The sequence below is a fragment of the Amblyomma americanum genome, chromosome 5, assembly GCF_052857255.1.
Source record: "Amblyomma americanum isolate KBUSLIRL-KWMA chromosome 5, ASM5285725v1, whole genome shotgun sequence".
In the NCBI taxonomy this organism is placed as follows: Eukaryota; Metazoa; Arthropoda; class Arachnida; order Ixodida; family Ixodidae; genus Amblyomma; species Amblyomma americanum.
The window spans coordinates 56,574,906-56,719,084 of NC_135501.1; the positions used below are offsets into that span (position 1 = coordinate 56,574,906).

A 144,179-nucleotide genomic window follows, 5' to 3' on the forward strand; every position below is an offset into this window, starting at 1 on the left:
TAACGCCAGCTAGCAACAAGGTACGCTAATGAATCGAGGTCGTCCGACTCACCAGCATGGTTCCGAGCGAATGTTCGCCCGCGCTAGTGCAAGGGATATATACTCCGAAGGCCGGACGGGACGAGTACGGGAGCCTGTCTCCCCGTCGCTTCCTCGCCCGGCCGGCCAAGAGCCGGAGCCGCGAGCGACACGTCCGCTCAGGCCAACGATCCCAGCCCAAGCCCCCTCTCCCGCGCGCGGGCTTTGGCAGTCTCCCGCGCAGCGATGCTGGCGCCCTCTCTTGCCAGTTAATGTACCTGACAAGGGAATGCGCTCAACCTCGAGGTGAGACTGCCGCTGCACGGTTCCTCGCGGGAAAGCAAACTCAGGGGGCTGCAGGGCAGGTCCCCTCAAATGATACTCGGTAATATTCCTTTACCAGCCACATTCAGCGAATTATGTAAGCGTGAAGTATATAGTTTTTGCCACTCTGGCATACGAGTGGCAAAATTGAAGTATTACGAGAACTACTTCGCAGATACAGCTAATCGCCCTGACAAACTCTGGCGTAAAATCCGCTCACTTGACTCTGACATTTCACAGGCTGGTAATCCCGTTAAAATTACTAACAACGGCATAGAATACACAGGTAACCGTCTCGCAGAAGAGTTTAATCAGCATTTTACTCCTGCGTTGAACCCCTCTGCTGATATATCTCACATATCCATTGACAGGCGCCCACCTTCTTTGTTCCTTGAACCTGTCTCTACCAAAGAAATTTTGTCAACTTTTAGTGACCTAAAGAACAGTACCTCGTGTGGTGCGGATAATATTCAGATTCGTCCAGTTAAATATGTCATCGACATCATCGCTGCGCCATTGGAGTACATATACAACCTATGCACAGAAACTTCCACCTTCCCTGCAAGAATGCAGATTGCTAGAGTAGCAGTCATATACAAAAAAGGAAACAAAAACAGCTTTGGAAACTATCGACCAATTAGTATTTTGCCCGTCTTCTCTAAAGTGTTCGAGAAACTGATTCTTAAACGAGTTGAAAGCTTTTTAAATAAACACGCCATAATTACCGACTGCCAGTATGGCTTCAGAAAAAACCGGTCAACCGAACTTGGTCTTCTGCACCAGAAGGAATATATATTAAGGAATAATTTTGAAAATAGGAACCTGGTCTTGGGAATTTTCTTAGAATACAGCAAAGCATTTGACTGCATAAACCATAGTATTTTGTTGAAAAAACTTGAATGTTATGGAATTAGAGGTACCGCGTTACTCTTACTTAAATCTTAATTGTCCAATAGAAAACAGTATGTCCAAATAAATGAATACAAGTCAGCTCTTCGAACAGTCACCTGCGGAGCGCCCCAAGGAAGTATTCTTGGACCATTGCTTTTCAACCTGTATATTAACGACATCATTAGTGCGGATGACAACGCTCGCTTTATAATTTATGCTGATGACACCAGCTTATTTTTATCCGATGGTTCTGGTTGTAAGTTACTTGAAAATGCAAACATACTCCTGGAAAAAATAAAGACATGGTCCGATAACAATCTTCTTTCAGTTAATGCAACAAAATCTAAGGCAATACTTTTTCATCCAAAAAACAAAAAGTGCAGCGAATTCGGTGAACTACGTTACAACCGAGACCAGATTGAGTTAGTAAAGTCATTTAAATCGCTTGGCGTAATACTCAGTGAAGATATGCTATGGGACGATCACATAAATCATATAGCATTAAAGACATCTCGACCCATAAGATTTATGACGCGTTTTAAATGTCTCCCACAAAAGGTAAAACTTCTATTGTATCGTGCATTATTTCGTTCACATCTAAACTACTGTTCATTAGTATGGGGTACTGCTACACGAACGAGTCTGAAAAAACTTGCTGTTCTTGAAAACAGGGCCCTCAGAATTGTTCATAACCTGCCGCGTAGATGCTCAACTAAAAACTTATTTTCCAGGCACAAGATCAATAATGTTTTCAACTTGTATGCTTATAAACTATTGCGCACCTATAAAATAGAACAAAGAAGATGCATAACAAATATATCTTACAGCCCCGATTCAGTTATTTCAGTGCACATACCCACGCCGTCGCAAACCACACTGTGTAGTACCTGTAGTGAGAACAAACTATGGACGCCAAATGGTAACATTTCAACTTCCCTCACTTCTGAGTAGATTAATCCCTGCAAATATTGATATAGAAAACATTAGCAGCTCTGACCTCCTCGACTACTTTATTTTTGAAGCCACATTTTCCTAATATTCATACTTTGAACATTGCTCTTCTTACAATCTCTATAACAGCGCTCTTTGTTTCTTTTTTGTTGCTTTTATTGTTATTGCTTTAACCCTTATTGATTTTCTACACACATTGGTGATTGTGTATTTTTTTGTGAAGTGCCGTCTGATTGGTGATTGTGTGAAGTGCCGTCGCATGCCACTGCCCACTTGCTGTATGGGGGTGGGGACCTTGTCAAGTGTTAACCGCTTTTATCCCCATCCCCTCCAACACTGCATGGTGATGGAAATAAACTATTATTATTATTATTATCTTGAACGCTATTTATACATTTTTTTCTGGCCTGCAGACAAAGTATCGGGGACAAAAGCTTGCGGGACGCGAGCACATGGAAAAATATTGCCAGTGGATTAGCTCAGCTGTGCCAGGACATCCGTAGCGAAAGCTAAGGCCTTGGTTAATCTTGACTGCAAGTCCAGGTTAGTCTGGTTGTCTAGCTATGTTGCTGTCGCATTAAAGACGACACAACTGTGGTTGCGGCGCACGCGAGCTCACCTTTTCAATCCTCCGACATGCTATCAGGCATGCGACGCAGCTGGCAGAGTGAGCGGAGGCGAGCGCAACGACGAATAACGCGGTGTGACGTCATTCCAAACGGCGGCGAGCCGCGCGGTGTTACAGCATGCCAGGTGGCGCGGCGAGCGCGCAAAGCACAGTAACCGTCTCACATATCTCGGTGGACACCCAAGCCGCGCCGTAAATGAAAGGATAAAGAAACGAGGGAAAGGAGAAAGCGCGGTTCGGGTGTCCACCGGGATATGTGAGGTGCGCGTTGTGACATGTGCCACCTCGGAGTGCGGCCACGGCGAAATCACAAGTTCACTTTAAAAATTTCGAGGTCGCTTAAGCTTCGCCTTTAAGCGCAGGACGCGACAGCGTGTTGTGGCATTGCCAAGGAATCCACGGAACGTCATCGTCCTTCGGTGCGACCCCTTGGCCAACAATTTAAAGAAAATAAACATATCTTGATGGCCACCCGAAGCGCGCCGTAAGGCAACGAAAATGAAAAAAAGACATTTTTAAGGAAAGGAAAGGACGCTTGTCTCACATATCTCGGTGGACACCCGAACCGGGCCGCAGGGGACGGAAATTGAAATTGGTTTTAAGGAAAGGAATTGACGCCCGTCTCAATTCTTGCTGGGCACCTGTACCGCGACAAAAGGTAAGCAAAATCCCTTCCCTTACGGCGCAGTTCAGGTGTTCACCGAGATGTGCCATTTTTTGCTCACGGCCAAAGGCACCGACGACATCGGCTTTTGTGCGACGCGAGCTCAACGCTGTCGCATTAATATCCGTGGCGAGGCGCGCGTTGTGACGTCATGTGCCTCCTCCGAGTGCGGCCACGGCGAAATCGCAAGTTGGCGGCCAGTAAAGCTTTCGCTTTAAAACATTTATTGTAGCTTCACCTCACTAGGCAGTCGCATTATATTGTTGCGACGAAGTGGCAGTGGAAGACGAAGTGGCCTCTCGCGTGAAAGGACGAACGAAGAGGAGGAGGTTACTGCACCTCCCTGTTCGTGTTGGTGCTCCCTGCTGGTAACTCTTTATTCTAACCCCCCACACCTGTAAATAAATGTAAATAGTATTTCCCCGTAACAATATCATATGAAGCTATTAGACCTAAACGCTCCTTCCTCTGGTAACTATCAGGCGACAGGATAGCGAGGTGGAGCTACAATATATTTTTCCAAGAACTCGTGTCCTGAAAACTTATGTCCTCGATAGTATATTTTAAATTACATAAATTATCACTCAGCATATTGCCAATTTAATTTTGCCGCCTCATGTAAATCTAGAAATCGTCCTCGTCTAATGACCGCTTCCCAGATGCAGGGGTCATACTGCTAGCTATATCTAACGACGAATCGAACGACTGCCTTTCTATTGACATTGCCTCCAGAATTTCAAACTGCAAGCCTTCCAAAACGCATTGTGCATTGCTTTGCTATCAGGGTTCGACTCACTCATGGTAACAGCTGGTTGGTTTTTTTGCGCTTCCGTGAACAGAAATTTCTGAAGACCAACGCTCGACGCCGACGTCAAACGCAGATATGTCAGCCCGGATGTGGAGTTCGACGCTTGTCACACTGGCGATGACGTCGCTTGATGTGTCTCTCGGCGTCTGTGAGAACAGTGAGAAAGAGCAAGTATTTGCTGCAGCCACAAATTAAAATATAAATTGTCCACTCGGAAATCAGACACGGCCCCCACGCGGAACACTATGCGGCATTCTCTGCTTCGATGTACAAGGCGCCAAGGCTAAAATGGAGTAATTAAGGAGCATTTTTTAGCCTCGCTATCTTGAATTAACACGCGTGGCGAACAGCAGGAGCGTTCTTTAAAAGACGGGCAAATACAGGAAAGCAAGAACATAATACTGCCAGCAGTCAGTCTTGGTGTAGGCTATTTAAAATCGGGGTACCTGCAAGCCTCGGCATATTTTGTTCATTTATAAATTAAACCGCAATCATATTCACATATATAGGGGAATCTCCAAAGAGGGAGTAAATTTGTAACAATATAGCTATTACTCATTGAATTTCGCAGAGGTGCAGCCTTGCGGCTACAAATGAAAACTATAAAACTTCCACAGTAACTTAATAGTTAAAGAAAAATTCGTCGCGGTCCGTGGTTCGATCAATGTACTAATGCAAATAATTAATAATTTTGTGAAGGAAGCCCGAGCCACACCGACCACCAACAATTAGTCGACGACCGCTTGTGCCCTCTTGTCTTTCTTTTGCGTTTTTTTTTCGGTTCTCCGCGGCGGCTGCGTTTTTATGGAGGCAAACCGCTACGGCGCCCGTGTGCTGTGCGATGTCAGTGCACGTTAAAGATCCCCAGGTGGTCGACATTATTCCGGAACCCTCCACTACGGCACCTCTTCCTCTTTTCTTTCACACCCTCCTTTATCCCTTTACTTACGGCGTGGTTCAGGTGTCCAACGATATATGAGACAGATACTGCGCCATTTTCTTTCCCCAAAAAACCAATTATTATTATTATTATGTTCTGCGCAGAATACACTCTCGTGGAACATGCAGCGCTCGCAAAGCGACGGCACAGTTTTAAAGGCGGTGGTTTTTCTTCGACACAGTTTAATTCATAAATTCATTCTGATCCGGAATACCCGGGTTCGAACTCGAACATGGTGGCCCCGTTTCGATAGCGGCGAAGCGCTAAGGCCCCGTGTGCTGCGCGATGTCAGGGCACGTTAAAGATCCCCAGGTGGTCGAAATTACACCGGAGCCCTCCACTACGGCACCTCTTTCTTCTGTTGTTCTCTTTGCCCCTCCTTTATCCCTTCCCTCACGGCGCCGTTCAGGTGTCCGCCGATATGTCAGACAGATTCTCATCATTTCCGTTTCCCAAAAACCAATTTTCCCGCCCGTTGTGCACCCACCGCGGTAAATGAGTGGTTCGGGCGCTCGTCTACTGATCCGGTGTTCCCTGTTTCGGACCCGACCGCGTTTTATGCAGGCAAAACGCTAAGGCGCCCGTTTGCTGTGCGGTGTCAGTGCACGTCCAAGATCCCCGCGTGGTAGAAATTGTTCCGGAGCCCTCCACTACGGCACATTTTTCTCCCTTTCTTCATTAAGTCCCTCCTTTATCTCCTCTCTTATGGCGTGGTTGGTGTGGCCACCGAGGTGTCAGACAGATACTGCGCAATTTCATTTTCCCAAAAACCTATTTTTCCTGCCCGGTCAATGGCTGCGGGGGGCGGCACGCAGCCATTGACCTAGCGTGCCCGCACTGGCAGCGAGAGCGTCACATAGCCACTTTAATGGCCACATCCATGGCACCGATGTCCAGGCGGGTTGTCCGAGCCGTCGTCCACGCTGAAACAGCGGTCCCAGCCCAGCAACATTACCAGACGCCGCGCGCGCTTTCTTATGCGCAGGCCGTCAGGGGAACACCCCAGCAGCAGCAGTCACCGAAGCAACGACAGCGCCGGCAGCGGCAGCGGCAGCGGCGATCCGGTTGCCCGGCGTCGCGTACAGCGCGACCCGAGCCTGCGGCCGCTTCTCATGGTCAGCCCCCTGACGCACGAGACGCGGTGATCGCGCGCCCAAAGGTGGCGTTGCGCGCCCTCAGCGCACTTTTCCCGGAGGGCACCGACGAACAGCGGCCTTGCTTAGAAGCAGCGGGTGCTCCCGCACTGATAAGCCAGCATGATGGCTAGCCGCCGAACTCCCTCCCGCATACCATCCATTCTGCAGTTAAACGTACGCTCAAATGCGGCGCGGTACGCCGACATGCGAGTTCGCATCGCACAGGATTCGCCGGAAGTTATCGCGCTGCGGGGGACGTACGTACGTTCACATGACGGGGAGCCCCAGATGCGGCTACCTGGCTACATTGGCTACCACTCAGCTACCAAGTGCGAGGAACCCACCTGTGCCGCAGTGCCTTGTTGTGACACATCTCGTCGCCCCGGGAAATCAAGGTGCGCGATATATGTGCGGCAGGATGTCCAGCACACCCTCGTCGGCTCTGCGGCGGCGACATCTGACGCCCAGGAGTGCGTGGTGGTAACAGAGCGCGTCGGTGGCGTTGACACGTTGGTGGCCAGTGTTTATGTGCGTCCAGCTGTCGCGTGGAACGCGCTGTGTTTTCGTGCTGTGTCTTAGTGCTGTGCCCCGCGCCAATTCATCTGTGGTGATTTTAATGCCCACCATAGTTCGTGGGGCAGTGCGCGCCACTCCGCGCGTGGGGACGGCCTGCACGACGCAGCAACGCAGCTGGGACTCACCCCCTTGAACACCGGCGAGCCCACATTTCGACGACGCGGAACAACCGGCTCCTGCATCGACGTTTCCTTCGCATCCAGAGGCATCGAGGCGACATAGCGCCGATCACCATCTCTCTGGGACTCGGATCATTACTCCATCATAATCGAACCCACTGCGTTGGAGGCGCGCCCAAAACGTGCCTACTCCTTTACCAACTGGAGTGCGTTCCGGCGGGCGGTCGACGAGGCGGCGGCCACTGGCGCAGATTTCTTTTAAAGTCTAGTCCGAAGCACTCTCGCAGCCACCCAAAGATCAGAGGTAAGGGCAGGGCAGCCCACACCTGATATGAAGCTGCTCAATCTGCGCGAGAAGAGAGATCGCGCAGAGCGACGGGCGCGACGGACTGACAGAGCCGTCGACTGGACTGTCTACAACCGCTTGGACGCGGCAGCACGCCGCCACGCCAACATGCTATACCGCCGGCAGTGGCCTTCAATATGCCAAAGGATGGAGGAAGATGTCAGCTCGCGTAGGCTGTTTGACGCCCTGCGGCGCATCACCGAACCACAGGCAAACCGTCAACCGCTGGCCGCCCTCGCAATCTCCAGCGGGCTCAGCTTTGAAGAGCTGGCAGAGTGGTTTGCCGATCGATTCACGCCGCCCATCCCCGCAAACACAGCTAACATAGCTGCTCCTGAGAGCCCCAGAAGCGACGCCAGTCCCTCACTCGTCGCCTCGGAAGGTCCATGTGATGCGCCGTTCACCGCGGCGGAACTGAACAATGCGCTGCAGCGCTGCCGCCGCCGCTCGGTGCCCGGACCGGACGGGGTGACATATCAGATGCTGCGAAACTTGAATGCGCAGCAACGACAGATCCTCCTGCAGCAGATCAACCTGGTGTGGGAACGCGGGGAGCTACCAGAGGATTGGCGAACCGCGGTCGTATGTCCCATCCGAAAGGCAGGGCGCCTACCTACGGAGCTGGGCGGATACCGGCCAGTGGCATTAACATCGGCCGCAGGTAAGCTCATGGAGCATATGGCGTTGCAGCGTCTGAACGAGCGGGCTGCGGAAGCTGATTTGTTTGACGAGCGGCAGACGGGTTTCCGTGGGATGCGGTGCACGGCTGATTCTATATCGGACGTTGTTGCAGCGCTGGAGCATGGCAGGGCGGCAGGCCAGGTTGCTCTGCTTCTACTACTAGACGTCTCGGGCACTTTTGACAACGTTCACCCGCAACAAATCTCGCGGTGCTTGAGGGGGCCGGTGTGAGCGGGCGCCTTTTGCGATACGTTCATGGCTTCCTGAGCGGGTGCACCATGCGCGTACGAGTAGGGGCTAAGCTCTCCAAGCCTCGCCCGGTGGACGTGGGCCGTGCCGCAGGGTTCTGTCTTATCGCCATTTCTGTTTAATGTGGCCATGTCGGTGGTGCAGGCCTCCCTCCCCGCGAGCGGCCGACACCATGTGTACATGTCCATATATGCAGACGACATAACTCTGTGGTGCCGGGGACCACCTGGTGAGGCGTTCCGAGTGCTGTGGTGCCTTCAGGGAGCCCTGACCGCAATCGATACCAGCTTGCGCGGCCTTGGTCTGTCGCTGAGCGCGGACAAATCGGTGGCCATGGCCTGCGTTTCGCGCTCGCACGCGCACCTTGCGCCACTATCACTGGACGGGACTCCGATTGCTTGGCGTAAATTGGTGCGATACCTTGGCCTGTACATAGACTGACGCCTTTCCTTCCGCCCCGCGGCGACCAGGGCCTGTCTGCAGATGAAGAGGATCATCGCCGCCGTGCACAAGCTCACCGCTCGAGGCCAGGGCATCTCCCAGCAAGCTGCGTTGCGGCTATACAATGCCGAAGCTTTGGGAACGGTGCTCTATGCGCTGCCGTTCGTCGCGGTGCACAAGCCGTGCTGGAAGAAACTCGAGCTCCAGCACCGCAAGTCCATGCGCGTGTGCATAGGCCTGCCCAAAAACTCGCAGTGCGCCGCAACGTTGGCCGAGGCAGGAGCATGGCCACTTGAGCTCCAAGCAGCGCGCAGGGCACTGAATCACATCGACCGGCTGCACCGCGCACCGGACGGCGGCTCGCTGCTGCAGCGTATGCGCTCGCACCCGCGCTCACGAATGGGCGCGGCGCTGCTCGAGTATGAGCAGTTGACACAAAACCCAACCCCCTACGGCTCCTGCGCGCCCTGGCCTGCTGCCTCGGAGGTACAGCGAGGGATCGTCGGCATTGCGGGAAAGCGGAGCACACCCCTCTGTGCTGTGCAGCAGCTGGCCAGAGCCGTCATACATGAGGAGCTCCAGGACCATCTCCTCGTGTACGGCGACGGCTCAGTGGCCTGCGACAGCTGCTCCCTTGTTGCGGCGACTACCATCCCCGCCCTCCGACTGCACAGCCAGCAACACGCAACCTTCCTGGGCCCCTCCACCACGCGGAGTTGATGGGGATCCGGCTCGGGCTGGACCTGCTGCTCACCCTCGGCCCTCCGCCGCCCAGAGTGCTTTGCTGCGCGACTTCCGGGAGCTCCGGGAGGCGCACCTTACAAACCAGTACACGCGCCTGTCGCTAACGGAGTCGGGTCGCCGCCTTCTTGCTCGACTCCATATCCAACACACCCCTCCAATGGACGACAGGTTTCGCATCCCGGAACTGTGGAGACGTGCCCTCCACGTGCGGCCTCTTCCAGCAAACATGTCACACGAAGACCATAATGGTCGGCGCCTGGCACGAGCGGAAGCGCTAGCCCAATATTATAGCAACAAAACAGGTGTCTACTACGTGGACGCTTCCGGCCCTCACCACGGGGGATGGTACACGGCCGCGGTAGTTCACAACAGCAACACAGTTAACGGCCTAACTTTCAGAGCCCGCAGTGTAACACAAGCAGAAGAGGTCGCGATTGCTCTCGCGGCCTCACATTCCAATTCAAAATACATAATCACCGACTCGCGAGGGGCCTGTCGGAACGTCGAACAAGGCTGCACTCCCTTCCTAGCCTATCGAATATACCAAAATTGCATACGGGATACGGACCCCGCACACCGTTACCTCATATGGGCCCCTGCTCATCAGGGGTTGTCAGGAAACGAGGCAGCAGACGCAGCCGCCCGCGCGCTCTCTCACCGGGCTGTTTTCTCCTCCCCATCCGATCAGGAACCCGATTTTAATCCGGTCTATACATTCAAAGATATTACAACATATTATCAAAATTGTCATCGCCTTTACCCTAGTCCATGTAAAGGCCTGAAGAAGGCGGGTGAGCGGCTCCTTCTCCGCCTTCTCACCAATACATTGCTGTGCCCGGCAGCGCTAAAACATTTTGACCCCTCCTTTAGTGGCAGCTGCCCACACTGTAGTGCAGTGTCCTCTGACACCTATCACATGGTTTGGGCCTCCAACCCCGCTATTCCCCCCATCCCCAACCCAACCCGGGAGGACTGGGATTAGACCCTGCTCGGCTGCCACGACCTACAGGCCCAACAAGCCTTAGTCGGGCGCGCCCGGGCGGCGGCAACCGCCACTGGGGTCCCATACTAGGGACCTCCACCTAGTGCTTGTACGGATCGGTCCCTTACGGGCTGATCCAAACATACCTCCTATTCATCCGTAATAAATGTTTTCACCACCACCACCACCCGCGCCGCCCACAGCCGCCTGCACTCTAACGGCCGCGGTACCCCACTAGTGCGGGACATTCGCTCGCGCATCGAGCGCCTCGCGCAGAGAGGATGTGCCGTGCGTGCACAGTGGGTGCCCAGTCACTGCGGCATCGCCGGCAACGAAGAAGCTGACGACCTCGCGACCGCTGCACACCAACTACCTGCCAGCGATCTGCCCCCTGCGCTGGAGGACGTGCGTGCGGCCATCCACGACCATCTCCGAAAGCAGCACCCCGACCCACGCATCGCAGGAGGTGAGCGCATCGACAGTATCACCGGCTGTCGCGGACTTACATGGTCACAGCGTGCAATAATCCTCCGCGCGCGCATTGGCTGCGTGTGGCCCGGGGAACGACGGGTGCGTCACGGAATCGCGACGAGTGATGTGTGTGACGGATGCGGTGCAGTGGAAACACTAGAACACCTGCTCCTTCACTGTGCCGCGTTCGCCGATGCTCGTCGCTGTATGATCGCGGCCTATAGGGCGCAGGGCATACTACCAGACTCCATCAAGACGCTATTGTGGCCGCAGGGCAGTGCGCGCACTCGTGAGCGAACTTTGGTGAGCCTCTGTGCATTTCTCGAAGACAGGGGCTTGACGTCCCGTCTGTTCTCCGTCAGGTAGTTGCACGCAGTGACCGAACGCTGCGAGAGTTCTACCTTGAACGATTAATAACTGGACGCCCCACTCCAGTTGTAGCCAACACAGTGCTGTGCGCGTGTGTGATTTAATTCCTCTAAAAAGAACTAATCACGCGCACAACCTGGTCACATTTCTTATTGTGCAAATAGTTTGTACATATTACTTCTCCCCCTATCCTTCTCTATTCTGCCTGCTATCCTTTATTTCCACTGCTCCAGCTCAGGTGCTTCAGTATCGACGGCAGATGCCCGGGCTAGCAAAAATCTTTTCGTTCTTTTTTACTATTATTTTAATAAAAAACCACTACCACCACCACCACCCGTGTGCTGTGCGATGTCAGGGCAGGTTCATTATCCCCAGGTGGTCGAAATTACTTCAGAGTCATCCACTACGGCCCCTCTTTCTTCCTTTCTTCGTTCAGTCCCTCCTTCATCCCTTCTCTTACGGCGCGGTTCAGTAGTCGGCCGAGGTGTGAGAGGGACACTGCGCCATTTCCTTTAGCCCTTCCCTCACGGCGTGGTTCAGGTGTCCGTCGATATGTGATACAGGTATTGCGCCATTTCCATTTCCCGGAAAACAATAATCATTTTCATTTCCTTTCCCCCAAAACCAATTTTAAATTTCACTTTTTATGTGCCACCGTATTCGATTTCGTTGCAGCCATCGTTGCACACATGCAAATGTTCTAATGAAAAAACTGCAGCTGTGTTCATGTGTCTATTTTCAAAAGAACCGAAATACATGTCTTGTAAGACTTGTAAGACATAGGAGCGGCTGAAGCAATGAATGATCTCAATGAGGATTAAAACTAACTCCTCGACCTTTCTGATCTCGGGATGTTTAGGCGCCAGACAAAGCATGGTGCCCAATGTGCTAAGAAATAACTGCGGAACGCAGAAACCACATGTTTGCTTCAAAGCGAATAAAGCCGCTTGAGGCTTCGAAACGGTTCTGTTGAACATGCACTTAAAGGATCTCTAGGGTTTCAGTTCGTACTTTCGAAAGAGTGTTCGGTGGGCGAAAAAAAGAATTCGTTGGACATATTTGCCACCTTAAATGTACAAGATACCTGGCCTTGAATTTTATGTGCTCTTCTGTAGAGCAGAGCCCCACATATTCAACTTTTCCTATTAGCAGGAACAAAAAATGTATAAAAAACAGACAAGAATGCACGTTCGCGGTCATGCCACGTTAATGGTACCAGCTGAAAATTTATCACGAACCTATTAGGTTTTAAAATTATAGAATCAATTTACGTGATTTGTGTCTTAGATATACGCAAAAGATCAAGCAATCTGTACTCCACTGCAGCGAAGGTCAGCTCTTAGCTTCTAACTAATCTCCTTAAAAGGTTTTGGCGGTGATGTATTACATAAGATAATGTATGCTTATCGCCATTATGGGTACCCTGTGCAAATTTCATGCTTAACTCAGTAATTTTTGACCACAAAATCAGTTTCTGCATTCTGACGAGAGGCTGGTTTGAGAAAAGAACAAATTCAAACCGCAAAAAAGCACCAAGATAGGAATTAGCCGGGCTAATTAGTTCATGACTGAAAATTAGAACAAGGGAGGCACCAACACGAGCGCAGCAGCGCTCACAGCTGTGCCTGTCTTGTCTAATTTGCTGCGCTGCTAATTTTTCTATCAATATAAGCAGCGTGTGAGCATGACGTCAACACTGATGCAAAATGCAAAAAAATGCGCTCCAGAGCCGGCAAGAAGAGATTGTACACGAAGGATGTTGTCCAACAACGTTCATTACACAACTACGGTTCATATATGAATTTTTAAGCGGCTGCGAAGCTCTTGTTTTCTAGAGTAGCTTAGGGGGCAAGGAAGAGTAGATCATCTAGGCTGATTCTGGGCATGAAAATAGCGCGCATCCTAATAGAAGAGATGAGTGACCAACGCAAATTAAGAATATCAGAGGCAAAAATTATGACAACTGACGGGTAATCATGCTGCCTTGCAGGTAGAGAAAAATAGGTTATCTTAGCGTAGAATAGCTGGAGAAAAATATCTAGGTTTAGTTGTTGAGCATTGTAATAGCACAGTACTGCGCAGATACAGCCGCTGTCAAATTCCAGGACGCGCAACGCTTAAATCCAGCTTTGTTGCAGAATCGGCAGAGAATCTGTGGAAAAATTATGAAGTTTTGTTCATGAACTGTTTTGCCGAATTTAACACTTCTTGAAACTGTGTCTGCACATGAACACCTAGCCATTAAGGCAGTAAATAAGCTGTAAATCAGAAAATCTGTCATTCAGTCAATCGATATATCAAACACGACGGGCTACCATCTGAAGGCACTAACGAAAACTATTGCCAGAGAGTACTCGTGGCTGTGATCAGTAAGCTGCGGGTAAGGTTCAATAAACCTGGACACGGACAAAACTAAGAGCGTACAAATCTGGATTCGGTGTTAACTCGTGTAAGAAAGCCGCTAAATTTTAAACTCGTTACAGAAAAAGCCCCCCACCCCTTTTCTTAGAGGCATGGTCATAAGGACGAACCCCAACGCAGCATTTCTTCGGCGTCGCGACGAAGTTTCGTCTACGGGCACTGTCACTGGCGCTCGCGGAGAGCGCAGCCAAAATATGAAGGCATATGAACTGGAGGCTCACGAGGGAATATGGACAGATCCCGGATGAAGCCCCTTAATTATCCCCTGTCCGCTGCTAATCGCCTATTCAACGGCGACGGAGACGGGGACCTACTGAGGTGTCAAGGGACAATAGCCCGGGGACAGAAAGGGCGCGGCTGCCATCGCAGCGGCGGGGATAAATTCTTAAGTGGTTGCCACTGCGCCGCTAGTCACTGTTGCCGCTAGTCACTGTTTCCAAATCTCCACCTAAAAGGTATTTACGGCACCGACGCTGAGATGTGGCCTCGTGAGATATCTGCGTCTGCCTGCATCGCCGCACTCCTAAGGCCGGAGACGCTAACGCGACGCCGAAGAAACGCTTCCTTGTGATTCGGCCTTTACACTTGCTCACGCGCAGCTAGCACGAAAACGATTTGGGCGTCCTTACCGTCAGCTGGAGGACGCAGTTGCCACAAGAACACAGGTGCAGATCCTGTGAAGTGAGAAAGAAGCGTGTGAAGGATTTCTATAGACACGTCCAACGCGCCGGTCGTGGCAGGATACGCTACAGCTATTCCGCGAACGTCAAGCGAAGAAGGAGCGTGGCGGGCCCATACCTGGAGAAGCGAGAGCAGTGCGAAACAGCGACCGTTGCGAAGCGCACGCGATGCACGAACTGTGGTACCGCTCGTGGTACGCGCACTTCCTCATCCTCGTCTAGGAGATCCTAATTTTCGTCGTGTTCATTCGCAGTGCAGTAGCAGTGCAGACAGAGATCGTGAGTAATCTCTCCCTGCAACTTTGTCAATAAAAGCCGCGCGAACACTTTCTGTCGTGCCATGCTTTGCGACAGTCAAAATGTTTTTCAACTTATAAGGTTTGCTTCATTGGCGTGTTCTTGCCTGCATGAAATACGTTCATTTTAATCTAATATACCTCTTGCATCTGCATGAGGCCCTCCAAGTGATCTTTTAATTTAAGCCAGAAAATTAATACCAGATGCTGCTTGCCCTAGACACAAACTAGAAAATCAGAAATTGGAGGCGATAACCCTTGTCAGCTATTCCGTATATGGACAGTGCAGCTGCATTTAGAGATTTCCCATTTTACCTGTCAGCTTTGGCGTAGTAGACGGCTTGTCTGTCATTAGATTCGCGACCTGTATACTCATTAGCTGCCTCAGGGCACTGTTCCTCACATAACAAAAGCCGTAACGTAAGCCAGAGCGAGTGCTCTACCAGGCCGGCCCGCGCGCTTTCTCACTGGGCATTCCCCTCCGACTCAGCTCATAAGCGCCCTTTTTCGTGTTGAGCGGCATCGGCATCGGCACGTGTACAGACCGTAAATGACGTAAAGACCGCACATAAGCATGGTCGAAAGATGAGGAGTCACGTAGTGCATGTAAAGGACGACACAAATGGAGAAAAATTTCCAGGCGTAGTGTGCGTTCACATGCGCCGACTGCCCGTCTGTGTGTATCAGTGGGTCAAACGGGCTATGAGCGAGGACTACGTGATCATCTTAGTGGCGTCAAGAGCCGGCGCACAGATCAAACTGCACTTGCCGAGCACCCCATATGTGCCAAACAATATAAACTAGGCGGAGGCAAGTGTGACTGCAAAAGAAAGGAACAAGAAATCATGACTCTATCTTAAATCATTGTATATTCAGGCCAAAGCGCATGTACTCGTAGTGAGAGAAGTTTGCCTCCAATCTACGCCAGATGCGTGGGTTTGTTCGTGCGCTGTATATCAAAGGCGACGCTGCTACGTTTTGTGTTATATTAAACAACGCTCCCGTGCAGACATGGGCACCCTTACGAGAGTGATCCCGCATGAGGGCGTCCTAACGCCCACCTCATGATGGCTTGACGCAGTGAGATTATGGGGAGGGAGTATAATAATAATTGTTTTTTTGTGGGAAAGGAAATGGCGCAGTATCTGTCTCATATATCGTTGGACACCTGAACCGCACCGTAAGGGATGGGTAAAGGAGGGAGTGAAAGAAGAAAGGAAGAGAGAGGTGCCGTAGTGGAGGGCTCCGGAATAATTTCGACCACCTGGGGATCTTTAACGTGCACTGACATCGCACAGCACACGGGCGCCTAAGCGTTTTTCCTCCATAAAAACGCAGCCGCCGCGGTCGGGTTCGAACCCGGGAACTCCGGATCAGTAGTCGAGCGCCCTAACCACTGAGCCACAGCGGCGGGGGGGGGGGGGAGTATTGGCGCAGAAAAATATGAGGCGAGTGCGTGGTAGGGCAGAGGTGGGGAGGAGAGGGTGTCGGAAGGAAAGATGCACGGGCTGAGGATAAGGGAGCGCCTCAAAGTTCGTGCCAGCCCCAGGGTTGCCAGATATCACCAACCACACGTAGCCTATTGGCCTCCGTAGTAGCCCAAATGTAGCCAGAAGTGTAAATTTTAACTAGCCTTAAAGTAATAATAATAATATTAATAATAAAAATAATTTGTTTTTGGGGAAAGGAAATGGCGCAGTATTTGTCTCATATATCGTTGGACACCTGAACCGCGCCGTAAGGAAGGGATAAAGGAGAGAGTGAAAGAAGAAAGAGGTGCCGTTGTGGAGGGCTCCGGAATAATTTCGGTCACCTGGGGATCTTTAACGGAGCGCCACGAATTTCCTCAAAATCAAACTTTCAATTTTCAGTTTTCTCTTTCCTCTTTCCCTCCCTCCTTTATCTCTTCCCTTCCGGCGTGGTTCAGGTGTCCGCCCATATATGAGACAGGTACTGCGCCATTTCCTTTCCCAAAAAACCAATCAATATTATTATCATCTTTAACGTGCACTGACATCGCACAGCACACGGGCGCATTAAAGGAGCCAAAAAGCAGTTCTTTGAAGTAACTCTATAGCCATAATAATTTAATTTTTCCCAAGTACATCTGCATATTGATATCAGAAGTGGAGTGAACTTAAGCTGGCATGCAAGCGAATTCATGATTTGGAAAATACTGTCTTCGTCACGATGTCGTCTTTTATTTATGTTTTTTCGAAGCATATGAACTTTTAAAAAACGCACAAATATCACCGCACAATGAACTCGCTGAGCAATGGTATTCACTAAGCTATTCAGTATACTTAAGCTCACGAGCATTTCATTGAAAACAACACAATAAACTAAACACTGCAATAAATCGCGACAAAATCTAGCACAGATGGCGAGTAGTACAAAATCTAGCACTGTAGACAGAAAAAGTATGGTACAGAGGGATCTCAGGCATCATGAGCTAATTGCGATGTGGAGCAGTTGGGCCGATGAAAAATTTCGGAGAAGAGACAGAAGAAAAATTTTTTGGCCAAATTTACTGTGTAGGGGCGCTTGCAATATGTAGTTAAACATTAAATTTTCCAGGTTGGCTTTAATCAGCAAGACCTGACTGAACACTCGTTCGACGGCGGCGTCTCACATGAGTAGTGACGACAAAGGGAGCGCCAGCTCAGACATCAGTAGGAACATCGGCTTGCTGGCAACAGTTCCTGCTTTTCTCACGCTACCCAGAATTCATCATGAACCGGACATCTTCATCAATATAGTCGACTTTCATTTGGAGCGATACTGGGATTCTAGTGCACAAATTGAATTTGTCGCTATAGAAGCACCGAATGAGCGATGGGAAAAATGGAAGGCGTCCTTAGCCTTTTTGGGTTAACTAATGCGGAGGTCGCTCAGAAGCTTCAGGTTCACAGGAAGCCTGTCCAGCAGAGATTTGATGCACGCGAAAATAAAGCTGGGGCATCTGTACAACAAAAAAACATTTGCCAGGGTTTCTGGCGGAAGACGTTTAGAGGCTTTCAAGAAAAACTACTCCCATGCATTCCCTGAATTGTAATATATGAAAGCGAATCTGTGTACTGTTTGTTCGTTCTTCACAGCTGTTGGCGCGCGGCTCTATCGCTTTGTTTGCAAGACGCGTTCAGATTTGTCAAGATTGATCGCATCCAGGCGGGGCTGATTTTATACACCCTATTACAAAACATTATGGTAACTTTGCGCACTGGTACCTCAAACGTTCGCTATCAGTTTTAAATTGAGCACTGCCGGGAGCGGCGGGCAACACTTTTGACGACCGCCGAGCACGCCGTTGCTACGCCGCCACAGAGTGATTCAGTCCATTGTGGGCGCAAGTCAGCCAAATAAAAAGTTTTCTTTTAGAAGACCTTCTCTCCGTCTTCATCGCTGCTTCGACTGCCGTCACCATTACGTGACATCTGGTGGAGGTGCGGGGTAGCCGTCCATGTACCAGACGCCCCCTCCAAGTCGTGACGCCAGCCCTCTGCATTTCGCACGGAGGGTGAGCCAACAGTTAACTGAGCCAGCCGACGTCTCCAGGGAGAGCAGCCTTTTGGGATTCAGGTAGCGTGACTGTGCCGGAGAAGAGACGAGGACGATTGGAGGAAGAAAACTTGGAAAACTTTGTACAAGGACTATTTACATTATGTACAAGTACGGGCAACTGAGAGTGCTTCTCAGTAAAGAGAGCTTCTTAGGAGTCGGGAGTCTTTGATACCCATCAAAAAGGGGGCTTTCCTCTGGCATCAAACCAGCAGCTCCTTAAATACTCTTCGTATTTCCCAGATTCCTAGCTGGGGAATACAGTTCGAAGAATGATGTCCAATCACACGATGGCACTGAAGGTACCACCCACGGCAGGGCGGTCCTGATGTTTCTTCGCAGCTCGGTAGAGGGAAAGGGAACAGGACCCGGTCACGTTGTCGTCCCCGCGGCTTCCAGGTGGCCGCGCACGTGCGTCCGGACCGCGCCCATGTTGACCCGGAGGGCACCTGCATGACACAGGAATGCAGGCTGTCTCCCAGCAGGTGTCGAAAGATCTTGCACTGGTGACCGGAACGCGGAAGCTCTGTCGATGGTGTGGCAGTCGGGCAATTGTTCAAATCCAGCGTGACTGAAGGGGACCACACTGATACCGCACTTCGTCGTGGCGAGGACCAGAACGAATACGCTAATGGTCGTCGTTGGCATTCCTGTTGAACACGTGGGGACGCTATTGTCGTCGCTGCTTCCGCAATTCCTATTCGAACACGTGGGGACACTATTGTCGTCGTTGCCTCCAGCATTCCTGTTCGAACACGTGGGGACGCTATTGTCGTCGTTGCCTCCGGCAGTCATGCAGTCACGTCTCCCCCCAGAGGGCTCACCCAACCTCCCGGTAGTCTTCAGGCAATCCTCCCCATGCCCAACTTCGCCGAATTCCATAGCAGGAAGGAAGCGCGAGCACAACGGGACCCCCGCCGCCAGATATTGCGCCCGGAAGATGAACTGCTCGCACGTAGCTCGGCTGACTGGGCGTGCCAGGAACCAGATGATCTTTGGGAGTCTTCTGTTGACCTTCAGTGCCGAAGCTAGACATCGCTTCCCCTCGTCAGATGGCCGTTTTGGCAAATTCTCTGCAATGCTTGCCAAAAGGGATCACAGACACCAAACCACGCCTGACAAAAGCACGTGCCCTCAGAACCCACTCATCCCGCCAGATAAAAACTCAGGGCATTGAATCACATCGACCGGCTTCACCGCGCACCGGACGGCGGCTCGCTGCTGCAGCGTATGCGCTCGCACCCGCGCTCACGAATGGGCGCGGCGCTGCTCGAGTATGAGCAATTGACACAAGGTCCACCCCCCTACGGCTTCTACGCGCCCTGGCCTGCTGCCTCGGAGGTACAGCGAGAGATCGTCGGCATTGCGGGAAAGCGGAGCACACCCCTTTGTGCTGTGCAGCAGCTGGCCAGAGCCGTCATACACGAGGAGCTCCAGGACCATCTCCTCGTGTACACCGACGGCTCAGTGGCCCGCGACAGCTGCTCCCTTGCTGCGGCGGCCACCATCCCCGCCCTGCGACTGCACAGCCAGCAACACGTAGCCTTCCTGGGCTCCTCCACCACGGCGGAGTTGATGGGGATCCGGCTCGGGCTTGACCTGCTGCTCACCCTCGGCCCTCCGCCGCCCAGGAGTGCTCTGCTGTGCGACTCCCGCGCCGCCCTCAGCCGCCTGCAATCTAACGGCCGCGGTACCCCACTAGTGAGGGAAATTCGCTCGCGCATCGAGCGCCTCGCGCAGAGAGGTTGTGTCGTGCGTGCACAGTGGGTGCCCGGTCACTGCGGCATCGCCGGCAACGAAGAAGCTGACGACCTCGCGACCGCTGCACACCAACTACCTGCCAGCGATCTGCCCCTTGCGCGGGAGGACGTACGTGCGGCCATCCACGACCATCTCCGAAAGCAGCACCCGGACCCACGCATCGCGGGAGGTGAGCGCATCGACAGTGTCACCGGCTGTCGCGCACTTACACGGTCACAACGTGCAATGATCCTCCGCGCGCGCATTGGATGCGTGTGGCCCGGGGAACGACGGGTGCGTCACGGAATCGCGACGAGTGATGTGTGTGACGGATGCGGTGCAGTGGAAACACTAGAACACCTGCTCCTTAACTGTGCCGCGTTCGCCGATGCTCGTCGCGATATGCTCGCGGCCTATAGGGCGCAGGGCATACTACCGGACTCTATCAAGACGCTATTGTGGCTGCAAGGCAGTGCGCGCACTCGTGAGCGAACTTTGGTGAGCCTCTGCGCATTCCTCGAACGCACGGGCTTGACGTCCCGTCTGTTCTCCGTCAGGTAGCTACACACAGTGACCGAACGCTCCGCGAGTTCTACCTTGAACGATTAATAACTGGACGCCCCACTCCAATTGTAACCAACACAGTGCTGCGCGTGTGTGATTTAATTCCTCTAAAATGAACTAATCACGCGCACAACCTGGACGCATTTCTTATTGTGTAAATAGTTTGTACATATTATTTCTCCCCATATCCTCTCTCCCTGTCCCCTCACCTCTTCCATTTCATTTCTCCCTTCTGCCTGCTATCCTTTATTTCCGCTGCCCCTGCTCAGGTGCTTCAGTATCGATGGCAGATGCCGGGGCTAGCAAAAATCTTTTTCTTCCTTTTTATTGTTATTTTTAGTAAAACCACTACCACCACCAGGGCCAAAACTGCACTTAGCGAAACAAACTTCAACTAAAACTTGAAGAGATCAAATGTTGTGCCTGAATGAACACATGGTGTCTCCCGACGAGTAGTATTGACAGGGCACCTGTCCAAGGCATGTGCTCCCGCTCGAGGCGCACTTGTATAGGGAAAAAATTCGCTAAATGAAATCAGGTTGGTGCTTCGAGGGCAGGCGGTACGGGAATAGGTGACTTGATTTGACCGACGTGGCGTCCAATTTTGCCCCCCCCCCCCCAATACCTAGAGTCAAGGCACGTTACACCACTCGCTCTTACTTATCCTTGGCCGAAATAAGGAAACGTACTCCTTGGTATGTTACCTGATTATGAACAACATTACTGCAAAGAAAGTGGGAGATATACGCTCTACATTAGAAAGACAATATGAAATAAACCTCCAAAACTACAAATTTGGGGGACATCCTCTTTTGTAAAATCTTTACTAGCTAAAAGTCTCGGCTTAGCGCGTCGGCATTTGTGTGGAGCTTGCCTTTCTTGTAATAATAATAATAATAATTGGTTTTTGGCGAAAGGAAATGGCGCAGTATCTGTCTCGTATATCTTTGGACACCTGAACCGCGCCGTAAGGGAAGGGATAAGGAGGGAGTGAAAGACGAAAGGAAGAATAGGTGCCGTAGTGGAGGGCTCCGGAATAATTTCGACCACCTGGGGATCTTTAACGTGCGCTGACATCGCACAGCACACGGGCGCCTTAGCGTTTTTCCTCCATAAAAACGCAGCCGCCGTGGTCGGGTTCGAACCCAGGAACTCCGGATCAGTAGTCGAGCGCCCTAACCACTGAGCCACCGCGGCGGGGCGCCTTTCTTGCAGCGAACCTCGAATCTGAGGTGCTGGAGTGCCAGGCTCCACCTCAGTAGACGACCATTTTTGGGCGACATATTGTGCAGCGAAGTCAAAGGGCAATGGTCCGTTTCTACTGTGAAACAGGACCCGGAGACGTAGCATGCCAGTTTGTCTATCGCCCAAACGAGGCATGCGCATTCTTTTTCAGACGTGCTATACGCCTCTTCCCGCGTGCTGAGATTGCGGCTCAAGTAAAGGACAGGCAGTGTGTGCCTGCCATCGCTTTCCTGGCAAAAAATAGCGCCTAGGCCGCGGTCGCTGGCATTACATTGTATGATAAAGGGTTTTGAGAAATCTGGCGCAGACAGTATTGGGCGCTCGCTTAGGGCCGTTTTCAGACTCTGAAATGCCTTCTATTTCTTTTGGTCCCAAAAAAGATTGGCAGGCTCACTTTTTCTCAGCGCGTCGGTCAGGGGGCTGGCTAAATCAGAGTAGCCCTTTATGTAATGTTGATAATAGCCTACTAGGCCAAGAAAAGCCCTGAGTTCCGATTTTTAATTGGGCGACGGTACTGCACCACGGCAGCCACTTTAAGTTCTGCAGGTCTGCGTTGGCCTCGTCCAACCACGTGCCCAAGATAGTTCACTTCGGCGCACCCCAGGTGGCATTTTCCCGCCCTTATCGTTAAACCAGCCTCAAGCAGTCGGCTCAACACAATACGCGGGTGTTCAATGTGCTCCTCCCAGTTTTGTGAGACAACGGCCACGTCGTCAAGGTAGGGGAGAGCGAAATCTGCAAGTCCCCGCAGCACTTGGTCCATTAACTTTGAAAAACAGTACGGAGCCTTCTTCAAGCCGAAGCTCAACATTACAGGGCGAAACGTGCCCGCGGGGGACACGAATGCTGAGTACCTGCTGGCGCGCTCAGTGAGTGGCACCTGCCAGTAACCACGAACTAAATCCAGTGTGGATATATATTCCGATTTAGCGACTGTTTCAACCCTCTCCTCAATGTTCGGAATGGTTTAGCTCTGGTCCACTGTGTTTGAATTCAGTCTCCGGTAGTCCATGCAAGGTATCGGATCCTTGCCTGGAACCTCTACAATAATGATTGGTGACGTATAGTTACTTTCACAGGGCACTATGACACCAAGTACGCACATACGGCGTATCTCCGTCTCAATGATTTCTTTTTGTCTTGGAAAGACACGGTACGGTTTGCTCCTGATTGGCTGTTCAATGGACAGCTGAATGTCGTGTTCGACGAGGGTTGGTTTTCCTGGCTTGTTTGAAAACACCGCCTCAAAGTTGCGGACGACGTTTTCCATGTCTCCTCGTTGATTTTCCGACAAACGTGGCTCTCTGTCGATTGAATTTAGCAGCTCATTCGCTGCCTGCTCGTCCTCATCTATGACATAAGGTATGTGAGACCTCTTCCTCTGGCATGTTCAGCACCATGTTAACCATGGCCTGACGCTGCACATAAGGCTTCATCAAATTACTGTGGATTATCCAATTGTGTTTGTTCTTAAATTTGACCTCACAGTTGGTGTCCGAAAGCTTGGACACCACCTTAGCTGGCCCTTCCCATTGCTCCTCAAGCTTGTTCCTTTTTGACTGACGCAGCAACATCACCTGGTCACCAGGTTGAAAGGTGCGCTTGCGTGCCGATTTGTCGTAGTACACTTTAGACAGTGACTGCGCTGCTCTGACATTTGCTTCCATGAGGTCTCTGGTTTTCGCAAGTCTTTCCAGTAGCTTCAGGACGTATTCCACAAGACAGGGATCCTCTCCGTGACCCTCCCATGACTCCTTGAGCATGCGCAATGGGGTCCTCATGTCACGCCCGTAGACAAGTTCAGCGGGGCCAAATCCTGTGCTTTCGTGGGGGACGGATCTCATTGCAAAGAGTGCTGCTGAAATGCAGCCTTCCAAATCTCCCTTATGCTCAAAACACAGAGACCTAAGTATCCGTTTTAGCACTGAGTGCATACGCTCGACTGCATTTGACTGAGAGTGGTGAATGGAACGGGGGATTATTTTAATCCCACACCGTTCAAAGAACTTTGTTGTCAAGCAGCTTGTGAACACGCTCCCGTTATCGCTTTGTATCTCTGCAGGGAACCCCACGCGAGAGAAAATTGACAAAAGGGCGTCTACAACACATGCGGAACTTAGCTCCTTCAAGGGAATGGCCTCGGGAAATTTGGTTGCCACGCACAGTGACGTCAGAATTTAGCGACAGCCAGAGTTGGACGCTGACAGTTGGCCGACAGTATCTATTACAAGACGCCGAAAGGGCTCTAATTATGGGAACTAGTGTCCTGGGGGTGCTTTTCATTGATCCGTCGACTTGCCGACCCGCTGGCAGGTGTCGCAAGATCTAACAAGCTGTTCCACATTTTTCCAGCAGCGAGGCCAGTAATATTCGAGGGCTAATCTAGCTTTTCTTTTTTTTTTATTCCCAGGTGGCCCGTTCATGCATTTTCGTGTGCGAGCTCTAGAAGCTGCCACCGGTACTTCTCAGGCACTAGGAGTTGCTCATATGGGCGTCCCTTTGAGTCGCAGTATTTCCGGTACTGAAGGCCTGATTTCTCATGAAAGCTGATGTTCTTTCTGGAGACTCCCTCGCTCACCTTATTGCTTAGAGCTCTTAACGATGGGTCGTTTTTCTGCTCTGCAATAAGTGCTTTCCTATCAACCTTAGTCAACTCCTCCCAACAAGTCGAAGCAGGTGTTAATGTCGAACCCTTCGCGTTGGTTCCTGTTGCCCCATTCTCTATGGAATCGGCAGTTCCTTGGATTTCATGAGCTACCACTGGTTCGAGAACACCTTCATGGTCATGGTCATGCGGTTTAGACGGATCAGTGTTTCTGCAAGGATCCCCCGGCCGGTCGGGAGAGTGGTTCGGTGACTGCTCATTTATCGAAGCGCAGTCGAGTTTCTTTGCGAGCTTTCGCGCTCGAGAACGTGTTAGCGCCATGCAAGCCAAGCCCGAGGTGAAAGAGAGACCTTTCTCTTTCAGCAGCTGCTCGGATTTGTTCGAAAACAGGTAGGGCAAGTGTGTCGGCAAGTTTGCGCTAACTGCCGCTTCTGTGTCTAGCCTGCCAAAAGTCCCCTCTAAGGTCACCTTCGCTATAGGCAAGCACGCACTCTGTTCTTCGGCGACCTGCTTAATCCAGGCGCATTCGCCGGTGTAGTCCGTGGAGGAAACACATGACGGGTGAGCAACATCCATGGTAGCCGCTGAATCCCGCAGTGCCCTAAATTTCTTGCCATTTATCACCACGTCCCGCATGTATGGCTCCAGCAATTTAAGGTTTTCCTCCGAGTCTCACATGCACGCGAACGCCATCTTTTGCTGTTTACAGATCACTGAGATGTGTCCCTCCTTGTTGCATGTTCACTGAGATGTGACCCTCCTGACTAAAAGTGGGCTCTGCTTTTGTATTTAGAATAACTTTTTGTTGGGCTAGATGGTGCATACTGTAACAAAAGAACTGTAGCGCGACCAAGACGAACACAAAACAGAGGCACACAGGACTAGCGCTAACAAGCGCTACAAAGGACTAGCGCTAACCTGTCCTAGCAAAATGAGGTTAACTTTGGCACACATTGGCTCTATTAGCCAGAATCGCAAATCTCACGCCTTGAACGTTTTGGTCCCTGTAGTGCATTGCTACAAATGGCTCCTGCCTTTCCGGTGTTTATGATCTGATTACCCACCGGTAATTAACATAAGAGCCTCAAGAAAATTCCGTCTATAGTGCATCTGAAAGGCAAAATCAATGAAATAAGGCAAGGAACTGCTATAACCTATGGCGATCATTTCCCTAGCCATGCCCTTTACACATAGCACCAAGGATGGTAATTGGAAATGGGTGAGTACTGGTTTTACCCACCATCAATTGGTCTTACCTTCGCAGCTATGTCTGATGAGCAAGTTAAATGCTCAGTCACTTCAAAATCACCCTAGGTCAGGTTTCTGAGGCTCAGTGGCCCCAGTAGATGAAAGCTGTGTGTTTCAAGTGTCACAGATATGACAATTACTTGTCAAGGCAATTACATCTGGTAATCACAGCGGCGATCACGCCAGAATTTATTGTAACCGTTACTGCTTTTGGCAACAATTTCAGCTCGAGCATTTCTTTATTTTTAATAATCTTGGTGTAAAACGAAAACAAAATACAGGCAATAAGGGTGTAGATGACACATATACTCTAGAAAAGTGCCTTTTTTCCGGTAAAAATATGTTATGTAGAGTACCATGTTCAGAAAATACATAAATGGAAATTTAATATGATCAGATGTATTGTGATTCAAAGGAGATGAAGAATACGGGGTATTGCTCACCGATATGTCAGTGCCGTAAATGATGCACCAGAGTTTAGCTAACTCCAGTGAACTGTGTACAATATTCATAGAAGCGGTATTAAGTTTGGCGTTAATGAAGAGAGAAGAAAAATTTAAGGAAGAAGCTGAAGAAAGATGCAGCACTAAAAAACACTAAAAAAGACGCTGGGATCGGGATGAAATTTAAACGCACATATTGCGCTTTACTATGCAACATATGCTTACAACTTCGCGACACGAAAGCACTCCGTGCTGCTTCTATTTTTATCGCTTCCTTCCTCATCACTGTTAAGCGAGCATGCTGCAAGTTAAACTACCGTTTATATTTCTTTTGCCTAGGGGTATTTATGAATGTTGTGTCATCTGTACTTGTAAATTCCAGGCAGGATAGTTGGTCAACGCGTTATCAGGCTGTGTCGCGAGAAAAAGATCTTATTGAAAGCTCTCCACTATGAAACTTTCGAAACTGAAAATTTTATCACAACACGTCCTTACGAAACGGCGAAGAGGTAGGAAAGAACGGAGGTGTTCCATTGAGACTGAGGATACATACATGGTGGAAATGGCAGGAGGTTTGGAACAAGCAAAGAGGTAGTCACTGTATTTTATTAGAAAAAAGAAGTAATTACAAAAGTACAGGTGGCATCATCTTCAGCCGTTCTATTTATAAGGAAATTTTAAGCAGACTCTGAACTGTAGTGCAGTAAGGCACACTGGGGGAGGATCCGTTGGGCAATGAGAAAGGAGATAATTATAATAATAAGTGGTTTTTGGGAAAAATAAATGGCGCAGTATCTGTCTCATATATCGTTGGACACCTAAACCGCGCCGTAAGGGAAGGGATAGAGGAGGGAGTGAAAGAATAAAGGAAGGAAGAGGTGCCGTAGTGGAGGGCTGCGGAATAATTTCGACCACCTGGGTATCCTTAACGTGCACTGACATCGCACAGCACACGGGCACCTTAGCATTTTGCCTCCATAAAAACGCAGCCGCCGCGGTCGGGTTCGAGCCCGGGAACTCCAGATCAGTAGCCGAGCGCCTTAACCACTGAGCCACCGCGGCGGGTAGACAGGAGATAATAATAATTAATAATTGGTTTTGGGGGAAAGGAAATGGCGCAGTATCTGTCTCATATATCGGCGGACATCTGAACCGCGTCGTAAGGGAAGGGTAAAGGTGGGAGTGAAACGAGTCACAACGATCATCTTGTCCTTTCTGGTTCCCTTAACACGCTAGCCGAGTGGTGCTCTAAGTGGCAAATGTTTATTAATGTAAATGAATCAGGGTCAATGACGATAACAGGAAAAAAACAGCCATCTCACTTCGCCTATACCGTTAATAACATGCCTCTTTCGAAGGTTGATCAACATCAATACTTGGGCATAACGTTTACACCAAACCTCAAATGGGAAACACATAATAATATCACAACTACTTTACTGCGCAAGCTATTTTATCTAAAAGGATGCCTGAATCTTGCTGCAATAATTATGCTTTTGACCTACAAAACATTTGCGAGACGTATTTTAGAATACGCTAACACATTTTGCTTTCCTTGCACAGCAACTAACATTGGTAAACATGAAGGCATACAAAGAAGAGCTTCAAGGTTCAGTCACAGCAAATATCGTCCTACTGACTCACCCTCAGGCCTCTTAGCCTGTTCAGGCCTTAACACACTATCGACGAGAGCAAAACAAGGTCGACTTAAGTTCCTTTTTCAAATTCTGCATCGTCAGTATAAAATGAATACTACGCAGAACATTTCATATTCGCAAGCTAGAAAAACACGGCATCAAGACGAGCATACGATGAGTATTCATTTTCTAACGACACATACAGGTATTCATTCTTTCCTCGCGCAGTCAGAGGATAGAATGGACCTAGCTAATCATTAACAACGAAAAATTCTTTATCCGGGTTTTTTTCACAGTTGGAGCTTATCACAAATGATTATTAAGATCTTCTAATGTTTGTTCCCGATTCTCTTTTAAGTAGCACTTTCAATAAGTAGAACGGTAATGTAGTTTTTTCTTTAAAATTTCCCGTTTTTGCTTATGTCTAAGACGTTCACCGCAATTGTTCATTATATTCTACGTTGTTTTCTATTGTATTTTTGTATTACCTTATTGCTTGTATTTTTGATTAATTGTGCTGTTTCTCCGTTATTTGTCACTCACACGTATACTTGTACGCGAACAAGAAATCATTGTTCATGCCCTTCTGCTAGGCTCTCGGCTGTGAGCGGCAGTATTGTAAAATAAATGAATAAACGTGAGTTCTTTATCATGCAGAGTCAAGATGATATTGCTAACGGACGAGCCTCCTCATTTTCTTATGTGATAGGAATCTGCGAGTTGTCGTGTCACTTTATCTCTGTTCTTGATAGGCTGGTGGTGCTGTTCAGGTTGAGTGGCCCTCCAGCATCGCGATGAGTCAATCGTCCACGCGAGGAGGGGGCAAAATGGTTGCCGCCGCGCCGCGACATGTTTCTGAAAAACAGAGGTGCCTCGGCTACTTCTCCCGCAAAGGCAAAAAGATGAACGGGGCAGGCACAAACTTTTGGCACAACATACGAAAAGAATGATATTCTCAATAACATTCACACAGAACACACAAATCTCGTGCATGCACAAACCGTCTAGACGATCAAGAAAACTCAGATGAAGTTGCGTGCACTTCAGTGTCACGAGCGCGCACCACCTTGCCGCATCATCAGTTCTCCACAAAAGCTCGCAGGATCGCGCACTGACGCAACGCCTCACTCCGCTCACTGCCACACCACGCAGTCACGTCCCAGTCAATCAAAACAGCCGGTGATCGGGAGCATGAGGCGTATACCAGTTCTGTAACAAACCCCTTTACTTAGGCAAAGAACAATAAAAGGTTACAGAACCAAACCCTAAAATGTGCGTCCGCACAAGGCGCAACGCAATTAACAAGAACAAAATGAGTACGCCAACACTGCAATTAACACAAAGAAGGAAACTAGAGGGCAATTACTATACAACAATGCTACGAGAAGAAAATACAATACAAAAGTTAGGGCGAGGAAGAGCAAGCAACAAGACAAAAAAGAAAAGAGTTCAAGCGAGTGGGGAGAAACGGTGCCTTACCTGCTGAGTGGCAAGGTTTGGGCCCGGATTACGGAACTAGCTCTAAAGTTGTAGAGCGTGACGTCAAAATGAAGTCTGCACGAGGACAAGGCGAGGCGTCTACGCGTGACAAAATGCGGAATCAACCAATGGCTAGTAGGGTGCAGCTCCGGAAGCGTTTATTGGCACAAGAGGCCTATTTGCACAGCAAGGGGCAGTGTGCTAAAGTTTTTGTAAGAACACGCAATGAATAAAACAAATACTGTTTTATTCTTTCAAAAATATGTATTTCACTTTCATCCACATGAAGCAAAACAAGAACATTAACTCTTGCAAATAACTCCTTTCGTGGGTAACTTTTGTTGCCATGAGGGCGCGCTGGCAGATGTAAACAGTGAACATGGCGGCCTTCAAGAAAACAGCTGATCCCACGGCTAGTTCCTCGTTTTTTGCGCGTTGTCTGAAATCAAGGTTCTATTTGGTTGTCCTGGATAACACCTATCGAAGTCAGTGAAGGCCACGGGCCTCCAGAAAGGAAACTCGGCGAAGACAACGGGAGGTAAGCCTGTGTTATAGGTTTAAAGATGCCATAAGCTAAGTGTATGATTTGGGTTCTGTTTCTTTTGCTCTAGGAAATACAAGGCGACCAGGAAGCACGGTTTGTTGTGTAAAATCACGTTTTTTGGCCTCATGAATGTCTGGTGCAAAAAATTCCGTTGGGATGGAGCATGAACCAAACAAGGCGGTTGGGCACACACTAGCAACTTTCCTTGTTTTCTTTCGTTCTTGGCTGTGCTATAAGTTGCTGCAGCGCAGCACAAGCATATTCTCCTGTAAAAACATATTAGCCCGAACCCAGAGCAAAGGTTTTTTTCTGTTATTTCCTGCTTTCTAAAAACGAAATAGAAACTATTGCCTGTTTGTTTACCCCGCTGTGTTCGCTGCTGCAATTCTCTGCGTGAGAGTAGTAGTCTCGAAATGGCGCCAACACGAAGAATGTCGAGCGATCAAGAGCTAATCATAATGGGGTTTATGGAGAACGATCCGCTCTTGGCTCGGGCTTCTGCTGACCTAACAAGCTCATACACAGCTGTTTAAAAGCGCGAGCTATGGAACCAGCTCGCTTCGATTCTCAACAACGAGGGGCTGGCCGTTTAAAAACATGTCTGTGCCTTGCGCCTTACAAGCACTGTTTATTTCCCCTGTGATTTAGTTTAGTTTCCGAGGACGTGCAGGAATGCATAAGCTAGTGGTTGCGCACTTCTCTTTTGCTAGTGCTCTTTTCGTTTCATGGTTTGCCAGTACCAACCAGCCGCACCTTTTACTCTGTTACAGCAGAGGAGATGAACGGGGATTCTCGGAAAGTTATCAACACGACACATTGAGCTCCATATACCGTGAGTTGCTTTGCCATTGTTCAATCTCCATACTACACTTTCTGGCAGCTGCTTGAAAGTAATAGCACTATCCTTTCTCGCAGCATTTGCAGCAGTAGCCGAATAAGTGCACTGATGCTGCACTATACACAAAAATTTCTCTCTATGGCTTTGCCACGCTGTGCAGAATGTTTATTTTTCTTGCAGTGAGGCTGCGGTATCGCCTAGTAGTCTAGCAAATGTCCACATGAAATATGCTACAACAATGCTGCCCGCGATTGCTGTCCTGTATATTTATGTCATGTCCTCTAATACATTCTACCACATGCTTTGCTTATTCCACCACATGGCGCATTGCGTAATGAGCACATTTTCTTTCCCGACAGCTACACCGGTGCCCTCGCCACAGCCGTCACCTCAGCCCTTACGCAGCACACACCAGAGCCCCCGCTGCAGCCCTCACCGCGTGCCACGCCTAGCGTTCACCGGAAGCAACGGCGAGACGATGAGGCCGATGAGGTGCTGCTTCAGACGCTGTATGAATCGCGTCGTTTTGCAGGCCTTACTGAAGCCCAGAATTGCCAGGATGCTGCGTTTCAGCACAGCACGCTGGAGGTGTGTATTCACTGCGCACACAGCACTTTGCAGAGTCGAAACTGTCACCTTAAGCAAAAATATCAATGCTCTCTTTTGAGCCCCTACGCTTCTGTTTTGATGCCTCTTGTGGGGCGTGGCGGGGACAGCTGAGTTTAAGAAACTGACAAGAGTCTTCTACAACCATACTTTGTCCAAAATGTCTCAGCACCTGACCTTTTACATAAAACTTAAGCGAGATCTGAATATTGTTTGTAACTAATAATTTGTAATTGGAGCTGTTTTACATTCAGGCCAAACGGCAGGTGGCAGATGCTGTGCGGGCATAAAATGGGCAGCAAGAGCTGCTCATCCGGAGGCAAAAAAAAAAAACGGATAGCGCACAGCACCTGCCGCCGCACCGACAAAGCGCTCGTCCGTACGCCTCGCATTTCGTCGACAAGTTCGCCGCACAGCCACTGACTCCACTTTCTCCTTATCCAGTTGTAATAAGCGACGGAACAGCTCGTCCGGCAAGCCATACGCGTCCTCGTACACCGTCCTTCGTCGTTGCTGGCGCCGACGTTGCCGCCTCCGCCACCAATAAATAGCAGACGCCGCCATTTTCCCTCTAAAACTCTGTAGATCGACTCTTCGCGCCCGCAAAAAAAAAAAAAACAGTCTAAAACCGCAGGCTTAATTAAGTGTTCAACGTCATGTGTTTTTTTCTCGTCCTTGACGCCATTGCAGCTTCCCGTGACGCAACTTTTCAAAATGGCGCTGGCGGGCAATAGGAGCGGTCATTTTGGAGCGCTCTCAATTGCAGAGCGGTCAGAGCGAGTTCGCTGAAAAAATTTCACACCTTTAGAGAGAATATAATTAAATGCGCGCCCTTACACCTGACAAATTACGAGTTTCTACTACACATGCTCCCACCCTACACCCAAGAGTATTAGAAGTTTGCATGAACGGGTGCACGTGGCCCTAATACTCCTTGCAGTGCTGTAGAGGTGCAAGGCTGTTCCTTTCAAAAATGTAAAGCTGGCTTCACCTCACTGCTGCATGTCCGACTAAATGAAGAAGAAATGAAAAAAAAAAAGGAACATATAGTCCTAGCTCATGGGCTTTACGGAACAAAATATGTTAGCGCAGTTCCTATGACAACTTCACATCCACATGTGAAGCAGTAACATGCATGTTCGACATTTTATCCAGGTTTTACTAATCCATCGACGCGATTGTTAAGGCAGCATTCCACATGGCGATCAAACTTAACTAATGATGAAAGCAGTACAAACGTGCTGATGGGGCCGATAATATCCGTTCGTTATAATATCATTTTGAGGCGTGGTTCAATCTTTCGCAGCCGAGAACATACATGCGGCGGCAAGAAAAATTTGGTTCACTTGCAGCCTAAAAAAATGTCACCAATTAATTTTATTACAAATGCCAATAAAATTGTTGGAATAATACTTATGCGGTGAATGTGGGTGAATCCGCGCAGTCCTAGAATGATAAAATAAATTGGTCACCTTGCCCGTCTGTGCAAAGCGTTTAGGCACAAGCAAGCAAATTCATAATTTTTCAGCTTGAAACTGTGTTGTCTGGTGTCCACGGAGCAGTCATCAGCCCGGTTCTACTCCCTGCCGGAGTCGGCATGACGTGATGCTCTCATTCAGCTGTGTCGGCTACATCGAGTATCCCCGGTCGCGCAAGGGAATCGATGAAACAACAGCCGCTGAGGCGTGCGTGGGTGGCTGTCGGAAGTGGCAAGAACATACTATGACGCAATAAAACAAGATAACAGCAATAAGAGGAAAAAAAGGATACGCGTCCTTAAATCTCTCGCCATCTTATCGACCGCTCGCATAAAAAGTAACGCAACAGTAAAAACATTAGCATGTGGCACTACGCGACTCCCACTCTTGCACGCGATGTCAGGGGAGAAGACGCACCTCTGCAAATGCCGCTACCTCGCTACTTTAACTCTGACAGCCCAGATTGGCTCTAGGCAACTTGAATTGCAGCTTTCACGGTTTGCAAGCCGCACATAACTTCTATGACCGAGCCTGGTTGCATCGGGCTTCTTGAAGGCCGCGTGCGTTCCAACCATTGGCGTCCAGAAATGAAACTGAATTAATGCAAAATATTATATCGCACACGCGTTTCATCAGAATAGCGAAATTTTGTCATGCTGATAATTTAAAATTCGCCTCTGCTGAGGAATGGTCCAGTAACCCTTGATGCCAGATGTGTGGTTCCAATCATAAACCTCGAAGACTGAAACCGTGTTGAAATCGGGTTAAATGTGGGCAGTTTTGTTATAGTCTGCCGTGACAACAAAATCTGAAGACTCTGCTTTCGTCCACATGCTGCTAATGAAAGCAAAGTAAGCCATTCTCGTATCGGTTTTTGTCTGTTTTTGAGTGCTCTTATACACAGGCGGTGCAAGCACAGGGTAGGCTGTAGAGCTCCATAGCCAGCGAACGCCACAACTTCGGTTACAGGTTCAGCAAAACCGTGGTTTACCACAGTATAAGCGTGAGCATGAATCGCCATCTTGACAGTCATTTTGGTTCATGGATGTTATGTACTATTCTTTCACAGAGGCTCTCTAAATCGCAGAACACTCCCAGTTGATACTGCGCCTCAGCAGAGTTTTCCCAATAGAGTACTTGCTTTTCGTTTTCTCACCCGAGTTCGCCCTTTATTCCTTCGTTTCGAAAGCAGTTAAGCACAATCGCTTTTGTACTCAATGAGTGCAGTAGGCGATGTACTGCAGACCCGGACGGACAGTATCTGTCTACACGTGATGAAATAGAAAAATGGGCACTGCATGGCAGAGAGGACGTTTCACGGAGTAGCCGTGTTGTGGAGCAGTCGATGAAGATAAGCATATTTTACTCTTCAACAAGATGGCTAATGCTCCTGAATTCGTTCTCACGAATCAGATTTGTGTCGACCACCCGTATGGTTTCCAATGACTGAAGTAGATGGGAGGAATCTTTCAAACGCACAGCGAATAGCAAATGTTAATAATTGAATTCGTATTGCAAGGCTTAAAATATTCGCGCGTAGTAGTGCTAATGCTTTGCGCTAAATTATATTCAGCATTATCACCCGTAAGTGGTAAGCTTTTGGTGTAAACTGACAACGTTTTAGAGGCGCATTATATACTATTATATGCTCCTTTTCTTTCCCGTGTTGCCGGAAATTTCAGCCATTTGATCTTGTGGTGCTGCTATCGTCGAGTTATAACCAGCGCTGAACAATGTATGCGCGCAGAGGGCACCATTTTGAAATCTGATGTCCGCTATTTTCTATTTTTCTGGTCTTTTCACATTGATTTTTTAGTTTACCCACCCTGGCTTCAACAGCAAATCTTCGTGGAACTGCTGACTCTGTTTCCCGGAAATGACAAATAATTCTTCTAAATCACAACGGCGTTCACAATGTAATTGTAGTGCGCAAACACTACTTTACGGGGCCTAACCGCTCACATAGTTTCTGTGAAGCTTGACATTGAGGGTTACTTTGGCCAACCATAAATAAATAAAATAAATACATATTTTAAGATTGGGATTTCAGCCCGCTCTTGAGCGAACAGGTCAGCTTCGCTGGTCACTGCACGAGAGCACCTGGGCCATAGGGCCTGGGCCCAAACACCTCCTTGTAAATAATAAATGTTTACCACCACCACCACCACCCGATCCCACCTTGTGGTAAACTGGAACGGCCTTTCGCGCTGCGCATTGTATATCGTCATCTTTATGAACTAATACTACTATCGAACTTATATCACCGCAAGACGTGCCAACGGCGCATTAAAGAAATACCATGAGTTATTCAGCCTAAACACATGCTTTCACGCGTTCACTGTTTAACTACGTAAAACTCTACCTACCACTTAGAGTTCTGGTAGTGTAGGTCACAGCATTGGTTTTACTTCATTTTACTTCATGCATGTTTTACTTCGTGAATATTGCATATGCACGGCACGCCCCTGACTGAGGCGAGATGACAGATGGTTAGAGGATGATTTAATGGTAGATGGCCTGGCCATCGCATAGTTAGTCGCGCCACTGCACAGTTCGTCGTCCTCTAGTCCGGCACACTACTCGATGCCGCCGAGCGATCGTCCAGATCGCGGACGAGAGTATCGGCCCTGAAGATGAAAGGCAGCAGATTACGATGGGCGTGAAATATGTTCGAATACATAAGGTGAAAGGCTTGCCACCACGGTGGATGAGACGATCGGCTGAGGAGCGCTGGCCCACGAAGCTTCTGGCTCATATGTCAACTGGAGCCCTCGGCCGAGGCCCATGGACGCACCGAACGGCGCGGGCGGGGGGGGGGGTTGTGTTCTTGTAGGCAGCTTCTCGAGTCGGTGAGGGCATGGGGTCTTGTAGTGGCAGCATCGTAATTTCGTCGTGTCTTCTGGTCGGAGTAGGGGACGGGGCTGAGGCGAGTGGGGAAGTCAGTTCTGGTCTGGCGAAGTCGGGGAAGTTCTGGTCTGGGGAAGTCAGTTCTGGTCATCCAATTGACAGTCCCCAAACCCGAATAAACGTGAAGACTAACAGTGCAACTATGGACGGTTTAAGAAAAAGAATTTACTGTCCGCCCCATAAAGCATAACGCACTTAATCTAGCACGAAGTGTAGAAATTACAACTAAGGAAATTCTAAGCGTGCTCGAATTATGTATATCAACGATGTGAAAGCGGAATACAGTCGAACCCTATTATAAAGAACCTGACTGCCGCGCAGATTGCATTCTTCGTGTCCGAGGTTCGCAGTAAGAAGAATCCTCATTTTACAGCCATAGATGCGAAATCCGACAAAACTATCGTTTCTTTTATCAGAAAACATCGTTACGCGTGTCGACTTCTTCGAGGGAGACCATTTCACGGCGCTTTGCGAGCTATGCACAACGGTCATGCGTAAGTTTCTCACCGAGGCCAAGCAGCAAGCTGCTCTAAGTACATGATTTAACTGATTGTGATTAATTCATTCACGGAAACCGATGGCACGTCGGTCTTTTCGTCATCAAATTCTCGGCATTCGGGGAGTGCTGGTACATCGCGTACAATGGCTTCTCAGTCCCTGGATCATGATCCGCACCTAACGACGTCATCCCTGGAGGAATCATTTGGAGCCATCGTGGCATCAACAACGCGTTGTTACTAATCTACATGTTTCTAATCACGTGAATGTTCATTAGCGCCTTCAGTCGTTTCTTGGCCTGTAAACTATTGTTTACACAAGCAATTGCCGATGCACTCCACCGTCAGTCCCATCCACAAGGCCTTATTCTCACAGCTGGGAACGAAGATTTCCGAATGGGAACGTCGCAATGAATTCCTAACAGAATGCGCTGTATTGTACAGCTAATACTGGGACATATTGAGCACACCAGTGACGCCTACGTCCGGTGGCTGAGTCTTCCAGTATTCATAAGGCGGCGAGAAGAGCTTTCTGACCACAGTCAGGGAAAGGAAACACGGTGCCTCAAAACGTTGTTAAGCACGAACAGGAACTCCTACTGCTTTCGCTCTCATCATGAGCATCATCATCAGCCTGACTACGCACACTGCAAGCCAAAGGCCAGCCCCGCATCTCTCCAATTAACCCTCTGCTCTGCCAGCTGCGACCACCGCATACCCGTAAACTTCTTAACCTCATCCGCCCACCAAACCTTCTGCCTTCCCCTGAAACAATTGCCTGCTCTTTCAACGTGCCATGGTTCAACTCAGCAAGCCACTTGACAGAAATATCGTGAACTCTTTTACGGAACTCATGCACGTCGCTCAACTAAGAACAAAATGTGACGCGCATTACGCACGCCTGTTCGGCCTGTAGAATACGAAAGCGTACCTATCAAAAGTATCACTGTTTGCTATACTTGCCTATGACAAAGGGCAGCTGCCGGTCGCAGCTGTTCATCCTCGTGCTCAGAAACACGAGGAGGCGGTAGTATGCGTGCTTTCCACCAGCGCAGGAGTCGCCGTCTAAGGCATTCGTTTTGTAGTGATAGCTACAATACGGTAGCATTTCGAGCCTTCAACGTGCCTGCGCTGCCCCCCCCCCCCCCATTTGGCTGTGACGCTGCGCTGTCACGTGGTTGATCACGTGGTGCGGAGCAGCTACCGGCGGCGTGGCGCCGTGGCTGATCACGTGGTTGGTCACGTGACCAAGTTCCACTCTGCCAGCTATAGCTATGGCGTCACTCCAGGTTTAACCAGAGCTAAACCACCGCCAATGTTTTGACGGCAGCATTTGTAAAACTGTGTTGTATTGGAGGCAGTGTAGACATTTCTATTTCTCGTTTAGGTACCACATTCTTTATGAGGGCGCGTATTACGGGGGCTCAGAGCCACTCTTCAACTCCGCGCTTACCGAATGCACAGGGGTGTCGACTGCGGGGCGGAATTTAAACCGCCTCTTCGTTCGTTGTACCGCCATGCTTGTTCATTGTAATTTAGAAGCAGTCCGATTGCCCCAATTCATACTTTTTTGCGGTATCACCGCCCACGTTCGTAATAAGCGAGCGTTTGTTATAGCTGTGGCGCTTAAAGTGGGCTCACTTGCAAATCCATACAAGTGCAAATCAATCTAAAAACTATCTACTACAAAACATGCACAGGCGCGCAGTTTACGTGAACTGTCATGTCGGGACATTCAGCAATATCTCACTTCATGTTGTTGCCACCAACTTCCTGCAGTGAGCGCATAAATGTAAAATTTTGAAATATAACTTAAGTAGGCTAGCACTTGCAAAGTATACCATATATGAAACCAAAAGTTGCAAGTTTATGGTGATGTTTAATCTATTATTACAGGAATTTCATATGCTCTTTCCCTGGACAGGACAAACATTGTCCCCATAAAGTAGGTAGTGGTTCATTCGTTCTGCTGGAACTGTTCCAAATTCGCCCAGTCGTGTCCTTTTCGCAGGCGCACCACAAGTGACACACACATCTTTGCCACCTTTCCGGCGTCTTCCATCTGCTGACGCACGAGCGAGGACACGATGCCCACACTTTGCTCGCTCACTTCAAGCAGCAGTTCGTCATGCATCTGGAGTACAACAAAGGCGCCTTCTAGATGGAAAAAGAAAGAAAAATTAGGAGTAAGCCTTCAATAGGGCGCTACGAAATATTTGTTACGAAAAACATGACATCGTTCTTCCCAGGGCATCTCTCGGCTACAGCCAAGATTTAGGTTTTTTTAGTGCACAGCCTACCGTGCTGAAACGCTCGCCAAGCAAGAGAAGGAAAAATTTCTGATGGTCTGGCTCGGGTTACACCTGGTGTGTACGCGATAGCTTCATTCATGATTCGTCGACTTGGCTTCCAGCATTCACCTTTGATGTCGGTCGCGGTATACTCGCGGACTGTCATCTGAAGAACGAGCGTTTCGCACCTTCTCTTTATAAAGTGTTCGTGCAATGACACGCATCTGTTGCCCAGATGCGCATGCACAGCACACCTGTAGCTACTGCGCATGCGCGACGCGCACAGCGAGGTTGTGGAATCAGCGGCGGCAGCGGCGACAGCTACGGCGCAACTCTGACGTCACACGCGGCGCACCTGTTGCTCGTCGCTTGCGCATTAACAGCTCCGGCTGTGCCCAACAACCTTGCCTTTACATGGCATATTGAATCTACCGCTTCAAAAAAAAAGAAAGGTTATGTTTTGGGACACTTGCGGGTGCTTTCTTTGCGCGTCCAAATGACAGAGCGACCTTACTTATATACATGATCAGCGCCACAATGAGCATGCGTATGTTCAAGGCTTCGGCTGACCTAGCCACTGAACGGCCGTAAATAGAGAACGCTGTTTGGACAAGTCGGCTAAGAATTAACAGAACGTTTGAGTTTACCTAATTCGCAGTAAAACTATCTATCAAGTTAACTTGAAGGATCAGTTCCTGCGTAAATTGTTTTCTAGAGTGGCCGAGCACCGTTCTATTACCTTTTATTTTGTTTCCTATAAACCAATTTTACATGCGCGCCATATAAACGTCGCTGTTAATTCAGAATTTTTATTTATATTTTACTTCTGACGTAATGGCATTACGTCTCCCAGGTGATGCCTCAGTCCCTGAGCCTTTTTCTTCCGTCACGCTGTCGCCCTAGGGCATTTTCGATACCAGCTCACCGATCTTACAAGAGGCCCGAAATGGTCCTGAAACATTTGCTTTCGTTTGTGCTCATCCATTTGCGGAGTGCCTATTTGATCATGCATCATGCCTTTCCCCACCAGAAGAGCTCACGCCGTATCCTATTATACAACAGCACCTCGCCGATTGCACACCTTTTATAGCGATAGCTACACTACGGTAGCATTTCGAACCTTCAGCGTGGCGGCGCCGCCACTCTGTGGGTGCGCCGCCACGCTGTCACGTGGTTGGTGACGTGTGCGGAGAAAGTGCCGGCGGCGTGGCGCCGTGGTTGATCACGTGGTTGGTCACGTGACCAACCACGTGGCGCGGAGCCGGCGGCGTGGCGCGCCAACGAAACCGAGCTGCAACAGCTATGCGCATGCGCCTATGCAAGTGGGACGAAGATGAAGAAGGAACGCCTAGCGAAACGGAGCGGCAAAAGACTGACTTTGCAATTTAACTGAGCAATTTCCACTCGGCTAGCTGTTGCTATAGCGTCACTTTAGGCTTAACCAGACCTAAACCACCACCATTTTTTTTCTTCGCATTATTACTGCAGTGCTGGTTGGAAAGTGGAACACAGGTTCCTATTGCGAGATGAAGCCAGTCCCCAAAGAAGAAAAGAATCGTGAGGTCCCCATTGCACACCTCCTTTTCAAGCGGACCGCCTTTATGGTCCCCTTTCTACATCTATCTGCTCTCGCGAGTAAAGAGCTGCGACGGGCCACAGTGACTTACCTTGTTTCCAACCATCCTTGCGCCATGCTTCAGGGATAAAGCAAGGCAATTCTGGGAACTGCTTCGTGAGCTCGCGATCAACCATCACGAGGGCCAGGCGCAGCAAGTCTGCTGCTGAGCCCTGCACAGTCGAGTTCAGAACTTGGCGCTCCGCTGCTGCCCTCTCAGTCTCATTTTTGCTCCTCAGGCCAGGCAAAAAACGTCGCCTCCCTAAAATAGTTGTCACGAAGCCCCTTGTGCGGCTCTCCTTCAACAGCATCTCTTTATAACTCCCGATGCCTGCAAATAGAAGAATCTAATGGCACAAGGTGAGCGACTAAGTATTAAAATTTTTACTTGATAAAACTGTCGTTTCTTGTTGCCGCGTTCCAGGGGCCGCGAATAAATCGGAAGGCGGGCCGTTCAGGTTCTTGAAGTAATCGAATAATTCCACCCTCCACACCGACCAATACCACCGACCAAGTAAGTGACACTTGGTTCAAAAGCCTTTTGCGAAGCTCATAAGTCAAGCCAGAAATCAAGCAGCAGCAACACAAAGGCTTCTGAACTTCATAATTGAAACACTGAACAGGAAACCACGCAACAGCAAATCTCCTTGTACAGATAGCTTTAATGCGGGTTAGTAAAAAAATTGGTTCCATGGTAGGTTACGAAATGGTATCAACATTTCAAATAGCATGTCAATAAATATTGTTTTAAATGGACCTAATTGGCATCATAAATGCTCGAGGCTCCTTCTTGACTGCTTTTCTGGGCGTGATATTCAAGCATAGAATGATTTAAGAACTCATTATCATCCTGTTATTTTACGTCACCCTTTATAGCTCACCCCTTTCTCCCGTGTAGGGTAGCAAACCGATTATTCTTCAGGTTAACCTCCCTGCCTTTCCTCTTCTTCCTCCTCCTCCTCCTTCTCCTGCCCAATGCTGGGATCACCACAGATTACTGATTCATCGGATCCTTAATTCCATATTGAAGTTTTTTCTTGTCTCTTTTCTGCGCAAGGAGTAATTCGTGAATCGTAAGGTATTTGTTCTAAATCAATATAACGAACAGCTTTGCCATGCTATTTATTAGATCTGTAACACCCTCAGTGCCAACGCACGTAGCTAGCAATCTAGTAGCTGGACCGACACCTGCGCGACCTGTTTTTTGTCACCACCTGCACACTACGGCTAGAGCACCGGGACAGTAGCACCCACACACCCTCATGAGCCTAGCTGCGCTGCAACTCCTGCCTTTGCGTCAACACTTCGCGGTTGCTTGCTTCACGCCAGCCGATGTCACCATGCACATACAGGGCGCCGCGTCTTACGTATGGCGCCACCCACTCATGAAGTGAAACCTGCAAAGTGAACTCTGGTGCCAGCTAAACCTTCCGCCGCCGAGTGCCCGCCTCTTCGACACGCTGAAAACTCCAATTTATGTGCACTTCACTGCTCGTCGTTCTGAAACGAAACGTCAGAACTGAGAGCTCTGACACCAATACAATTTTCGATGGCAAAGCCGCATCATAAGCTCCCTCATAGCCTGCAGAACTACGTGACGTTTCCAGTGCACCATCATGTGCACTCAGCCCGTTAGTTCTTGTAAATAATCAGCAGCATCAACAAGCGGGCTTACGGGCACGCCAATCTCCACGCCACTTCGGGCACGCCAATATCCACGCCACTCATTGATGACATATCGATGACGCGGCTCGTATCTCAGACGTGCGGAGTTACACAGAGCCACGAATTCGAAACGGCGTCAAAATGCTTCTTTACGTCTGGCACCAGTCTTCAGCGATAGCTGCCGCCTCCTCCCATGAACCGAACGTGACCAATTTTTGCAAGCACCCAATCTCCTGCAGAAAAACCCTCTTTCAGCCAATGGCCGCTGCTTCGTCAAGATCAGTGGTTTCGATGGAGGCGATCACATATCGCAATCACCGTCATATACTGTCCACGACTGCTTCAAAATCAGGGCGAATATGTGATCACGCTGGTAGCCGCATGCAAATTCAGTGGCCATCTTCCATCGCCCCCGTCAAAGCACATCTGCCGCCACCATTTTCTGTGATCCTTGCTCCACTCTAATTTGAAGACAGCGCCTCGATAGTGAATAGCTGTTGAAACAAATGGCACTCGTAGCCGGCGCGCTACGCGGTTGCGTAGCGACTGTACAGATGCCGCACCGCGTTGCACGCTTTTCCCTGCGGCGCCTGCGTCATGTGTACAATGCACCCACGTGTCCGCCCGTTATCATCCTTCGAGGTTTCAAAGGCCACACGAAGCTTTAACTTTCACGGCACCAACTTGTTCTCCTCGGGTTCACAAAAACCCTTTACGAACGTTTACTACATCATGACCCACCTTTTACTTCGACTGTATTTCACATCTTCCGTAAAAGCTACGAAGCATCCGTACTGTCATGCTGTTTTCTTCTAGCTACGACCTCTGCAGTTTTCCCAAGAGTGGCCTCCGATGTGACCTATAACACAACTGATATCGACACTGGACTTGAGAACGACTTAAAACTTGAAATAGTTCCATGCAATTTGTGCTAGCCGTGCCTGGAGTCCAAAACGAGTAAAAATGCAGCTAGTGAAAACATCACCTGAGATGGAAGGGGCACGAAAAAGAGGGAAAAGTGCTAATATTGAACACGACAGGATGTTTTGCAAAATTTGGATAGAAGAAACAGGTAAAAGAAACGAAATAAAGATTAAGAAGCCAGGTGTAATAATGGCTTTTTCCCATTTATTAAATACTTAGAAAAGTTGAGGCGCAAAAGGGCGTGATGAATGATCGGTCAACCAGCCCCAAAGAGGTTCTAAAAAAGGAGGTCGCGTTGTCCAGACTAACAGCGGCGACCCGTGTATGCAACGAATGCTCACACAGCATGCCCGACGAACAGCCACCCTCAGTGGAGCCCTGGAATAGGGGCACCAAACCTGCCAGACAGAGGATAGAAGAACTCTGTAGGACCGCTGAATGACCTTGTAGTTAGAGCAAATAAAGTTTATCCAATCTTATCCTAACAGAAAGGCGAAGCATGAGTACCCCTGCAATCGTATCCAAGGGTGATGACTACCCATCAACCCTTCTGCCTTGGGTACCAACGGGGGCTTCGCTGTGCATAGCACAACCAATAAATTTATTCGCGCAGCGACATTTCTCTGTTGCTAACAGCACATCATCCGGAGCGCAACAAAATGAATAAGCAAGAAGAGGAACAGCCTCAGGTGGAAAATGAACGATCGACCCCATACACTGTCGACCAAACATTTTCGTTAAGTCTTTATCACACGAAACCCTACGCGTGGTCACCCGAGATTCGCCTTCATTTATCATGCAGGGCATCTCTTCACACTTGTGCCGGATACTAAATCCTGATCTTGGATTTTTACCTTTGATGACATCGAAATAGACAAGATCATTTTGCGACAGAAATTAATACAATAATGCCCGTTTCAGGGCGCTGTAGGTATCTGGATGAATAAATAAATAAATAAATAAATAAAATTAAAGCTACTGTAATTATAATCTGCCCGATCACGCAAACTATCGCAGAGCGGTGATGCGTAAAATAGGTCATAGTCAAAATGCCATTTACACCTTGCTCACCTGGATAGGCATTCTTGAACTGCTGAATTATGGATTCTGCCTCTCCGCGCTCCACACCAAGATTCTTAGCTAGTGTACTGGCGTGTAGTCCATAGCAGATCCCATAGCAGATCTGGATCATAAAACAAAAATCACAGGTTAGAGTTTTTTGGATACAGAAGAGAGAATCGTCATCATCAACGAGGTTTAGTTCACGGCCGGACAATGGCTTGTTTATTTACACTACAGTCTGCGTCGTCCTGTGTCAGCTGCGCGCACGCCACATCAGAAAATTTCCTCATTTTATACCACCATCTGACTCTCTGGCACACCTTTCTACGACTCCCATTCCTTCAAACTGTCTCTTAATAAGAGAAAACATCGCACACGTTCCAAGTAGATGCTGCGACTAAGTACAGTCACTCCTCGTCATTCTAATCGCAAAAAGGTGAGAACAAACTCCTTTATAATGCAAGAGCGAATTTAACCACAATATTTTCACATGTTTGTCTGCGCGTCAATCAGACTACGCAACGAGAAAACTCTTGAAAAAACTCTTAAGCAATCCTCTTCGGCACGTCTGAATTCGTTAGCATTTTCTGTTGCTGCTGATCCTGATGTAGCTAATGCACATACATGCGGAATTGCGCATTCTCTATTTAACGTTCATAGGTCGCTGGGACTCCTCATGCAACTCCTGGTGCAATGGGCAAGTGGTTAAGCAAGGCGCCAGCAGCTGGCTCTTGAAAATACGACCTCCCGTTGGGCTTGTGAGACCGAGGTGCTCGAGAGTTACCTGTGGAGTGACAGCAAAGAAAGAAGCCTTCTACCCAACCTTGTCTAGCGGCGGCGCTCGGACCAACCGCCTCAATCAGCCAATGCGGACAGCCAAACTACTAAGCCCCACGTCGCCTCCAAATCTTCACCCTTTCCCATTTATCGTTCCTTCCTCTGCCAGGAACGGGCGCGTCGGTGGGTTTCGCCCTGTCGTTTCCAGGGAAACTTCCAGGGGCCCCACTAAAAGAGGCGAATGGTGTCGGCGCGTAGACCTCCGTTTTTTCTTCATCCGTGACCGGATCTCTGGCCTCAGTTTTCTTGCCGACATCGGGGCAGACGTACGCGTCCTCCCTCGCACCCTTACATCATCACCCAGTCACCGCTAAAGCCAACAGCTCCAAGCTGCCAATCTCACTGCCATTGCTCCGTACGTACAGCATGCTCACGGAGTAAATTTGAGTTTCCGACGTGTATTTTGGTGGATTTTCTTCGTCTCGGGTGTGCACTCTCCGAACCTACGAGCTGATTTCCTGCGCCACTACTACCTGCTATTCAACAAGGGCTGGAAACGTCTCGTTGATACCACGACGAACCCCACTCTTCAGTTCCTTTCTCTTCGAGAACCACTTGCCACTATACACAGCGTACCCACGTCGGTCTATGAGACCCTTCTGGACGAATACCTGTCCCTGCTATGTCAATCCGACTTCTTACCGCCCGTCAAGCACCAGATCACCCATTTCATTGTGACCACTAGCTCGCCCACACATGCTCGACCCGGCCGCCTTGCTCCAGTCCGGGTCCAGATTACCCGCAATTAGTTCCAGCACATGCTTGAGTCCGGCGTTATCCGACCCTCTTCTATTTATATTTATTTATACAAAATAACACTAAAGGCCCTCAATTTGAGGGTATTACACACGAGGGGGGGGGGGCGGTACAGGCAAGTAGTCAAAAGAAAGAAAGAAATAAGGCAAAAATTCAAGAAACCACTAGCAAAAAACAGATAAAAGCATTTGAATCGTTGGAATAAATCTACAAAACCTACAAAATTAAACATCGAACCATGAATGGCAAGAAACAGAAACATTAAGAGAGTAAAGTAAACACAAGTTATACAATGTCTATCCACAATGACATGAAAATAAAACAACGGGAATCATCAATAACAGAAAAAAAAGACAGAAACGTACTGCACTGGTAAGTTAGCAATGTACTAAAAGAGATTACGTAGAAGAAGTGGCAGATATTAGTTTATAAAATTTCTGCGAATCAGTGGTGGCAGCAACATCTGAAGAGAGAGCGTTCCAGATGGTTATAGTGCGTGAATGAATGTGCATAGTTATATGTACGGCATTACAAGCGCCTAACTTTAAACGGATGGTCGCGGCGGTCAGAAATGGAGGAGGCAAAGAAAAAAAGTCATTATGAAGCGTTGAGTGATGATACGGTTTATGAAAAAGTGATAAGCGTGCCACTTTATGATGGAGATATAGATCTTGCAGATCAGCACGTTTCTTCAAGGCTGTGATGCTGGAATGACGCGAATAATCAGAGTAGATGAAACGAGCTGCGCGATTCCTCAATGATTTGATGTTATTTATTAAATATGCTTGATGAGAGTACCAAATAGACGAAGCATATACAATTTTAGGTCGAATAAGAGTGGTGTAAGCACGTAACGGAGGTGATAGGGAGCATGCTTTAAGTTATGTTTTAAGAGGCCTAACGACCGATTAGCAGATGCAAGAATAAGGTTAATGTGGTGGGTCCATGTTAGGTCTGAATTAACGTGAAGACCGAGGTATTTATACATGGTTACCAACTCGACTGGAGTGTTATTTAAAGAATACGCTGTTTGAAATCGAGACATTCGGTTAGTAAAAGACAAATTTTGTTTTGGAAAGGTTAAGTTGCATAAGCCAAGTAGAGCACCATGCTGTTACTGTCTCAAGGTCGGATTGTAAGGCTAGGCGATCTTCGTTAGTATAAATTTTGTGATAAATTACACAATCGTCGGCAAAAAGTCTGATTCGGGAAGAAATGGAGTTAGGTATATTGTTAATAAATATCAAAAAAAGCATTGGGCCAAGCACGTTTCCTTGTGGGACGCCAGGATGTACTTGGCTGAGAGACGAATTATGGTTATTGGCACTGGTAAACTGAAACTTGGAACAGAGAAAATATTTAACCCATGCAAAAACAAGAGGTTGAATATTAAGAAGTGCTAATTTTGTTAATAACTGGTTATGAGGTACCCTGTCGAAAGCTTTAGAAAAATCAAGAGATATGTAGTCGACTTGAATTCCAGCATCAACAGATGAATGAAGTTCGTGCATGCAACAAGCAAGTTGCGTTTCGCACGAGTACCCTTTACGGAAGCCATGTTGGTATTTAAAGATGATGTGTTGTTCTAAAAAATTAAAAACCTGCGAATGAATCACGTGCTCAATGAGTTTACAAATCGTGCTAGTTAATGAAATTGGTCGATAAATGAATGGTAAAGAACGATCACCGGACTTGAAAATAGGCACAACCTTGGCTAGGCGCCAGTGACGTGGAACCAAACCAGATGAAAGGGATGGCAAAAAAATAGCGGACAAGATGCGATGGATACCTTCAGATGAGTTCTTAAGTATTTTGTTATTAAAACCAAGGTGATCAGACGCTGATGTCGTTTTAAGTTTCCTTAGTAAAGATAAGATACCAGTCTCGCTAATGACTATTTCGGACATTGAGGTATTAGAATGATTCGCAGTAGCAAGGACTGAATAAACCTTTTCTCGAGTAAAGACTGAAGTGAATGCGTCGTTAAGAACTTGTGCGCATTCAGCCACAGGAACGCTGCCTCCTTCGGCATTGGTAAGAGTTATGTCAGGATGATACGAAGGGTTGATCGTCTGCCAGAACTTACGAGGGTTATTCTTTAACATTGAGGGTAAATCGTGGCTGAAGAAATGACGACGAGCAGATTTAAGCGCCGTCTGATAATCTTTATCGCACTTTTTGTATCGTTGCCAGGAATCAGACTGCCTGTTCTTGTCGGCCTGTCTGTAAAGACGCTTTTTCTTATTGTTCAGGCGACGCAGGTGCCTATTAAACCAGGGCGCGGTGTTAGTGTGTTGTATACTGATAACAGGTATACATCTGTCGATAACTGCAGCAGGTTCGTTGCTCAAAAGGTGACAGTTGTCCTGCACTGAACGTGTTCAGGAATCGAGAAGGAAGTCCTCAGCAAAAGCTGTCATCTGAGCGTTAATTTCATCGAAGTTTGCTCGGTTGTAGCACTTGATTTGTTTCTTGCGAGTTATCTTTTTATGGAGCGTGAAATTATTCTTTCCAGTGATTATGGAATGATCCGAAAGTCCTTCTAAGAGCGTAATATTAGAACAAAGATAAGGATTATTGGTGAAGACAAGATCCAGAACATTTGCAGAAGTGGCGGAACAACGCGTGGGTTCAGAGATTAGTTGCTGCAATGAGAAGTGCAGGCAAGACTGGGGGAAGGCCCGAGCTTCCGGATGTGTAGTTGGAGAAAATAGTGAGTACCAGTTCATTGACGGAAAGTTATAATCACCTAGCAACAGGAAGCTTGACCTCGGAAACCAAACAGCATGTTCGCTTAATATTCGATAACATTCACTTCAGAATGAAGTGCTCATGTCAGGAGGCCGTAACACTACACCAATAATGATAACAGAAGGGTCACGTTGCAAGCGAACCCACACTGACTTCAGGCACGACGCGACGTCAATAATCAAAGTGGTGATCTGTTTCTTAACTGCTAGAAGTACACCACCACCCCTACGGTACGCGGTCACAACGAAATATGTTAAATTCAGAATCACAGTTCAAAAGGACATTGTCACGAATCGTGTCATTTAACCAAGTCTCGGTAAGCGCGATGATCGACGAACAGCACGAATCGATTAGTGAAGAACGAGCCGCGTTTTTAGAACACTTCTTATGTTGGTGTAGAGGAAGTTTGTACCCAAAACAGCGCAGCGCTGTGCAAGTGACCGCAAGGGTGGTCTCTCTGCCAATTTCTGTGGACTGTAAGGTCTGTGTCACTCTTGAGAAACCAGCACTTCGTTCTCCCAGAAGTAAGGCACACTATTGATATACAGTTTATCAACAACCAAACGCTCTTTGTCACCTTCTGATTTTACTGATTTTCCAGAATAATCGCGGGAAATACTGAAGTTCGTATTTTTGAGCTTGTAGCCCCTACTCCTGGCAGATTCAACTTCTTTTTCGTTGAACAACTTAGCAATAATAGGCCGGTTTTTGTCGTCTGAAAAACGGCCTATGCGGTGAGCCCGGGATAATGAAAATACAGTAAGACCAAGTTTAGCAGAACAGAATTCGTTAACAAGCCCTCAGGCATGGTACCACTAAACCATGGTACCTCTAAAGCACTTTAAAAAGATATGAAACAGAGTTGGGTGGCCATCTAGGCTGCCTCCCGAAGCTTAGCTCGTCGGAAGTCACATATATGTAATACTCGTACAGCAGCGCTATTCTCAAGCTTCATTCTTTCAGTATCGCTGGTTTGGCCCATAAAAGATGTTTTGCATCAATGCTCTCTCCTTGTGTTGCTTAGTGATTTATCAGCATAATTAGGTTATTAACGCGGCTGCGGTAAGGAGGTGCTGTCACAGAAAATCTGGCGTCGTCGTCGGCTGCGGCATCGGCATGGTTGGCCACGAGCTAAAAATCGACTAAAAATCCCCAGAGAATCAACCTAAGTGGCAAGTGGGCCACCTATGTCAAGTAGGCTTGTGGCATCATCACAACCTGCCGACAGATTTGTGAGCGAACTGTGCATCGTCAGAGGTGGCATTTAATGATTGGTCACGAGAGGTTGCCAGGGAACAGCAACGCGGATCATACTAGTCGCACCGCCTTCAGCACCTGCCACCTCAGGGCAGGGACGCATTTCTCAAGCCCTGCACAAGTGCACCAGGAGTGGTATGTAAACCCCCAAAGATCTACAAATGTTATCTTGAGAATGATCAACAACTCATATATAGGATAGCTATCTCGTCATACCCTTAAGGCAGAGCGTAAATTTTCCCTCCGATTTCTTGTGTCGTCTCTGCAATAACTAATTTTTAGCAAGATTATAGTACCAGTACATAGTTAGGATCCTGAAACAAGAAGGCTAGTTTTCTTGTTGGTCTTCTAGATGTTTGAGATGAAAGATATAAGCCAGAGTGAATGTTCACTGTTTCACTTTAGTTCATCGAAAATGTTTACGACGAAACATATAAGACCCCCCAGGTTTCCGGATGATTATTAGCGTGTGTGATATCATTTACGCTCAGCATTAATTCCAAACTTTCCGCCCTTAAGGAAATGCCATCAGGAATATCCATTACTGCACAATGAAAAATGTTAAAACAAGTGCATGACAAGGACATACCTTTTTTGTTTGTTCCCTGAGCGAGTCATCCACATCTCCTTCGTCACGCCCCTTCCAGGCGCGTGCCATTTTTCGGAAAGGGTCGCGGCCTGCCTGGAACACATCGCCCAAGTTCTTGTCCTTTGAGAGGTGCGCCAAAATGCGTAGCTCCAACTGTGAGTAGTCAGCTGATAGCAATACTGCGCCTGATCGAAAAAAAAACATCCGAACAAAATTTAACGGACACCTAGCGGACTGCGATTGCACCAGGATCTCGTCGGCATTGCATTGCACGACTTCGCTTTTACTTAGCGTTACCTACACATGAAGCCACGAGCAGTGAAATCACTTCTGATTTCGATAACGTCACTTCCAACAGTCCCTTTTGGGTTGGTTATGTTGCGTGGCCTCTGACGTCACGCTAGCTCAGTCTTTTTGCCTAGTCATTGTCATGCCTCCGCGCGACCACGTGAATGTCTTGTCATGTGACATGATGCAGTCCAACACACAGGCCACATACATGCATACAATCGGTCCTCAACTGCGACACCTCACGCCGCCAAACGAGCCAAGGAGTTCCTTGTGTTATTTCATTAAAAAAAGCGTTATTTAGGCTCCGCTGCCGAAACTTGGCAATAGCACCAAGGCATGGTAATAAACACTGCAGTTGCAAGCAGTTTCTTTATCCCACTCAACACCCAATTGCACCACGATTTCTCATCCAACTTTTTGTTTGTAAGGCAACGGACGGATTCAGTAGAAAGGTTATTAGTGAATGAAAACAAACATTTTCGCGTTGCGTGCGGTAGGCTAAACGAGGTGAAATTCAAACACAAGTTTCTCATTAATGCCTGCTATAACAGGAAGTACTGAAAAATGTTACAGCCTGAGGTCCCAATGCACACGACTGAATGGAGGACCTCGCAGAGAAATACTAGTGGGGTATAACGTAAACAATGGTCAACGACGTGCCAAATAATCAGCATAAAACGAAATATGCAAAAGCGGTAACGCTAACAATAAAGTGTCCATTTCAATTTAACAAAAATCCGCACAGTACTTAATGAGGCACATACGACCAAAAGTAAAACAATGAAGGATGCGATATTCTGCCTTGAGCATATTAGTGACAAAGCAGGTCGAACAATTACCATTTAGTGCGCTGATGTATTGAGTTAAAAGCAAATGATGCTCTAATTTTACAAAATGGTAAGTATTTACAAAAAGTTCGGTAGGTAAATGAGAAGAAGCTTGCGGGGATCAGATAACCGCCGTTGGCACAGAACAGAGCTATTTGGAGAGATATGGGAAAGGCCTGTGTCTTGCAGTCGCCGTAGTCAGAGTGATGATGACGATGATTGTTTTCCACCGCCTCCCTTCTTCCCGACTGCTTGGGCTATTTTATGGCTTTGGTTCCCGCGTTTTGCTGCTTCTCGCGCTTACCCTTTTTTACCGAGGCCTAGTTGCCGCCTTTGCACGCCGTTTATTTAGATCTGTTTTGTTTGCAGGGCGAGCGCGACGTGACAAGAAGCACGTGGTCCACCGTTTTTCGCGTTCGCGTCGTACACTTGCTGTCTATAAATACGACCCTGTCTTGCACGAGAACTTTCGCCGTTAGAGCTTTCGCACCCTAGCTACCGACATCGGGTAAAACGACCACCGGGAATGTGCGTGCGTGCGTGTGTGCGTGTGTGTGTGGGGGGTGTCTGCGTGCGGTTGGTGTACGTGGGTGCGTGTGCTTGCATGCATGTGTGCGTGCGTGTGGGTGGGTGAGGTGTGCGTATTTGTGCATGCGTGCGTGTGCGTGTGTTTGTGTGTGCGTGTGCGCGAGTATGTGTCTGTGTGTTTGCGTGGGTGGCGGTGCCTGTGTGTATGTGTGTGCGCGTGCGTGTATGATCATGTGCACGTGTGTGTATGCGTGCCTGCGCGTGTGGATGCGGGTGTGCATGGGTGTGTGAGTGTGCGGGGGGGGGGGGTGTTTGAGGGGGGATGTGTGCGTTTGTGCGTGCGTGCGTGCGCGCGCGCGCACGCCTGTGAGTGCGTGCTTGCATGTGTTTCAAGTTTTTGCGCGGTTTCAAGATGCATTCTGCTAATAGTCACCAACTAGCCTGTCTCTCTCTATTATACGGATTAGGAGTCCCAAACATGGTCTTGATTTCGACGTGCTCTGTCTTGTCTGAGGCAATGTGACAGGGCTTCAACAAGGCAGCTTGGTAGCTTACTATGTTCTTCAGTATTTTGTTACTGCGCCAGTCTCGCGTCTTCATCAGCTCCTCCTTACACACCTTGTCTCGTCACAACGCATGCTTTCAGCACACTATCAGAATTAGTACAGTATTTTCGACTTGTATGTGATGACAGCGGTGATGCTTACAAGTATGGTTTATTCCCAGACATTCAGCGCATATCAACTCACATTTGGGATCAGTAGACTATCATCACTACACTAAAATAAATAAAACTGCAAAATCTACACACAAATGAAGCGTTGCTTGCTCTCACAATGCAGCGAACACTCAAACATTTGCGTTAGACTCTGGTAACCGGCCTGTGAGTTTATACTTTCACTTTCTACGTAATTCCTTAGGGCAGAAGATTATTTCTTTACTGATTTCCAATCGATTCAAAGCATATATATATATGTACAGAGTATTTCACCTAGCCTTTATACAATTTCTAAACATAAGCTTTCTGAGTTAGAAGTGAGATTTTTTAGCTATAGTATTATTAGTGATGTACTGTTTAGCAGACTGTTTAACTTATATTGAATAGCTAAATTTATCATTATTACTGTTAGACGCCTTAATTACTGAGACGTGTGCAGCTCGACGCAATTACTATCCATATCACTGTTTAAAATTTTCAAAACGCCGTTACCGTCAGCGCTATGACCCAAAAAATTTTGGCTAATCGCGCCGAAATACATGCGCTTTTCAGAAGCTTGTAGCCAAAGCAACCTCTCCAATGCACGCCATCGCCCTTTGAAGAGCCTCCGACCGGAATATATTACACGGAGAAAACTTTTAACTAAACAGTCCAAGACATTTTCCCTCAGCGTTCTAAATAAAATCCTGGCATCTATATGACGATAAGGCAGCACATACATCGTCATATGCTGTCAAATATTTCAATATAACAGAGCCGTTGGGGCATATGGAGGGTGCGCTTCAGTCCTGCATATGCAATAATCCCCCGAAATCGAACCGTTTAGAAGTTAATTTCAGCATTTTAATTAAAAACCTTAAAACCTTGTGCTTATTGCAATGTTACAGTAGCTGCCATTGTCCACAATATAACTACAGCACAAGAAAAATGCTAGCTGACAGCAGGCTTTTCTTTTTGTTATTTTGGCTCACCTTCGCAGAAACACACTGTGTATGAATTGTAGCGCGTGATAATGCGCATTAGACAGAACCTGAAGCAAGCACAAGATTGGCGTGCACCTTTCAGACGAGATTGTTCCAAGCGTGACTACGTAGCATTTTTTTGTCAACATTGCGACGAGGTAAACGGTTACACGCAAGTATGTTTCCCCAGCCCAGACGGCTTGCCTTATTAGGGCGCCCTAGTAAAGATATTTCAAAGGTCTGCAATTGTGTGAGGCTGAACACCAAAGCTATTCTTCAGACAAAATGTCCTTTCTAACGGCAGCGAGTGCCTGGTGATTTCTAACCCCGCATTCGCAGGTTCACCTAAGACGCGGTGAACTATTGAGCTCAGACATGGACAAATCGTGGCTTTTGGAAGAACATACGAGCGCCTGTGCCCTGTCTAGGCTTCAGGTTCATTCATGGCTTCGCAAGGGCTCAAAATGAAAATTTTCCAGCGTATCGGCAACTACTCGAGCAACTTTAAAGCGAGCCAGTTGACACTTTTCAAAGATGCTGTATCTGCTTGCACACTTACCAGCAGAACTCGAATCGGGTACTGTATATCGAAGCAGTGAGAACGAGTTTTACGCACTGCTTAACAAAAATAACCAAGCTCGGCCACGCATCTGATGTTTTTATTACGATTGTTTGTGCCTGACGCCCGTTGTAAACAAACTAGGCATTCTAACGCGAACATAACGAGGGAAACAGTTAAGCCTCGTGGCGTGTCCCCTTCCTGTGTCGTGTCTCCTTCTTCACCGATTGTTTTTAAATTTCCACTCTAAACGAACTAGCTCAGATCCAGATCATCCTGTTAAAACGAAGTCTTAAGAAGGTTTCAAATTGGGTTCGCGGGTCGTGTTCACGTTCTTTCATTGCTGCGCTTTTGGCACCATTGAACAAATGAAAGAACAAAACATAACACATGTGTTCTCTTGTGTTTAATGGTGTCAAAATCACACAATGAAAGAACATGAACAAGGAGTCTCGTTTTACCTAAAAAAAAGAAATTGGGCTTCAAAAGACAAACATGGGCCGAGCTGGATGCTTTCCACGCACCTTTCAATGGTTGGAAAACCTCCCTGGCTGCGATGTTCACGCTTCGCTTCGTGCAGATGGTGAAGCTTGTATTCATGTATTGCAGGTTGGGAGCAGATAACGACACACGACCAGTGGATGTCCATGGCCCGCTCCGTGGCTCAATCCGGCATGCGTCATTCCCTTGGCAAAATCCTTTCACAGACCGCAACTGATAAAAACGTATACAATGGGAAAAACACCTGTAACAAAATTTACACATCACCTCCTTCAGAACTCAAAAAACATGCTAAGAAGAAATTATTTTTAGGGCATGTAAAGTACATGCTGTTTGCCTTTAATATGAGGACTTACTAAGACCTTTTGAAAATGAAGAAAATACATTTGATTTTTACTTTTTCCGACTGTTTCACTGTTGATATCTGTGCACAGTGAGTGCATGTACACAGAGATGAACATGACGCCCAGTTTTGGCATATGACATCCATATCGTAACCACTACTTGTACAAATATCCGTACTTATTCGTCGTTTCACAGTGGTAAGGCTCTACATCCAGCACATGCATGACCCATGCTTCTTCTTCAAACTTCAAAGACTTTATTTCTTCATTGCGAAGAAAAAGGAAGCTGAGGCAAAAGGCATGTAGCTCCTGACGGCCTCAGCTTCGTTTTCCCTGACGGCCTCAGCTTCGTTTTCTCGACTTCCATTTAACTAATATCCCAGATATCCTTCTCCGAACATGAAACTAATTATAATAGTTTGTAAATATCATATTGTAAACACCCTGTGCAGATTATCATCCGCATATGATTGTGGCAGGCGTTCCATGAATGTTGTAACCGCATTCGCTACTTAAATTAGCACCACAGAAAGCAGCCAGGAACAAACCTTTACACCGCTCAAAAAGCTCCGCGATTTTGCGTCTGCCCGATGCACAAGCAAAGCAATGCTAAACCCTATGGCCTTTGATCTACCGCCCCTGCTGTGGCAGGCGTTGTGATTGTGGCAGGCGTTCCATGAATGTTGTAACCGCATTCGCTACTTAAATTAGCACCACAGAAAGCAGCCAGGAACAAACCTTTACACCGCTCAAAAAGCTCCGCGATTTTGCGTCTGCCCGATGCACAAGCAAAGCAATGCTAAACCCTATGGCCTTTGATCTACCGCCCCTGCTGTGGCAGGCGTTGTGATTGTGGCAGGCGTTCCATGAATGTTGTAACCGCATTCGCTACTTAAATTAGCACCACAGAAAGCAGCCAGGAACAAACCTTTACACCGCTCAAAAAGCTCCGCGATTTTGCGTCTGCCCGATGCACAAGCAAAGCAATGCTAAACCCTATGGCCTTTGATCTACCGCCCCTGCTGTGGCAGGCGTTGTGATTGTGGCAGGCGTTCCATGAATGTTGTAACCGCATTCGCTACTTAAATTAGCACCACAGAAAGCAGCCAGGAACAAACCTTTACACCGCTCAAAAAGCTCCGCGATTTTGCGTCTGCCCGATGCACAAGCAAAGCAATGCTAAACCCTATGGCCTTTGATCTACCGCCCCTGCTGTGGCAGGCGTTGTGATTGTGGCAGGCGTTCCATGAATGTTGTAACCGCATTCGCTACTTAAATTAGCACCACAGAAAGCAGCCAGGAACAAACCTTTACACCGCTCAAAAAGCTCCGCGATTTTGCGTCTGCCCGATGCACAAGCAAAGCAATGCTAAACCCTATGGCCTTTGATCTACCGCCCCTGCTGTGGCAGGCGTTGTGATTGTGGCAGGCGTTCCATGAATGTTGTAACCGCATTCGCTACTTAAATTAGCACCACAGAAAGCAGCCAGGAACAAACCTTTACACCGCTCAAAAAGCTCCGCGATTTTGCGTCTGCCCGATGCACAAGCAAAGCAATGCTAAACCCTATGGCCTTTGATCTACCGCCCCTGCTTCAACTTGCTTTATCTTGAAGAAGGGTCACTTGCTCCCACTTCACTGAACCATTTTGTTCGACCGCCAGGCATCACGCATCTGCGCCAATAGACGGTTGCTGCACTTTTTTTCACACACTCTGGAAGCACTCTTCGAAGCTTCCATGTGACGCCATCGATGTTCTACTCGATTCCACAACAATTCAAAAGTAGAAATGTCGACCCCATTTGGCCAATATTAATCACCGCTACTCAAACCTAGCATTTTCGAGTGCACCTGTGCTAACTTTCTATATACCGCTTCCTGTACTCGATTTGGTGGGTGGAGACTGATATTACCTTTAAACTTCTCCCTTATGCTAGCATTTGCGTCTGCTAGTTCGCCCTAACATACCTAATTGGGGTATCCCTAACATTCTTCCCGCTCTGCAACTTGTCCCCCTGAGAAACGGTGGGGCGCTTAGATGCACTTTTCGGCATATGGTCAGTTCAATCCATGCGCACCTTCTAAGGGTTGTAAGCCAGGGTAGAAAGTGGCAGGCATGTATTGTCGGTGTGTCAAATCAACACTACCCAACTGATATGCGTAGGCATTTGGACAAAATTTCTGAATAGGTTATGTGCACTTCATGCTGCTTCGGTTTCCTCTCCACGAATTTAAATGTGTGATGCCTGTGTGCCAATTTCAGTCTTTATCGCCTGTATACGTAGTATACAGGATTGTGAGCAAAAGGAGGGCAGACTTCTGGTAAACCACGTTGCTAATACTACTTGCGCCTCACTCTCGAGAAGCAAAGCCGCCTCTTTTGCTTGAGGAGCTGCTGAGCACCTCAATACGCGCCTATTCGTGCTCCTGAGCATGAGTTAGAGGGCCGAGACTCGTCGCACCGGTCGACGATTGCCAACAGTGCCAAAATGCAGCGGCACCACGCTCTGAATTCTTCGTTCACGTGGGCGACTTCCTTGTGGACACAGCTGACGTAAAACACTGCATTCCGGCGGTTTCCATAATTCAGATTCAATTTTCAGAACCCAGTTTTTTTCTGTGAATTCAGCTGGCCTCACGTACCTTTGTGACGATCCTCTGCAGTTTCCTCCAGTCACGGATCTTTGCCACCAGAGGGTACGTTTTTCCAAGGCGCGCTAGAAACTCTTCATTGATTCTTGGTTCGTCAGGAGGCCAAGACCCGTTAAACACCTGTTAAGTCAGTAATGATAAATCCGCGTCAATTTCCGGACACAACATTAGGGCTGACATTATATTTTGACTCTGTAAAAGCAGTGCTGTAAACCCTGGAATTGCTTCCCATAGAGGCGTGGCCAAGTATCAGTGCGGCGAAAAAACTGGTCGCTTAACTTGGAAAATCATAGCACCACCGATTTACTGTATTCACCTTACACATTCGTGCGTAAAATGTAAACCTAGTACAAGTGTTGGATAATGTATTGATACAGAAATTTAACCTCCTGCGATAAGTGCATCCGGCGTAATATTTTCTGACGGCTCAAATTCAGTCACTGAGGTTCCATTTCGGGTTTAGTCGCACATCGTTGCCAAAACGGTATTCTCTGGTTGTATCTGGGTTGCTGAACATCTCACTGACTATTGTATTAGCGGATTTACACCTCCCAGCGGAAGCCACAGTAATCAGAATCGAAGAGACATGCACCTTATCTTTAATTACGTCATGCACTTCTCCGGTCTTGCGCAGTGAGAACTTTTTTCCCGCAAGTATCTCAGCACCCTGCCCGAGTTCGGCCATGGCATGATTTATTTTCCGTAGTGTCTTTTGCGTCTGTGTTTCGTTGATGCCGAATCCATTTAGGTCCATCTTGCTCAGCACTCCAAGAGCCTGCGTTTGTTCTACAAAAAGCCGGATGAGGAACAATTAAATCACAGCATAAGAAACTCACGCTCATGAATTGTTGATACTAGACTATATACTTGCAAACATATTGCACGCTTGTCAAAGACGGCGATTCAGCTTCTCAAATGCGAAGAAAGGCAGTGACAAAGCGTTATCTTTAATATTCCGTTGTGAAGTTGCCAATAACAAATACAATGACTTTAACAAGAGCGATGAGATGCCTTTTTGAGCTGAAAGGAGAGCTTGTGAACACTATCATGATTACGCCCTCCTGTGAAGAATAGACATCATCATCATCAACTTGACGATACCCACTGCAGGGCAAGGGCTTCTCCCATATCTCTCCAATTAACCCTGTCCTTGGCCAGCTCCGCCCACCCTATGCCTGCCAACTTCCTAATCTCATCCGCCCACCTAACCTTCTGCCGCCCCCTGCTACGCTTGCCTTCTCTTGGAATCCACTCCGTTATCCTTAAGGACAAGCGGTTATCTTGCCTTCGCATTACATGTCCTGCTCAGGCCCATTTCTTCCTCTTGATTTCGACTCGGATGTCATTAACACACGTTTGTTCCCTCACCCACTCTGCCGCTTCCGGTCGCTTAACGTTACACCTATCATGTTTCTTTCCATGACTCGCTGCATTGTCCTTAACTTAAGCTTAACCCTTTTCGCTAGCCTCCACGTTTCTACCCCGTAGGTGAGTACCGGTAAGATAAAGCCGTCGTACACTTTTCTGTTGAGAGGTTTTCGTAAATTACCAGTGATGACCTGAGAGAACCTGCCGTATATGAGCTCCACACAATTCTCATCCTTCTGGTTATTTCCCTCTTAAGATCCGGATCAGCTGTCACTACCTGCCCTAAGTCCTTTACCACTTCCAGCACATCGCTGCCAATTGTGAGCTGCGGTTCCCTAGCTAGACTATTGAACATAACTTTGGTTTTCTGCATATTAATTTTTAGACCTAGCGTTCTGCTCTGCCTGTGCAAGTTATTGATCATGATTTTCATTTCACCTCCAGAGTGACTCAGCAAGGCATTGTCATTAGCGAATCGCAGATTATTTATGTATTCTCCATTAACTCTTATCCCCAGCTTTTCACAATTTAGGCCTCAGAATACGCGCTTTAAACAGGCGGTGTATAGCATTGGCGAGATCGTATATCTTTGCCTTACGCCCTTTCTTATTGAAACTTTATTGCTGACTTCATGGAGGACTATGGTGGCTGTGCAGTTGCTGTAGATATCTTCGAGTATTTTCCCATAAGGCTCATATACACCGTTATTCCGCAATTCCTGTAGGACTGCTTAGGTTTCCACTGAGTCATGCTTTCTCGTAATCAATGAACGCTATATATTATAGGGGTTGGTTATATTCTACACAGTTTACTATCACCTGATTGGTTGTGTGAATATGATCTATTGTTGAACATCCTTTACGAAAGCCTGCCTGATCATTTGGTTGATTAAAGTCTAAGGTTGCCTTGAATCTATCAGTGATTACCTCAGTAGATACCTTGTAGGCAACGGACCGCAAGCTGATCGGTCTGTAATTTTCCAAATCCTTGGCGTCTGCTTTCTTATGAATTAAGATAATGTTCGCGTTCTTCCAACCTTCTGGTACGGTCGAGGTCATAAGGCACTGTGTATACAGGGCTGCTAGTTTTTCTAGCACAATCTCCCTTCCGTCCTTCAACAGATCTGCTGTTACCTGATCTTCAGCAACTACTTTTCCCTTTTGCATTGTTCCCTAAGGCTTCTTATTTCATCTTTCGTTACTGGCGGGATGACATATTGTTGTGCGCTATTGTATCCGTCATTAACGCTATGATTGCACTGGCTATTATATAGATTTGTCATAACTGTTCGGCTACTTAACTATCTTATCGACATTGCTAATGGCATTGCCTTCCTTGTCTCTTAGCGCATACAACTGGTTTTTACCTATGCCTATTTTCATCTTCACCACTTTTAGGCTACCTCCGGTCTTTATAGCATGCTCTATTCTCTCCTTATTAAATTTCCTTATGACGACTACCTTGCGCTTATTTATTAACTCCGATAGCTGTGCTAGTTCTATTCCGTCTGTAGGGTTAGACGCCCTTATGCTTTGGCGCTTCTTAATCAGATCTTTCGTCTCCTGAGATAGCTTGCCGGTATCCTGTCGAACCGTCCTACCGCCTACTTCAAAGAATAAACGTTAAAGTCTATTTAGCCTCACTGCCGCAGCTTATTTGTAAATCTACCTGAAAGACATGAAAGCTTTTCCATGTTGAGCCGCACAGGGTAAATGTCATGCAAAAATATTCTTCAACTGGCTGCTATGTAAAGCGCTGTTTTCCGCAGCACTTATCAAAACAGAGACGGAGCAGACGACGAAACACAAGCTCTGAGATTTAACTTTATTTGATACAGCTCTCTTACCACTGCATAATTGCTTGCATAAATATCCGAGAAAACTTGGACGTAGTAAACTGAGTACGCACTTAGTACTAAGTTTAGTACTAAAACTTAGTACTAAACGCACTCTTGAAAAATTGCTGTTGGCTTAAAGAGGAATATTTGTAGAGGACGTCGCCTTCATGCAAAGAAAGAGAGGCCACAGCCTGGATATAATCACTTGCCTTCGTAAAGTTTCTTTATGTCATTTTCGTGCAACTTAGGCTCCAGTCGCCTCTGTACACGGCTCACCAGGACAGCCCATTTTGCAGCGCAGTCCTCCATGTCAGTTCCGGAGTCCTGCACGTCAACTCCACAGGCCTCTGCATTCCGCAAGAAATGCTAAGGGCATATGGATTTCTGACGTCCTGCCGTCGATTTCCGCGTCTCTGCCTAATCAGCCTGCTGCTAGCATGACATGACAGTCTTTCAAGCCTGGTACCAATTATACAGTCTAGGAAACTGTGCGAAACTCAGTATAAAGGGTGAAGGACACGAGAAAGGCCAGCTCAAGAGCTACTACCACCTGACGTTGATAAAAAAAGAACATTTATTGGCACGCACCTAAATAAAATATGCAAAATGAGTACGCGCAGCCTCATATCGGCGAGGCACACAATGTCGCGCACCCATGAAATAGTAGGCCCCTCCTCCTCTTGTTATTGTATGGAATGATATGGTATGATATCGTATGGTATGGTGTGCTATGGTATCTGATGGTATAGTATGGTGTGGTGTGTAGCTTACCAAAGTGGCTTACCAAAATTTATATTTCAAAAGTTAACAATCAAGAAAGAAAAATGCAGTGCTTGAACAAGAAAAATATGGCGCAAGATATCTGTGTGGTGCTGTTATATGCTTTAAGGATATTCTGTGTACACAAAGTACTGCATCACATCACACAGAATAATAGAATTTTGTTGTTTTCTAATGGTCATTATCCCCAACGCGATCTGATATGATGCTTTCGTGTTGGCGCCCAAATTTCCGCGCTGCAAAACTACCAGAATTAAAAGCCCTTCACTTGGGAAAAATTTTATTTTCTTCAACTATCATTCTTCTGTAATCCTCTAAATCTTAGCAAACACATCGTAGTAGAAATTATCTGTTTTTCTATGCACTAACAGTTCTTTCAGAGTAGCTGGTGTGAACTTCGGAGAAATCACTCCGGAGAAAATTCCCCCCTTGCTACCTGCGAAGCATATAAAGATTTGTTGCAAATGACGTGTTGGGAATGCTGCGCTAATTGCGTCAATTGCACCAACCTGCGCCATTTCATGAATCCTGCTGCATGCTGCAACAAATCGATTATATTTGATGACACTGCGCCAGTTCTGCGCCAAAGTGCCATTCAAGCAACGAAGAACCACGGCGAATTCGAGGTGTCATAAGTAACTGCTTCTTATGAACAGGCAAGTGTCCAGTTATTTTCTCAATTTATGATGACTAAGATCAACTACGGAGCCCAAATTTACTACGTTTTACTTGTTAGCCCTTGTTGTGACTTTGAGGTGGTCCCGTAACGCTCGCCACCCGTTTTGTGACAGAGCGTTGCCAGCTCTCTAGTCGGTAGCGAAGACTTCGAGTCAGGCGTCGATGAGAACAACAGAAGAGATTTTATACATTATGTACAGAGCGTTATACAGGACGAGATCGGCACGGTGGCCGAGAGCTAACAACAAACGCGACTGTTCTCGCACGGCGAAGTCCGGCGAGGCTCCAACGCGTAACACATCACACTCCACTCGTGAGCGGCACACGGCTCACGGTGGGTCGGTCTCTCTAGAACGGGCTCGGTAGAACAGAGTGCTCTCCAGGTGTGTGTGTGTGTGTGGGGGGGGGGGGGGGCAGCGTTGGGGCTCATATAGCCCCGAGAAACGGTCGTCACTCAAACGACCAATAAAAAGCCAGCACTTGACAGCCATCCGAGAGGTCCAACCAGCGACCGCGCTGGCCACCCGCTTCAAGTTTGCCGCGCGCGGTGACTCCCAGGAAAAAAAGGGGAACCGGCGCCTGTCTGTCTAGCGATTCGCTGCACGTTTAAACATGTCGCTTACCGATGCTTCTCCAGAGGGCGCTGCTGTATAGCGGCGCAGCATCTTAGCTTGTCAAGGGAGCGTTAGGGCGCGGTGTCTTGCGGCGCAGCACCGGGCTCTCGCAGGAGAAATTTTGCATCCTGTAGTTTTGCAATCCGGGCTGGTTGTCCGGGCACAACACCCTTTACTGCCTCCTGTTAGTACACACCATGCATTCGTTTTGCATATTTGCCTCAGCAACCCTAGCCTTGGCGTACAAGTTTTATTGGATGCGAAAGCCAAAGGCACCTTTGTATTGGGCGATGTCTGTGCACGTTAAGGAACCGCAGGTGGTCTGAAATATTGCTGAGACCTGCACTGCAGCGTTCCTCACAATCTATGTGTATTTGGGATGTTAAACCATGTAATTAACAATCTGAACTATAGTCTCAGCGCGAAAAAATCATCCGAACCCAGACTCTCTGTCAGAAAACGCTTAATATTTTTTGTTCGCTCGTGATATTAAATCATACTGCTCATTCCGTAGCGCTTCGCTTGATCAACACATATATTCGGTAGTATTTTATTCCAGACTCTCTCGGAATGCGAACAAGAGAGTAAAGTACCTTCGAAGCATTACAACATATTTTAGTTCAGAGTCTTGTTCTAGCTTTAGTGAATTGTTCTGAAGAGCCATTTTGTTGTTTTCGCAAGCGTTATTCACAAATATCAAAGCATTCTTTTTCGCATCCTCATAAAAACAACCACAGCGCATTTAAAAACGCACGTCCAACTCCCTCAAAAACAGTGAAATAGTTCCGCCCACCTCAAATCAAAACTACACAGGTCAAGCCGCAAGGATGAGGACAACCCTGCAATGCTACCCTTTAAATAAATGCAACTTAAGCACTCGCCTTCCAACTACTACCAGGGGCTCATGCTAGTATACTGAGATATGAAAACCACTTCGCAAATGTTATCTGTGAATTGACAATAAAAGAAAAGTTTTCTGCATGCATTTTGGAAATTGCTAAGGAAATTGGTTTTGGGGGAAAGAAAATAGCGCAGTACCTCTCTCTCACATATCGATATCGGCGGACACCTCAACCGTGCCTTAAGGGAAGGGATAAAGGGAGGGAGTGAAAGAATAAAGGAAACAAGAGGTGCCGTAGTGGAGCGCTCCGGAATAATTTCGACCACCTGGGGATCGTTAACGTGCACTGACATCTCACAGCACAGCCTTTGCGATCCGCCTCCATCGAAGTGCCGCCGCCGCGGTCGGGTTCGAACCCGCGAACTCCGGATCAGTAGCCGAGCGCCCTAACCACTGAGCCACCACGGCGGGTATGCATTTTGGCGCGATTTCTGCAATTTATGGCAGGCACAATCCAAACTACTTACTGAGATTTCCTGTTAGTTGAAGAAAGTGAATACTGCTTTAAAAGCGAACTAAGCCTGGGATGCAGCTAGAGTTCCAAATACTCTTTTATTGTTATTTGATTATTTAAATTTTAGCAGACCAATAATCTTGGCCCAGATGTTTAGAGAAATACCCAAGGTGGAGTTTATTTTTTTATAAGAAACTAATCACTCCTTGGCATCCACCCAAAGGGAGCGGTACGTCTTCAAAGAAAAGCTATACAACTTTCCACAGAAACTTTGTACCTGAGGAAAAAAATTGTCCTGGTTCAGGCTTCCAACACGGGTACTGCCGCTTAAAGAGATTAAGCGCTCTACCAACTGAGCGAATCTGGTTGGCCAGGATATATTAGGGTCATATGGAATTGATCAACAAACTCGAATTCGGTATAGTAATGACCGAAATTTTTAGGAGAACTCCTTAAGGTGGACTTTATTTGTGAGAAAAAATAACTACACATTACATTCACTGCAGCGCAGCTAACAAATCTTCATGACACAACTTCAACGTTATATGTTCAGGCTGAGTGTTAAAGTAACGCTTATGCTGGAATTTAAAGGATAATTTGAACGTTGAACCGCACATTGATATTTCAAATGGGACATATAATGTTCCTACAGCTTACCCAACAATTATCTCTTTCTAATGCCTTGTGCTGCCGGAAGCCTACGTAATTCCTCCTTTGCCAAACCAGAATAATCAAGCTTTGAGCACTTGTTTCTCAGACGCCTAGGAAGAACTAAGCATGTGTAGTGCAACGTGATGAGGCCAGTGGTTCAAAGAACGAGTTTTCATTGCCTGTTTTATCAATAACCTTACCGTTGAACAGGTCCTTGAGGTCCGGCGCTTGAGTTTCCAGCAGCTTCTGAAACCTGGCTTTGTACTCGATGGAACCCACCGTTACTCTCGGTCCTTTAAATTTCCTTTGGTCCCTTTGAGACACATTAATCGCCCCTGAGTCCAGAAGCCACTGCGACAAAAGCGGCTCCTCCCAGCCACATTTAGCCGGGTCGAGGCCACATGGCTTAGCCAGAAAACGCTGGGCCCGCAAAAGGTCCGGAACGAACACTCGATTGGCTGACTCGAACAGGATCTTCAAATCGTGAGCAGTCACATCCTCTGCGTAAAAAAATATTGCGTATAAGGGTTGAAGGTCTTTAGTATAGCGAGGGAAGGCATTTTCCTACATTATTTCGAAGCATTAACAGAACCCTTAACTTAGGAAAAATCAGGTATGTGCTTCTTTGCGCAATAAACGATAAGTTGGTGCTTTCTTCGTCAGGAATGCAAACACGAAGGCGTGTCTTGTTGGAAACGAAGATAGGAAATAAGGTCTTTTTCTTGACATGACAACTGAAAGAAACGCTGAGGCGCTGCGACCGGGCATGATTGATGGCAGATTCTTTCTATTTCTTAGTTCCGCGGGCTTTTCTTGTTTTCTTGCTTTCAAAAAAAATGTTAAAAGCGTACGCGCAGTCACGAACACAAATCACATGCTCCTCATTACGACCCCCAGATTTACTATTGTCCGGTGCGGTAGCACATTGGCTTTTGCATTGGGTTGCTTAGCCAAAGGTCACAAGGTTTCCATGGAAGGGAGAAGTGAAACCAGCTGTGTGCAATACGATATCAGCACAAGTTAACAAACCTCATGTGGTTTGTACCACAGAAGGCTGCGTGAGTACCACGGAAGGCTGCGTGAGTACCACGGTAGGCTGCGTGAGGAAGGTTTCGGTGGCCCTTCTCAAAAATGAACTCGCTTTCTCCGCAATAGATAGCCCGCTTTTGTTGTTCTATTCCGATAAGTTCTGATATGATTCTGCTTCTGCATATCCTTGACGCAATTTTTACTGTACCTATATGCGTACTCTTTTTTTTCCACACGCAATGCTCTGGAATTTGTACGCTTGCGCCCTTTCTTCTTCTTAAGGCGGTGTATCGTTTCTGAAAATACAGTTTCAAGTTTGCTCTCGTGTGTGTGTGCGTGTTTCTCCCTGCAGTCCTGTGTTATTCTGCGCAAGGTTTTAAATATGTCCCTACACCAACTGGCCCAACGTTCTAGCCTATTAAGGTTTAAATTAATCCGAGGGCCTTCACTATGGCGTCTCTCATATCGCGCCCGCATCTTTTTAGCATCAATCTCTACGTATATGATGTACCATGCGTGCTCTCTCATACATACTATACATATTTCTAGCGCAACCACGACAGGGACACAGAGAACAGAGACAAACACGAGCGCTAACTCCTTGAGTTTTTGGAATTTGTCACAAATCCAACTAGCCCAACAACTAACTCTTTTAAAGTATAACTCTCATACATATCGAAGGGCTGAAACCACTAGCGATGACACTTGAGTATAAAACTGAATAGTTAATGAAACAGGCATTGTCAAAGCCGCTTATAACAAGTGTCCAAAGCTACTGACTGCACTTGTTTTCATGTCCAACAATCTTCTACAAAAAGTTTTAATATTAGAAAAGTGCAAGGTACTGATATGGAAATATTGAAGATAATGAGATAATGGTTCATTATTCTGATATGTAGCAAATTCTTTCTTTTGCAGTGTTGCCATCGCTCGCTTCGAGCAGTTAAGACTGCTGTAGAAAACCATCGGGGAACGCTTTTGACGATAGTAAAAACGTCAATACTAAAAAAATGCAAGCCTGCCGACGGGATATCTGCGGATATATTGATTGTTGTAGTGAAATCTTACAATATGCGAAAACAAATTGCGTCCAGAAAATCTTTCGGTTAAAAAATGCTTTTTTCCACAATAGCAGGCTATATCATAGTGCAGGTTCGCTGGTATACACCGAGTACACATTGTTGTTTACTGACAATTGAAACAGCAACCATGTTTTGCATTATGAGGAGCGTGATACAAATCAGGTGCACTTGCCTAGACGCAGAATATATGCGTGTGGATGTTCCGACTCTTCTTCAGGCTCCTCCCAATAAATGGCGATTCCGACAGCGCGCTCGTTGCCATCGATGAAAGGACTGTCGCAAGTATCTCCTCTCGATGGGACCTCAACAGCCAAAGCCATGGAAAACTCCTTTTTCTTGGACCACTTCTCGTGGAAGCTCTTCACCGACTTTATAAGCTCCCATGTAATTCTTTCTTTTGCTTGCTTATAGGTGTATTTTTGTGGCACGGTTGTCTTTGATTTCTGAGGAGAAAGAGGGGTAATTACTGCCTTATTGTAGCATTGAAAATGCCTTATTGTAGCATTGAAGAGAACAGAAGGCAGGATCGAAATATTGACCAATAAATTTCGCAGTAAAATACCTGCAGGGTTGAGGCAAGGCAATTACTTTCCGACAAACAACGTACTGCAGTATTGAATTCATAATGCTAATCTCTTCAGACAAGACAAATGTCAGAACGGAGGACACACAGTACCGACAAGCGTCGATCCCGTGTACAAGTGTTCTGTTTTGACATTTGACATTTCTTAAGCGCTAGGCGTTATGACTTAAGGCGATAGCTTGCAACTAAAAGAGCAAGGGTGGTCAAACAGGATAGTTGGTTGCTAATATTTGGAACAAACAGCGCACCTTAGGACAATGACTGAGGAAGATATAACAACACAGTTGAAGTCAGCGCTGTGTTGTTATATCTTCCTCAGTCCTGGTCTTAAGTTGCGCTATTTTTCCCAAATATGAACTAAAAAGAGTCTCCGCTCTACGATATTTGCCTTGCACTGGCCTTGTACACGGAAGAATTGAGATAAATAGCACTCGGACAAAGAGTGAGACTAAAACGATGTTTCTGCCTGAACGAGAAGTTAGCCCGCCGAGCCGGTCAGTTTCAATGGCGTAGTGCAGCGATTAACAAGAAAAATTAATAACAGCCCGGACCCAGTCAGAAAGAACGCAGTCTGAAGCATAATTTACAAACTCGATACCTTCTCTTTCAAACCTGAAGCAACTGCCTGTACTGCGTGCTCAGTGGCTCTTATGCGAAATTCGATCCTTTTCGCTAACAAGCAGGCTGACGAAGACAGTTTGCATTTTCCGCGCTCAAGAATGATTTCTGAGACTGTAAGCCCCGGTTAGGTTGTTTGTTGTCTTGGCTTAGCCATGCGGGGCGAGGACATGCATTGGGCCAAAGGTTTAACATCACCGTTCAAAGCCAAGATTACTGAAGTTAACTAATAAGTTTTACTTCGTACGTGCACTTGACGCAAAGTACAGGCTTGTCCTAGATGTTTTAGTTGTGTGTATGCTTTGCACTTACGTCTGTTGCATAGAGCATCAACTCACACTGACTTCATACCCTGGGCAAAAGAGATAGCTAAAGGAAAATAAAAAATTGCCCCTACGGATTATACTAAAGATATATACTAGATAATTTACTCGTTACAGATACACAAGACGAGTATACAGTTCTGAAGACATCTGCTACAGTCTCCGACATCCTTCCCTCAAGTATCAGCAGTGTTTCGCTTCCGCAGCGCCAGTTGGCGAAAATGCGAATGCAGAGAGTTTCGGTACTGCATATGCACCACATACTTCAGAAAAAAATCCTGGCTCATGAATTTAACAGGGCTACTGTTGATCTTTTTTGTGTTTGTTTCAGCCGCTAGTGTCATTATAATTGGGCAGATAACGAACGTTTTCTTGTTATCACATCAAGCGAAGGTAAGCACTCTCGCGGCGACGGCGAGGTAACAACAAAGGGGCAAGCAGGCGTTAGTCAGAGGCTGGTCATGTAGTCTTGCCGCTTGCGCACAATGCAGTATAGTACCGCTAAGGGACATCTGCACACACAAGCTTGCACTTGATTCCCGAAATCAAAATTACGGGGACATTCAGTTTCCGCCGTTAAGGTTATGACGAGATAGCGTTAATGGTTCCCTTCTGTGGTTGCTATTCAAACACATTCTCTGTTCATTGTTCATATTCAAACATATATCATAATTATCGAAACCTAGTTTCCACATTCTTGTCTTTGAACTCTTGCGCAGTGAAGTTTACGCACATAATAGCTACTATGGTTGCTTTCGCAACAATTACCGCAGCATTAAGGTTCAAATTAAATTCCCGCCCACACATACATTATCACTCACTCTACCTCAGCCTCGTCATCGTCCTTACGTGGCACAGTAAGTGGCGTGCCTGGCTGACGATCAAAACTGCCGTTGGTTCGAATCCAGATTGAAATTTATCGTAGGTTTTCTTTACGTAAAATCGTGGATGATTCTTCCGCTTTTCTTTTTGGACGTGCTCTTGAGCCCTCACCCGCTTGTGCGCGTACTCTCTCCGCGTTTTTATCGCTGGGTGCACCACTGGGGCCGTCGTTGCATGGAGTTGTGCCCGGAAGCTGTGCGATAAGTTCTTCCAAAATTCCTGCGGGCACGTGTCCTTCACCTGGGAATTGTCCCAAACTTTGAGCTCCCCAGTCGCTACCCCTGTCTTGCGTTTGTAGACCAAACTGACGAGCGGTTTGGTCTTCGAACGAGGCCAAGGAATATAGGGCATCTGAACGATCCATTTGACCAGCTGCAGTCATGAATTACGTGGAGGTGCGGGACGCTTGTGTCCTCGACGTGCAAGGAGGCGGCAGCAACTGCGTAGCATGTGGGCCCGATTTCAAATCTTCTAATAATGTCACGACAAATGTCCTAAGCTTCTCTATCGTCTCTGGCGGGAAGCACGTCGTGCACAATTTTTCTTCGTTTTGGAATTCGATGTAGCTCGTGTGCCCACCCTGGATAATTGGGCTGCAAATTCTCCCCTGCTCCTGCTGGTTCTGTTCTTGGTTGGTATACGTTTTCGTTAGGAATGCCATCCAGGCCTCGGTGAGTTGTCTGAGAGCTTTGCATGGTTTCATTAATTGGAAGGGGGCCGTCTTTGTTGCCTCAACCAGCGTAGCTTGGAGACCGTCCCTGGAGATATACTCAGAATCACCGATAAATAGCTCAAAATATAGACGAGCGGTACCTCCTCTGTTTCGCTTGAGCCCTCACTGTCGGATTCGCTGTCGCGCCTCTTCCTCTTTCCCTCCATCCTACACATGAAAAACACTGTTGTGGAAATGGTCCAACCAAAAAATAAATATGTGCTCACCTAGAATTTGCTGAGGCAGCGCGGTGCAGTCCCCGTGACGTTCCGGCCAAGGCAGTTCGTGCCGTGACTCGTCTATGGGGACCCTCTTTTATACAGCCCAAGGCGTTTCGAGCAAAAAGCAAAAAAGCGTCGGCCACGAGGAAAGTATTTCTAAACGTGCAGCTACGCCTATTACGGCATGTCTAGACCGTGTAGTGGCTGTAGTAGGCCCCCTTCTATACCGCTGGTGTGACGATACAGGGCGTATCGACACAGGACGTGCTGCGCTGCAGGACGTGCTACATCCGCCGCTATGGACGAGGGTGGCTCTGGTGAACGCTCTCAAGGTTCGCTTACACTCAATAAACAAAAATACCAATGAAAGCAGCAGATTGGACAGCCGTCGCCGTAGCTCAGTTGGTAGAGCACAGGACGCGATATGCGGATCCCACCGGCGGCATGGTTGTTTTTTCTGCTGCTTTATAAGTAATTTTCTTTAAGCGATAATCTAAGTATTATTATACCATTGATCACCACTACACATTCATACATATATATATATATATATATATATATATATATATATATATATATATATATATATATATATATATATATATATATATATATATATATATATATATATATATATATATATATATATATATATATATATATATATATATTGTGGAGAACCTATTTCCCCCCTCCATTTCGATGCGGCCCATCTTCATCGTCGGCCGTCGGGACGGACAGCCCCCGGCTGGGCGAGGAGGGAAGTCTCCCTCATGGGGGAAAGGGAACGGCGACGGGAGCGCCACCTCGTAGGTTACGTGGAATTCTGCGGAACCGGAGAGAGCCCTTCGGGATCCGGCCAGCGTTACGAGCGGTTCGAGCCGCACGCTCTCGTCACCTTCCGCTTTAGGCGCACGGGGATCCGTTGTGTCTTGCCGCTGGACTTATGGTTCCAGGCAGAGAAGCGAGCGCAGCAAACGCGCGCTCTGACCGCCTTCCCCAGCAAATGCTAGGGAATGGCTTTGCCCCAAGAATGCACCGCGCACGGGAAAACCCGGCCGCCATTATCGGCGCATACAAACGTTCGCCGCCGATACCTCCGAAGTCGCGCCCCTGCCCCAGCCGGTAAGTCGGAAGTCCTTCTTACGTAGCCTTCTATTTCCGAGGAATGCCTCGTTGATGTTCTGTAGCTAGCTGGCCCGCTCTGTGTATTAATTGCAAGTGTAATATATAGCATACGAGTGTTAACGCTTTGTCGTCCCTTCCCTTTGTCCCTCGAGCACGAACCCCTCCGAGGTTAGCGAGCGGTTAGCGTATATATATATATATATATATATATATATATATATATATATGCGAAATCGACAAAATCCCTTTGTCCCTCGAGCACGAACCCCTCCGAGGTTAGCGAGCGGTTAGCGTATATATATATATATATATATATATATATGCGAAATCGACAAAATAAAGGCATCCACAAATAGCCTGACACGCCACGGGCGCTTTACTCATCTGTACCGCACGTGAGACGAGCTGGCCGACTACGAGCGGGAGCGGAAGGCTCTCGTCGAAGAGCAAAAGAAACAAGAGGCGGCGGGCGGCGAGCCCGTCCAATACGGCGATTTCGATATCGGTCTCCTTTTGCCCGCAATAAAAAAGGTGTTTCAGACTGGTCTCTCTCTCTCTCTCTCTCTCTCTCTCTATATATATATATATATATATATATATATATATATATATATATATATATATATGTGTGTGTGTGTGTGTGTGTGTGTGTGTGTGTGTGTGTGTGTGTGTGTGTGTGTGTGTGTGTGTGTGTGTGTGTGTGTGTGTGTGTGTGTGTGTGTGTGTGTGTGTGTTTTGAGTAGCGACATCGTCTGCTACGAAAATGTTTTGCTCTTGTGAGCGGAGCAAGGACGGGAGTGCCCCGCTTCCGACACAGAAGCAAAGAAAAAGAGACCAGTTTGAAACACCTTTTTTATTGCGGGCAAAAGGGGGCCGATATCGAAATCGCCGTATTGGACGTGCTCGCCGCCTCTTGTTTCTTTTGCTCTTCGACGAGAGCCTTCCGCTCCCGCTCGTAGACGGCCAGCTCGTCTCGCGTGCGGTACAGATGAGTAAAGCGCCCGTGGCGTGTCAGGCTATTTGTGGATGCCTTTATTTTGTCGATTTCGTGCCGCAATAAAGGTGCCTAGTTTGAGGGCGGCATGACGCGGTGCGCGGCCACGCTGTCAATGTCACTGTGAACGACAATTTCGGTGTCCACCTGGAAGCAGGTAGAAGAAGGCTGCCGCCACGTCCTGAAACTTGTCTGTGCTGTCCGGGTCGTCATTGTTCGATTTGGGCAGCGCGAGTATGCCAAAGCCTACGCTGGGTTTCATTTTGCCAGTCGCCATGGGTCGCAGGCCGCAGCGGAAATAATCGTCCTCTAACGGGTCCAAGTACTTTACGCGTGGCATTGCGTCAGGGCGGATGCACATTATCATGTCCATGGTTGGCTCTTGTTTTGGCGCCTCTGTGTTTGACAGGTTGCTCTTAATAAAACCAGTACAGTCCGCTTCCAAGGGCAGAGCACTGCGCGTGTAGAACTCGTTGCCTCCATCGTCGTTGGGGCCCAGGCGCAGCCAGGCGTTTTCAAACGTGTGCTCGTAGTTTAAGATGGGCGTACCCACGCGGCCCTTGAAAGCAAACTGGTTGACAAATTATGTCAGACGAGGGCTGGTGTCCTTTATGTGAATAAAATCGTAGGCAAAGTTGTGCCGCGGAGCGCCCATGCTCGTAGGCAAGTCCGTCGCCCCGTCGCCCTGTTCCGTCTCCGGGCCCGGCGTTATTTTCAGGCCCCATAAATATTTTGCAAGCGTCGCGTGGTCCGTCTCACTGAACGGCTGAATGAATGTGGCCTTCATAGGATTGCCGCTGCCACCCGGCGTTACACGGCACATGCCCGTGTCCATGTGCGCGTTTAGTCCTACGCACGCCTGTCCGTAAACGAGCATGTCAGAGTTTACGCGCTGCGCCACCGAGGAACCCGTCTTCCACGGAGTGCGCAGGCCGTAGGGCGTTGTTCTTGAGCGCCTTGGTGTGGTACGGCAAGCTGTCAGAAGTCGCCTTCGGCATGTAGAGGTAGGGGCGACCGGCGGGCAAACACGACATGCTCGTTAAAATGCCCGGATAATTTTTCTCTGAATCGTACTGTAGCTGCGTCTTTAGCATTGCGTAGCCCCACGTTGTGAGTACTTCCCTGTCATGGAACACGGTGACCATCACATGGTCTCTTGAAACTCGCAAAATTTGGGTAACGAGCTCGGGGGCATTACTATCGTTACTTCCAATTCCCGTTCCGCCTGCTGCTGGCTCCATCGACTGCCCTCCCAGTTCGGCGGTGGAGGAGTCCGCGGGGCTGCCGATTAGCTGTCGCGGCATTCGGTGTTGTTTGCTAGGGATATGTAAGTTTTTCTCCGCTGCTTCTCTTTGAGCAACACGTTTCCGTCCGCTTCACATTCCATAGACAGACCGGCCCAAAGTACGCTCCACTAAGAGATTTTATGTGCGTAGGCTTAGCGCGCTTAACGCAGTGCCAGTTACCGGTGCTCGCAAAGTCTTTGAAGAATGCTTGCGCAGAGTCCTTGTCTGCCGAAAATACGTCCTCGTGGCTGCTCGCCCGGCTGTAGGCTAGGTCCTGCTGCTGGGCAATGCGGTCGTCCTCGTCCACTGGCTCCCCGTTGCCGGTAGGGTTCCCCAAGCAGCACAAGTAATTGGCCCAACATTGGAACCGTTTTGGTAAAGGCCAGCCCTACAAAGGACCAGTATGGCACCATCCTGTTGCAATATTGGGCCGATTACGTGTGCGGACTTGGCCCAAGGTAGCGATGACCTGGAAAGAGTGTGGTGGATGAACCACATTTATTGGATGTCCCGGTAGCCGCAGCTGGTGAGCCGGTGGAGCGGGCTGTTGACGTTGCTGGCCAGGGCGGTTGATGAGAGCGTTCTCTGTTGCACGAGTGAGAGCTTCATGTCGGCGCGAGGCAGGTCGCGCCAACTTCATCTTCATCAGTGCCGCTGGCGATGCCAGCGCCGCTACAAGAGCACTCCTATGGCAGATTACAAGAGGCACACGGTAGCGGTACCAATGACAACAACAGCTGCGCTGGACCAAGCTGTTTGATGTTCCCCCAAATAACGCATCTATTTGTTTTTTCTCGTAAGTAAAATAACGCATCTATTTGTTTTCCGTGGCTGACCTAACCTAACCTAAACTAAGCACAGTGTCAGAGGTAATTACTTACTGAATTTGAGTCGGTTAAGACATGCGCCAACCATTACAAGTCGATTTGTCAGTTATTTTATTCCAGACATAAAGACATGACGTGAGTTTTCTGCAACAAAGCCGTCAGGACGACGCCGGGTATTCCGGTGAACGGAGCCTTAACACTCTCGAGTTAATAAGCGGGCCTCTTGGCAATCCCAGCCAGCCCAGGGGTTGCATTTTCTAACGGACCTCATTTCATTTCGTAGCCATCAAATGGTGACTGTTCCCAGGGACGTAAGCCATCGTAGCAGGCGCAAAGATTCTCGTAGTAGAAACAGGATGGTACTTGCGTAAACGCATCGGCGCCATTGTGGCACTGCCAGACCAGCGCCAAAGCCCACGAATGACGAGTGCGAAGAGGCGTTTGGCGCGCCTTTCAAAATTTAGGGGTGGTAGCCAACGGGAAAACAAACTGGGCGTTGCATATGTGCAAAGAATGGCATAAGCACGGTCTCTAAATCAGCCGGACTGGACTCACTGGCCGCCGGACTGGCGGCCCCACGACCAGGCTGTCTGTGCCTCTGATCGGTGCCTCTTTTCCCCACCTACTACTGTTCTCGTTACATTGACATCACAGAACAGAAGATAGAATATCTTTTGCAAGACATGTCCAGCTTTGCCGATGGTATCAAAGTGGCTGAACGCGTGTGCCCTCAGAGCTGGCGAGCAAACCTTACATCCCTAAGCTGATAATTCCTGGCACCGATGTTGTGTGAAAGGAAAAATGCTCACCGGAGCGAAAAAATTATTCCCCGCCCGCGCACTAGGGACGGCGCTGGCATGTTCCCTTAGAAAGTGGCCTTCAGTACTATGGTGTTTAAACTAGTGAAATGACAACAAAAACGACCCGCGGTGGTGGCAAGCCAATGTGCCATAGTGACACTGTGGCATCTCCCTTCCTTTTATTCCAATGCCAGCAACGAAGGTGGTTGACCGATGTCACTCTTGGAATGCAATGACTGGAAGCGTACTTTTTATATTTCCTTTGTCGCACACTTTTTAAAGCGAAAGCTTTATTGGCCGCAAACTCGCGATCTCGACGTGGAGGTACTCCATCGAGGCACGTGACGTCACAACGCGCGCCTCGCCGCGGAAGGTTACTGTGCTTCGCGCGCTCGCCGCGTCATCTGGCATGACGTCACACCGCGCCGCTCGCCGCCGCCGCCGTTTGGTAGGACGTGACAGACACCGCGTTCCTCGTCGTTGTTCTCGCCTCCGCTCGCTTCGACAGCTGCGTCACATGCGTGATAAGATGTCACAGGATTGAAAAGGAGAGCTGGCGTGCGCCGCTACCACAGTCGAGGCGACAGTATGGACGGCGACAATTCTGATAAGCTGGAGGAGACCTAGAATCGACAGCGGAACGAGATGAAGAGGAAACTAATCGCCCAGGAAACAGACGAACAGCACGCCGAACGACTGGCTAAACGCCGCCGTGAACATGCCGCCGCGAGACAGGCGCGTTTAACGTCCGGTGTCTCGACCGCTAGCAGCAGCGACAGCAGCCAGAGGAGAGACCTGATTCCTGCTTCACTGAAGACGGCCCGTGATGAACGATGGAATGCGACCAAGAGACTTCAGCGACGGGCTCAGGAAACCGAAGAACAACGTGCCGTTAGCCTAAAGAACAGGCGTAAGAGTGACGCCACACCTTCAATCCTTGGATAGTCTCGGTGCTGAAATCAAACATTGCCTAATTGACGTTTATGCCTGTGCTTCATACGTTGGGGAATATGTGAACAAGGCCAACCGGGGAGTATCACGCTTGCTTTCGCTACATATATGCTGGCATCGACATCTGTACGCATATATGACGTACAGGCCACACATAAGCAGGATCGAGAGCTGAGGAGTTACATAGTGCATGTAAAGCATGATCTGAAGGAGGCAAAACTTCCAGGCGTAGTGTGTACATTTACATGCGCCAACTGCCCCTCTGTCTATATCAGTGAGTCAGGCGATTATGAACGAAAACTACATGATCACCAGAGTGACTTCAGTAGTCTAACGTTCGACGGAATACCGTCTGGTCAGGATAAAGCATAATAAAGGGATCTCGAACGAAACGGTTACCCGGGAACCTTTTGAACAATATGTCAAAAAACTTGCAACGCACGAGGGGACAATGAGATGGAAGCGCAAAAACCATGAAGCGTGCTGCAGTTCCTTATGTACCTGGAGTCAGTGAAACCCTTTCCCGAATCTTCAGGAAGCACGGAGTGCACATCGCCCACGTGCCAACAAGCAAGCTACGTGCCGAACTTGTGAACGTAAAGGACCCCCTGCCCCGCGCCAAATTTCCTGGTGTGGTTTACCAAGTTCCTTGCAATGACTGCACATCCGTCTAATCGGCGAAACCGGGAACTTCCAGCGACGAATGAAAGATCATCAAGGCGACGTAAGGAACCATCGCGCATCAAAGAACGCTATCGCCGATCACGTGCAGACCACTGGCCACGAGATAGCCTGGGACGAGGCGGATATTGTAGCCACAGAAAGGAATAATTGGAAAAGACTGCATCTAGAATCATTAGTCATCCAGACGACGAAAGACACCTTGAACAGGAATCAAGGCTCTCTTCATCATATCCACGCAAAAATATTAGGAACAATCCTGAAGACTATATAATCCCGCCTTCTTCTTTGACAGTCTTATTGTGAACAAAGGTCCCGTACGGGACCCGAAACGACATTTTCGTTTGTTTTTGACTTGGTCAGTGACCCAAAATTCACCCGGTTATTAAGTGTCGTTAGTAACAGGCGCAAAGATCAAAATGCCCTTGATGAGCACGCCATACCTGCCAAACAATATAAACTGGGCGGAAGCACGTGTGACTGCAAAATAAAGGGACGAAAAATCACGGCTCTATCTTGAATCATTGGCTGTTCAGACGACAGCGCATGCACTTAATGGCAACGACTGTAATTTGCCTCCAATATACGCAAGATGCGTGGGTTCGTTGATGCGCTGTATATAAAAGTTGACGCTGCTGTGTTTTGCCTCGCAGCGAACCAGGCACCCGTGGACAGACATGAGCATCCTCACGAGGGCGAACCCTCATGAGGGCGTTCTCACCCTCAACTCATGACAGCTTCACTCAGTGAGATCAGGTGAGGGTGGATTGGCACAGAAAAACATGTGAAGGCAAGGCAGGGCAGAGGTGGTGGGGTGACGGTGAGGGAAGGAAAGATATATGGCCTGAGGGTAAGGATTCGCCTCAAAGTTAGTGCCAGCTCTCGGCCGCTATGCGGTTACGGCTGAAGGAGAGCTACAATTGCTTGCCTGTTTTCGAGATTTGCCGCTGGTGTCCTCAAACTATGTGCACACAGCACTGTACAAGAAAACATCTTGCCACGTCAGTTTTCGCAGCGCTGGCAATTAGGTCATGCTTCTATTGTGCGCACCACTACACACACTACACACGAAACGCTAGCGCAAAACTTTCTCGCATACTGCCTCATGTAGTTTCAAAAACGGTCCTTGGGAGCAGTTAAAACTACATTTTACTTCCAACTAAAGTGAGCTAACGTGTAACGTCATCAGGAAGCATTGGCCGGTCGACGACTCGGCTGGCTGATATTTAGAGCGAGAAAGTGCACAAGCAAAGAAACACGCTGAAAATTGTACAGTAAAGGTGCTGTATGCTCTTTGATTTACGCACTAGCTGATTGCTTGGCAGGATGTTGTTTTCCTGGTTTCATTTTTTTTTTTGCACTGTTGTTTCCATTTGGGCGGTGTGTAAAGGTAGCCAACGTATGCACACAGAAAAAATATGTGAAAAATATTTCCTTTGTCGCACACTTTACACACTAGCTAATTTCTTGGTAGGATGTTCTTTTCCTCGTTTAATTATTTTTGCTCTCTTGTTTCCAACTGGCCGGTGCGTAAAGGTAGCCAACGTATGCACACAACTTCCTTGGGGCTCGTTTGTAGCATATGATAAAGCTACCTTGCATGTTACGGCAGTACCAACTGCGCTTCAGTGTCGAGTATATTTTTTAAGTTTATGACATTTGCCCACATTATTTCTTTCATTTAACAGTTGGAAGCGGCTCGTGAATCACTGATATTAGAGTGGGCGCTACTCCGATCTTTCTGGCTTAAGAACGACCGACTCACCTATCTAAACGCTCCCGGCCACAAAAAAATTGTTTCCCTTTTTATTCAGTTGCGAAATGTGTCCCAAGAAAACTCATCTCAAAGCACCTCATTGAGCAAGCGCTTATATGCATGATATTGTTCATTTGCTCCATGTCGTATTGGCTCCTAGTTTTCGTTCTTACGGCTATGATCCTGGGACTATCGTGGCGCTGTCGCGTGCACCACTTGTTCCGGTACAATGAGGGGTACCAATGGCACATCCACTGTGGTTAACCAGATTCCAGCGTTTCTCACCACCGTGTGAACGCAAGCAGTATCGCAGCTCCAGTGAATCTCGCTGACCACCCGAGTCACCAGTGAAAACCAGCACGAAAAGATTCAAGGCGACAATTACTCTCCACCTTAAGGATGTGACGCGATAGCGTTGATGAGTTAATGCCCATATATACGGATCTGATCATTTTCAAATTCATAGGTCACTGGGAATGTTTACACCTCTCCTTCAGTGATGGTGCAGCGGTTGAGATGTGCCACTGGCCTGCGATGGCACGCGCTGCCACTGGTGGGGCTTCTGGGACCTAAGTTGCCCTTCCCGAGCAACCTCTAGCGATCAATCATTAATTTAACTGCTATCTGACACGGTGGTCAGTTTGTTGACCACCGTGGTGCACAGTTCAGTAGGGCACCGAATCCGTGGCACACAGTCAGATGGGCAGGGTATGATAATGCCAGAAGGTCGCGTGACCTAGGTGGACCACCTGTCTCCAATAAGTTGCACTATAGAAACTACCTGCCAGAGCCATGTCGGTGATTTTTCGCTCCCAACGCCGACGCCGGATTTTCTGACAATGAGGCTACCGTGGCCTCATAGATACGGTGCCCAAGCTCACTGGCATCAATGACACCATATCGACTGGCGAATTTGATGCTGAGTCACGCTCTCTCGTTGTGCTCTCTCGTGCTTGCGGCTATGGCAGTTCAATTGTGAAATCAATAGCGCGACGTGAAACTCACATAAGGGTCGCTGTTACGTCGGACATTAATTGGAGGCCACACGTCATGTCCATTGTTGGTAAGGCTAAAAAGAATTTAGACTACCTCAGGAGCACACTAAAGTTTGCCTCAAGTGAAACAAAACGAACTGCATATAAAAAATTGGTGCGCCCATTGCCAGAGTAGGCAGGCGAGGTGTGGCCGCGAAAAGCAAAGTGTTAGTGCAGGAATCGGAGCATGTTCAGAGACACGCGTTAGGTTTCACATTTTCCCGCTTCAGGTGGAAAATTTTAGTCCCTCCTTTGTACAGTAGAGACAAATTTACCGCTCCTTTTTCTTCGACGGGAGCATTAACGTCTGTCTTTTTTATAACATTATGAACGAAACTGTTGGGATTGAAAAGCAAGGTTACATTCCGGAGTGAACATCTCGCATAACTCATAATAAACACAGTCATGTCAAAAAGTTCAATGCTGCCGAAGATTACTTCAAATATGCCTCTTTCCGCTGATTGCACATGACTGCAATCAGCTACCTTCTGACGAGGTGTGTGATGAGTTTTTGTCTCTGCTTTCCGATCATTTGTGTTGCAGCTAGCAATCGTATTTTGTTATGGGTTTGTTTGTGTCAGTTTCTCTTGATATTTCTGTCACTGTGCATGGATTGACTCCACTGCTACCTTAGCCCTGTACAGTGCTGGTGGTTTGTAATAAATAAACAACGATGTTTTTAAAAAGACCTACAATGCTCCACGGGGAAGAATCTTGGTATAGCTCATTGTTACTTTCGCGTTTTTTCGTTAAAATTCATTGTTGTAAAAATTCCCACACTGCATGGTCTGCTTTGGAAAGGTATAGCCGGGCACTTGCGGCATTTATAAAGATGCCGAGGTCTTCAAGATGGGAGTAGAGATATTTTGATCTGAGCGGGAGTATAAAAATGTCGCGCTGCCCTGCTCAAGATCAGGCCTTGTGGCCTTAGAAGTTCACACCAACGACATACGTTCACTTTTGTGTAAAAGAGTTTCTTTTATATATTACTTCTGTTCGCTGATTTTTTTAGTTCATGGCGCGTTTAGTGCGAGATGTAAAGTAATGGCACATCCGCAGTCGAATCGTTCTAAAGCCTCGTCTTGCCGACATGTTGTAAACAGCTGCTGAAAATGTCCCATATTACGACTCGATCATCAGCATTTGAGAAAGAGTGCTTAGCATGTGTAGTAATTAAAAGCTTTTATTAGTGGATATCAAGCTTTTGAGGCAGAGGGTGTGCCCTATTTTTGCACGTGTTTCAGGCATATTTCGGACATATTTACGAAGTGAAGATTCTCGGCCACCGGCCTCGGCGACCGTCGGCTGTGAAGGCCTTCAAGGCACTGCTCCGCTTCTTGAGAGCTTCTGGCCTACACGATAGGCTGTAATTTTACCGAACGCTGTGATTTTTCATAGTGACTTCAATTTCCTGCTACTCTCTTTTCTTTCTCATCTTTTTGTCCCTTCACCCATTTCCCCTTGTGTAGGGTAGCAAACCGGTTATTTTTCCGGTTTACCTCCCTACCTTTCCTCCTCCTCCTCATCCTCCAAGACATATTTTCGTGCGAATTACATGACGTAGCTCGTTCAAGCTAGTTCATTTTGAATGCTAATTTTCTAGTACTTTAACTGAACTGCAGTTATCGCTTTGTATCTCACATTTACAGTTATGCATTTTGTATGCGAATGGAAACTTTCTTCTGTTTGCCCTGGTTAAAACTCTATTAAAAATGTACTGCATAGTCGTGTACCCCTTTAATTCAATACCTTTGGATATCTTTGCAGGTAAAGCTAATCATCCTTCCGCCTTTGCTTCTTTTCTAATAACCAGTCAGAGGTTAAACTGGAATACTGAGATATTTCTAGTTAAACAGGAATCACTCATTTACCTAATTTTTTCGCAAACCAACATGCCCTATTAACCGTTTTGCAGCCACTAACCATGTAGTCACTTCGGAGTCAGTTTTGCGCTTCTTTGCTTCTATAGCCTTCCAGTGCTCTGCAACTCTCCTACTAAAACACTGTTCGACGACTGTCTACCTCATGAAACCATGACACGAGATAGCATCCTAATAATATCCCAAATGCCTAGGCCTATCATCTGGAATATCACGAAATGTTAACCCGAGCCACGTTTCCATTAATAAATTAAATATTGGCAGCTGGTATTCTCTGAGGTGGAACTTTTAGGCGGGCATACATTGACGCAAGTTCCGAAAGTGCTGAAGTAGATGATTCGTCACAATTTTCTATTCACCTGCGGACGTACTCCTCGGGAATATCTAGTTGAGCCAGTTGCAGGAAAAAAAGACATTATGGCGTGAAGGAGTGAGCTCGGCAATTTTAGTCTACAAAATCGTGTTTCTCATTTGGTCTCAGTACATAGGCCAAGTGGTTAGGTCTTTCAAGCACATTCCACACCAGTGGTTGCCTTCAGCGGCAAACTTGCACAATTGGTGGTCCAAACAGATTTGCGCAAGTTTTCTTAGTTTGCATCCAAACACAAATCAAATGTTTCAAAATTTGCACATAGCAGTGAAGAAATCGCACCGCTTTAAATAGGCAAGATGCGCGCAGAGTAAAGCGTGCCAGTGTTTAATAACAGATACCATGCACCTTCCTTCTTTTGCCTGATAGCTGCTGAAGAGCAAGTTCAGCTTTGAAAAGTTCTTGGTTTTGATTCTTACATTCTTCTTCATAGTAGAAATTAGAGTCGATAGATATCGTGTTTAAAACGCTTCATTTATTTCGGGAACCGGTTGGTTCCCGGAGTGACAAAATCCTGTTTATGAATAAGAGACTGGTAGAAAAGCAAAAACCACTTTTCTTCACTTTTAGCCGCCTTTTGAAACCAAAGTTTGAATTATTTTATGAGGTGCCTCTTGATTGCGTACATTGCTTTAATTGTGAATAACGATCGTTAATTGAAGGATTTAATGTCCCGAGGCGTAATTCGGGCTTTGAGGAACGCTGTAGCGGAGGGTCTAGGGATAATTTTTACCATGTGGAGTTCTTTACCGGATCCTGACATCACACAACACATGGACATTTTTGCATCCGACCACCGTCTAAACAGGGCGCCCGCAGATTGAAAAGCACGGTTGGTTGGAAGCACCAGCCGAACAACAAAGCCACTGAGCCACTGCGGCTGTTACTTTTAACTGAAAACGACCACTGAGTTTAAGAAAATTAATCGTTATCTTACCTCAATATCTGTGTCCTTTACAGGCGCAAACAATTTACTGCTGTTAGTCTTCTTCATGCGGCATCTTGAAATATGAGCTGAAGCCCCATTGTCGCTGGCTCCTTCAATGGAGGAAATGTCGAGAACATCTAACTTCCGACTTTTAGCTGCACTTCTGCTTGAAACAGTCGCCGAAGTAGTGCTTGTTCCTGCTATTGATTCAATGGCGGAGGCGTTTTTCTTCGGGTTTTTCGAAGAGTCCTTGTTGGAACATGATGCAACCCTAGTAGCAGTTTCGATATTCGAGGCACTGCCGGAGCGTTTCCTTTTGAGTCTTTCTGAACTTTTTTTGCCTGAAGTCGAGAAGGTGGCCTTGTCGGCTCCAACACTGGTACGGGCGAAATTGCTGCAATCGACAAAGAAGCGAATGTTTACCGTGAAGTTTTAAAACGATTCAGCATAGGCTGACACCACGAACAGTCCTCCGTAGCGCTTTTACATTTGATCAATTGAAGCACCCCCTCTGGGTCGTGAAAATAGCAACTTATGTGGAGGCACACAAAGTTAAAAAAAATGCAGTTACAAAGAACGCTTGCATATTATGAATAAAGGCGGTGCCACACTCAAAATATGTATAATTCGAACAGCACTGCATCTCAGATATAACGAACCATCCTGAATGCGGCACTTGTTTGGAGCAAAAAAGCAGGCGTAAACTCGCCCTTCAAGCAAAAAAAAATACAGAGGATTTTAAGCTCCACCTTAAGGGTGCGGCGCTATAGCGTTTAAGGGTCAATGCCCATATATGCGGAATTGATCAGTCCTCGCGTTACACTCGTAGAACCTCATACCATTCCTGGCGCAGTGGTGCAGGGGTTAAGCGATGCGCCACTGCCCTGTGATGACAGGTGCTGCCACCGGTGGGACTTTCGAGGCCGAGGTTGCTCTAATTGGTGGCGACATCGCTCTTCCCGAGCAACCTCGCCATCAATCATTGATTTCACTCTCACCTGCCGCGGTCAGCAGTTCGGTGACCACCTCACAAGGTCACGTGACATAAGTGGACCACCTGCCATATAGGTTGCTTCCTTGGGAATTTTTTGTGGATATTTCGCTCATAGTCAACGACGCTGACAGAACTCTAAACTTAATGAAGTTAAAAATTTGAGCCGTCCGTCAGCGAGCCGATCAAAGCGCGTCTCTGCCATCGTGACCCTTCACCGGCCATGAAGAACGTGGCAAGCCCAAAAGCTAATGGAAAGGCAGCATTCAAAGTGCCGTTAATTCGTCGGCCACGAGAACGTGAACGGCCGGGCGTGCTTGCGAACAGACGTGCGAACAGTGCCTGCGTCTGTGCATGACGGTTATCTGCTAATAGCAGCGATTTTACACGTTTGAATACCAGTCTTGTGGTATGCCAATGTGCTCCAGCCGGTAGCTTAGCGTGAGTCTTCCCGCCCAATTGAATCGCCACAGTTTGCGGTGCTGCCACATGTGGGAGGCGCACACAACAGAAAGGACGTTTTGCGTGCACTGCTGCATTAGCTACATCGCTAAATGATTAAAAAATTTATGAATCGGAGACGAAAGGACAGAGGTTTCGCTACACGGTCGCGATGGATGCGAACCGAACTGAGTGCCGCACTGACAGTAGGTGCGGGTCGGGGAAGAAGGCGAGGAGGAGCAGTGGTTGCACCTCCTACCGCACCGGGAGCCACTAGCCCTAATGATGCGTTTGCGAGGAGGTCGACCCACAACCAACTGACGCAAGCGCTTCCAGCGGGATTAGTAATCTATTGTGTTCCTGATGCACCCCTTGGGGTGTAAGCATCTGCGAAGAGCACAAGACCGTACCAGAGAGCACCGAAGGTGCCATTGCAGGGTCTGCTTTGAAGAAGCAGACGTTCACCAGGGACTGTATATAAGTATTTTTGGCATCAATAGGAGTACTACACTTGCTTCCAACTACGGACACTAAAGCGCACTCCACACTACTGGACGTTACATTTTAAGTGGACTCAGCATTCAACATGCCATAACGGAAATATCACCAAAGTAAGCGCTTGAGGATTACACATCACACAACGTCGTTCCCTATTCTTTAACAAGCAGATGTTATATATCCATCTTCTCCTCTTGTGAATAAAAAAAAAGGCATTCTATTCACAGCCCAATAGAAAATCTCCCTGCGTCAATCGGCATTTTAGGAGGACGCATCAACCACTGTCTTTCCCACTTTACGACCAGTGAGAAAAGGGGAATATATTAAACACCTGCTGAATAATGAAAATCTCGTATTCCAAACACTGCTGGACAGGGAACTCAACGACGCTACTACCACAGTATCAAGTATAAATGAATGTTTTCAAATTTTATGAAATGATATGAAAGCATTGCCGCATTCATCTTATGAACAATGAGAATGCGACATAGGTCGGCATGTCATCCCCGTCTAAAGGCTTGCGAGCATGACAGCGGGTCCTGGGATTGGCGGGTGGATGGAGAGTTTAGGGATCTGTGTTACCTTGGCGCCTCGGGCTGAGAGCTGAAATTCTGAATTTTTGTTTTTTGCCATGGTCGTGAAAGTTTGTTCTGCTCCACTAAGCCTTACGAACCACAAACATTTGTTTGAGGGCGCTGGCCGCATTACTCCAGTCTTCCGATTTTGTATTTGTCGCGGTCGCCGCGTACGCGTATCACCCCTCAACGGATTAGCTTACTAAATTATATATGGGGCAGAATTGCACCGCTGGCCTGCAAAATCTTGCCACAACCCAGAGCTTGCGCATCCAATTAACAGCTGTTCTCGCTGCCAAGAGGTAGAGAGAAACCGAGTGCGCACACGCCACCGCCCGAGTATTTCTCCCCCGGGATCCCTGCTCCTCCCATTTAATAACCTTTGACGAAATTGTACACCTACGTCTGACGGGGAAAATGTGTCCAAACTACACTAGCGGTTTCTTCAAATCAGAGTATTGTCACGAAGTGGTGACTGCAGTCCGGAGAGCAGAAAGGCTGCGAAAATTGTGTCTAAACAAAGTTTTTACCTGGGCTGACTTGCGCCCACAATGGACTGAATCACTCGGCGGCGGCATAGCAACAAGCGTGCTCGGTTGTCGTCAAACAGAATGCCCGCCTCTGTCGGCCGTGCTCAATTTAAAGCTGACAGCGAACTTTTGAGATAAAGCGTGCAAAGTTGCTAGAATTTTCTGGGACAACGTAGAACCACCTCTGCCTGGATGCGATCAATCAAGATAAATCTGGTCGCGTCTTGCATCTCAAACAAAGCGATAAAGCGGCGTGGTGGCAGATTTGAAGAATGAACAAACACTGCAAAGATTCGCGGCATTACTCCCCTCTCGAAGAAGCATTGACCCGGCGCATTAAAACAAACAATGCGACTAGGAACAAATAAAACTGATAGTACGAAAATAAACACAGAGTGTGGAAATGCAGCGTCCTTTAGCGCGCATAATAGAGCTTCAGACGGACGACATGGACAACTTCTTGTCTTAAGTGGCGTCGCTGGGATTAAGTCATTGCGTCAGGGATGACTTCATAATCCAGTTCACCTAGCCGACGAAGAACCTTGTACGGGCCGAAATAGTGGCGCAAAAGCTTTTCACTCAATCCACGGCGGCGTATGGGCGTCCAAAAACAGACTTGGTCTCCTGGCTTGTATTCCGCGTTGTGGCTTCGCAGGTTATAGCGTCTGGCGTCGGTCCGCTGCTTATATTTGATCCGTAATCGGGCAAGCCTTCCAGCTGCTCCTGCGCGTTGAAGGTAGGCGGCAACGTCAACGTTCTCTTCTTCTGTAACGTTGTGCAGCATGGCGTCTAACGTGGTCGTGGCCTCCCTGCCATGGACAAGCCTAAAAGGCGCCATCTGGGTGGTCTCCTGCACTGCGGTGTTGTAGGCGAAGACGACGTAAGGCAGGATGACATCCCAGGTTTTGTGTTCGGCATCGACATACATGGCGAGGATATCGGCGATGGTTTTGTTCAGGCGCTCGGTCAGTCCGTTGGTCTGCGGATGGTATGCAGTTGTACTGCGGTGGCTGGTTTGGCTGTAACGCAGGACGGCTTGCTTTAGTTCCGCCGTGAATGCGGTTCCTCTGTCCGTGATGAGCACATCGGGGGCGCCGTGTCGAAGAGGAATGCATTCCACTAAAAATTTGGCGACTTCTGCTGCTGTTCCGTTCGGTAGGGCTTTCGCCTCGGCGTAGCGGGTCAGGTAGTCGGTCGCTATGATGATCCACTTATTTCTAGGTGTAGACGTTGGAAAAGGGCCAAGCAAGTCCATGCCGATCTGCTGAAAGGGCCTTGAGGGAGGTTCAATTGGGTTCAGAAATCCTGCTGGTCGTGTGGGAGGAGTCTTTCGTCGCTGACAATCTCGGGAGGATTTCACGTAGTGTGCGACATCGGCAGACAGTAGGGGCCAGTAATACTTGTCTTGAATGCGGCGGAGGCTGCGAGTAAACCCGAGATGTCCAGCTGCCGGTTCCTCGTGTGAAACCTATAGAACGTCAGGAGAGCAAGCTGCCGGGCTAGATGATCATGCATGTTGTTTACTAGGAAGCGCAAAAAAACGGGCGAGGGACGGAGTAGGGGACACAAAAACGCTCATGAACGTGTTTTTGTGTCCCCTACTCCGTCCATCCTTCGTTTTTTGCGCTTCCTAGTGAACAGAACAGAACTTCTTTGCGGAGACAAGCAGGTACAACAAGGAGGTAGGCTGTGTTGTTCGCTGCGAAGTTCTTCTTCATGAGGACATCATTCTGTACACAGAAGGAAGACAGTCCTCGCTTGAATGAGGCGGGGGTTTAGAAACGTTGCCTTCCAAGTACTCGATGAGGTGTTTTAGGTCTGGGTCCAAGAGTTGCTGCTGGGCAAAAGAGCTGGGGCTGACGGGCCCCTGGAAGACGTCCTCGTCGTCGTCCGGCGGCGGCCCATCTACAGGGGCTCGTGAGAGGCAATCGGCGTCAGAGTGCTTGCGTCCGGACTTGCAAACGACGGTGACGTCAAACTCCTGGAGACGCAGACTGCATCGGGCGAGGTGGCCAGAGGGGCCTTCAAATTGGCACGCCAGCACGGCGCGTAGCGATCGCTGACCACCTTTAACGGTCGTCCGTACAGGTAGGGGCGAAATTTCGACGTAGCCCAGATGATGGCAAGGCACTCCTTCTTAGTTGTTGAATTGTTAGCGTCGGCTTTGGAAAGGGAACGGCTAGCGTTTGCGATGACTTTCTTCAGCTCGTCGCTTTTCTGAACGAGGACGGCGCCTAGGCCCATGCTGCTTGTGTCGGTATCAGCTACAGTATCGGCGTTTTCATCAGTATGCGGGAGGATTGGTGTGGACTGTAAACGACGCTGAAGTTCTTTGAAGGCTTCTGCTGGCGGCGCTTCCCATTTACATGGCACGTCTGCCTTCGTCACTTGGGTAAGGGGCTCTGCGGTGCCCAAAAAGTTTTTCACAAATCGTCGGTAATATGCGCACAACATGAGGAATTTGCGCACTGCTTTCTTATCGGCCGGCGTTGGAAACTGTTCAATAGCAGCTGTCCTCTGCGGGTCTGAGCATACTACCTCTTTGCTAACGATGTGGCCTAGAAACAGCAGCTCTTCATAGGCAAAGTGGCACTTCTCTGCTTTCAAGTTTAAGCCAGACGAATTGATGGCGTCTAGTACTGTTCGAAGTTTTTTCAGGGGCTCTTCAACGTTCGAGGTGAAGACAACGACGTCATGCAAATATACCAGATAAATTTGCCACTTCAAGCCTACCTGCACTGTATTCATTACTCGCTAAAACGGCGCTGATGCGGAATAGAGACCAAATGGCATCACCTTGAACTCAAAGAGCCCATCTGGAGTCCAATATTTGCCAGTTCCCACTGTTGAGGCCATCGATGAGGAATACTTAGCGTTGCAGAGCCGTTCCAGCGTGTCGTCTATGCGGGGGAGGGGCTAGACGTCCTTCTTTGTGATATCGTTCACTCGGCGGTAATCAACGGACAATCGAAGTGGAGTTGGAGTCAGCGCCCGTCCTGTCTGGTCTTTATGTGTGGTTTATGTAAACATTAGCGCTGTTTTTAGTTTTGTTACACAATGTTACACCAACTAGGCCAGCATGAGGTACTGCTAATCGAAGTGCGCCTTCTTTCTGTCTCACTACAACAGCTGGTGCCCCCCATGTGCGGTTTGAAGGCTGGATGAAGTCATCGCGAAGCATTTCTTCGACTTGGTCCCGGATGGCTTGTCGTTCTCACGGCGACACACGGTAGGAGCTTTGACGGAGAGGTCTGGCGTGCTGGTCGGTTATCATGCGATGCTTGGCAATTGGCTTCTGTCGCACCTTCGGCGATGTCGAAAGACAGCCACTGTAGCTTTGAAGCAGATTGCGGATCTGGTCTTGACTGTTCTGGTGCTGGGCTGGGTTGATGTCGAAAGTGGGCGAGTTCTCTTGGTCAGGCGAATCTTCTGCGGAAGGATCGGAGAGGGCGAAGGAGTCTCGTACGTCGGATATTTCGTCGAAGAAAGCAATCGTCGTTCCTGTGTTAATGTGCCGGTATGCTTCGCTGAAGTTAGCGGTACTTCGGCCTGGCCATTGCGGAAATGTGCGATGCCTCTTGCGATACTGATTCCTCGGTCTACAAGCAACTGCATGTTGCCCTCGATGATGGCTTCAGCGTTAATGGCTTTCGTGGCGCCTACGGTCACGATAACGCTTGATCGGGGTGGGACGCTCACTTCTTCCCCCAGGACACTCAGGGCAACGTGATTTTCCCGAGTTTTCATCGAAGCGATGGCTTCGTCCGTGGAAAGCGTGATCAGCCTGGATCGCAGGTCTATGATCGCCTGATGCTCATTAAGAAAATCCATGCCCAAAATTGACCCGCGGGAACATTGCCGTAGCACAACGAATGTTGCAGGATAGGCATGTCCTTTGACAGTCACTCGCGCTGCACATCGTCCTGATGGCGTAATGAGGTGGCCCCCTGTGGTGAGAATTTGTGGGCCGACCCAAGCGGTCATGACTTTCCTCAGCTGTGCAGCGAATGTTCTATTCATCACCGAGTAATCGGCCCTTTTGTCGACTAAAGCAGCAACTTTGCGGCCGTCGATAGTCACTTCTAAGATGTCCTGGCTCTTGCATTGCACGTCGCCCTTAGCGTCGGGTCATGGCTTCGTCACGTATGCAAGTCGCGGATGGGGCGTGTCGTCAAAGCTTTTCTAAATGGCGCTGTCGTTTTGAAGGCAGTTCACGTCGTGATCGGGGTTGTCATTTTTTCAGCATCGGTACAGCGGGTGTAGCTTTCTTTATGCGACGTAGCGGGTGCAGCGTCTTCATGGGGCGTGGTCGGTGGGGGATCTTCGACGTTTCGCTCGTGAGCAACCTCACCTCCAGAGGTTGCTATCTTTAGTTCCCCTACGGGGGCTGGGAGACCTTCCTCGTACCACGGCTGCGTAGCTGCGGCGTGCGACGCAAAGCGCGAGGTTGACAGCGATGATGAGCGCGAAAGGCAGTTCGGCGTGTGCTCCTCTCGACGCAGGCACTCGTCGATTTCCTGCCGACATTGGCCGAAGCGTGGTCGTGGGGCGACAACGGCGAATCCTCGAAGACCGATACGTCGGTACGGGCAGTGACGAAGAATTTGGCCGGCCTCACCGCAATGGAAGCACAACGGCCGGTTGTCGGAAGTCTTCCAGGCGTCGCATTTCCTGGGGCTTGAGCGTCGCTCATAGGTTGGGCGGGCGGGGGCAGGAAGGCGGCGTTCGAGAACAACTTGTTCATGTCGGAGAGGACGTAGGGGTTGTCGTTGGAGCTGAAGAGTGCGTACTGCAGCGGCGTAGGTCATGGCCTTGGGTTCTGTGACCGTCCGGTGCCAAGTGCCTATTGCACTTCTTCCCGTACCGCATAAATGAGAGTCGCTGCTTGCGGATGTCGGGACGATGACAGTAATCGGCGTAGCTCCTCTCGGACGATTTCGCGGATAACTTCCCGCAAGCTGTCGCTGGTGGTGGTCGTCGTGTCCGTACGGATTGCACAGGCAGAGGAAGAGCGGTTGTACAGCCGAGCTCGGACGTCGAGGGTCTTCTCAATCGTGAAGGCTTCTTGCATGAATTCCTCTACTGTTTTGGCGGCTGGCGGACGAGGCTGCCAAAGAGTTGTTCTTTTACGCCGCGCATTAAAAACTGAAGTTTCTTCTCCTCGGTCATCTCGGGGTCGGCGCGGCGAAAGAGTCGGTTCATCTCTTCGACGTAACCGCGGACGGGTTCGTTCGGAAGCTGGATCCTGGACTGGAGGAGTCGTTGAGCTCTTTCTTTCCTCACGACACTGGTGAATACCTTCAAAAGTTCCTTCTTGAATATTTGTAGTCAAGGGTCTGACAGAATCCCGTCTGGTCGGGATGGTACATGATACTAGTGAGTCGCACCGACCAAAAATTAAAATGGAATGACGTTTCGGCTTCCCATGTTGTTAGGGACGACTCATGGTTTTCGTACCACGTACGTGCTGAGCGCTCCAGAGAAAAAAATACTTGTTCAATTTTTGCTGCATCATCCCAATTGTTGAATGATGCCACACGCTCAAATTCGTCCAACCATTCTTCAGGGTCTTCGCCTAGAGATCCGCTGAAAGATGGCGGCACCCGCGGCTGTTGCAGTATGATCGGTGTCCACATCTTTGGCGACGTTGTAGTGCTCGTAGCAGCGTCTTTTCGTTGTCGGGTGCGGTCCGGCAGGATCCCTAACTCGCGCTTCTCTTCCTGAAGACGTCTGATGGCTCGGTAAACTATTGCCTCTTCCTCCGCTGCGAAGCGCTGAGGGCTGGTGTCACGACTTGCAGGGGGCATCCGGAACATGAAAGGCGACCCCGCATCTCCACCAGTTGTCACGAACTGGTGACTGCACTCCGGAGAGCTGAAAGGCTGCGAAAATTGGGTCTAAATAATGCTTTTTATTTGGGCTGACTTGCGCCCACAGTGGACTGCATCAATCGGCGGCGGCGTAGCAACAAGCGTACTCGGCGGTCGTCGAAAAGAATGCCCGCCTCTGTCGGCTGTGCTCAATTTAATGCTGAGAGCGAACTTTCGAGATAAAGTGCGCAAAGTTACTAGAACATTCTGGGACAACGTAGAACCATCTTTGCCTGGATGCGATCAATCGAGATAAATCTAGTCGCGTCTTGCACCGCAAACAAAATGATAAAGCGGCGTGGCGGCAGGTTTGAAGAATGAACAAACGCTGGGAAGATTCGCGGCATTATCATTTTAGAGAACTGCAAACTATGTCATTAAACAATCCGGCTAAACTTCACAAGATAAAATTAGAATCTTCTAAATAAAAGTGAAAGATCTGAGGCCAATACGCAGACGCAGATCTATACCATATGGCAGTTTGCTAGACAGGCGTATGCCAAGAACCATAAAAAATAATCTTTTTATCCAAAAGCCGCAATAGAAAGGGCATTTCTTTTATTTATTGCGACAAATCGTGTAGTAACAGTGAATGCCACTCGTACATTGCGATGCCCCGTTAGTGAAGCCAGCACCTTGAATTTCGGCTCAACGTCGTCGTTGCAGTACGGATCAGCGCGCTCTTTAGATTTCACCTCGTTCATTGTTGAGAAGATGGTCTCAGAACAATAGATGCATCCAAACATTGACAGAATTTTCTCGCCCCCCCTGCTTACCGTCGGGGATACCTTGATTCGGCACCTGCCACCAGAATTCAACTGTCTCCGCAGAACGCATGATCATCTTAACCCTTCGTCTCCTTGGAGCTGCAGGAGCTCCATTTCGAACGCTCCAACATCAACGACAAAACTTTCCATTGTTTAAAACCCGCTACTCAACACATCGACCATGAAAGGATTGGTTAGAAATTCGAAACTTGGCTAGAGCCGTTGATATCTTCAAACCGAGATTGGAAGTCACTGTCAAGTTCCTCAAGCTTGGCAATGTATTCACTAAGCTTAACTTCGGTCAGATTGAAGCTCAGGATTAGCATACGGCATGCTATCCAGTTTCAGATAATTGATCACACATTTTGTTCACAAGTCTTTTTGGAAGTGTGTTAACTTGTTTAGAGACGCGAACACCCGTTCGGCCCATTCTGGTATCATTTTTTTTGCCCTTGCTACGACGTATTCAAAGTTCAGGTGCTGCTCTACATAGGTGAGGTAGCCAATATCGACTAACCAACCTGCATCACGAAGTTCGGGACCTGAGTTCTCTTTCTCCTTAAGAAAAGTATGAATCGTCCCAAATACCCACAAACCTTGACAATACATTGCTCACGTAGAGCCACCTTACAGCACAAAAAAAAAAGAGACGTCTGTGGCCAAATCATCAAGTTCCAGTTATTCGAGGAACTTAGGAACTGCTGTTGGGTTTTTGCATTTGATCGTATGTAGTCCACGAATCAAAATACCGCCTTCATAACACCTTCGTAGCTGAAGCGCTTCGCCACCAGGTGCTGAAAATGGATAATATATTGTATTACATGAAAATTCGAAATGTGATTGCTGGTGCACAGATCTAGAAAGCCTGCGTTCTTGTTGACCATATCAAGCGCGCCATCTGTTGAAGTTGACACGAGTTTTTCTGCATAGGAACATCGAACCTTTCCATCACTGTTAACAAGGTGATATTTATGTCAACGCCGACAGTAATTTCCGAACCGTATCCAAAAGCTCTTCGCTCACATTGCCATCGGATGAGACATAACCAAAGAAAATGGCGAGTTGTGGCTTGTCTTGGGCATTCGCCAATTCATGGAGTGCTGAGCTGAAAGTTTTCCAGCTATTTGGACCGCCCCTAAGCTTGCTGACGACGTCAGAGCTCAGCGCTGAAACGCGCCTTTGGACTAGTGACGTGAAACTGGGAGTTGGCTTTTGAGCTTTTTTGTTGTTCGACTCCAACAGTGGCAAGACGTCGAAGATGTTTTTCCTCACAAATCTGCCTCTCAATAGCACGCTCACTGTTCCATGAAATCGCGAAACAAGCCTCGCCTGCATTTTATCGATTCGTTGCTGAAGACCTGCACCAAAGGGCTGTTGGTTCTGATGTCGTGACTTTATTGGGTCAATTTGGTCTTCCGTAGACCAGATGAGGCTGCATAGTCGCGAGAAAACGTTTTGTTATAACTACGAAAATTGCTCTTCTTATAATGTCGGAAAAATGCGTTCACCGTCTTCCTTCGTGAAGGCGAAATATTCCTCCTATATAGAAACAAAAGTGCGATGTTCGCCTTCGCCCTTACGTTTTTTGTTTGATCCAGATGCCATTTGGTTGGAGATGGTCAGACGCACCGTAATATCTAACTTCTTTGGCAGAAGAGGAAAATGTTGGTGTTTTAGCTAATGTAGCGGCATCTTCACGAGATGGCACAAGCCAGAAATGGCTGGGCCATAGAGATAATATTTAGAAACTATGGGCTCCATACTCTTCATTTCACGGATTCTCCGCAGGATGGCGGCAAATGGCGACAGATGCCTGCTTGCGCGTCTATTGCCTCCAGGCAGAAATGGGAGCGGGGTGGGCAGAAGAGGAGGGGTACAGATACCACAGAGCCGCGAACCACACTTGCACACGCCAGGGACGCATGCGGCTCTCGAGCAGCAGTTTGGCCACCCCTACCACATGGCACCCATACCACCCATGGTATGGGCCTGCCAGGCTAACAGTTCTAAAATTTATTAGAACAGACGACGCCTGGAAGGATGCAAGGCAGCCCTGTCCAGCTCGGACGGCGGTCTTTGCCAACGGAATCTTGGACTGGAGAACCGATCACTCTCCCATAATTCCCATCCCCTTTTGCCCTCCTTATACATTTTCATAATCTTCATGGTGCATGCGTGGGGTACACCTGAAATATTTTTAGCATACCTCCAATCATATCTGCCGTTTCATGGCGCCGGAAACAGGGAAGACCATGCGCTGTCATCGCGCTTCAGACTTGACGACATGCGCGCATGCACGTGCTTGCAAACAGAACAAAAAGAGGAAGACACTTTCCAATCTGAGAACGTTGGCATCTTACACAAAGTAGGCTTCTCGACGGCTGAAGTGACGGAGAAACCTATTCACCTGCAGCCCAGCAAAACAAACAGAGCGTGAAAGGCGTTGAGAGTGTGCGGTTCTCAACTGGCTACGTACAATGACCAAACGAAGCCTGAGTGTAACGAATGCGAGATGAGATTCAGCGCTCGTTTTTCGCGCCTAACCTTCCGCTCTGGTGTCTCTCCTCTGCTTTTTTAATTATCATACACTTCCCATTCTTGGCTAAGCCCCTCCTCCCCCTATGCGGCGCTTTATTCCTCATATTTCTATGGCGAATGTCCATGGACGGCGAAATAGCGTTCGAGAAAGCTCATAAATACCTCATCAAAGAGGATTCTGGTGTGGGCTAGTTGGTTCATACTTTCTACGACACAGATTGACACAGCGCAACGGAACGAGGACGAGAAGAAACACGAAACGCAGGACGGGCCCTGTTTTTGTTTCTCCACGGCTGCCACACTCGCCCTGGATGACACATCAGAGGTAGTTGTGTATGTATAGGGGGCGCTACCCATCATTCATCTCATCTGTATATAAGCGACAGACATCGGAATAAAGGGGCGTTCCCGATACCCCGTCGATATAGTCTCGCCTGGTCCCTCGGCGCTTCGCGCCACCACATACTGGCGCAATCTGAGGTAGATATTTTTTTGAGGGAAACTCATTAAATATCTAATCTTTCGCAGAAAGAATTCTTACAACAGCAGTTCCAAAAAAGGCCTGTATCTGCATCGCGACTGCCGCCTCGAATATTGATTCTTAAATCTGCCTCTCATCGGTGCGTAAAAATAAATAGCAAAAATCGATATTCTGTTACTGACCTTTGTTTCGACATGCTGTGCCGTGCTGAAAATAGGGAGCAATCGAAGCCACGAACAACCTGCTGGTCCGTTTGTACACAGCCCCTAGAAGTCTCTCATGCTGCCACAGTTCTCAAATGCGACCGAAATAGTCACACCTCTCAAGCAACAAAGCGACCGTAGGATATATCCATCACACAATACGGTATGAAAAGATAAGATAGGCAACACCCGTGCCCAACTGTTTATCAGCGGAGCGACAACGCTGCGGGCAGAGGTCGCCATAGCCTTTAGACACTCAACAACGCCCCTCGAACTGTGACTGTCTCTGCCTTTCCGCACAGCATAACGGCACGTGATGCCTATTTCTTGGACGCAATACTCCATTACTCTGGGAAATATCTTCCTGGTTTCATTGCGTTGACAGGCTGCTATACTGTTCTTCTAGCGGATGCTCTGTGGAGTCCGCATTCGGGTGATGCTATCAGGTCAGCAGTGTCTCGATTTAACCTTGAAAAAGATAAACGCGTGACGGCTCGCACACCTATGCGAGAGCGCAAGCCGAAGCAAGCAGCAATGGAAGGCGACTAATTTCTTTCTTTGCAGTCGAACACAATAACCTTAATATCGACTGCATTCCGTCCAGATTCACTTTTATACTCTACGGATTTGCAGTCGCCTTGTGCTGGCGGGTTACATTCTTAAAATACCCCCGAAATACTTGGTGCCTCAGAAAACTTTGCCTTGAGATCTTTTTTTTTTTAAATGAACAGTCTTCAAAAAATAATATCAGCCTAAAATATTTTCTTAGGATTGGACTCTTCAAATGGTGCATTAGCTATAGCCTTTGTTTGAAGCTTACAATTTTTTAATTTCGTTAAAATTCGGTGGCATTTGTTAACTCTAATTCGGGTGCCTATTAGTTTATTCAGGTATTTTCAGGTTACTCGAGAATTTTCTGCTCGAAAAACTCAATTTACTATATGCGCTCATTTTTTTTTTTTTTGCGGGGCATAAAATGCTGCTGTTCTTGATGATCATTTTCATAATTAAAACTGAAATACAGGTCGGGCCGGAAACGTTACCAAATGTTGCGTTTCTTTTCGCTCATTTTTTGCAATCGTTTCGTATCGTGCATTCACGCGCGCACTCGGAAACTGCATCACGAATGCCCGCTTGAAAACTGGTTGAGCATTGCAGCCGCACCGCGCTGCCTTCATTTATGCCCGTGTTCCTGTGCGCACTGCCATTTCACCGCAATGCATGGTGTATGCGTTATCAAAGCAGGCTGAGTGATAATGAGAACTGCTGTTATGCCTGGTGTGCAATTTTTCCTAATTTGTTCCCACAGCAGCCAAGTAAACTTCGTTTTGAATGTGGCAAATCGCACAATATTTTTTTTCCTATAATACGTAGTATCCTTTAACTAAATATAAAATATACATAGAGAACAAAAACGGCTATTAACATTTATTACACCGCTTGAGGTGTTAAGGCGTAAGACGCAGTAATCAGCGTGTAAGGAGATGAATTTCAGGTGTTCAATGCCGAATGAAAGGTTGTTCGGTGGTATGACTAATAATTACCCATTAACAATGACATCTGGCATGTAGCCGTGGCAGTACTCTTCATTGCAACTGCGTCATATGTTTAATTTCCCGAAATATCGTGAGCCACACTTCAATCAGTATAATGCCTTGTAGTTGACTAAAAAATAAAACCCACGCGGTTGTGATATTTAAGGACCTTACGAACTTTCCACCTTTCCATTCACGAAGCTCCTGAGAGGTGAATCTCCCTCTTTAATTTCTCTTATAGCCATCATCATCCCCAGCGGCTGCAGCAACAGGGTCCCGTTCAGTACAGCACAACCGCATCGCCAAGTGCTCTTCAGTGATCTCCGCCCAGCACTAGTGGCGGACACCCTGCCCACATACTTCCTAATTTCCTCTCACCACCTGACCTGCACCACCCGGTTACGTTTGCAGTGCATAACGAACCATTCAGTATGGCCCAGAAGCAAACCATTAGGCTCTAACTTTTGAAAAGGCTGAACTCTTTAGGCTTGGGCTCATAAGTTTTCGGCGCGCAAAGAGTTGATCGCGAAGGCAAAGTGAGAAACACATACACATAGGTAGGATGAACGATTATCAGCATTCGACCTTCGTATGCTGTAGCCCTAAAATAAACTAAAATGGCATAAAATATCCACCCTAGCTGAAACATCAACTACAGCTTGTCTTTCTCCTTGAAAAAAAATCACTCTGCTAGCTTGAATACAAACGGTTGGTTGCCTACGTGCCACACAACTTCTAACGCCCTTGTTCATTTTTTGCTCTTGATTTCCTCCATGGTATCATTGGTTTGAGGTTGTTTTTCAATTCAGTTTGGCCTCTTTGTGTCCTTCTAGCTCAGCGCTATCATTGAACTGCTTATACCACGCTCTACAGCCTCCGCGGTGGCTGAGTGGTTATGGCGGTCGGCTGCTGACCCAAAAGACGCGGGTTCGATCCCAGCCGTGGCGGTCGAATTTCGATGGAGGCGAAATTCTAGAGGCCCGGGTAATGTGCGATGTCAGTGCCCGTTATAGAACCCCATGTGGTCGAAATTCCCGGAGACCTTCACTACGGCGTCCCTCATAGCCTGAGTCGCTTTGGGATGTTAAACCCCCATAAAACATATAGCATGCTGTGCTGTCCACAATGCAATGTCGATCTCTTTTAGCCTCCAGATTTTGACTGCATTGGTCAGTGCTGCAAGGCCCGACTGTTACATACCTTCGTTCGAAGATTACTGGGCGGGTACACATAACTTGAGAGTTCCTGACAAACAGTCTATGAAGTAATTCTATTCTCCTAGTATTTTCCGTTTGCCTGAATTGCAATCCCTATTTCGACAACAAAGAAGACATATACTTGTGTACTACTTACAAGAGCTTGCCAGAATTCTTTATATGTTCTCTACCCGGACCATGGAACATTTTTTTTTAGTTTTCTTCATATAAATTTTTGAGTACACGTCTACACTCCTTCTGTACATCTCTTTTCGAACTAGAGTGAAACTTGGTTTCTGATTACAAAGCGGCGCTATGTTATTAGCAAAAAGAAGCGACTGCGGGTTCTTATAAATCCTACACACTCGAATTCTTTAAAAAAAGTTTTATAAGCCCGCCGAAAAGACAGGAGAGCGTCTGTCCCCTGCTTGGACACAGTTTTTGGTGAATATTTTCAGGCTTTTGGGACCACGACCGTCAGTAAGGAATCCTGCTAGTACTAGCTAGAATCTTCATACACTGGTCTTCCGATGTTAGCTACTATATAGCCGCTTGACTACTGACACTTCGACTATTGCGTCAAAATATTTTTCATAATCTATGAATTTTAAGTACAGTGCGTGTTATATATTTATTCCCTGCAGCTTAATTCATCGTCAGAATATGACCTCCTCGCGGCCATTCCTTCTGAAAGACCCCTGTTTCCTTCGTCATTTCATGTAAGAGCTCGCTGTAAATCTGTTTGTAAAAATGTTATAAAAGCAGTGAGCAACGGAGAGTAACGTAATTGGTCAGCAATATTTCAATCCTTCACATCCCCTTTCGTATGCAGCATTCTTTTTTCAACATTTTCACATGTTTCTGGGACATTTACAGTTTCTCTAGAGGCAGAAGAATAGCAAGAATAAAGGCGCGGACGGATATTCTAGCGCAAATGCCAAGCGCTATCATTGTGTAGATATCACCCGGCCAGTAGTTATTACTATCTCTGCTCTTCACGACCCAATAGCCCTTCCAAAGGTGCTTCTACCCTTTGAGTGCTCGAGCGCATTTGTAAACAATCGACTATTTACGAAGAAAAGCTCTTTAGAGGCGCGCAGATAGTACGTTTTCATAACCGGATCTAATCAGAATAGCTAGCTAAACGCCTAACCGGATATCAATTGATTATTGTAACGAATATTCGCTCCTTCTGCCATTAGAAAGAAAAGAATGCAAACATCCTTACCCTATTCGCTTCACCCAAAGCTCCTGTGACATCAGAATAAATCTTGGGTGGCCCCTTTCACAAGAAAGATGGAAATACGTCCGCATAAAACTGTTCCAAATATATTTAAAGCTGCAACAGGTTTAAGGAAAGAAACATATATAGTTCATCCTACGTACAGGTCCGCCCGAGTTGACCACTCTCTAAAGGTCCGAAAATACAAGTGTCGATTAGATGTATTTAAAGATTTCGTTTTTTCCTAGAAGCGTCCAAAACTTACCGAAAAAGGTTGTCTGCGCTCCTGCATACTGTTTTGACAATGTTTTAGCGAAGCTTTTGTGCAACTAGTGTCATACAACCTTTTAAGAGCGCTAGGTCTTACTGCTCGCATTCGAACGTTTCTGATGCGCCCGAGATTTCAAGTCGCGGCCAGAAATCTCAGGTCAGCAAATTTTTAGAAGCCCACGGCGCCGGTGGGTCTTTTCCCCCTTTCGCCCGGATCTGCCGCCTGCGTAGGAAGTCGAAGGGGGGGGGGGGGGGGGGGTTACTGAGTGGCGTGACGCCTGCGCTAATCCTTTCGGCTCTGGTGCCGACTGGTCGCGGTGCACTAGTCACATCTACGTGCAGATGGCTCCTCATTGTCTCGTCCCCTGCTAAGCGGCCGTGCACGAAGAGTTAGAAAAATGACGGCGCGTCGCGCGTTTCGGTCGCTGCCCGAGGCCGTGGGAAATGAGGAGAGGGACCACGAACAGCCTTGTCGGGTTCGCAGGGGGTCGACGACCTATTCCCGCTGAGGATATTCTTTTTACACTCAACGGAGACGGCAGAGCCGATGCGTGGGCACCTGGATGACGCCTCGGTGGGTTGCACATGTATTGAGCAGAGGTGGGCATTGGACCTCAAAAATATGGACCTCACCTCAACCTCAATAAGAATTTGCCGACCTCACTCAACCCCATCCTAATCAGTTGAGGTTGACGTCTCCTTAGACGCCCTCATCTCACTTTTCCTGATGCCACTGCTCACCTCACTCAACCTCACCTCAACCTCAAATTGTGGGGTTGCTCGACCTCAAAAAACAAACAAAAACAAAAGAAAAAGCGATTAAGAAGTTTTCCAGTTAAAAGCAATTCTGAGAATCCTGTGAGACAGGAAAGCCAAAATGATGTTGTTATTATTTGATAAGGTGTGTACCGACACTATTGATGTGCACGCAATAGGAGAAGCTTATAATCTGGGATGGACCCTCAGAGAGTATATGGCCTGCGGGCAGGGGTGTCCCATACGCGGTTACCACCAGTACTCGGTGAGTACTTTTTATCTGTCAGTATTTGGCAACCTGCTTCGTGTATACTTGTTCGTATTGGAAGCCTCGTGCTCATTCACGGACGAACCGGCAATTGACAAACACAGCCCTTCTACACCATCAACCAGAAATTGGAAGGAGGGGGGACGTATTCACGATACCCTTTTCAGGCTTGAGAATAGTTACCGATTATAAGAAACTGGTCGTCGATGTACTTTCCAATGCGACAGTTATGCAGACGCATATCAGTATATTCCGATTTTCTATAGTTCCATCCGGCATAGCGAGAATACTCTTTTAGTCCCCTGTATGTTGCCTTCGAAAACACTTAACAAGCTGCGACTCAAGTACACCAACAGACACGCTGTATTCATGTCTGTGTAGAAGCGAGCGGCTTCTTTTATTAATGCGAAAGCATTAAATCGCTCACTTTCAAGCTCATATCCTCAAAAAAGTGTCCGCAAGATACGGCGGCAAGTGACCTCACGAGCCGTCACATAATTAATTAATGCTAATTAATATAACTAGGTAACGCTAAGACTGATTATTATAATTATTGATGTCGTCATGTGAGTATGACGTCATACCAGGAAACGTGACAGCGATGTAATGTGCTATCAAGCCTAGTCACGTGACGACGCTGCAATATGACATCACACCTACTCACGTGACACCGATGTAATTTCTCGTCATATCAGGCCTCCATCCACCTCCTTCCACCCCCATTTCAAGATCCATGTCGATCCCACATTACTGCACATGCGCGCATGACGCATTATAAAGAGTGCCCACAACCCGGTCCACATTAATGACATTCGGATTGTGCACCAGGTAAACGCGCCAGTTCTCATGTATGACATACTGCAAAGATCATAAAACGACACATGCCTTTAATTCTCGAGATGATGGCGATGATGATGATGCTAACAGTGTATCCTCATGAGCCCGGGGAAGTATGATATACCGCTACCAAATTAAATGTTGCCAAGATATTGATTAAATACTGTACATTGCCCAGCAACCGAAGACAATTATTGTGCGGGAAAATAGGAATACCTGCAGCTAATAATTAATGATGATGATGTTGATGTTCATGGGAGGTCAAGACCCTCCCCCGTTTCCGCCACTTCCCTCCAGGTGGCGATGGTAGTGGTTCGAAATCCTGGGAGTTCTCTGATGACTCAGTGAACCCGCGGCATTTTGAAAGAAAGGGCTAGATTACCTCTTCGAACACTGTGCCAACTATTAAAATCACGCGGGTCAAAATAACTGGCCTAGAGTAAGCAGCGTGAGCCGCTCTCTCTGTCAAGAGCACCATGGCTCTCCGCTCAAAATTCCCCGCAGCGATATCTTTTTCCGAGCTCCCCCCCCCCCCCCCCCTTCCGAGGGAAAAAAACCCGCCTAAGTACTCATAAGCCTCAACAGAATTCTGGGTACCATTTCGTCAACCAGTTTGAGACAAACTGCTTTAAGTCAATCACTTGTTTTCCTTCAAAACTGAATTAATGAATGGTACGCCACCATTCTCAACGTTTTTTACCCACGAGCACCGCGCGAGCATTCTGCGAAGCCGCTTAAGGTGAACGATGGGTCTCTGCAAAATAGTTAAAGAAAAGATAACGTGTAGTGCCTGGTCGTCTGCAACGCAGGCCGCCACACTAACTGATCCCATACGAGAAAAGAAAATAAATAGAATGATTAGAAACGCACAAACAAAAATCGAACACTTAAAACGGCAGCTAACAACAGCGTGCCCCATTAAACGTCATATTAGAAGGTTTGAAACAGCAACTCAGCAGCACAGCGCGGCATGTAATTAGTTCTGTTCACACATCTTCATTAAGAGAGGAAAAGGATTCGGCTGCCACATCACCATACATTCATTATAGTTTTGTATTTTTTCGCCGCTGCGACACCGCTATGCTGGGGGGGGGGGGGGGGGGGGGGGGGGTTCGGCATAATAAGCGAATTTTCGAGAAGGAACAAGGAACCGGAGACCACAAGAGAGGTTATTCGGAAGGATAAAAAAGCGAAATTATATTTGCATCTGCTTGCATTACGGAACGGGAATATACAGAATTAGTGTGAGATTCGAAAGGTGGAAGTCACCGATCAAAAGCTTCGACGGTGTTATACATGTTTTTTCTGACTTCGTGCTTTTTTAATCAAATCAGCAGGTGTCCTTGTTAGGAACCACCTGAATCACATTCTCCCGCCTGTGCCGACTACTCCAGTTTCTGTTAAGTCAGCTGGTAATGTACAGCAGGATCCCCTTTATTCGACTGCAAGTCAAGAGCCATGACGTCAGGGCCGGCAACAAACATGAACACGAAGCAGTCTTGCTTGAGGCCATGCGCGCAGCGACGAATTTATTGCGCGCTTGTTGGACTGCACTTATTTGTTTGCGGCATCAAACAAAGCTACCACGGGTAAACGTGAGCTACGTGCTTTGCGCGCTCCCGGCAGTTTGAGCCGACAGTTTAGGCAGCCGGGTGCTACGCCAGCGGGGCAAGGGGGAGGGATAGTGGCGTGCTGTGACAGTAACACTCCTTCCGGGAAGACGAGAGGGGTGCGTCTTCCTGTAGGCTCGGACTGAACGGACATTACGGCGCAGCACCGGAAGCTAAGAGGGAACTGTGGCATCCGCTTGTCCAAACAGGGGAAACCGAACACCAAGCGTCATTGCATGAACAGTAAGTCGTGGCAACTGCAAAAAGTCTCGACCTCAAAATTTCTACATCACTAAATGACGACCTCACTCAACCTCAAATTCACGCGTGAAGTTGAGGTCTGATTTGCTGACCTCACTCACAAAATTTTGAGCCGTCGCCGACCTCACCTCAAACTCACCTCACGACGTGAGGTTGAAGTCATTTTGAGGTTGAGGTCGACCTCATGAGGTTGCCCACCTCCGGTATTGTGGCTGTGTAGGCGAAACCGCGCGCCCTGCACATTCGAGAAGGTTTGAGGTTCCACAGAGTCGGGCTCTGGCGAGCCCTGGGCTCCGCCCATTTGTATGTGTGGTGCCGTTGTACTGCTATTGGCCGATATTGGGAGAGAGATTGAATAGCTAGCAAAGCTCCGCCCAATTATCGAAGGGTTTAAAACCTACTGCAAACAAAAAGTTTGAAGGAGCGCGCCAAGTCTCACTCTCGGCCGCTTTTATACAGCCTTTTTATCAACTGCCTTTTTCTCACCTGCCTTGTATTTCGATCCCGTCGTTACTAAATCTCTTTTGTTTGCTTAGAAGTTGGAGTTGCTACCCCAACCGGCAACGTGTCGCCGGACGAGCGGATGAAGACCCGAAGGTCCTTCGTACTGCTAACCTCCGTGTAATCGATCACCGGCCAGCGTGCCATCATCTTTCATCGCTCGCGACGAGCAACCGACCAGCCCAATCCGGCCATCATTGAGAAGGGCAGGAAAGTTTAACTGCAACAGTAACGAACACGAACAGCGGCACATATTAACACGCTTGAAAATGATCCATTAAATGAGTCGCTTCTCATCAAGAAAATGAATAAAATGTACTCACAACCATGATTTGGCGCTTTCTGTTCATTCTCCTGTCAGTTTAATTTCATATTTAACGTCCTAAGGGAGTTTCGCACAGACGTCTGTAACGAACAAAGGTTCCAAGGAGTCTTTCCCGGTGATATCCGCCTAAAGTATGGTCTCCAGTAAGTGGCCCTTCTCAGCAATGCAGCAGTGGCACCTTTTCACCGTGTTTGCTGAAGCCTTCCTGGTGACGCAAGCGGGTGTCTCACTGCGTTAACGCCTTGAATGGTCATGGCGTGCTGGTCGAGACATGGTACACACGGTCCTTCCAGAGGAGTCAAGAGGAATCAAGTCAGGAGCTCGCAAGTCAGGTCCCTGGTCCCTGCCGCCCGACCCACTGGTCCTTGAACGCTCCGTCAACCCAAGCATTTGCAAGGTGGCTGCTGTGAGTCGAGGCCCCATCGAGCTGAAACCAAGTGGTAAGTAGAAGTGCAAGAGGTTGCAGAGAAAATTCTTGACTGGCCCTCGTAAGATGTCATTCATGTACAGCTGCGCACTTTGCCTGTGGTCAAAAATACGGGTCCAATTATTCTTTAGTCAAATGTCACACATCAGACATTGAATGAAGACTGGTACTGGTTTTCTGATTGCGCCAACTTGTGCGGGTTCATATCGCTTCAGTAATTCGCGATATGAATGTTGACTTGGGCATTTCTGGAGAAGTTAGCAACGCCCCTTAGAGATCCTGAGAGGCGCTGCGATGTGCGCACTAACACGGCCTTCATAAGGCACATGAAGGTCTGGAGCTGTTGTTCAGAATAGTGCAGGTCTGCAAATTTGAGGTACCATTGCTACAGTTAGGAACCGATGTCGCATGACCATATTGCTTCTTGTAACACTGGCTGGTTTCCTGCAACATGTTTCATGTTCTTTGTTCTCAATCAATATTCTTCGAAAACCCTTTGGCGGACTCGTTTGCTCCAGCACGCCTATTTTCCTTTTCTTGTGCCTCTGATACCGTCTCCTTTTTGTCTGCACGCGGCAGTTACAGTAGCCTAGTTAGATACCACTTCAAAGGCAACAAGTATTGGGGTTATCAGTTAGTAGCGGCCCTTTATTAATAAAAAATACGACGAAAAGATGTTGCTAGCGGCAGCATCTGCCATCGAAACCTGAAGCCCCTGGGCGGCGGCTAGCGTAAGCATAAGGACAGGCATAGGACAGGTCCAGGGAAATAAAGGCGGAGCAATGGCACGAAAACACAGGGTTATCTCTTGTTGCAGCAGTCACATAAGGAGCAATTTTCTCATGGTGTAGACGGATGGACGAAAACCTGCGGATACATCGAGGTGAAATTGCAGCCGTAAAATGTATTCCTAGATTAAAACGAGCTTCACCCGCCCCAGTGCTTCATGGATTCCTCGTCCAACTGCTGATCCCAAGGTTCGCAGATTCGACGCAGGAAGCGGGGACCATTTTTCGAGGGCGGGGAAATACAAAAAATGTCCCTGTGCTTTGTGATGTAAGCGCACGTTAATGAACCGAAGGTGATCTAAATTAATCCGGAGCCCTTCACTACGCCGTAGGTCATAGCCCACGTGTCGCTTCGGCACGTGAAACGCACCATTTACAGGTCTTAAAACGAACTTAGGCGAGACAAGTCATGTAGAGAGGATAACAAAGTGGGTTCCAAAGGGATCGAAGCGAAACAGCGGAAGGGGCGACTGGGGAACATTGCTTGCATGAGCTAGTTGGCCGCAGCTGCTTCAGGGGGCGCGGCTACTCGTTGATCAAAGGGAAGGTATCCCTCTCGCAAATGACGTACACTGATGACGGTAGCGGGGCTGACAGTTTATCAGGGCCAAACGAGGAAACAAAGAAAGCACTTCTTATCAGTCGTGTGGCCAACGCTATAGCACCAGTATCTAGGGTTTATGCCGCGCGTCGTTCAAACCGTGAGCCTCGGCACCGCTCAACGCGTGACATCAAACGGCGGCGCTGATGTGATTGCGTGCGACCTTGCAACGGCCACAGCGCAGACAGGCCAAGCCGCTGTCGCGTCCGCGTGGAGAGTGCGGAACAGAGAGAGAGAACGGGCGTCTCCACGGAGGGCGTTCGAGTACGTTCGAGCGACAAGCCGCGCCGACGGTCTCGCCAGCCGCCGTCGCTCGGAGGAGGCGAGTGGCCGGTCATCACGCCCGAGGCTGCTGCGCAAAAAGAAGGGCCCGAGCATCGACTACACCTGCAACACGCACCCGTCCTGCAGATCGGTACGTGGCCTTGTATGTTACAGGATCGAACCTGTATTGTTATCGACCCACCTAGAACTGCCCGGCTTTGTACCGCAATTGCAGCCCTTACGCTTTGCATGTCCGAGTAAATTAGTCCTATAGGAGATCGATTACAATACGCTTGGCCGGCACGGTATACCTTTATTAGAAGCTCGCGAAATTTTGCTTTTCTGCCGTGAAAGTGAGCGCAGCTGTGGAATTACTGTTGTGCGGGGGCATGAAACTTTTCATTCGCTTATTCTGTCAGAAGAGATGCAAGGAATTCTTACTTGCGGGGGGGTTAATTTTCCTGTTTCATTTTTGGGGACTTTCTTACAAAGTGGCACGGCAACGCGTCTGCGTTTTATGTTTGTACTGAGACGTGTGTTGCTGCGCGACAAATTGCTCCAGCCAAATAAAGCACAGGTAGTCGATAGCGCTTCATTTTGGGGGCTGCCAACCATACTCATTTTTTTCTAAATCGCAACATGCTTTATCTAAGTAGTTATCGCGCCTTTCACAGACAGAAACAATCCTTGAAAACTCCTGCGTTCCCTTCTGCATTATCGCGTCAGCTCTCTGACAGCGCCAGATTCCGTGTTCGCAGCGCCCTCCGGTGAAGACACGTAGAGCGTTGTATCGTGCAGGTGCTCTTAGACACGCGGGTCTCCCCGACCTCAGGGCTACACTGCCCTCGGCATACGCTCAGCTTTCGTCACGCTGCGTGCAGAGACAATTAGGCATGCGCGGCTGGTTTCGCTTCCGGGCGCACGCCTCCGTGAGAGTAGGGCTTGCTTGCTGTTAGCGAACCCCTGTCGGTTCAGCCAACTTCTCGTGGTATGCGAGTCGCGTTGGCTAGTCGCCCCTGCTGCTTTCTTGTCCTTAAAAATAACTCACTTTTACGGCCACTGCCCACAAAGCAGCCATGAAAAGCATCGTAAAAGGTGGGGCTTGAGCTAATGCAGCCGCATAGCGTTCATTACCTTGCTTGGGGTGTTTGTCCGGGAGTGATTCTCTTTTCGTTCTTTTTTCCTCCATAAATGAAATTGTATTATAACTAAACGTTTGTTCCCTTAAATAAAGAAGGTCCATCCAGATCGATAAGTGACAAGTTTAATTTCATAAGATAAACTTTAAGTTCATATCCGTAGCGTCTACAGCAGCACAAATTCATATCAAATCATAGCAAATAGTCACAGGTTCCAAGATATACCTTACGGGGAAAATACATACGGGTATACAGAGAGAACAATTTAACAAAACACATCGTGCTCAGTCCATTTCCCGAATCAAATGTAGGGAGAAAATCGTGACGCATCAAAAAACTTTAGGCCTTTATATATTACAAATGAATAAAGCATTGTCACTACCGAAGACACAAAAGAATGGACCCTGAAAAAGGCATACATCAGCTAGTAACCGCTTCAGAAGCCTGTTAACGACGCTATAATTCCGAAGGCACCTACCCTAGATCAGCTAGTTAGTTAAATAAAAAGGGAATTTAAAACCCCGCTGTCATCCTACAGTGACTAGTGAAAATTCGGGGCAATACAAATTGTTCAGATACGCAATAACTGCGCAGAAACGGTCAACTAAACGCAGCTTAAAAGAAACTACGAAGTGGAAAAATAAAAAAATAACAGGAAACAAAGGACAACAGGAGACAAGCATTGTAAAGGAAAAATACAAAAGCAAATACAGCCCTTCACTTCACTGGCTATCTTCGAGTGCTGCGAGGCGATAAAACTGACAGTACGCCTTTCGGTGCCTGCGGAGTTTACGGCGGCAAGGTGCTTTGTGAAGGACGCCAGATGAAAGGTGCATATATAAAATATTTGTACACAGCGCTAGTCCATGTCGTCTTCTGCTTTTATATTTCGTCTCTGTTTCGCTGCACCACACACAATGAACTACTCTTGACATCTCGCCCAGCTATCTATCCTTCGTCAGCATATATGAACGTTGGCGTCACTTGTGAAAATATGGGTGGACAGCCTCCCCCCCCCCCCCTCGCACTCCCACTCCGCGGATACAGCGTTCCCGCTCGCTAATCGCGGAGGGGTTCGTGCTCGAGGGAACAAAGGGAGGGACGACAAAGCGTGAACACTCATATGCTATTTATTACACTTGCAAATAATACACATAGCCGGCCAGCTAGCTACACAACATCAACGAGGCATTCCTCGGAAGCCGGGTTTCCGACTTACCGAGTGGGGCAGGGCCGCGACTTCGGAGGTATCGGCGGTGAACATTTGTATGCGCCGACAATGGCGGCCGGATTTTCCCGTGCGCGCCGCATTCTTGGGGCACAGCCATACCCGAGCATTTCCTGGGGAAGGTGACGATAGCGAGCGTTTGTTGCGCTCACATCGCTGCCTGGAACCAGAACTCCAGCGGCAAGGCACAACGGATCTCTGTGCGCCTGCCTCGGAAGGTGACGAAAGCGTGCGGCTGCAACCGCTCATGACGCTGGCCGGATCCCGAAGGGACTCGCCGGCTCCTCGGAAATCCGCGTAACCTACAAGCTGGCGCTCCCTTCGTTGTTTCCGCTCCCCCCTTGAGGGACACTCCCGCCTCGCCCAGCCGGTGCTGTCCCGACGCACGATGGTAAAGATTGGCCGCGTCCAGATGGAGGGGAGAAACAGGTTCTCCACACAGTGCTATGTCAGTTCCTTGACGCAGCGCAGGGGCCTGCTCTGAAATAAAGGCGCACGTGCTGTGATCAAACGTGGCATTGCTTCCCCTGCCGCAGCAAAGCTCTGCCACTCCCTAAGAAACTGCATTGTAGGACAGTAGCTGAGGGCGAAGTCGCGGAACCGAATCGCTGCTGAGGTGCTGGATATCAGTTGGAGAGAAATGTAAAACGCCCGTGTGCTTTGTCCTCTGCGTGCTCGTTTAAAAACCCTAAATCATCGAAATTAACCTAGAGTCCTCCGCAGCAGGCGCATCAAGATGTGCACTCTCGACAAGAGTGTTCCTAATAGCGCGGTGGCTTACAGATTGTATCCTCTCGAATGATTTTGCTCGGCATTTGTTTTCGACCAACCAAAACATGCGGATTATCCTTCTTGTAGGCCGTCGGCTTCAGCCAAGTTGCTTCTTTCTCAAGCGACTTTCACTCGCAGCCTCCCCCATCACTGATGAAAAGTTGTTATTATGAATGTGTGCGCAGTTACTTCTCGAGAGCTGCCTGTGCTGCTTCTTGAGTTCAAACCATTATTGCCTGGCTGGATTGTATAGCAAAGATTTGTTTTAGAGCTAAAGAGAGGAGACAGAATAGCAGTGCATCCTTGCAATATAGTAAACAATCTTTGATATGTCCTACATGTCGATGGAGCCGTCACCATGCATTCAATGCGATCTGTTAGCTTTTGTAGATTTATATAAACTAATTTTCAGCATAATTCAAGATATTAAACGACATTGTATGTTAGACTGAGATATTAGCAGATAACAGAAGGGATCTACGTGCTCTAATAATTCCACTATGACCATTTACTGGTGTGATCAAAAATAGTGCAGCTCTATTTGCTTTCCCTCTTCTAGACTGCGTTGACAATCTCATATAGGCTTCGCGCTGAAGTGCTTCAAATAAGTGTATATTCCACATATCGTACGAGGTCAGTTCAGCTTCTCGAGAAGGAACACGGATCATTGAGCTGACACCTCCTCATAACGCTCCGACATTGATATGGCATAACATATATGGCATAACAACTAGCCTCAATGACAACCAGAAGTCTAGTTTCTTTTATGAAGTCTACGAACTAATGTAATATCGAGAAATAATTTAGCATAGTGCCTTTGTAAATAAAATAATCGATTGGTTTTGGTTTTAATGATGTGAAGGACCCAGGATAATTTTGTCCACGTGAATTCCTTTAACGATCACTCACATGCGACCGTTGCGGCCGCGATCGAATCGGCACCTTTTCGGAATCTGCTAAACGAAGGAGGGTTAGCATTGCAGGAATTTATTACTAGGTCAAGGAACTTTTATTCATGCCTCCACGCTGACCAAGCAGCCGGATTGCTGTGGTTTTTTTTTTTTCGCTTCGTGCTTTCACTGTAAATGGCCACAAAGCGGATAATTGCGTGACTTACTGAGGTTATGACAAAGCAGCACAATACCTATTCGGCAAAAACTTGCTTCTAGCTGGAATGGTTAGCGGAAAAACACACACACATATGGACGCCAACCATGCGAATTAAGCATGCTCGCACGGCAAGATAGTTACTTTTTTCTTTTTTACTATTGGCTCCAACATTACTACTACGACTACAGGACTTTCCTTCTTTGTAGCCACTTACTCTTTACTTCTGTGCGTCAAGAATATTGTGGTTTAGTGGATTCAATATTTTTTCTATGCACATCTCTGTCACCTTGCAGGGCCATCATTCGCTATGTGTGAAGGCTGGGAATCCATCGACCTAACTTACCTGGATGGGGTGTTCGAAGCGGATGAGCTCGACGCGCTTTCGTCCAGACTCCTCGAAGTCCTCAGAAATGCAGGTCTCGCTCCAGACGGTGCGGTTCCCGGTGGTCGCCGTTCCCAGGAAGAAGTCGACGACGCCTGCAACGTCTTACTCGACCCCATCGCTCTCGAACTCCGTGAACTGGAACCACGCCGCTACGGCCTCGTTTACAGGAATGAAGCGTTTGACGTTTTCGAAGAAGTGCACGTGAGTCCAGACAGTGATGCAAGCCTGGACGCAGTCCTCCTCGCCTCGTGGCTCTTGCGTTCCGGCCGAGTAAACTCGCTCAGCCTGGGCCCCATGGGAATGATTACGCAACCGCTCTCCACAGTGATCAAGGCCACCCTTCCTCTCTGTGCGAGGACTCTAAACAGTTTGAAATTAGAAGGCTTCCGCTTTTCCCAAGCCGATGTCGAAAACGTCCTCTCTGGCGCTGCCTCTATGGAAGCACTGGAGTCACTGCACTTGATGTACCTGCCGCTGACTGCAGCCGCTACGCTGTCTATTGGCCGTTTACTGCTTGCAAATGCCAACTGTTTGAAAGTGCTTGCCATAGGCCCAGACAAGCTGGAGGGAGGGAGAGAGATTGCCGCGTGCGTGTGCCAGTGCCTGAATTTGACATCATTGCATCTGTGGTGCGTTCCCTTCAACGACGAGGGACTCACGCTCTTCCACGACTTCCTCCTAATGACCGAAAGTCTGCAAACCTTGTCGGTGGACAACTGCGATCACAGGGAGGCCAGGTCGATCCTGCACGCACTGCGGAGTAACCGCAGATTGAAGAAAGCTGAATTAACCGTCAAGCATGAAGATCCAGAAAGCCTAGGAGAAGAGGTGGCTGATGTGCTTAGTGACAACACAACTCTAGAGTCACTGTGTCTGCGGAATTTGTCTCTGCCGTCACCGGAGAACATCCTGTGCGTTTTTGCAACGCTCAAAGAAAACAAGACGTTGAAGCACTTTGGAGTAGGGCTTGTCGACCTTATCAGCGGTGACCGTGACGAAGGAGAGACCGGGTCACCCGTTGTTGCGGTTGTTCGGGAGAACAGTACACTGGAAAGCTTGCACATCGAATGGTGTATGATGACCAACAAGACTATGAAATCGCTAGCGCAAGCACTGGTAGCCAATCCTGTGCTGAAGATCCTCCGAATCGGCGCCAATGATTTGGAAGACGATGAAGAAAGCAGCAGCTTCCGCGAAGCCGTGAGGGACAGTTGCGACAGGATCGAGACCATCTGGAACAACGCTGGCTTAGAAGAGCTGGCACTTACCCTTCCACATAGCCGCGTAGAGAGGTTAGATCTCTCATTGCAGGTGGAACGCGAAAGTGCTCCTCTTCTGCAAGTGCTCAAGGGGCTTGCTATGAACCGAACCATCACGCGTCTGCATATACACGGCATTGACTGCTTTGGCGACGTCGAAATAGCTGCCCTCGCCGACTACCTCCGAAGCACCGCTATTTTGAAGTGGATCAGCATGAGCTTCGAGATCGAATACGCGTGCTACGGTATTCCGCTGATCGACGCACTTGCTGAGAACACCAGTGTGTGCCGGGTGGACTTCGGCACTTTTGACATGGGCATCGAGGCGTGCGAGCACTTCGGTGCCATGCTTGTGAAAAATCGCACCTTGCAGTGGGTGACGCAAAACGAGCGCTACGCCGGGTCTAAGGAGCTGGAGCCCATAGCGCAGGGCATGGAAAGCAATTACACGCTCCTCGGCCTAACACTTGGCAGCAAGCCGCCGTGTCCTGCTTGGTCTAGGATTGGACGTGCGCTAGCTGCCAATGGCCGTCGGCTCAACAGGGCCGTCGATTTTGTCCTGGAAACAGTGGTGGAGGGAGATACTAGTCGGTGTGAGGAAGCCTTCCGTCTCCTCTCTGATTTGGAGTCTCTTCGGAAGCAGCTTGCGAAAGTGACATCATCGTCAGAAGCTCGGGTGGAGGAGCTCATAGAGGCCGCCCGAAAGCGCCTTCCTCAAGCGATGAGCGTGTGAGAACTTTTGCTACAAAATTTCGATGTACAGATAAAGCGCGTCCTATATCTGCAGTGTCATCACGAAGGCTCGTTCCACTTAATTAATCATTGCTATTCACTATGTGATGATCACGCCAGTAATCACAGACGCTTTATATTTTTTACACGTGAAGAAACGTCTATTTATATGGAAGCAACTATCCTTAGTGCACACAGAGATATAGTTCAAACGACGGCTTCTAACATAAAGGCAAAAGAGCCTTGCTGTCACCGACGACAAGTTGTGATTACTAATAGGAGGTGCCGCCAATTGTGTAAACTGGGACGAGTACCAAACTTCATTGCGAATGGTGAACACGCAACATTTGCCCTTTCATACCACGTATTTTGCCAACCAACAGCAAGCGGCAAAGGCATGCACGTCTTATGCAGTTTCCTGCGCGTGATTTAAAAAAAAACCGCCTGGGTCTGTAGGGGGCACGCGTGAGGGTGTGTAGCTAACATAAAATTTAAGGAGCACATTTAGGACATGTCCGTCCATTTTTTGCCTATGATAGAAATTAATTATTTAACTCTTTCTGGCTGTGCTGATATCTGTTGGGCAGCAAAGGACGCAAATATTTCTAAGAATATGTAGTTTCGAAATTAAATTTACTCCCCTCCTACCAGTCGAGTCAAGGTTATGACGCCGATAAAAAAAAGAATGCCTGATCAGCGCTTTGAAGCGAACGACGGTGGGGTGTCGTCTGACAACCACAACGGAGAAGAGCACTGATGTGTTCGCAGTATGCGTAAAAGACGAGTGGCGACAGTACGTATATTTAACTTTATTTTCATTTTCTGGTTGAAGAAGCTCAGTCCTATTCAGAAAAGTTCAAGCACCGCTTTATCATTAGAGTCCGGCAATAAATTGGTACAGAGCAAACTTTAATTTGTCCTCAACCTCGATGCAAGTCCCGATGCAGTCTTTGGCCGCGCGAAGGAGGTCCGCGTTAAGCACCGATACGGCTGAGAATATCCCCTAGGCAAGACTTCATTGTGTGCCGTGTACCGTACAAGCACCACCTCCTACAAAGTAGACAGGAACTTAAACATGAGCAATCAGTTATGTTTTGAGCACCAAGTGACTGTAAATACGCGTTGTTTTCGTCCATACGTGCGTGACGCGCGATCAATATACCCCCACTCTCTTTTTTTTTACGTGTGATGCACGATTCCATGCGTGAGGACCGGAAAACTCAAGCTACTCATATGCGACGGAACACGCTGATTTTGCAGCACGACACCTCCATGTTTAAGTTGTTCTTAATTCAGAAACGTTGTTGCACTTGTGTACAGCGCAATTTCGCATTCTTTCCCAATGCAACTTCATTTCATTCACACTAATTTTGCGATTTCATACCTGCGACTCTTTTAACTTTCATTGGAGCGAAATTTTCGATGAGGCTTCGGAGACTGTGTCTACTATAATCTTCACGGATTTAGCATCTTTGATCATTTTTGGTTCTAGATTAAGCCAGGGAACACCGAAGTGGCTTCCAGTTATTAGCCACCGTTGTTACTCGCAAATCCGAGAAGGGTTACAATCTATTCGCAGATTTTTGAGGCGCACACTTTTCTTCAAATGCATTTTAAAACGCATAATCAGACAACTGACACATCGGGGACAATCCTTAAGGTCGTTTCTACAAGGAAATGCCAGCAACACTCATTATGTCTTTGGTATTAGAGCTCTTGTATTATTTACCAAAAACTCCATCGTTTATAAGATTCATTTAAGCCCTGTTATATTATTACGTGCCGGCCAGCCGAAGAATAAGGTGCGATGAACGATGGCATAAAGCATATTTCCGTGGGCGCTGGCCTAGCGCGAGCGCTCTGTGTCGCGCCACTGTCAGCTTCGCTGAATTTGTCACAGTATGTCTGTAAGATTTGGAGCAGGTATGCAGCAAGAATAGACTGTATTTCAGAAGCGCATTGGTTTATGGCTGATTTTAACGGTTGCAGAAATACTCGGCAGAGAAGGTAGTGGAGCCTGCGGCACCAGCCGCAGCGCCTGCGATGCCGTCAATGTTTCGTCTTGTCGGGTTCATATGTTCTCGTCCTTGTTTTCTGCCGTTGTAGCTAAGAGTTTCCAGAGACGCTCAATCGAATTTATCTTCCAAAACATGCTATTCTTTCACATAGATCACTCACCATTCGCATCATTTACGCACATAAGGCTTAGGCCTTCTTTAAGGGAAATGTGATAATACTTGGAATACCGCAGGCTGTGCCAACAGAACCAATAAAAGGAAATTTACAAATGGGTTAAGCATTGAAGCGGTATTATTTTTCTTCCTTGATACCTATCGCAAACAGCACAGAAAAACAAAATTAAGTTCACGTGCACGAGTAAAAAAAGAATGCTTGTACCACGGGCCAGCGCTACTGGAACAATGAAATGCCCTCCTGTATTCAAAACCTTATGGTTTCGCATCACCTGTTTTAGAATGAGGATTCATAAATTATTTTTCGAGTACAAATCACAAGATGCATGTCCAAGACTCAAGTGTCCTCTAGTTCAGTCCCTCCTATATTCGTTGCCTTTCTGGATTAAAGTTTAAAATGTTTGAAGTTTTCAAGAACGCAGCCATATTTGCCGGTACTTGTGCAACCGTTTATCAAACATTTCTGCCAAGCCTGCGGCAACGAAAAAAGATTGCCTGTACTGTATATAGGACCTGACGAACGAGCCGGCTCGGTTTTACGCGCTTCACTGATAGCCAGCCAGTTGCTGTGCGGCCAGACAAAGTTATTTCGCTGCCTTGCTGCAAGAGACGACGGCGCTGTTATCTCGCCCATGAGAGCCGGTGAGGTCGGCCGGCCTCGCAGCGACTATGCACCTCTGCCCCTGAGCCACCGCGTCGCTTGGTCACTGCATATCACGAGGAAGAATCGTTGGTTACTTTGTTTAGTGCGTGCGATTTAAAGGAGAAGTCTCCGTCGCCGTTGCAACAGTCAGTGAAAGTGCGAGCTGATAGGGCCTTGAGTTGTTCTAGAGGCTCCTGCAGGAGGCTAGTGTTGCGCTTTTTTTTTCCATACGCCACTCGCGATCAACTCACCGCATGGCTTCTCCATACGCCATTTTGTGTTCGACTACTGCCTACAATACATTAGTTAAAGCACTGTTTTCTTTGCCTGCATTTCTTTTCTCCCCTAGTGCACGTGTTCCCTTAAAAATTGCTTTTCTGTCTAGAACCCGCAGCTGTGTAAGTTTCAGTTTGCATTTGAAAGACAGCGCTCGCGACTTATGCACTGTAAAGCTGGCGAGTGTTGAGATCAGAACATGTTGAGATATGTCTTTGTGCATCCAGCGCACCGCTAAATGATCGCTTACTGACCAGAATAGTGTTTCTCTTTGGAATGAATAGAGCTCAAAAGGCAAATAATAAGTGGTATGGGCAAGCAACCATCTTACCCCCCGCGCCAAAGATGGCTCATAAATGCCACATAGGCGCTTTTCTTTAATAACCTGGATCGTTGAGGCGATCACGTGTCAGAATATATAAAACCTGTGTATATAAATATTGTGGACTAGCACAAAACGGACAACGGACGTAGGAAAGAGAAGACGACACAGCTCCCGCGTCGTCTTCTCTTTCCTACGTCCGTTGTCAGTTTCTCGGTGGTCTACAGTATGAATTACTTTAACTTGTTCAACACAGCGTACTATAAATATAAACAGCTGACACAAGTAAAGCACGGTTGCGCGTGTTTTAGCAATATATTTTCAACTATGCTTTAGAATTAACCCTGAGGAAAATAAGTCAACAGACCATTACGACAGTCTGTAAAGCGCACCGCCTTGCCACAGGTGGCAGGCCCCGTGTTACGCTAATAGCCGCCCTCCGAGATGTTCCCCTGGCAACCAATTCCGGGATGTCCCTTCCTGCGCTCTCGCCGTGGCAGGTGGCGCCGTGGCAGGTGGCATCGCCGACGACTACGACGCGGAATGCGGAAGAGCTGCGCTATAAAAATAAATACTTCAATAATGGCACATGGCACAGAACCTTTTTACAGGCATGATCCATTAATATTTGTCTGAGTTTCCCGGAATATAATTCAGTGACAAAACAGTCGGGGATACTCGCTCCACCCCACGATGCCCGTTGTTAGGGATTCAAGGCGTTAGTTTTACCATGTGTCCGCTGCACACTGGCGAAAGTAAACAAACGTCGTGACTACCGCGAAGGAGGCATGATCAGGCTGCCGTGGAAGTGGGGAAATCGTATTATAGTTTTTTAAACAGGCGAAGTCTTGCTTCAGCAGCCGTGAGTACTAAAAGCGCTTAGCAGTTTGTTATAAAAATGACTGACGGAAAACACAGCGCGAAATAACATGGACACCATGGAACACACAAGGCAGGAGGGGACTGTCCTGTTAGCAGTGCACCTACTAGGCCAGACAGAAGTCCTGATTATAATAACGAGCATCCCGATTTTGTATCCCTTCTAGTGCTTCAATCAGGTATTCCAATTGGAGATTCCAGTATCCTGTGCATACGCTACTTTAGTGTGAATGAAAATACTGCACACTATTTTCCAAACGTTGGTGACAAAGAGGGGTTCCAGCAGAAACGGCCCTGAAAAAAAAAGTCCCCGGAAGATACGTCTCCGGCGAATAGGTTCCCGGAAAAAATCGCTTCCGGAAAAAACGTCGCCATTTTTAAAGTAAGAAAAAATGTCTCCTAACGGGTGCCATCAAACGTCTCGTAAATCGCGGTGGTTTGAGCATCCGCATTTCATGCGGGGGGTGCCAGGCGTGGGCTTTTACCACATGAGGCAGATTTAAGTTGTTTGACGGTGGAACGAATGACTGACCCGGTAACGCAACGGTATAATCAACGCAACACAAATGGGGCACTGGTTTGTCTCTGAAGGCTCGGAAGGTCTGCATCGGAAGACTAGATGAGAAGGAAATCTTGATAGATAGACTAGATGATAATTATAGCCTCGTGAATTCCCGCTATGAGGAATTCTTCCAATACATTGGACATTAAATACTACGCCACTACGCAACCCACAGCATTTTTTCGCCCGTAACGTCGAATTGTCTATTATTTTGGATGCGTACTAGCGCCACCAATAGACCAGATTCTTTTACCCTCGCACGCAGGCTGCCGGAGCGCTCCTACTCTCGACACCAGTCACCATCTGTCGGTGCGCGCGGCACGTTGGACTGCGGGCGGGTCGTGCCGGTGCCGCGTAGATTGCGTGTTTACGTGTTCTTCGCTTCCGTCGCTGATGCGCTCCATCAGCTAACGTATGTGGGTGTGTGCTGTGCATCACTACTGAGATTTCCCCAGGCCGTCCTACGGTTTTCTGACACACATTGTTACACATTGCTACACACATATCCGAGGGTAGTCAAGGTAGGGTGCGGATTTGCGCTGCCGTGTCGTTTGTTGCGCTGCCATCTTTTACGTACGCTACCATCTATGATAATTTTATGCATCAGGATCTATATTTATTGATTTGACTCGATGGTGCAATGATGTGCAAGCTGTAATGGGATCGGCCAGCTGCAGACCGAAGGTTGTCTAGGCGAAGCGCGTGTTTTCGATCAGCAGTACGTATTCGACATCCGTGCGCTGAGCTTGCTCTTGTTCCCTTTAAACACATTTCGTGCACGGGGATGTAAGCACGACCGCTACCATTTTAAGTTGATATTTCCACATCTATCTCAGAGGGATCGGTGGGTAAAGTGCTGACCGTAGTATCTCTCTGCTGTTGGTACCTGCTTGAATAGCAGCAATATATGCACGATTTTATTACATTCTGTGACACTTGGCCGAGCGGCTACGCGACGCTGTCACGCAGGCCGAGAGCTTTCGAATAAAATAAATGCGACTTCAGGCCGCAGAATTAGTGAAAGCTGGCCTCCCTGCCAAGATTTCCTCAGTCTTTCAATATTGATTCAATTGATTCAATATTGATTCAAAATACGTTTTTGTGCGCCAGATAGCATAAATTATGACTAAAACTATTTTCTGTTAGCCCTGCCACTCAGTTGAGCTCAAAACAATAAACTGCTGATGTAGCTGGCGCACCACGTAGCTCGCCACAAGAAAGCCCTATTTGTGGTGGGTGCTTCATGGCCGGCAGGAAGGATTGAGAGCGCATTAGAGCTGAAATTGCATGCTAGCTGTGCACATATTGCTTGATACTGACCAAAAAAGTTTTCTCAGCCACATACCCTAGGAAAGCAGGGCAAACCAACCTCATTGTGGTAGCGGTGGTGATAAACTCGAACACACGAGAAATTGTTAGCGCATCGCTACGGGACTGCACGGTAGCCGAGGCTGAAGAAGCACCGTCGCTCTAGCGGCAGCGGAGGGCCACTGGACTAAGCGGTCCGTAACCTTTCTCACCGACTCTCAAGAGGCATGCCGAAACTACACATTAGGCAGAACAGAACACAGAGCGCTCCGCATACTCCGCTCTGGAGGTCACCACACAAGAAGAAAACCCAGTTAAACACACGATAGTGTGCACGCCAGGACACGCGGACGTGGAAGGCAACCGAGAGGTAGACAAGGTAGCTCGAGGATACACTACATACCGAGCCACTACAATATCGGTCTCGAGGACGCTGAGCCAGTCTCAGAGATTACTCGGCTATACTCAACCACTACAGGGGCAGCAGGAAGCGGTATCCCCCACCGCACAAATCTCTCATCAGAGAAGACTCCGTAACCCGCCGCGGTGGCTCAGTGGTTAGGGCGCTCGACTACTCATCCGGAGTTCCCGGGTTCGAACCCGACCGCGGCGGCTGCGTTTTTATGGAGGAAAAGCGCTAAGGCGCCCGTGTGCTGTGCGATGTCAGTGCACGTTAAAGATCCCCATGTGGTCGAAATTATTCCGGAGCCCTTCACTACGGCACCTATTCTTCCTTTCTTCTTTCACTCCCTCCTTTATCCCTTCCCTTACGATGCGGTTCAGGTGTCCAGCGATATATGAGACAAATACTGCGCCATTTCCTTTCCCCAAAACACCAATTATTATTAATTATTATTATTACTCCGTAGCTTGGATGCTGCGACAAACGGGCGCCTACCCGAACTTGAACACAATCAGTAAGATACAATTAACCCACATAATACACATACAAATGCCTATGGTGCCAAGAAACAAACACCCACGCTGTGCCACATAACGTGGGCGTGCCAGGAGATAGATGCGGTACCAATAATACCAAACCCGAGTGCGGAGCAGTGGGAAGGAATGCTCTCCAGCGACAGTCAGTACGTTCAACTTGGGCTGATCCGACGGGCTCAGCTGGCAGCAGGATCCAGCGGAGCCCTGGACTGGGGGCAGACGGCCACTGCTAAGAATATGGAAGACACCATCTGATTCCGCAAATCTCACGAATCATAGAGCCCAATAAAGGTTTTTCTTCCTCGTCCTCCTTTCTGCGATGGAACGCCAAGACGGTAGCGATATAAGCGCGAGCGCGTGCGAAGCGCCTGCACAATTATCGTGAATGTCGAACTAAATGGAATCAATTTTTATCCTTTTGATAAAGCAAAGACTCACTGCAATACAACCACGCTGTGGAAGTATGCTGGGCAAGGTTTTATAGCGCCCGCAGGGCAGTAATTCACGGCTATATGCAGGCGCGGCCCGCGGAGCTGCCGCAGACTTGCAGTCCCCAGTGAAACGCCCGCACCGCGGCGCGACAGTCGGCGGAAAATGACCGCGCCCGAGAGCGGTTCTGGATTCTGGTCTATAAAGCAGTGTTGGAACCGCATTAGCTTTGTTGCCATTAGGAGTGTTTGAAATTGCAGTATTCATCAGCGCGCTTTCTGCGGCGACTGCCGGAAAATTAACTTGAATTTCTCGTATTTTGTCGCGCATTTCCGCGTAATATCGGTTTTAAAATGAAGTTTACATTCCAGGGAACACGAAAAAATGAAAATTGTACTCGTGTGCGCGCTTGCTGGTTTCTGCTGCTCGCTTAAATTTACATGTCCAACAGGTTGGACGCTGCCACTCAACGCGGTAAGAAAAAAAACCGTATCATCAGGTCCTCAGAGCTCATTGCGCCGATTAAGAACAGTTGGAAATATATGTCGGAGAATTTGACGACCGTAATTTGTACGAAAGGATGGCACATACCAGACGTCGTTGTTACGTGTTGGTTAGTGATTAGCTTTGGGCCGTAAGTTAGCTGTGCCATCAAAGAATGCGTCATGACTTTTCCGTTTTCTTTCATATCGTTTACTTAGCAATAAATTATATGTCATTAATTGGAGTTACTCTTAATAATGCGAAAAGAGGTTGAGTGTGAGCAATAGACGAGGCATTTGCAATGATACAAATGACCTTTCTCTGTATTTTATGTAACCTATACGTATTTGACCATGTTGATGTACCCCAAATCAGATGACAATATGAAAGGTTAGATAGAAATAGTGCATTAAAAACTAAATGTCTAACACTCATAAATAGTAAAAAGCGGACTTTGTATAGCATGCCTGTGCATTTTGCAAGTTTTTTAACCAGATTGTCGATGTGTATGTCCCATGAAAGATTGCACTGCAATGTCACACCTAGACACTTTACTGACGCCTCTACATCAATGCTTTGGGAACCAAGCGTTAGTGTAGGTAAGTGTTCTAGTGGTTTGTTTTTGGGTCTAAAAAGTACAGCTTCTGTTTTGGTAAAGTTAATTTTCAATGATACGCTGGACAAGACTCTACAGCGAACAGTGGGGAAAACTTATCGGATATTGACATCTTCGATAGTGATGAAGACACTACAGTTTTTTCTTTATTGAATGAAGACACTACAGTTGACCGTAGCTTTTCTACACCTCAGGGAAATTTGAGCTCTGAACACGAAGGCACTGATACCGACAGTGACACCGAGTGGGCGCCGCGAGTTAAGCGCCCCCAATCATTCAACAGGTAGCGCCAAAGATAACACCTGTGGTCACTTCCCTAGAATCACTGATGCTGCGAATGCTACCCGTTGCAGCTACAAGTGTGCAGCATGAAGACCAAGCTCTCGTGAACGTAGTGGAAATTGTTCTTCTCTGTCACAAAAGACAGGCGATGCTTCTAGATGGCTCACAAGAAGCGCCCACAATAGTGGACAATATTTGTTCGCAACTAAATGACGGCTTACATTTATTTTTTGTGCCATACTTTTGAATATCTGATTAATAAACTGTTTTTGAAACTTTAAAACCATTTTTATATTCTCACGTTGGTAAGTAGGGCTAGATCAAGAACAAAGCCCCAAGACTTAGGCACCGCAGCGGTCAGCAAGAACGGCAGAGGAGAACACGAGCCGCAAACTTCTTCCGAAATCTTCGTTGCCCTCTTCAGCGCTTGTGGCATTAGCGCCCCCCCCCCCTGTTCGTTCAGGAAGAATCGACCCGATGCTTCCTGACACAAGACACGAACTCGACACGACACACACGACACAAGGTCAGGGTTTCCTAGCGTGATAAGGTTTGAGGCGCACCACGTGGACCAACTCGGAGCGATTGCGTCGTCGGGGTTCGGGCGTTTCGTGAGGGACAACCTCATAGTTGAGCTCGCCGACACTACCGAGGACTTTATAGGGACCGAAATAACGGCGCAGGAGTTTGTCGCTCAGTTAACGGCGTCAGATCGGGTACGAAACACAGACAAGGTCGCCTGCTAGAAATTCGGCATCTCATCGGCGCAGGCTGTAGCGGCGTGCATCCCGGTCTTTCTGTCCTTGGATGCGCACCCGGACGAGCTGGCATCTTCGGCGCGTTGTAGAAAAGCGGCAACGTCGTCAATTATGTTGTCACCTTAATTGGGAAGCATGGCGTCGAGCGTTGTCCTTACCGTGCGTCCGTAAACGAGAGAGAATGTTGTCACGTTGGTGGTTTCTTGGACGGCGGTATTGCACGCGAACGTGACATGTCGTAACATGTCGTCCCACGTTCTATGCTCTACGTCCACGTACATCGACAGCATGTCTGCAAGTGTCTTGTTGAGACGTTCAGTTAGTCCCTTTGTCTGGGAGTGGTAGGCGGTAGTCCTGCGATGCTTAGTGCGAGTGAGAACAAGAATGTGCTTGCTGCATTAACTCAGCCGAGAAGGCAGGCCCTCGGTCTGTAATCAGAACCCCTGGTGCGGCGTGCCGCAAGATAATTTTATCGAATAATTTGGCGATCTCAATGGCAGTGCCACTGGGGAGCGCTGCCGTTTCCGTGTAGCTCGTCAGGTAGTCAGTAGCTACTATGATTACTCTGTTTCCAGAGCTTGGTGTAGGGAACGGTCCAAGCAAGTTCATACCAATTTGGTGGAATGAACTGGACGGGGTGGAATGGGCTTCAGAATACCAGCAGGCTTGAGAGGTTGAACCTTACGTCGCTGGCAGTCCCTGCAAGTTCGTACATAATGCGTCACGGCAGTGGATGGACCAGGCCAGTTGTACATTTCCTGAATTCTTGTGTAAATAGTCTGTATATATTACCTCTCCCTCTATTCTCTCTTCCTGTCCCCTTACCTCTTTTATTTAATTTCTCCATTCTGCCTGCTATCCTTTATTTCCGCTGCCCCAGCTCAGGTGCTTCAGTATCGATGGCAGATGCCGGGGCTAGCAAAAATCTTTTCCTTCATTTTTACTATCATTTTAATAAAAAAAACCACTACCACCACCACCAGGATTCGAGTGATTCCGAGGTGACCAGGAGGTGGTTCGTCGTGACAGGCTTGAAAAATTTCGTCGCGTAGGCTTGCTGGCACGACGTGTAAGTACTGGCGACTGTTCGCGGCAAAATTTTTCTTGACGACGCCGTCGTGGAGGCAGAGATAAGACAAAGCGCGTCTGAAGGCCTCAGGAAGCGTGGCACATAAGCCAAGCAGGCGGCGAACTTCTTACCTCACGCGGCACCGTGAAATTCGCAATGGCAACGGTTTTCTCTCCATCCGGAAGGCCGCCTTCTCGGTTGACTACGTGGCCTTAGAACTTCAGCTCCTCGTAAGCAAAATGAGATTTTTCGGCTTTAAGTGCAAGGCCAGAGAACTTGATAGCCTGCAGGACCGCGTCGAGGCGACGAAGGTGCTGAATGAAATTTCGGGCGAAGACAATCGCGTCGTTCAGGTACACAAGAAAATTGTGCTACTTCAGATCAGCAAGAACGGTGTCCACGGGCCTTTGAAAAGTGGCTCGTGCAGAGCAAAGACTGACAGGCATGACCTGGAACTTGTATAATCCGTCTAGTGTGATGAAATCGGTCCCTCTCGTCGTCCTCGAATTGCCAGTACCCCGGCTTCGGATCCATGAAAGAGAAATATTTGGCGTCGCAGAGGCGATCCAAGGCATCGTCGATTCTGGGCAGAGGATAAACATCTTTTTTTCGTGACGTCGTTCAGGCGGCGGTAGTCCACTGGGTAGTCCACAAGGACCACTGGGACTGCCCACGGGCTCCGAGTTGGGCGGGGGACGTCGGTATCCACCATTTCCTGAACTTTCCTGATAGTGGTGCGTTTCTTAGGGGAAATGCGATAGGGTGACTGACGAAGGGGACGGACAGTGTCATCTGTAATAATGCGGTGCTTTACAACATGTGTGCGTCCGACGCGTGCCGACGACGCAAAGGAGGTAGAGTAACGATTGAGAACGGTCCGGAATTCTTCTTGACGGTGGTGAGGCAGGTCCGGATTCACGTCATAGTTCAGGTCGGTAGGGGCGTCGAATACAGTTGGCGGCGCGGTGGTTAAAGTATGCACGCACTTTGTTTCTGTGTTGGCTTGAAGGTACGCCGCAGTTGTGCCCTTATTCAGGTGCTGGTGTTCATTGCTGAAGTTGGTAAGCAATATATCCACCACCCCATCGGCGAGGATAACAACTGCCCAGGCAACAGCAATGCTTCTTTTCAGAAGCAAAACCTGCTTGCTTTCGACGACACCTTCTGTTGCTTAAGTGTCATGGTACCGATGGTCACCATGGCACTCGAACGTGGCGGCGCGCTCACATGCTCGTCAAGAATGTGTACTGCAGCTGGTAGTGTGCTGTTGGTTCAGAGGGCATTCTCAGTTGAAAACAACAGACTTCGCCTGCAGGACGAAGATTGCGACGTGTTCTGTTAGGAATTCCATACCGAGGATGATATCACGGGAGCACTGTGGTAGTGCGACGAACGTTGCCAGGAAGGATTCCCCTTGCACTGTTACTAGCGACGCGCACATTCCCGTCAGCTGAATCAAATCGCCTCCGGCGGTACGTATCTGCGGGTCGTCCCAACTGATACAGTCACCTTCTGGAGCGCCGCGGCAAACTGCCCACTAAGCACGTAATAGTCGGCGCCAATAAGTGCGCGCATAGTTTAACAAGATCGGTAACGTCGGATCCGTCAAATGAAATCTGGAGGACACCAGTTGGTGGCGTCGTGTTTCGAAAGTGTCGACATGTTCGGTCGCGGCTTTGGTGCGTCGAAGCGGTGCCGCTGCGTCGGCGATTAGGGCCAGGGTGACAGCGAGGATCGTTGAGTCGTAGTGGAGTCTGGTCGACCATTTTCTGAGTCGTCTGGAGCTCCGTGTTGTGCGGCCGGAGCGGAGAAGTGTCTTGCGGCGTTGTACGATCTTTGAGTTTGCGTCTTAGAGCAGAGACTCAGTTCTGGAGACTCAGTTCCCTGTACGGGCAGCAGAGACAGATGTGCCCAGCTTCGCCGCAATGGTAGCGCAATGGCCGGCGGTCTACGGTTCGCCAGACATCAGTCCGTCGTAGACCTGCACGCTGCACGACGTTCGTCCTGGAGTGTGAAAAGGAACGGCTGGGGGGGGGGGGGGGGGCTAGTAGCGCTCTTAGCGCGGTGTTGGCGGTGGCACGTAACGACTTGCAACGGCGGCATAACTTAAGGTCTGGGGAGGCGGAGTGGCTAGGACGAGTGGCGAGACACCCAGTCAGTGCCTGCTGCACTTCTTCACGTACGACGTCAGAATATGTGGAGACCTGTGGCTGCGCAGCGATTATACGGAAGAGGTCGCAGTTCCCTCAGCACTGGCGGCGGTCATTGATACAGTGGTCCGCTGCAGGGCACTGCCGGGCTCGCATGTCAAGGGACTTTTCTATTGTTGCCGCCTCACTTACGAATTCTGCTACGGTCGCCGGAGGACTTCGCACTAGGCCAGCGAACAGCTGCTCCTTGACACCCCTAATCCAGAAACGCACTTTCTTATCTTCCGACATGCTCGGGCCCGCGCGACCGAAAAGCCGTTTCATCTCTTCAACACACACGGTCGCGCTCTCGTTTGGATGCTCGATGTAGTTCTGGGGAAGTATTTCGGCCTTTTCTTTGCGAAATGTATTAGTTAAAGAGCGCAGTAATTCCGTCTTGAAAGTGTCCCATGTGCAGAGGTCGGATTCACGATTTTAAAACGATGTCCTCGCAGAGTCTTCGAGCGCGAAGTGCACACGGCGCAGCTTAGCGTCATTCTCCCAAGCATTGAAAACTGTCACTCAGTCAAACTGCTCCAGCCAGTCGTCAGCATCCTCAAGTGTAAAGCCGTGAAAACGATGCGGGTCCCGCGGATCGTGGAGCAGAACTGACGCTGTTGATGTGGCGGATTCATCGCGTCAACGCCAACGCTTCTTGTTACCTTGCGGTCAGGGAGAAGTCCGAATTCGGATGGCAGGCCTTTCAGTCGACGACTCGCCTGAACTGGTGTGTCTACCGTTGGTGTGCGTCCCGGGCTTCATTCCCGGCTTGTATTGGCCGTCCGGTACATGGAAGGCGCACCCGGCGCCCTCCACCAGATGTCACGTAGATAAGTAGCCTTGCGGGTGGACCAAGAACGAAGCCCGAAGACTTAAGCACCGCAGCGGTCAACAAGAACGGCCAATGTTGTTGTTGTTAGCATATCAAAAGGTAGCACATGTTGTTGTTGTTGCCTCAAATACGTTGGGACATACCGACGGTGGGGGATTGGCTAGGGTTTGGTGCAGATCCAGAGAAAAACTCATGCAAGTTTATCTCTAGTGGCTCATAAATATAGAGGAATCTGAGAGAAAAAGAAGATCACGATTTTTGAGAGATATTGAGGAAATCGGAATGAAATGAAAATTGAGAAGGTCTGGGTTGAGTAACTAAACTTTAAAGAAATAATCCGAAATAAAATAATTTTGAGAGGAAAGTAAAGGCATCGAGAAGTTCCCGCAGAAATCTCAGGGTTTCAATTATTTTCTGGTGAAGAACCTGACACACCTGACTAATGGCATGCCCTTTGACGGTTGCACCGAAGGAGAGGATGACGGGAAGAGTAAACGGCAGTCCTAATTGAGCGAGAGGATTTGGTAAAAACTGACTTCTCTGCCGTACAAACCTCTGGCAGTAGAGGATGAAATGATCTATCCTTTCAACGTCCCCTCATGACGCACATAGATTCGACGGCGTGAACCCAGAACCGCATAAATATAGATTAAGGCGAGGAATCGGTTTGGTTAGGTTTATGGAGGTAAACGTCCCGAAGCGACTCAGGCTGTGAGAGACGCCGCAGTGAAGGGCTCCGGAAATTTCGACCACGTGGGGTTCTTTAACGTGCACTGACATCGCACAGCTCACGGGCCTCTAGAATTTCGCCTCCATCGAAATTCGACCACCGTGGCCGGGATCGAACCCGCGTCTTTCGGGCCAGCAGCCGAGCGCCATAACCACCCAGCCACCGCGGCGGCTCTAAGGCGAGGAATCCTGCAGCTCAACAGCGTCATGGAAAACTCACATTGTCTTGATGCGCAAGTACGTATGTTCCATGGGAATCTTAAATGTTTGAAATCCGCTGTATCAAAGATGGGCTCATGGCTCAGATAATGATGTATTTGGTAATGTTCATAACGGGTGGTGGTCAGCAGGGTGAGGTTCCGAACGGCATGGGCAACAAGGCCCATTGATGGCTGATTTTGCTAGGAAATCGGCCATCGAATTTGAAGTAATGCCAAACTTCCCTGGGATCCACTGAAAACGCACCTCTTGAAAGTGACGTGGCAGAAAGTACATTTGGGGTCGGTACAGGAGACTAGTTGCGAACTTTCTAGTGCTGCCAACACTGAGAGACAGTGCGAGAGAATGATAACTTGAGAAAATTCGGGTGGAAGTTTTTGAACCGCCAAACCAATAGCGAGAAATTCATCTGTGAAAATCTGTGTATAATCGGGGACCCGGATAGAATAACTCCAATCTAGTGTGTGGGAATAAACACCTACTGCTGCCTTTTCGCCTTGTTGTTGCTGTTGTTGTTGTTGCCTGAAAGATGATGGCACATACCCACGGTGGGGGATTGGCCAGCGTTTGGTGCAGAGGCATTGGTGAAAATTGCAGCATGGCTCGAATACCGGAACAGATATTCTTCCAGGAGACCGTTTAGCACATTGGCATATAAATGCTTTGCATGTAACGGCAGCTTATGGTCGAAGCAAACAGCTGGTGCGGCCTGCACATTGCTGATGCACTCCACAGACCTAAGCGAGATTGCAATTCTCGAGAAGAGGTGCTCAATAAGCACATATTGAGGCAGTTTGTAAAGCGGCCAAAGTTTATCTGCGTTAGTCAAAAAAATGGAGGAGCCACTCCAGGCATTGGCTCAAGTCCCCGTAAGAAGGTGCGCACTGTGAGAAGCTGTAAGCGAGAGTTCAAGTCCCGTATGCGGGCTTCCAGAAAGAGGACACAATTTGCCAGTGATTTTAGTAAATCCAGACAAAGCCGTAGAGCACGCCTCTCCAAAAGAACCAGAGGTAGAATTTTGTATCTAGGACAACCGGAGAACAGAACGCAACCGAACTCCAAAATTGGTTTTACGTAAGTATTATAGAAAAGTAAGAGTGTCTCTGCGCATACCGAATTTCTTATTCCTGATTCGCGTAAGGCGACCGAGAGCTCGCTCTCCTTTGAGGACTATACTTTTGATATGAGGTCGCCAGTCAAGATGTAGGTCGTATATTACACCTAGGCGCTCTAAGGACTCAATTTGCGGGATTTCGGCGCCACAATACAGTAGACAGATACAAAGAGGGGACGCTCGAGGAAAAACAAGAACGGAAGATTTATTCACGTTGAGAATTAAATGTAACTTGTCCAGCCATACTTCCAGGGCATTGAGGTAGGCCTGCAATAGCTGGTAAAATGAATGAATGTCTCTAGCAGAAGCAAAAAATGCGATGTCGTCCGCATACACATACATTATGATGTCACCCTGAATTGGTGTGTCCCGCATAAGTATGTTAAGAAGTAAAGGAGACACAACCGATCCCTGAGGCGCATCTCTAGTCTGTGAAAAGGCTTCGGAAGTAAAGGAGCCGTCAGAACAGAAGAAACGACTATTTTTTAGGAATTCTTGCACCCATGCAAGAATGTAAAAAGGCGGCCGAAAGTCGTCAAGATTGTTCAATAGTATTGAATGCTCTACGCTGTCATATGTTTTCGCGATATCCAAAGTGACTAAAGCCGCGACCTCTTTCTTCTTCATTGCAACCGTGATTCTGCTTCCAAATCTAAATTTGCAGTCCAAATCGGGCACCGCCGACGAAACCCTATCTGAGAAGCACGATGGCACATACCCACACAGGAAAGCACGAGCCGCACACGTCTTGCGAAATCTTCGTTGCCCTCTTCAGCGATGGTGGCAATATTAAATTTGCCCTCTGTTACTTTATGCCCACTGGACCCAAAATGACTGGGAAGAGTCCCAGTATCCAGTATATTTGAAATCGTGCTACGCTAAAGCAACCGACAGTAGCGAAATAATAAAATTCACTCTCCGTCCCTGTAATGTAAACATCGTTTTCTGGGATCTTCACAAAACTCAGTAAACCTAAACCGACCTAGGAACTCATGAGGGTAACGTTTATTGCTGAGCATTGTATTTAAAAGTTAATGAATAGCGTGGCACAAGTACTGCGCGTGATCTTTACACTATCAGTGAGGTATCACATGTCTCTGATGTAATACCCAGGTGGTCGTACGTAGCTCAGCGCCTACGCACTGCACCTGGAGAAAGCAGCTTCACGCTTTCACCAGCGCTTGCGGAGGAAGTGTATAGGTTAGCAGACGTGGTGTAACGGTATCCAGAGTGCTTATAGATACTTGTCCCAGCATGGATTTAAAAGCTGTGATATTTATTTTCAGAATGGAGTCTGCATGACCGCCGTGTTGTCTGGTACTCTAAAAGACGATGTTTGTATCTATTCTGAAATTCAGTTGAGTCCAATAAACACGGCAATTTTTTATCAAGTGGGGTCCCAAAGAATTCATTTTTAGGGCAATCTTTTACTTGAGGAGATTTTATCATAGAGGGCGGTTCCTCAGCTAACCTATGTTCCGGGGACCTTTGTTCCGACGACCTTTTTTTCGAGGACGTATCTTCCGGGGACGTTTTTTCCTACACCTGACTAAGATAATGATGAATTTTGTTATGGCGTAAGGGCGTCTGTGGCCAAAGAGCGCCATGACATAATGTTTTTTTCTTTATTCAAAGTGGGGTCAAACACAGATTTCCCAAGCATTTCTCTTAAAGAAGCCGACACATGGCAGAGCAAACCTTGTACCCCTGTGTGACCGCTGAGCATCCGGCGCCACAGGAGGGATCGAACCCCGTACCTACCGCATGCCAGGCGGATGCTCAAACGACTAGGCCACAAAGAGAGCGATCGCCTAATTATGTCGAATTATTTAGGAACGTTTATAGAAATAGGCGTGATATGATCCGACTAGTTGGTTCTTCGTGATTTCAATGTTTAGGTATTAAACTTTAAATGCCGCAACCACCTTTAGATTGTATAGGTATAGCATGTTTGACTGTGTACGCGGCACATGCATGCATTCGTATCTCGTTGCATTCGTTTTGTGAGCCACCGCAGCGGTGGCCAAGTTGAGCATCCGCCTCGCATGCGGGAGGTGCGGGGTTCGATCCCTCCTGTGGCGCCGGGTGCTCAGCAGTGACACAATGGGTACAAGGATTGCTCTGCCTGGTGTCGGCTTCTTTAAGAGGAAATACTTGGGAAATGGGTCTCTGAACCCACCTTGAGAAATGGAAAATACGTTGTGCCATGACGCTCCTTGGCTGTAGATGCCGTTGCACCATAAAAATTCATAATCATCATCGTTTAATGAGCCCGGGGAGAACACCAATTTTCAGTTTTGTTTATGTGGTCCTGCAGCAATGACGGGTCGTTTCTAGTGCATGGACGGTGATAAGGAACGCAACTGTCCGCGAACAAAAGGATGGGCTATGAAATTTCAGCAGGAAGGTCATTTGTAAAGATCAGAAAAAGCAGGTGGCCAAGGACTGCACCACCTGTCTCTGCCAGTTAAGTGCGACACGCTCAGTGGACCACGCTCGGTTTCCCGGGTTCTTCATAAGACTGGGTTCCGCTGGGACAGTGACTCTCACTTCCGCTTACGTTGTTGTTGTTGTTCTTACCCTCATAGAATGGCGCATGCCCACATAGGGGGATTGGCCGAAAATTGGGGACACAGAGAGTTTTCCAGATTTGTATTTCCTGGACGAAAATAAAGTGAATGCTGAGGAAGGAAGAAGTAAACGAAAAGGAACAGCAAAATGAAACGGGAAATGCATAACGCAATGCAGTAGGTCGAGACTGATGCTTATAGCCGGGTGGTTAAATGAAAACGATAATTGTAAGAATAAAAATTAAAATGAAAAAAATTGCCAAGGTAGCCGATTTGATTGCATTAAAAAAATTATGGACTGCAGTAAAAACAGACTTGTGGCGCCAAACGAGTATGGTGGCTCCAAACGACAATATGACTGGGCTGCTCAAACAAAAGTAAAGCTGTTCTAGTGGTTCCTCTAAAAATCGTCTTCTCATCATGATTTACCGGCGGCAAAACAACAAAAAATGGTATATGGTTTCGTGCTCACCACAAAATACGCAGACGGGGATTAACCGCCAACCCAGACATGTGCAAATAAAAATTTAAGGGCGGGATCCGGCAGCGGAGCCTTGATAGGGATACCTCAAGCTGCCGTGAATGGCATGATTGCCTGCTCCACGAATACCTCTGGTGCAGGTAATCATCAGATCTTAAAAGAGGTCCAGTTGTCATTCTTAACAAATTCTGTCGTCGAAACCTCGCTGCTGTGATGTACGCTGTAGCCGGAACGATAGGTAGCACGGGGCCATTCAGGGACGCCTTTTTCAGGCAGCCCGCAACTTCATCGCTGTCACATCGCTATGACCTGGCACCCATATCATGTGAACAAGGCTCAAATGCAGAGGAAGTAATGAATGGAAGGCGTTTAAGATTGGCGAATCCACAGCCGAAGCAAGAGATGAACACAAAGAAAGAGAGTCCGTAATGACAGCCACTGACACTAAAGAAGAAGCTGGCTCTGTTTCTCGAAGAGCAAGCACCACCGCCAGAAACTCCGCTTGGAAAATTGGGGTGTAGTCGGGAAGCCGCACAGAAAAAGACCAATCTAGAAGCGGGCAATATATTCCCGCCCCTGCCTTTTCATCACATTGGGAGGCGTCAGTAGCTATCGTTAAGCTAATAGGTGTGCCTTGTAAATGGTCTTCAAAAAATTCATTTAAAATGTGAGGTGGTAAATGCTTAGCGTTTTTCGGGAAATTGTCATCATAGACAATTTCCACAGAGGACCCACTCTTTTTTCTCGGAAGGGTGTTATACAAAAGAACATGTAAAGGATCAAGCAAATTTTGTACTATAACTACCTGCGGGGTATGAAGTCTAGGCCTCCAATGGTCTCCAAGAAACGAAGTCGGCTGGCAACAAAAAACAGACAAGGAGCGGGGTAAATCTTATACATATATCCTTAGGTACGTATGTACAGTTCGGAATTGAAATCTAGATAATAAATGAGGAATACGGGCTTCGAGATAAAGCACGTTATTGGCGAAACATTTGGAGAGGCCAAGGCACAACCGAAACGCTTCCCGCTCCAAAACAACGAGCGGGTAAATTTTCTACGCAGCCGTACCAGAAAACAGCACAGATCCAAATTCTAAAATTGGTCGGGCATACAAAACATAAATCAGCACAAGTGCATCTGTCCGCATTCCAGACCGGGGATTACTTAATCTACGCAGCATGCCCACAGCACAAGCTCCTTTCGTTGCAACATGGTCAACGTCAGAGCGCCATGTGAGGCTGCCATCATAAATGACACCAGGATATTTTAATGACTTAACTTGAGGAATATTTTGTCGCTGGTAAATGAGCAACAGATGAACAGGATCTTTCATTTGGAAAACAAGTACAGTGCACTTGTTTACATTTAAGGTGAGACGTAAGTCATACAACCAACTTTCAAGCAAATTCAGGCATGATTGCAGTCGCCCATAGAGAGATTGAATGTCAGCTGCAGAAGTGAAAAATGCAATGTCGTCTGCATAGACGTACGAGCGAATGTTTTGATGGCTGGGAATAGAGCTCAGTAGAATATTAACGAGCACAGGCAGGCGACAGGACTGCCTCTTGTGGAACACCTCTGGATTGCTTATACCTTCCAGAATTGACACCGTTTAGCATACAATAAAACTGTCTGTTTTCAAGGAGCGCAGATATTCACGCAAGTAAGTAATTCGGAAACTGCAGAGTATGTAATCTTTGTAATATTATGCTGTGTTCTACGCTCTCATAAGCTTGGCTACATCTAATGCCACCAACGCAGCATGCATTTTTGGTGCCGTGCAAGAAGAATGCGACTCTCAAGATCGGTGTGAGCATTCCATATGAAACATTTTTGGCGGAAACCAATTTGACAGGGACTAAGGATATTATTGTGGTCCACCCACTCCGAAACACGTAGGAGTATGACCCTTTCAATTAACTTAACCACGTTTGATGTCAACGAAATGGGTCTAATATTATCCAGAGAATAGCCACCACCATTGTTTTAGGCAAAGCGAAAATGTTGGCGATATTCCACTAAGGAGGAATCCATGCATGTTTGATTGAAACGTTAACCAGCTGCAATAAGGAGGTAGGCGACTCCTCAAAGAGGATCCTTAACATTTTTATTCTACCCTATAAGGGCCAGGAGCAGCTGTTGGTAACCTCAACACTATCGGGGAAAGCTCTGAAAAGGAAAAAGGGATGAAATGCTGAAACTGGTCCACTGACGCCACAAACGCAGACGCAAAGGAAGTACAGACGAGAAACGCTGCTCTAATCCTTTGGAAATTGTCTCAACTGTTTCTATTGCTTCTTGCGGGGTCAAAACACATAAGGGTTAATTTTCTGCAACCGTAATCTTTTTCCGCAATCTTAAGAATCCGAAAAGTGCGCTACGATTTCCGGATTTTGTTAGGAAATCAAAATGCTCGGATCCATGATTTTCTTTCGCTTGTGAGATTGGTCGTTTAAAAGTAGCCGCAATGAACATATAATCATGCCAATTTTTTAGGCACTGATTGTGTAGGAGATACTTCCATGCAGCCTTTCTGCGTCTGTAACCCCGCGAGCAATCTGCATTCCACCATCTAGCTGAAGTGCCTCCTCTTGATGTACGTACCAAAAATTTGGACTTCTTTTTGCATTCCTCCATAGCCAAGCATATGCCTTTTGCTGTATGATCTTCAGCAGAATTAACCACTGAAGTAAGAGTGGACCGCAAAGAGGACCGAAAACGGTCATAGTTTATATATGACCTCAGCTGAGAGCACGCCGGAGTTAAGCGGCAAATAACATCATAAACAATAGGTATGTGATCGCTGGATGTTCCCCAATCCACAATCGACCAATTGAGTACAGGAACACAAGGGCTGGTGAAAGTTAAATCTAACACAGATGTAATTTGTGCGCGGAGAAATGTGGTTACCAAAAGCGGTTACCACAGAAATATGTTTTAAAACCCCACGACACAAGGCGAGAATTAAAGTCGCCGGCCAACAGAACTGACTTCTGAAAATTAAGGAGCAGGATATCTAGCAGCCTGGTATCGTGCGCACCGCAAGGAAAATGAACATTTACTACTGAAAAGGGATAGCACCCTGGAATTTCAAAATCTGAAGCCAATACCTCACAGTCTATATATATAGTAGAGAACTGAAAAGTAATCTTAGCCCTGTGACAATGTTTAGAAGAAAGTGGTACGAGTAAGCCTCCTCCTCTTGACTGTCGATCTTATAGGTATGAAAAATAATTTTGCAAATGGTAATGTTTTTCAGATGAAAGCCAAGTTTCTTTTAAAAAAATTACGTCTGGATTGTGTTGAGGCATAAGGTACAGTAAGTCTGTGGAAGCTGAAAGAAGTGACCGACAGTTCTACTGGAGAATGCTTAACACCCCTATAGGTGAAAAATCTGGGCATCCGCGACGGTCTGCCTTAAAACAGTTTCTGTTGGCTTAGAACCAATCTGTAGCTTCTTTGATTTCGGCTGAGGATGTGGAGAAGAATGATTAGACATGGAGGATCCACTCCTTTGGAGGTTCGCGTATCCGAATCCACACATCTGCATCATGAATAATTTGAGCATTATCTGAATTAGTGGACCGAGGAAGTGGAGAAACAGCAGTAACTTGTTCCCGGGGATGAGACTACTCAGGCAAGGAATGTTTGGTCATTACGGAAGGCATTGCCGACATGACAGAAGTCATTTCAATTTGCATGGCCTGGGTTATCTGTGTTGCCAGAGCATTAGATATGCACTCTGTGACAGTAAACACTATCCTGTCAACCATCTTAGCCATAGAGGCTTCCACAGCAGTCACTATTGCCTGAGAGATGGACGAATCTAGCATCACTCCTGAACGCGCTTACACACCTGCATAGCCCTGAGCTCTCTCTTTAATTTCTGATGTTGCCTCCCACCGCGAATAGCGTCTGTGGTCGGTTATGTCTTAGAACCAATCTGTTGCTTCTTTGATTTCGGCATTTGCAATTCATGATCCCGAGAAGGACAATCCAAGGAATTTGCAGCTTGAGATCCACCACAAAGGCAACACTTCCAGTTTTGATCAGAGCTTAGATTTGCTGGATGGTTATTGCCGCATTTGCAACAGCGCAAGGTGGACTTGCAGCCACGAGCACTATGGCGATATCGCCAACAATTGTTGCACTGCAGTGACTTAGACGGAAGGGGATCTCCACGGAATATTAGGGGTCATGCTTTTATTTCTGAGGGGCAGGCGGTACCCGAAAAAGTGGCAATAACTGTTTCCCCCGACACCGGCTCATTGTTCACCTCTCGGCTACAGCGATACACAGCAACAACACCCGCTGCAGAGAGAAGGTCGAGGGTCTCAACTGGAGACAAGCAAGAGTCCACACCGCGAACCAAACATTTTTTATAGGCCAGATGAGACGGAATGAAGCTGTGTACCCAAAGAGACACAAAAGAAGAGCAGTTTAGGAGATCCTTTGTGCACAATAGGTCTGGTGAACGGCACAGAATCCCGCCGCGTCCAAACTGCCTTACCTCAGTGATTGCCTCATAAAGGGAAGTGGCCGCCTGTAGAGCAGCTTGAACAGGCCCTCGATTGTCAATTTTGATAGCACCACCATCTTTGGCACCAGCGCCACAGGAATGCTGGGGATGTTGGAACCTTGAAAAGCTTCCAGAGACATCTCATGCACCTCGGGCTTGTGCCTTGTCCTATTGCCCTCTTCAGTGCTGGTGGCAATATTAAATTTGCCCTCTGTTACTTTATGCCCACTGGACCCGAAATGACTAGGAAGAGTCCCAGTGTGCAGTATATTGGACATATTTGCTTATTTTGCACAGCACAGGACTTCATTCAAACCACAAGCCCTGTCTAAGCCACCCTCATTGATTAATTCCGGCCTTTCATTTTCTCTCCTTCGATTTACACCCTCGTTTATCTTGTACCTAATGTGGTATACTGTCCGAAAAAAATACATGCCACAGATGCAGTCACACCCGAAGAGTTAGAAGCAGCGGCGCCAAGAAGAATAACTGCCGATTTCTTTGCGCACGTATTGTCGTGAGACGAACATATGTCGGCAAAATTACCTTGCCGGTCCCTAAACTTGAAGCGGATGTGCTGTGCGGTAAGGATTGGGCGAAACAATGCGCCAGTCGCGGTGCGTGAAGACGACAACATACAATCCTGCAGGGCAATTTCAGAGTTCACGTCGGCCACCTTGCGAAACACGCGACGGTGACTAGTTCGCGAGGAGACTTCTTCAAATTTCGAATTTGAGATGGTTATCTCAGGAAGACAAGCGAACCCGGTGAAATGTGGCCCCCTTGACAACAGTGGCAAGCCAACTTCTGATAGGCTTGTGCCACGGAGAGACGGGCGTTCGAAGGTTGGTGCAGCAGATCGAATCTCGCATGTGCTGTGTGGTTGAGCCGTCCTGTTCTGGAAGGAAGAATTTTCGACGAAAGTAGCGCGACGTAGTGTCATGTCCCAAACACTTCGGTCGGCTGGGACGCACAAATAGGGTCAACGTCGAGTTGAGGCGTTTAGTAAGGTCAAAGGTACAATTTATGGGGTTTGGTTCGCTTGTGTAGCTAGATGCATAATAGCTGGCGATGGTATCCACATATCGCCTGGCGTGACACCACCAAGAACCTTGCAGGTCGATATATCCAAAGCGATGAAAAGGCTACAATGTCACTACATTGGAAGGTACCAATATGCAAATGAAAAGCAGGAGGCTATTTCAGACACTGGCAGAGGCAGCTGCAGGCAAGAATCGTGTGAGGTACCAAGGTGGACAAAAAATTACAGCCAAGTGCTTGGCCAGATGCGAAGTATGTGCGCCAGCACGTCGCGTTTCATTTCGCCTTCGGTTCGATGCCAGGGTTCCAAGCTTAGGCGTCAGGCAAAGATCGACGACATAGGTGATTTGGGACGCCACTGGTAGCGCAGCACAAAATTTCCGGACCGTGTAATGCACCTTAAGAGGGCACTGGGCACTAAGGGTGCGTTCTGGATCCACTGCGCACGTATGGAAGATGATGAGGACGACGAGATGCAACGCACTGGGTGAGAGACTGGAAGTTAAACACAAGAGGTGATCGGTTGTTGCGGTAGCATAGTGTTGCCGTGCAGCGGCCAGTGAAGCTGATCTGCTGGCGCCGCCGCAGGTCTGAAACCCAAGCGTGGCGCTGTTGTGGTTACATTTTGTAGCGATAGCTACATTACGGTAGCATTTCGAGCCTTCAGCGTGGCGGTGACACGTGACCATGGCGGCGGCACGTGACGATGGCGGCGCCGCCACGTGGTCATGTAGTTGGTCAAGTGACCAGCCACGTGGTGCGGAGCAACTGCTGCTGCCACCGGCGCGAAACCGAGCTGCCACAGCTGCGCGCATGCGCCGTGTCAAGCGGGACGAATGTGAAGAAGGAATGCCCAGCGAAACGTAGCGGCGAAAGACTGACTTTGCAGTTCAACTGAATAAGTTCCACTCGGCCAGCTGTAGCTGTCGCGTCACTCCAGGTTTAACCAGAGCAAAACCACCACCAATTTATTTATCTCAACAGGTCTAACCGCGGCTTCAGACACTCAAACAGACAGCGCGTTTACCGAGATATGAAGGTTTATGCGTGGAGCACTAAAAAGGAAAACGGTAGCATACCCCGTCGTATGTGCGCGGCACGCCAACATGGTCGATGGGCAGCAGGTTAAGCGACGTACGAAATAGAATGAAAAAACAGTTTTTCTTTTTTTTTCGCCAACAGCTCGAGCAATCACGTATGTCATCGCTCCTGACCTCTTCCCATAGGTGGAGCCATATCTATTTGAATAGGCGTACAAAGGTGCCGAAAGAGTTCTTTAAAGAAGGCGTGTGCAATTGAAAAAAAAATTAATTACTTCACACAAGGCGACCATTTATGGAAGTGGAACGGGAGAAAACGAATAGGCCGTGCCGAAAAATGTGCTCATAAAAGGAGATGTTACCGCTTTATATTTGTGTGCTATCCACGGCGCTAGAGCCAAACCGCCTGATTCAGAAATCTTTCGATTTACGCATTGTAAAAAAGTGTTCGGGCATCTGCCAACCTAATGAGTGCCTTGCCGGTATATACAGTGACTTAGATGATTTAACAGGACTGAACAAAAAAGTAGGACGTATTTTTGATTGTGTACCGAATGCATCGTACGGGTGAAAGTGACTCACTTAAAACATGGCCAAGGTTTTGGCTATCATGGCGGCGAATTCTCTCTTACGCTTCAGCGAAGCCAGCGGCGGTTGACTTCGGTCCATATTGATTGCATCGATGCACCGAGGCTGTGCCTTTCATAGACACCCTTTTGTGAAGAAACAAGGACCCCATGACCTTTTCGTTATATCGGATGCTATCATAGTTTCCAGAAAACAACGTACGCTTTCTCCCGCGTTGAACAAATTAAGAGAAATTCATAACATACCTGAGTTCCAAATACTGTGCTCCGGGCCTACTCAGCCACGCCGTTCATCAGAAAAGTGACTTCCATTTGTTATGAAACTCTCTTCGTACCTGTCTTCCCCCTCACCCTTCTTTACAGGTACTAACCGAGTCTGAACTCTCTGTCCCATGGATGTCGCCATCCTTCATTTTAAAGGCATTAGAGCGCATTAGTCGAAGGTCTCGGCGAGCAAAAGGATCCAGTGAACCGGCATTTCCTCTTGCATTCACAAGTACTGCTTCATACATTAAGCAGAAAAATTAGCGGTGTTGTGAAAGCAGAACTAAATGTGGCAGGATCTACTACAGAAATCAACATAATAACCTCAGAGGATGGGAAGAAAACAGCTTGTAATCGTCACCGAGAGCGTGAATAGGATTGAAAGTTGAACAAAAGGTAGAAATAAATTTCTCCGAAATAGCAGAAGTTTGACAGAGATAGACTACAATACGCGGAAGCCGAAGACATTGCTCTACTCGAGGCACCGAGGAGTCAATTGGATAGGACAAATATTAGATAAGGACTTCTATCAACGATGGCGACGGAGAAGGTGATCATGCCTATACCCTTTTTAACGGGTGAGCCTTGGAGCCTATCGCATGCCGAAGCCAGAAATAAAAATGAAAAAAAGGCAAACACCCAATCGACGTTAACGCTCTACACTATGCCTATATATGGCCAAAACCGCCGCACTGCACCAGCGGGCCACCAGTGTTCCAGGCGGCGCTTCGTCGTTGCGATCGTCTCCCTGAGGTAGTTCTCGCTGAAGCCAAGAGCAACCGGGAGAGAGCCGGTAGTAGCGATTTCTGCGCCTGCTACCACAACAAGTTGAAGCGTTTCTTCCGCCGCACCGCCCAGGGAATATGTTATCTGGTGGTTGGCGGGGAAACATGCTCGCCACTCCCGGGTTCTGTGCGCACCATAGCGTGCTCCTGCCAGCAGTCCACTCCTCCTGGAATTGTCCAAGTAGTCCACTTTCTTCGTGAATTGCTTGTTCTCGACGTATAGACCAAATTCTCTTACCCTCACACACAGGTTGCGGGTGCGCTCCTACTCTCGACACAAGTCGCCACCTGTCGGCGCGCGCGGCGCGATGGACTGCGGATCGCGCCGGCGCTGCGCGTAGTACGCAAGTTTGCACGCTTTTCGCTTCCGTCGTTGATGCGCTCTATCTTCTAACATGTGGGATGTGCTTCACTACTCAAATTTTCTCTCTACCAGACCGTACTGCGGTTATCGAAGACACATTGTTACTCGCTATGGTGACACCCAAAGGTGTTTGACCAGGTAAGATGTATGGACTGGAAGCCAGTACTCATGAGCAGATTTCTGCGCTGGCGTGTCGTTTGTGGCTGTCTTTTACGAGCGCTACCATTTACGATAATTTCATGCATCAGAATGCAGGTTTATTGAATGGACTCGGTGGTGCAGTAATATGCAAGTGGTAACCGGATCGGCCAGCTGCAGACTGAAGGTTCTCCGGCTGAAGAGCGTGTTTTCAATCACAAATACGTCTACGGCATCAGTTCCCTGACCATGCTATTGTTCTCATTAAATACATTTCGTGTACGGGAATTTAAGCACGACCGCTACGAACTTAAGTTTTATTTTCGCATGTATGTCAGAGGAAGGGGCGGGATAAATGGCTGACCGTAGTATCTTTCTGCTCTTAGTATCTGCTTGAATCACAGCAAAATATACAAGATATTATTACATTCTATGACACTTGGCCAAACGGCTAGGACGCTGTCATACGCGTCGGGAGCTTCCAAATAAATTAAATGCGATTTCGGGCAGCAGATTTCGTTAAAGCTGCCTTCTGTGCAAACGTTTATCCAAGCTTTGATAAATTCACCTCAAATAAGTTTTTATGCGTCAGATAGCATAAGCCACGACAAAATTGTTTTTCTGTTAGCCCCAGGACTCAGTTATTTATTTGTTGATGTAACTCGCGGACCACCACGCAGGTGACAACAAAGCCGTATTCGTGGGTGATGCTTTTATGGCCGGCAGGAAGGATTAAGAGCGCATTGGAATCGGAACTGCATGCTAGCCATACACCTAATGCTTGATGTTGACCAAGAAAATTTTCTCTGCAATGGAGCACCAAGACGGGCAGCGATATAAGCTCAAGCGCATGCTAAGTGCCGGCAAAATTAACGTGAATGTCAAACTAATTATCATGATTAACGCATCATTTTATCCCTTTGATAACAGAAAAACTTCCTGCAGCACAACAGCGCTGTGGAAGTATGTTCGGCATGTTTTTGTTGATTTTTTTTACACCCGAAGGGCATTATAACGCGGCTATATGCAGGCGCGGCCGCACAGCTGCCGCAGCCCCGCAGTCCCCAAAGAAACGGCCGCGCCGAGGAACGGCTCAAGATTCAGGTCCTTAGCGCAAGCGTCTACTTTTTTCTGGCTCCCTCTACCCAACATGCCGTCTCAATCTGCCTCACTATGTCGGGATTTTTTTTGCCGATGGCCCCTTGCAGCGGGCGGGATCTGGCTCGTTTAGGCAGGCTGCAAGGAGGCTCTGTCAGTCTCCGAGAGTCCGCGAACGTTTTTCCCACGTGTGGCACAGATCATGTATATAGTATGACCTCCTACGAAACTGTACAAGAAGTTGTCATTACCCTGACCATCGTCAGGAGAGAATCTCGGTTTACTTTTTATCAGCTTCCAAAACTTCAGTTCTTGATTTCGCACAATAGTCCACGTCCCTCCTTTCTGCACACTATACTCGCCAGTTGCACCCTGGGCCCGTAATGTGGAGCTCATTTTGGTTCCCGGTGTGCTGAAACGAGTTCGTCAACCTCTTAGCCCGATGTTCTTTAAACCGGGCTCTGGCCGCCTGTGACCCGAGATTCACAAAGGAGCACGCTCACTTTTATCAATCTCACACAAGACTCAATGGCCTCGTGTAAGCTATACCCTCCGCAGCACAATTCTTTCAGAAATCGACAAGCAACTCTGGTGCAAATTACAAGTACACACTCTCCCCTCTCATCTCTCTCTTTCTATCACCCCCTTTTCCGCCCTACAGCCTGTAAATTCTACCCTGAACCTCTCGCTTCTGCCCTCCATCTCCTTTCTCATTGCGAGGCTGATTTTCACCTTCGGGGCCAAGAGCACCTCGTGTCCTGAAAGGACTGTGAGACCCAGCTGCGCTCCGTTATGGACCGAAGGAACATAAACGCTTGAGTGCAGTGGGGCCGTGCAGGGGCCCGGGAGCCTGCGTGCTCGAAACACCTCATTAATGACTGCCAAGTGTTTATGGTCATGAGTCCACGTCTGGCTGACAATATGGGTGTACGGGTGACGAGAGAGTCGCTGCTCAAAACGGTACTTGCAACAGCTTCTCGCTCAGGAATGTGGGCCATCCTATCTTGACTTGAATGCCCTCTACGGTGACGTGCTTGTACAGAGACCGTGCAAGATGACCCACATTTCATTGGCGCCGCTCGAAGAGTGTCTTTGGGCCGGTGAGGTACAAGCAGCGCTCCCTTAAGTGAGTTCAGGGACTACCACCATCTTGAAAACGCTCGTCACTACTTCCTACTTGGCGAGCGACGCGAGCATGCGGTGGCACAACAAGATTGCCTTGTACCCTATCGCCTTCGCCTTGTGGCGTTTCTCATGCTCCAATAGGTTTCCTGTTCAAGTACACACCCAGCTTTTCGTCTCGTTGACTAGTTGTGTGGGTGCTCCCTGCACTGTCGACGGAGCAAGCGGTGGTTCCCCGGTCCGCCATTTCATGACCATCAATTTGTGCTCATTGAAACGTAGCCGTAGGGAGCTCATGGCCGCCCCACATATGTTCAAGAGCTGTTTGACTTTGTCCGCCTTATTTCCGAGGAACCCAATGTCGTCCGCATATAACATGGCAGGGATTCTTCGAACGACCGCCTGGTCCACCTTGTGGTATTACATGGTGAAACCAGAATTAGATGTCTGGTACCTTAGCATTGCACCTACCCCATATAGCATGCACAAAAGGCGTGACAGTGGGCAACCCTGTCGCAGTCACCGCTATATGGTAATCGGTACTCTCAAGTATATGCTCTAAACTACCGCTGCTGTAATGTCTGTGTATAGTGCCCTGAGCAGTGCCACACCAACCACCTCGAGGCCCAGTTCCTGGACAATGCCCCACAATACCTGTCTGTCGACGCAGTCGTATGCTTTCGGTGTATTAAGGAGGGCTGCATGCAGTCGCTTGGACGTTTTGTCGACTATATCAACACATTCGAGCAGCACGAACAAGTTATTCTCCAGCCTGCAGCTCCAGACGAATCTCCTTCTATAGCACCAATCTTTGTAATCGTTCGCTGTTCGTGTGGGCACCCATTCGGTACGACGCTGGAGAAACCGATATTGGTAGGCAATTGAGCAAGTCTCTGCTCTTATCTGTGCCCTTATACAGTGCTGTTACCATGCTCTGCTTCCACTCTTGTTGGACTGCAGCTTCAACTAGGAATTTCATCAAGCTGTCTCCCACCTTAATGCTTGCATTAGGACCCAGGCTCTTAATTACGCGCATAGAAATTTCATCCAAGTGTGCTGCTACATCCGTGGCTATCCTAGAGGTTGCCAGTTCCAATTTCCGGTCTGTGGGCTGAACCGAAATTCAGTCCTTATGTGCGCCAACCCACTGCTAAGTCCAGCCAAAATTTTCCTGGGATGCTTAGAAAGTATCTTCGGCTCTCTGAGCACACCGTAGACAGACTTCCTGAAGGGGCACACATGCATCACAATTAACTCTAGCAGTAAGGAGGTGGCGTTGGCAAGAACCCGGATGGGTGCCGCGCTGACTCTTGCCGTCAGGGCCTG

General features: G+C 48.0%; 3 protein-coding genes and 1 pseudogene across 8 annotated transcripts in view; 1 reads left to right on the top strand and 3 right to left on the bottom strand.

Moving 5' to 3' along the window:
* Window positions 1-14,621, bottom strand: part of LOC144132460 (uncharacterized) — a 113,030-nt gene extending 98,409 nt beyond the window's left edge. Inside the window, exons 1-3 of the mRNA XM_077664879.1 lie at window positions 14,558-14,621; window positions 14,389-14,433; window positions 4,273-4,430 (exon numbers count right to left, since the gene is read on the bottom strand). Of these exons, the coding sequence (XP_077521005.1) occupies window positions 4,273-4,276 (4 nt within the window). The 5' untranslated portion in view covers window positions 4,277-4,430; window positions 14,389-14,433; window positions 14,558-14,621. The remainder of the gene's footprint in view (window positions 1-4,272; window positions 4,431-14,388; window positions 14,434-14,557) is intronic.
* A 23,362-nt stretch (window positions 14,622-37,983) lies between these two features.
* On the bottom strand, window positions 37,984-95,643 carry LOC144132459 (DNA polymerase I, thermostable-like). 6 transcript variants are annotated; one of them, XM_077664872.1, is made up of 11 exons: window positions 95,495-95,643; window positions 82,631-83,015; window positions 64,737-65,036; window positions 60,668-60,805; window positions 57,846-58,039; window positions 57,245-57,373; window positions 54,281-54,470; window positions 49,872-50,056; window positions 43,691-43,802; window positions 40,083-40,361; window positions 37,984-38,281 (listed from the first exon to the last, which is right to left on the bottom strand). In XM_077664872.1, exons 4-11 carry the CDS (start codon window positions 60,765-60,767, stop codon window positions 38,082-38,084), a joined length of 1,389 nt encoding a protein of 462 aa, XP_077520998.1. In that variant the 5' UTR covers window positions 60,768-60,805; window positions 64,737-65,036; window positions 82,631-83,015; window positions 95,495-95,643; the 3' UTR covers window positions 37,984-38,081. The 6 variants fall into 6 exon arrangements, with proteins under 6 accessions (XP_077520998.1, XP_077521000.1, XP_077521001.1 ...); XM_077664877.1 differs by lacking the exon at window positions 37,984-38,281 and adding an exon at window positions 38,332-38,581; XM_077664874.1 differs by lacking the exon at window positions 64,737-65,036.
* Window positions 71,968-91,463, bottom strand: LOC144133896 (uncharacterized; annotated as a pseudogene).
* Window positions 95,644-106,278: 10,635 nt separating the features above from the next.
* On the top strand, window positions 106,279-114,174 carry LOC144132458 (uncharacterized). Its single transcript, XM_077664871.1, has 2 exons — window positions 106,279-106,527; window positions 110,918-114,174. The coding sequence occupies exon 2, from the start codon at window positions 110,932-110,934 to the stop codon at window positions 112,999-113,001; it is 2,070 nt and encodes a 689-aa protein (XP_077520997.1). The 5' UTR covers window positions 106,279-106,527; window positions 110,918-110,931; the 3' UTR covers window positions 113,002-114,174.
* The last annotated feature ends 30,005 nt before the right edge of the window (window positions 114,175-144,179 follow it).

What these genes read in the sequence shown, in the direction of transcription:
- LOC144132459 (XM_077664874.1), bottom strand. Translation starts at nt 60,767, where the DNA reads ATGGAGGACTGCGCTGCAAAATGGGCTGTCCTGGTGAGCCGTGTACAG. An exon ending in CATAAAGAAACTTTACGAAG is followed by an intron (nt 58,040 to 60,667) that starts GCAAGTGATTAT and finishes GGCTTTTTGTAG; the next exon opens with AACAAACGCAGGCTCTTGGA. An exon ending in CAAGGATGGTTGGAAACAAG is followed by an intron (nt 38,282 to 40,082) that starts GTAAGTCACTGT and finishes TTTTCCATCTAG; the next exon opens with AAGGCGCCTTTGTTGTACTC.
- LOC144132458 (XM_077664871.1), top strand. Translation starts at nt 110,932, where the DNA reads ATGTGTGAAGGCTGGGAATCCATCGACCTAACTTACCTGGATGGGGTG.